Source organism: Dendrobates tinctorius, unplaced genomic scaffold (genome assembly GCF_039654945.1).
Source record: "Dendrobates tinctorius isolate UK_male_01 unplaced genomic scaffold, ASM3965494v1 ptg000089l, whole genome shotgun sequence".
In the NCBI taxonomy this organism is placed as follows: domain Eukaryota; kingdom Metazoa; phylum Chordata; class Amphibia; order Anura; family Dendrobatidae; genus Dendrobates; species Dendrobates tinctorius.
In genome coordinates, this window is record NW_027361757.1 from 25,505,780 (window position 1) to 25,649,958 (window position 144,179).

General features: G+C 46.5%; 1 protein-coding gene across 1 annotated transcript; it reads right to left on the bottom strand.

Annotated features, from left to right (window-relative positions):
- Window positions 1-26,025: 26,025 nt before the first annotated feature.
- On the bottom strand, window positions 26,026-115,886 carry LOC141098285 (uncharacterized). Its single transcript, XM_073585946.1, has 6 exons — window positions 115,736-115,886; window positions 80,394-80,759; window positions 79,865-79,929; window positions 27,645-27,739; window positions 27,404-27,550; window positions 26,026-26,944 (listed from the first exon to the last, which is right to left on the bottom strand). Exons 1-6 carry the CDS (start codon window positions 115,884-115,886, stop codon window positions 26,026-26,028), a joined length of 1,743 nt encoding a protein of 580 aa, XP_073442047.1.
- Window positions 115,887-144,179: the final 28,293 nt, after the last annotated feature.

Genomic DNA, 144,179 nt, shown 5'->3' on the forward strand with positions numbered 1-144,179 from the left:
CCAACTTTTCTGCCAGAAGTTCTCGATTCCCAACATCATAGTTTCTCTCCGCAGAGGAGAATTTCTTTGAGAAAAAGGTGCAAGGTCTCAAATTGGTCAAAGTGGCGGGTCCCTGGGACAATACCGCCCCCACCCCCACCTCTGAGGCGTCCACCTCCACAATAAATGGTTCAGACGGGTCCGGTTGAATAAGAACCAGAGCAGACATGAAACATTTTTTTTTAAAACTGAAACTCCGCTATCGCTGCGGTTGACCAATTCTTGATATCGGCCCCCTTTTGAGTCATGTCTGTGAGGGGTTTAACCACCTGTGAGAACCCCCTTATAAATTTACGATAATAATTGGCGAATCCTAGGAAACGCTGCAGAGCCTTCAAATCACAAGGTTGAACCCACTCGATAATGGCCTGCACCTTATTAGGATCCATGCGATTCCCTTCAGCAGACACAATGAACCCCAGAAAAGACAGTTCCTGAACAAAAAATAAACATTTCTCTAGTTTAGCAAAGAGACAGTTCTCCCGAAGCATTTGGAAAACTGCCCGAATATGGCCAACATTAGGGATTTTATTAATTGTAATACCCCTAATGTTGTTTATCTTATTGAATGTACTTCTTGCTCAATTCAATATGTAGGTTGTACGACTTGTCCTCTTAAACAGCGGATACGCAGACATATGTCTGATACACTAAATCCTTCCGCAGTAAATGTTTCTGCAGTCTCGAGGCACTTTATTACTATTCATAATAGGTGCCTGAATTCCCTTACATTCATTGGCATTGAAAAGGTGTACAAACCAACTAGGGGAGGGGACCACCGCAGAAAGATTCTCAATCGAGAGTCTTTCTGGATCTACAAATTGGGTACTAGAGTGCCGCATGGTATGAATAAGAGGAGAGATCTAATCATGCAGTATTCTTAGGCATCCCTTTCTCTTCCATATTACCCTATTTTCCCCATAACAAAAGAAAAGGGACTATAAGTAGGAAGAGGGAAACAAAAGCAGGAAGAAGTAACAGGGAGAAAGAAAGGGAAAGGAAAAAAAAAAATGGTAATTTTTTTTTTTTTTTCTGGGTGTTTTTTTTTTTTTTTTTTCCCTTTTTGTCAATAAATTGTACATAAATTGCTTGTGAATTGCAAGACTCTTGTTATAACACCATCAAAATATACTATGGCTTCTTTATAACATTAATGTGTGTTTTTTCACTGTTTACATTATACACTAGTATTTTTTCCTTTTTTTTTCTCTTTCTTTTTTCCTCTCATCTTTTTTGTCATTACAAATTTTTTTGTGTGTTGGTCTCCATCCTTTGCACAGTTGATTTAAATTTGTTTTGTTTTGTTTTTTGTTTTTTCATGCTAAACGAATGGGTGTGTTTTTCATCTAATTGGTTCACCTGTTTTCTTGATGTGTTTAAATATTTGCTTGTAGACCTTTCTTACGCATTCCATGATTAAGCCCTTTCAGGGTGAAACGCGTAGGAAATTGCTCCCCTCCATACGCCTCTTTATGTCGTTTTTACCTGATGGTATGAAGATTTTATATTTTCAATAAAGCAATTATTATTTTATCTCCTGGAGACACTGGAAAAATCCTTCTTTATGTTGTGCATGCACTATACACCCGGGTCAGGGTGTTTCCGTGTGTCGGAGGTGTGATCAGGAGTGAAGAGGGGTGAGCTGAATACTTCTTGTTTGAATATGGCCAATGTGAGCCTGTTTATCAGGAGAGTAGATCAATATGTCATCCAAATACACCACCATAAAATGTCCAATAAAGTCAGGGAATACGTGATGTATAAAATTTTGGAAGACCGCTGGAGCATTGGTCAGACCGAAAGGCATGACCAAATTTTCAAACAACCCTTCAGTAGTGAGAAAAGCAGTTTTCCACTCATCTCCTTCCCGGACTCGGATAAGGTTATACGCTCCCCGTAGATGTAATTTCGAAAACCACTTAGCTCCGGACAACTGGTTGTATAAATCAGGAATAAGTGGGAGGGAATACGTATTTCTCACAGTTATCTTATTTAACTCACGAAAATCGAGGCATGGGCGTAAACCACTGTCTTTTTTCTTTACGAAAAAGAACCCCGCCGCCCTTACGGAGACTCTCGGAAATGTATTCCTTCATCGCAGCCCTTTCTGGACCTGAAAGGTTATACAAGTGGGCCTTGGGCAATTTAGCACCTGGAACCAGGTCAATGGCACAACCAAATGGGTGGTGTGGTGGTAAAACCTCAGCCTCTTTTTCGGAGAAAACGTCCGTATAGTCTTTTAGGTACTCCGGAATACCTTCCAGACCCACGGACGACACAGACACAGTAACAAGACATTTTTCAGAACAATAGGGACCCCATTTAACAATGTCCCGAGATTCCCAATTAATCACAGGATTATGTAATTGTAACCAGGGGAACCCCAACACCATTCCCGCAGGCAGGTTGTCCATAACAAAACATGAAATATGTTCCTGGTGCAAGGAACTCACTTTAAGGAGAAACTCTTCTGTATGAAATGTGACATCATTCTTAGCCAGTGTTGTTTTGTCAATGGCAACAACATGAATAGGAGTCTCCAACCTAACTGTCCCTAACTTACACCTGGACACCAAGTCAGAGTCAATAAAGTTCAACGACGATCCACAATCAACGAAAGCAGAAGTGGTTGTGGAGACACTCCAACAACAAAGTTCCACTTGTAATAACATTTTAGAAAATGGAGAAAAGGGTACCTGAGAGCCTGGGTGACTTCCACGACAATCACCTGGGCTCAGTCGCTTGCAGGTTGGTGGACAAGAAGGGCAATCCTTTTTCCAGTGTCCGGAATCCCCACAGAAAAAACCGCACTTTCCCAAGCGCCATTGTCTCTTTCCTTTCTCCTTGAAGTCGATGGTTCCCATCTCCATGGTTTCCAATGTAAGACTGGCTCGCCCTTCCTTGAGAAAATAATGGGGTTTCAACCTGCATCACTCCCCTGGCCCATAGCCTGCGATCCATTCGGACGGCTTGTGTCATAGCCTCCTCCAGGGAATCAGGCAGAGGGTGGAGAGCCAAGGCATCTTTTAGATGTTCAGAGAGGCCTCTACGGAACAAACCCTGGAGGGCGACATCATTCCAGCAGACCTCAGCAGCCCAGCGTCTGAACTCTGAGCAGAACCACTCGACTGAGTGCTTCCCGACACACACTCATCACCCTGTCCTCAGCCATACGCATCCGATCAGGCTCATCATAAATATGCCCCTAGGCCTCAAAAAATGCATCCACAGTCATACGCTCAGGGGCAGTGGTAGGAAGGGAGAAAGCCCAAGCCTGGGGGGCTCCCCTTAACAGAGACATAATGACCCCTACTCTCTGACTTTCATCCCCCGAAGAGTGTGGTCTCAATGAATAAAAAAGCTTACAACCCTCCTTGAACATATTGAATTCCCTTCGATCTCCAGAAAAAGTATCCGGTAACTTAACCGGAGATTCAGGGGAAATTACTGTAACCTCCCGAGCCCCTGATGATAAAACCCCCTGCACAGTGTCAGCGATCAGCTGCTGAGACTGAGCCAGGGCTAGTTGTTCCCCCAGGATTCTCTGAGACATCTGAGTCAGGTGCTTTACCTGCTCAGAAAGAGCAACTGCCACGGCTGAGCAAGGTGACTTACCCACACTGCGGGAGAGCAAGGGGCCCAATACGGTAGTGAAGGTTTAAGCAGACAGGACCTGAGGCACGGAAAATAGTAAGGAGTACCAGAACCTATGATCATGTGACTGCATGGGGGCGGGGCTTAGCGTCCTACTGCTGCAGATGATGTAATGTACCTACTGCAGGAATACTGTAGTAGAGGAGAGGAAAATGCAGGTCATACAAGCAGAGGTCATACACGAGAGGGCGGTGCGGTGCAAAAGGGATGAGCAGAGAATAGTCAAGTCACAAGCAGAGAGTCATACAGGAGAGGGCGGTGCTGTACAAGAGGGACAGGCAGAACTCGTAACAGGGACAGAACCGGATCAAAACCAAACAAGCAACAAGTTATCAGGCACAAGGCACACGCACACAAGAGGTCAACTAACTCAGCCGAGGGCAGGAGTATAACTGACACCGGACCTAGGTCCAGTGAGCATTAAATAGCCACCCTCTGCCAGAGAGAGGCAGAAACAATTAACCCCCTGTCTAACCAGGACGGGCCAAATCGAAACCTCGTCCTGGATCATGACAAATAGTATCATGCAAATTGTGCAACACCAAAAATTTACAATTTTCTTGGTGGTCCGGGGCGACCCACATTATCACCTGGGTCCAAAACTGGGGTTTATTCTCCGCCAAAGGAGTAGCATCAATACCCCTCAAAGGGATAGGAGTCCGCAGGGGTATCATAGGAAAACCACAACGTTTAGCAAAATCTAAATCCATCAGATTCAAAGCTGCTCCTGAATCTACAAAAGACTTAACGGAAAAATGTAGTCAAGGAGCAGATTAGGGTAATTGCCTAAAGGAACTTAGGCTGTACACTGCCTACAGCAAATCTGTGATCAAAACATTTTTCTCGTTTAGGGCAGACAGAAATAGTATGAGAGGCGTCCCCACAGAAAAAACATAGCTTATTACGCATTCTAAACTCCTGACTTTGCGCCATAGACAAAACCCTATCACATTGCAAGGGTTCAGACATTCGTTCAAAAGGCGGCAACGCCTCTCGTGTAGTTTTACGTTCACGTAAACGCCGATCAACTTGAATGACCGATGACATAGAATCATCAAGATCAGAGGGAACAGGAAATCCCACCATAACATCTTTTACAGTTTCTGTCAAACCGTTCCGAAAGAGAGCTGCTAGGGCATCGTCATTCCATTTAGTAAGAATTGCCCACTTTCGGAATTTTTGACAATATAACTGCAAAATCCTGACCCTGGTTCAATGCCAATAAGGTTTTCTCAGCTTTATCAATAGCATTAGGTTCATCATACAACAACCCCAAGGCTTGAAAAAATGCGTCCACATTGGCCAGAATAGGATCTCCGTGTCACGGTCACGCGTGTGTCTGGACGCAGATGTTACCGCAAGGCGAACCCATAACACACGTGACCCTGGATACAGCGCCTCCAGTGGGGCGAATTTAAATAATAAAACATGCAGATGGATACACCGCCTCCACCTGGCGAATTTAGGTATTACACGTTAATATAAATTCTGGAAACCCTGCCTCCAGTACGGCGAATTTAAATAATAAAGGGGAACCTGGGAAACATTAACAATGGTGGGCCCTGCGATAGGGAAAAGGGAATTGGAGACCTGCTGAGCTCCCCTGAGCCAGTGTCCCTGCACTCCTAACGTTCCCTATGCCGGTTCCGCACCGGGCGCCGCACGCGTACCTCAACGCCCTTGCTCGCCCTGACCCTAAACCCTCACTAGGGAATTGGTCGGTGCGGAAACTAATCCCACCACTGCACTAACAACACACATGAGGGAAAGAGACAATACAGGGGGACACCACTTAGCTTTATGCTCTGTGCTTATGCTCCTGCAACAGAGCCCTCCACCTGCGTGCGTCTTCTCCTCCACCCGGATCCATCACCATAACAGGATCCTTAACCCTAGTGCAGCCTTGGAGCAGAGTCCACCACCAGTTGTTGCTGCTTAGTAACAGAGTCCCAAAGATGAGTTCAGCTTCTGACACGAAGTCAAGCATGCTTGAGTCCAGCTCAGCAGCCAAGTCCCACATGGTGAGTGCCACTCTCCATAGTTGCCACTCCACCAGTCCATGCAGACACTTCCTGCCGACACCATCACTGCGACCCCACCACGCCATGCCAGCCCTTCGTCCAGACACCATAGCTGACACACTTCCCCCCTGGCTAAGCTGCGCAGGACTCCTCCTCAACTCCATCCTTCCACCAGGCTCTCACCAACTCAGAATCCAAATGAATGAATGAATATCACCAGCCGTGATTACACACCCTGAGACTCATTTATAGAGCCCCACACCTGAATCATAATTACAGAGAACTTTAAACTGAAAACCTAAGGTGCGATACCACTAACCACCACCGGGGACAGTCAAGTCACCTTGGCAACTTGCCAAAAGGAAAAAAGTTCACTCAGTGCTTTTAAAACTGTCAGATCACTTCAGATCATGACAGTACCCCCTCCTTAATGAGGGGCCTCTGGACCCTCAAGACCACTCCTCATTAGGGAAACACCTACTGCGGGGACGCCCAGATCCTGAGTTCACCCCACCACTACCTGACACTTCAGGTTAATGACAAACGCACCGCTGGAATTGGCAATGATGTTCGTTGTGGAGGCACCACTCATCTCCACAGTGCTGACCTGGGGAATGAGGTTATGTATGTATATGTTTGCTATGAGCTGATCAGACTCCACAACACACTTCCACCAGATGTTTTTTGGTGGCCACCATACATGCTCGTTCACACACAGGTCCGGACCTGAACGTTTATTGCACACATTCGTTTGTCATATTTTGGTGAACTCATTCTGGACTCGACAACAGAGGCGTCCCCCTGCGGTCACCACACTCACACCCCCGCTATTCACCAAGGGACACCACCCTCCAACCCTTTCACCATGAGGTCTGCACCTCCCAGGGTTGGTTAATGGCGAGGGTTGAGATTTGTCCCTACTCCCCCCCAGCACACCTGCTGCTCACACCAGGAGGAGAGGGAATGGATATGGAGGAAATATACACTCACTGGTCGCCTCCACACGACCAGGAGGGGACGGCATTAAAGATTTGGCGTGAGCCCCGCGGACTCTACACCAGTCTGCTCATCACTGGAACGTACCCCTTCACCTCGGGGAATACCAAGCAGCTCCGTGGGGCACCATTCCTCCCACCTGCCTGGGTACGCCCGCGTGCATGAGCAAGTCCCGCTCCCCAGCAGCGACTCTAGGGGCTTTTAGCCAGATCACAGCCGCCATTTTGATTTTCTGGTTGAGCCAAAGGAAAGGCCCCAGACCCTGATAATTGCTGCCGCAGCTGCTTCAACACCATGCAGCTCCTCACTCACCTCAGTGAAGCCCAGCAGCAATTGCTCACAGGTCTCCACATGGCCAAAAGCTCACCAGAAAAAAGGTAAGGCTGGTGATAATGTCACGGTCACGCGTGTGTCTGGACGCAGATGTTACAGCAAGGCGAACCCATAACACACGTGACCCTGGATACAGCGCCTCCAGTGGGGCGAATTTAAATAATAAAACGTGCAGATGGATACACCGCCTCCACCTGGCGAATTTAGGTATTACACGTTAATATAAATTCTGGAAACCCCGCCTCCAGTACGGCGAATTTAAATAATAAAGGGGAACCTGGGAAACATTAACAATGGTGGGCCCTGCGATAGGGAAAAGGGAATAGGAGACCTCCTGAGCTCCCCTGAGCCAGTGTCCCTGCACTCCTAACGTTCCCTATGCCGGTTCCGCACCGGGCGCCGCACGCGTACCTCAACGCCCTTGCTCGCCCTGACCCTAAACCCTCACTAGGGAATTGGTCGGTGCGGAAACTAATCCCACCACTGCACTAACAACACACATGAGGGAAAGAGACAATACAGGGGGACACCACTTAGCTTTATGCTCTGTGCTTATGCTCCTGCAACAGAGCCCTCCACCTGCGTGCGTCTTCTCCTCCACCCGGATCCATCACCATAACAGGATCCTTAACCCTAGTGCAGCCTTGGAGCAGAGTCCACCACCAGTTGTTGCTGCGTAGTAACAGAGTCCCAAAGATGAGTTCAGCTTCTGACACGAAGTCAAGCATGCTTGAGTCCAGCTCAGCAGCCAAGTCCCACATGGTGAGTGCCACTCTCCATAGTTGCCACTCCACCAGTCCATGCAGACACTTCCTGCCGACACCATCACTGCGACCCCACCACGCCATGCCAGCCCTTCGTCCAGACACCATAGCTGACACACTTCCCCCCTGGCTAAGCTGCGCAGGACTCCTCCTCAACTCCATCCTTCCACCAGGCTCTCACCAACTCAGAATCCAAATGAATGAATGAATATCACCAGCCATGATTACACACCCTGAGACTCATTTATAGAGCCCCACACCTGAATCATAATTACAGAGAACTTTAAACTAAAAACCTAAGGTGCGATACCACTAACCACCACCGGGGACAGTCAAGTCACCTTGGCAACTTGCCAAAAAGAAAAAAAGTTCACTCAGTGCTTTTAAAACTGTCAGATCACTTCAGATCATGACACTCCGGGTGTCAAAGAAAAGGCCCAATCCTGGGGATTGCCGCACAGCAGGGAAATGACAATTTTAAGCTGCTGCACAGAGCTCCCCGATGAGTTAGGTTTCAAGGCAAGAAAAAGTTTACAATTATTCTTAAAATTCAAAAATTTAGACCGATCCCCAGAAAACACATCAGGAGTAGGAATGTTTGGTTCAACAGCAGATGATTGAGAGAGATAGGCAGAAATTCCCCCCACTTCAGCAGCGAGCTGCTCAACACGATCGAACAATTGCTTAGTCTCCATTAAAGAAAAAATCCTCCTAGGGCCCCAGAGAAAAAGAGGAAAAGATATATAAAAAATGTTGACACTATTTTTTACAATTCTTTCCTTCTTTTGAGTACCTTAGAGTCTGTGGTTAGGCTGGTGATTCTGTTATGATTGGGTCACCGAGGAGGAGAGCAAGCCCAAGCTAAGCCACAGAAAACCAGAGAGGTTGGTAACTAAGCGTATTGCAAACCCCTGATCCTATCCACACAACTAGCAGTAACCGTGGAGCGTGCCTACGATGATCCTAGACGCCTGAGAACAGTTGGAGAGCTAACTAAGCCTAAAGCCAGAAAGGGGAAATCTAAACTGCCCCAGAGCAGACCCCAAAGGAATAGATAGCCCCCAAACATATATTGTCGGTGAGACAAGATGAAAACCCAAACGCAGGCAGGAAAATAGACTGAGCAAATGATGAGGCCCACACTGACTAGACAGGACAGGAAAGGAAAGACACTGTCCGCAATCATGCAAAAAACCCTGCAAAAAGTCCAACACGTCTGATGCAAAAAATACTGAAATCGCACGACCTCGCCCACTATATCAGCACTCTGGTATATTCTGAAAGCAGAGCAAAAAGAGGCCAATCTAATAAGGGACAAAAACAAACTGGCACAAGCAGTAACATATGGACGGTGATTCAGCACAGCCCCAGCCGGAGCTGGCTGACCCACACAAAACTGAGATAGACAAAACCAGATCAAATGTAAACAGAATAGCAAATGAACACTTAGCTGAACATTGCAGGGACTGAGCTGGAAACAAAGACCTCAGGAGGCAGGAAGAAAATCACCAGCAGGGATAGAGGGAGTCGGCTGTCTTAAATCCCAATCTGAAACCCCAGATCTCCAATCGTCGTCCTCATTATCAGGTGGCAAGCCTCTGTTAATCATATCAGCTCCATTACCTCCAGTAACCACCAGAGGGAGCCCAGAAAGAGAACTCGCAACCCCTCTGTCAATTTGACCAGCTCCACTAACTTCAGTAATAACCAGAGGGAGGCCAGAAAGAAAATTCACAACAGGGAATAAAGGAAAGGTCGGTGTCTAATATGACCCCAAGACAGCGGGCATGCTGCTTGGGAGTTATGGTTGAACCCTCCAGGGTTATTTCGATGTAAGGTAGAGTGAGGTTAGTAGAGGGGAGAAACACAAAAAGTTCAGTTTTGCAGAGATTTAGTTTCAGATAGAGGGAGGACATGATGTTAGAGACAGCAGACAGACAATCCTTGGTATTTTGAATTAGGGTAGGGGTGATATCATGGGAAGAATTGTATAATTGTGTGTCATCAGCATAGAGATGATACTGGAACCCAAATCTGCTGATTGTTTGTCCAATAGGGGCAATGTATAGAGAGAAGAGGAGGGGCCCTAGGACTGAGCCCTGTGGGACCCTGATAGAAAGGGGACGAGGAGAGGAAGAGGAGCCGGCAAAAGATAAAGGAAGGAGCGGTCATAGAGGTAGTAGGAGAACCAGGAGAGGGCTGTGTCCTTGAGGCCTATAGAGCGGAGCAAAGTGAGGAGGAGCTGGTGATCCACAGTGTCAAATGCAGCAGAGAGATCCAGGAGAATCAGCAGGGAGCAATGACCTTTCGATTTAGCTGTTATTAGATCATTAGAGACTTTAGTGAAGGCAGTTTCAGTGGAGTGTAAACTTGGCTCGCGTACGCGCAGTACTAAGCCCCGGAAGAATTTTGCTGTGTTCCGGGGCCTAGTTAACCGGCGCATGCGCAGTAAGGCTCTTCGGCTTTGCCTGCAGTTGGGCAAAGCATACTGCGCATGTGCGAGCCAAGAATGCTTAGCGCACGCGCAAAAGATGGTGGACACCTACTTCTATTCATGAAAAAACTGCGGACGGCGGCCAAGGATGGGGAGATGGCAAAGATCCGAAACACCGCCCATCGGACCGGACAGACCTCATTTAAATAGCCCGCCAAAACCAGGTGACAGATTCCCTTTAACATCAGCTTAAGGCTACGAAACCGCAGAGTCATGGGGGCGGAGTTACTGGAGCTCTAGAGGGGAATTCCCAGGGAGGGGAATATAAGAAGGGGTAGAGAGTTCCAGAAGGAAGCCAGTCCAGGAGGAACTCAGGAGAAGAGGAGACAGAAGGGAGAGACGGACAGAGAAGAAGCTCCGGGAGGGACTGAGGAGACGGTCAGGGGGGTGGCCCTGACGGGAGAAGCCGCAGAACAGAGAAAACCCAGGGTGCCAGATGGACGGACTCGGACGGGTGAAGTGCTGTGGTGGCAGGCCTAGGGCAGCCACAGAGAAGGAGTCGTGATGGACGTCAATTAGGAAAAGGAAGAAAGTGAAGGGTACCCAGGCCTATGTGCGGAAGTTATCGTGCAGCTGCTGTGTGGTGCTGCGGTCGTTGAGAGGGCGGCCAATAAAAAGGACCTGTTGGATGCACATCAGTCTCTGTCTCAGTCTGTTCGCGGCGGAAAGAGGACCACCCCCTCAGTCGGCACATGTACCGACATTTGGCGTAGTCGGCAGGATCACACCGCCAATACACCAACTTCAGCGGTAAGCCTGCTCCGAAGATTCAGAGGACCCAAGCTTAATGGGTTGAAGATTTACCCTTGTGGATTACAAAAAAAAAATTGGACTGTGTTCAGGATTGTCGGCTTTCATCAGACGAATCCGGAGCAGAAAAGGACGTTGCAGGATGGCTGTGGCATACAAGCGCCTAAAAGAATCACAGGAGTTTGCTGCTAGGCTGGACTATCAGGGGCTGTGGGGGGAGCAGTGTGCATCTAGTGACAGCCACCCCCTCTTGCTGGACACTGAAAGATGGGCGGAGGGGCCGACCAATGCCCCACCCAAGAACGGTAGTAGCCCAGGTGGAGAGGCTGGGTGTGGCTGCTTGGCGCCATTGAGCTTCTGGACATCGGACGAGATATGACGCTGCAGCTGCCGTGGCCTCGGACGCCTGGAATGGAGGTGGCGTCAGGAGATTGAGTCCCGTCAGAAGACCTGCCCCTGGGAGCCACTGTCGGTACCCCGGACACCTACCAGAGAAGAGGAGCGACCCCGGACCCTGCTGGAACGGCCGCTGGAAGAACCACCACCTTGATGAAAGGAAAAAAAATATATAATTTTTTTTTTTTTAAATGGACTTTAAATGCAAATTATTATATTGATCTTTTTTAAAAATGTTATTAATAATTGCAAACTCTTAAACATTAAAATGATTAAAATCAAAATTAATTGATTAAATGGAACACAAACAAGCATGGATTTCTAAAATATGAAGTACTATGACTTCATAGACAATATAAATGTATATTATATTTGGTACAGAAACTTGTATTTTGAATATACTTTTTTTTGGTTTTCATCGAACTTAAAGTTAAAGGCAACCTGCAGATCTTTCTCGGTGTTATCAGACATGGCTTCCATATTTTTATTTGTCCTAGTCTCTATGTTATTCCATGTTTTGAGAAGTTGGGGAGTCATCCATTCCCATCGTCCGGGTCAGTTGCCCTCTCTTGTGCCGGTGATGCCCCTTCACTTTCGCCACCTGTGAATTGAATAGCAATAATAATTATAATAATTACAGCCAAAATAACTATCCCTCCAAAAATAAGGAACCAGCACCACTTCTCCCAGAACGTTTTACGTTCTACAATATGGGCTGTCTTCTGGAAGTTCATGCCCTGTAACTGAAAACACAGAGTTAATATTTCTCTCACAATAATCTCTACATATAGAAGAGCACAGTACACACGTTAATCAGTGAAAATAATATTTTTGTTTCTCGAGTTCAAAGATTGCAAGGTAACCAATCTCAACTCATAGCTGCAGGCAGCTTTACTGCAACATGTCTCATTGGGTTAGAACTAGAATATCCATGGTAAGAATTATTACACCAGGAGTTTGTGGTTTGGTGGATAAGACATAGCTTTTACTCAAGAAGAGATCGCAGCTTATCCAAATAGCAAACTTAAAGGGAACCTGTCACCCCCCCCAGGGCATTTTTCAGTTAAAGAGCCACCTTCAGCAGCACTAAGGCTGCATTCTGTGAAGGTGGCTCTTCTGTTTATTATCCCTAGCATCACAGAAATAATCACTTTGATTAATTTCATGCAAACCTCTATTGTGTCAGGAAGGATTCTTTTCTCCCCCTGACACAGGCGCCTCGCAGCCGTCCATCATCCTCCAGGCGCCGCCTCCCCTCTTTCTTATCATGTCACCGGTGCCTGTGTTGTGCATTTAGTTCGAGGGCATGCGCAGCGTGCACTGACCGTGAATTAACATCAGGTGATGTCTGCCTATCGGGTGTGCTTGTATCGGAGGCCCCATATCCCGCCCCGCAGTGTGTGATGATGTATTCACACTGCGGGACTGGGAATCTGTTGCCTGAGCAGTGAGGATCTCTGCTCCTGTCCGGTGGAGCTAAGAGGTGGAGGGAGATGGGGACAGGCACAGAGATACTCACCTCCGTGACACAATAGAGGTATGTTGCAAAGTTTTTAAAAGTTATTTCTTTTTTTAATTTAAATGTATTTGTGGGGAGGAGGACCCCTATATAGTGATTGGGCCGAAACCAGGGGGACCGCCATCAGGGTTATTGAAGAAACCACATCAGGAGAATTACAAAGGGAGACATGTGATTGAAGTTGTCAGGGCAACAGGGGGCGGGGCGAGGGTAAAAGGAGCAGGGGGCGCGCTAAGGTGGCAGTTAAAGGAGAGCCTGACAGAAAGGAGAGAGCCGTGCGGCAGAGAGAGGACTGTGGCAACTGACGGTGTGGAAAAGAGAGACAGGCAGGAGACTGAAAAGGGAAAATTTGAGACTGACCGAAGGTTGACGCGTAAGAGACTCTCCCCGGGAGTTTCCCCCCGCAAACATTCAGATAAAGTGACGGCCGCTGATTCCCTCCGTGGTGTGACAGGACCGGGATCTCAGGCGACCGCTGCGACGACACAGCAATCCGGTACAGTGGCCAGGACACTGCCCCCCTGTCTTCTCCCACAGCTGCGGCCCCGTCATCACCGACCTCAGGGGACGTCACCTCGCTATAGGCGGCCGCAGAGCCCCGTCCCGGTTACTGAGGGGACACTGAGCAGAATTTGTTAACGTTTATGTTTTTGAAACTGCGTCATGACCTGGCTGGGGAACGAGCGCCTCTAAACGGACGCCTGGGAGATTGACCCCCCGAACAGTCTCTTCAGGGCCTGCTGTGCCCCCACGTTCCCATTTCTTCAGGGCCTGTTGTGCCCCACCGTGCCAGCTTCTTCAGGGCCCGTTGTGCCCCACCGACCCCATTTCTTCAGGGCCCGTTGCGCCCCACCGTCCAGTTTCTTCAGGGCCTGTTGCGCCCCATCGTTCCGGTTTCTTCGGGGCCTGTTGTGCCCCATCGTTCCGGTTTCTACAGGGCCCGTTGCGCCCCACCGTCCAGTTTCTTCAGGGCCTGCTGCGCCCCATCGTTCTGGCCTCTTCGGGGCTGGACAAGCACAAGTCCTTCCGGGAAGTCGTGGATTACAGGGCAGCCACATCTGCAACCCCTGAGTGGTCGTGAACTCGAGCGACGCCCAGAAGGCTAAGTGTATTATAGAAAAAATAAGGACCCTTTTTGTTTTTAATGTTGTTTTACGAGTCCCTGCGAGGACAAATAGGTGTTTCCCCTTTGTCTGATTGAAGCAGTTTAGCCCTTGCGGTTTTAAAACTTATAAAAGTTTATTTCACCCCACATTCAGTCTCGTGTCTCGTCACTGCATCCTGTGAGCCTGCTCGAACCCTACACTTGGCGTAGTCGGCAGGATGCAGTCTCCTAGCGCGGACAGTGGTGGCCCCGAACATGGGGGAGCTGTAAGCTCTGTAAATAATGAGGGTTCCCGTACCAGCATTTCATTGGGGCCATGTTGAACAACCTGCCTAGATTCTCTGGCTCAAATACTATGCTATGGAGCTGGACAGAGCGGATGAGGGGGCTTTTTCGGATGCACCCAATGACCCCTGACCTGGAAGCTGAAGTGGCACTCATGGCCCTAGACGGGGAGGTGCGGAGGTCAGTGATGTTGAAACCTCCGGGGCACCGTAACACTTTTGAAAAGGTGTTGCAGATAGTGGAACAGACCCACGGGGATCCCACTAATGTGGGAGAGTTAAGGACCCGACTGTTTAGCCGGATGCAGGCAGAGGGGGAGACGATTACTCAGTATATGAATGTACTCCAAGAGTTGTATACGGCTATTGAAAGAAAAGATGGGGTAGGGGTAGGACCTGTTGACATAACCCTACGTGACCTACTGGTGACTGGACTGCGAGATCCACTGATAAAGCAGGCTTTAAGGGAACGGATCAGAATGAATCCCCAAATCGACTTTTCAGAAGTGGGAAGTCAGGCACGGGTTCAGGAGCAAGAGCAGGGGATGGCGGTCCCCGTGGGGAAGGTCCGAGGTGTGGAGGCCTCCTCGAACACAGTTGAGGAACCTCAATGGGTGGAGATGAAGCGTGAATTGAAAAATATAAAGAGCGAGTTGGCTGAAGTAAAGAGAAGAACCGAACCGGAGACTGGGCGACCCAGTGCTAATCCCGGTCCCTGGGGGTCACGCTCTCCGCGGGGTGGTCAATCTCTACCGGCCCGGTGTTATGAGTGTGGAGAACCAGGCCACTTCGCCCGAGAGTGTCCGCGGCGTGGGAGATACCCACCCCGGCGGCCATTAAACTAAAGGGCTCCGGGCTGGGGGGACGCTGCTCGGAGCCGAAAACCACAACTAGGGGTGGTGGAAGTCCCAACGATTTGGTAGCAAAGTGTCCTGAAGTTTGGGCAGAAGTAGAGAGCTGGGCCGTCCGGTGTCTGGTGGACACGGGGTCACAAGTAACCACTATGCCCGCAGCGTACTTTCAACAAAACTTTCCGGAGGCAGCAAGGCCTCAGTGGGGGCCCATGATTAGACTAGTAGCCGCCAACCAACTGCCGGTTCCGGTTGCCGGGGTAGTGTGGGTGCAGGTGACGTTGTGCGGTAAACCCCTCGGCCGCAGAGGGGTGGTGCTGACTCAAGGAGAAGCTGATCAACGACACCCCGTCACCCTAGGCATGAATATTTTAAAAGAGTTTGGTAACCTGTTGCTTAATGATCCCACACAAAGGACACTGAAGCAGTGGGGTTCTCGCACAGCTCAGGGACAGGTATTCCAGCAGCTGGTGCGAGGTGCGCGGGTGCATCGGGACTGCCAGGAGGGTGAGGCTCTGGGCAAGGTCATCGCGACAGCGGCACCCCTGCTTGTGCTGCCTCCTGGACAGACAGTGGTGGCCCTGCCAATTCGGGCCCCGATACCTTTGGAAGGCGTAGAGGTGCAGGTGGAGCCGTGTCACTCAGAGCACTTACCTCTTGGCATACTGGTGGCCCGTTCCCTCGCTACGGTGCAAAAAGGAACCACCCTGGTCCGCTGCGTTAACCTTGAAGACCGAGATATCATTCTGAAAGCACGGACTGTACTGGCCAAACTAGTAAAGCCTCTAGAAGAAGTGCTGCCCGCTGCTGCGGCTCAATTACGAGTACACCCCGAGGATCCTGGGGAGGTAACAATACGAACCCTACAGGCCCACGAAGTCTCGACACAAGAGAAGGGCCGAAATATTTTGGAGCAGATGCGGGCCGAGCTTTCTGGACTAACTGCGGCCCAACTTTCACAAGTAAAAGCATTGCTGGGACAGTACCATGAAGTATTTGCTAGTCATGAGGACGACTTTGGGTGTACCACCGCCATCACTCATGAGATCCCCACAGCAGGAGCGGCCCCTATCCGAGAACGATATCGACAGATTCCGCCACAACTCTATCAGGAGGTGAAAACTTTGCTGGCTCAGATGCTACAAAAAGGGGTGATACGGGAAAGTCAAAGCCCTTGGGCGGCCCCCATCGTGTTGGTCCGGAAGAAAGATGGTACACTACGATTCTGTGTGGATTATCGTAAATTGAATGCTTGCACTATTAAAGACTCATACCCACTGCCCCGCATAGAAGAATCTCTGTCTGCATTGGGTAAAGCAACATATTTTTCGACCCTGGACTTGGCCAGTGGGTACTGGCAGGTGCCTATGTCAGAAGAGGACAGAGCTAAGACGGCGTTCATAGTGCCCATGGGACTGTTTGAGTTTAATCGAATGCCATTCGGGCTGGCCAACGCCCCCGGGATATTTCAGCAATTGATGGAGCGATGTCTAGGGGATCTCAATTTTGAGGCCATGTTGATCTACCTGGACGACATCATCGTCTATGCCGCCTCCTTCGAGGACCACCTGAAGCGGTTGGGACAGGTACTCAGCCGGCTGCAAAAGTACGGGTTGAAGGTGAAGCCTCAGAAATGTCACCTATTTCGCTCTCAGATTGAGTATCTGGGTCATGTCGTTTCAGTAGAAGGTGTGAGGCCATCCCGGGAGAAGATTGCTGCTATCCAGGAATGGCCTACCCCCGAGACGGTGAAAGACGTGCGGGCTTTTCTGGGGTTAGCTGGCTATTACCGTCGTTTCGTAAAGAATTTTGCATGTCGAGCTCGAGCCCTGCATGACCTGCTGAAGGGGGCTTCTGCTGGGGCCAATGGGCGAAAAATCCAGTGGCAACACCCTCAGGAAGAGGCCTTCCGAGATCTCAAGGCTGCACTCTCGGATGCCCCAGTGTTGGCTTATGCGGATTTCTCTCAGCCGTTCATCCTGCACACTGACGGGAGTCTTCACGGGCTGGGAGCTGTGTTGTCACAGGTTCAGGATGGCCGGGAAAGGGTGATCGCATATGGAAGCCGTTCACTCCATGACTCCGAGCGTAACCCTGACAATTACAGCTCTTTTAAGCTCGAGCTCCTCGCAGTGGTGTGGGCTATGATGGAGAGATTCGCAGAGTACCTAGCGGGCTCCGAGGTGGTAGTGCCAACTGACAGCAACCCACTGGCTCATTTGGAAAACGCCAAGTTGGGGGCTTTGGAGCAGTGATGGGTGGCCCGAATGGCGAAGTACAATTACAAGATTATTTACAAAAGAGGGGCCGAGAATGTTCATGCAGATGCTCTCTCTAGGATTCGACATACAACTCCCGGACAGAATCGAGACGAAGAATTAGAAGGAGAGGAAATACCGTTCGCTCTTACCGCTGCCGTGCTCACCAATGTTGATGCAAAAGTATCTTCCCCAGAGGCCCACAGGGGCATCCTGGAACAATCTCGTGATAAGTGGATACAACAGCAACAAGAAGATGAAGAAGTTGGACTTCTCCGGACATGGGTCGCCGCTGGTCAATTACCCACTGATACTCAACGACAAGCTTTGACCCAAGACCTGTCGCTGATGCTGCGACAATGGGAGAGACTGATTATCCGAAGGGGATTACTGTACCATAAGATCACTTCGCAAACAACCTCAACGACTGTTTGGCAGGTGGTTACGCCCGGAGCTCAACTACACGAACTGGCTCGAGAGGCTCACGAAAAAGGGGCCCACTTTGGAGTCAAAAAGACTTTGCAATGGTTACAACAGAAAGTTTATCACCCACGCTTGTCGGCTGTTGTGGACGAAGTTTGCCGTACTTGCCGCTTATGTGAATTGGCCAAACCGCCTGCTCAGAGGGCCGCAACACAGACGATTGTGACTTCAGAACCCTTGGAGCTCCTGACGGTGGATTATCTGCACATTGGTCCCGCATTCCAGGGATACGAACACTGCCTCGTCATGGTCGATCATTTCACCAAATTCGCTGTGGTTACCCCTACTCGAGACCAGACCGCGGAATCAGCCGCCTCCGCAATTTGCAGAAACTTTATACAAGTGTACGGCTGTCCTCAACGTATACATTCCGACCAGGGAGCATGTTTTTTGGGGAAAGTTATGGAGGAACTACATCATCTTTATGGGATTGATAAATCTCGGACTACACCATATCACCCGCAAGGGAATGGGGCTTGTGAGCGATTTAATCGGACATTGATTCAAATGCTACGCACTCTGGAGAGTGACAAGAAAGCTCGTTGGCCTGAATATGTTTCTGAATTAGTGTGGGTTTATAATAATCGGGTACATCGAGTAACGGGCTATACTCCTTATTTCCTGCTGTTCGGACGAGAGGGTAAAGGGATCACGGAGGTAGAGTTGGACCCCGAAGAGCCTCGGCCCTGGACCGGAGTGTCGTCTTGGGTCCGAAATCATCGCCACAGGTTGCAAACTCTTCACCGAATTGTACATACCAAACTTCAAGACTGGGAACACCCAGGGAAGAATATAACCTCCCCTCCCCATCTCCAAATCGGGGACCGTGTGCTTGTACTAGATCAACGCCCCCAGAATAAACTGGAGTCACGTTGGGAAGAGAGTCCTTATCGGGTACTACGCCGTATCCATCCAGAAGGACCTGTATACGAAATACAGCCCGAGCAGGATGAAACACTGCCCACCCGCATTGTGCATCGTAATATGTTACGCCCGTGTATTTCCACCGACCCGAAGCAACTGGAACCCATCCCGAAGACATCCGAACCGGAGTCCATATGCTGGGACTCGGACGACAAGGATTTCCCTCCAGTTCCCAAGGGCCCTCCACCCAATAATGAGCCAGTTGACACAATTGGCCCACCGGCATCTTGCAGCCCACCGACGTCCACCACCCCAGAAGATTCCACCCCAGTCGAACTTAGACGCTCCGAGCGGTCAACAGCCGGCAAACCCCCCCGAACGGTATGAACAAGACCAGTACGTTTGGCAACAAATATTGACACCTTTACTGGCCAATCTCAATAGACTAACACCCTCGCCCGAGGACTGGTGAGCTTACAGGGTGGGGGAATGTGGGGAGGAGGACCCCTATATAGTGATTGGGCCGGAACCAGGGGGACCGCCATCAGGGTTATTGAAGAAACCACATCAGGAGAATTACAAAGGGAGACATGTGATTGAAGTTGTCAGGGCAACAGGGGGCGGGGCGAGGGTAAAAGGAGCAGGGGGTGCGCTAAGGTGGCAGTTAAAGGAGAGCCTGACAGAAAGGAGAGAGCCGTGCGGCAGAGAGAGGACTGTGGCAACTGATGGTGTGGAAAAGAGAGACAGGCAGGAGACTGAAAAGGGAAAATTTGAGACTGACCGAAGGTTGACGCGTAAGAGTCTCTCCCCGGGAGTTTCCCCCCGCAAACATTCAGATAAAGTGACGGCCGCTGATTCCCTCCGTGGTGTGACAGGACCGGGATCTCAGGCGACCGCTGCGACGACACAGCAATCCGGTACAGTGGCCAGGACACTGCCCCCCTGTCTTCTCCCACAGCTGCGGCCCCGTCATCACCGACCTCAGGGGACGTCACCTCGCTATAGGCGGCCGCAGAGCCCCGTCCCGGTTACTGAGGGGACACTGAGCAGAATTTGTTAACGTTTATGTTTTTGAAACTGCGTCATGACCTGGCTGGGGAACGAGCGCCTCTAAACGGACGCCTGGGAGATTGACCCCCCGAACAGTCTCTTCAGGGCCTGCTGTGCCCCCACCGTTCCCACTTCTTCAGGGCCTGTTGTGCCCCACCGTGCCAGCTTCTTCAGGGCCCGTTGTGCCCCACCGACCCCATTTCTTCAGGGCCCGTTGCGCCCCACCGTCCAGTTTCTTCAGGGCCTGTTGCGCCACATCGTTCCGGTTTCTTCAGGGCCTGTTGTGCCCCATCGTTCCGGTTTCTACAGGGCCCGTTGCGCCCCACCGTCCAGTTTCTTCAGGGCCTGCTGCGCCCCATCGTTCTGGCCTCTTCGGGGCTGGACAAGCACAAGTCCTTCCGGGAAGTCGTGGATTACAAGGCAGCCACATCTGCAACCCCTGAGTGGTCGTGAACTCGAGCGACGCCCGGAAGGCTAAGTGTATTATAGAAAAAATAAGGACCCTTTTTGTTTTTAATGTTGTTTTACGAGTCCCTGCGAGGACAAATAGGTGTTTCCCCTTTGTCTGATTGAAGCAGTTTAGCCCTTGCGGCTTTAAAACTTATAAAAGTTTATTTCCCCCCACATTCAGTCTCGTGTCTCGTCACTGCATCCTGTGAGCCTGCTCGAACCCTACATATTCATGCCATTAAATATTACTTTTTCAATGTTTTTTGCTTTGGATACATATTTTGTGCCAATAAATTACAAACAAACATTCTTTAAAAGTTTTGCATATCTGAAGATTGAAAGAATCATCATCCACAGTGCAGGCCAAAATTGTGTAGTTTGTTTCCAAAAGAAACTCTGATTCTGCTCCTGTTGATATCTTCATCATGAAGTCTTCCTCGTCTGTTATTACAATGTGTTCACCCTCCTGCTACACATTGTGTTCCAACAAAAACATTAAATTCAGTTTCTTATTTCAAGAACGATTAACAGTCATAACAATGCATAGTACAGCAGAAGCATTGTGGATGTGCTTTGTAGAAATCACTTCATTACTATGCTTTACCCATGACCACTGGTTTGACAGGTGTGGTGCGTGTTGCCGCCATTCCACTACTCAGCATTTTATTTTCATGTTCATTAGGGGCAGACTGTGATACCGGGGGGGAAGACCAGAGAGCAATCACAAGAGGAGGACACGACACGAATGGTGAGGGCAGAGTGTGTGCACGGCAGAGGCGTATCTAGGGGAGCAGCCTGTGCATGTGCCCCGGGCGCAGCCGGCAGGGGGGAGCAGTCGAGCCGCTTAATGTGGCGGTCCACAGTGTCTCCCCTGGCAGCTGCATTCTGCCGCCACCTGGCCTGAAAGTCAGTCATTCTCTGTGTCAGCTGTCAAGCTGACAGCCAGCGCAGAGAAGCTGCCGCGCGCTGGCTCCAAGGGAGCAATTGTAATGGTGTACGTACAGACGCCAGTACAATTGAAGCTCTGACCGTCGGGTCAGAGCGACTCCAGCAGAAAATCATGTCATGTGATAACGCTGCTGACATCACTCGCCGGTGCAAAGAGCAAACACTACTGGTAAGTCAGTGCTCCACTGTGGATCGGAAGAAAACAACCAAGATTAATGGGGGGGATTTGGAGTGGGGATGGGTGGAAAATAATGTGGGAAGAGATTTGTAGTGGGGATGGGGGGGTTATTTAACATGGGGGGAATTTGGCATGGGGATGGGGGGGTACTTAATCCTAAAAGTGTGCATTGCATTCGTTGTGAGAATTCAGGAGCCTGCCATGTCAGGATTCAGCTCTGCAGGTTCAAGTAATCATCACATGTATACTTCACTCATATGTGACTTTCATCCTGAGGCCATGTGCAGACGTTGCGGATTTATTTGCGGTTCCGCCGCGGTTTGTACCGCGCGGAATAGCCTAAAATCTGCAGTGTAGTGTACCTACAATGGGAGTCTATGGGTTCCGCAGACTTGATGTGCACATGCTGCGGAAAAAAACGCACAGAAACGTAGCGGTTTATTTTCCGCAGCATGTCACTTCTTTTCTGCGGTACCGCTGCGGTTCTGCCCCCATAGACTCCCATTGTATCTTTCAATTCCACAGCAAAACCGCTGATCAAATAAAGATCTGCGGTTTTGCTGCTGATTTGCTATGAAAAACCGCAGGAAAGGGAAATGACGGAACAGGAAGGAGGAAGTGTATGTGATGTAAAATGGAGTCGTACCGTCGTATGGGGATGGATGTGAGGCACATGGTTGAGTTAGTAAGTAATGTCAGTGTGTGTCAGTCTGTGTGTGTGTGTCAGTCTGTGCGTTAGTCTGTGTGTCTGTAGTGACAGATTGTGGTCATTCGTCGGATGGGAAAGCTCTCCCATCCAAATATGATGGGAGAGTTTTCCCATCGTCAGGCGAATGAGCACAATGGGTTAAAAAAAAAACACACATGTAACAAACAGTACATACAACACACAACATGTACACATAATTACCACATACGACTTTCGCCCGCCCGAAGCCTTCCCTCACTGGTCTTCCATTAAATGTTTTAAAAAATATAAAAAAAAACCCCAAAAAAAGTTTCTGTCCCACGATGTCCTCCGGTGATGCACTGCAAGAGTTAATTGCTCCTGCAGTGCTCTTCGGTGGTTTCCCGCTGTTCAATGAACTCCGGGACCTCACTTTACGGTCCGGGAGCTCACTTTACGGTCCGTCAGCTCACTTTACGGTAATTGACCTGTCGGAATTGCCGTAAAGTGAGAGTCCCGGAGTTCATTGAACTCCGGTTAACTTTCACGCATGCGCAGTCACACTGCAGGAACTTTCTCCTGTCAGTGTGACTTTTTAACCCGTGGAGAGCAGTCACATCTCCTGATGTGATTGTTCTCCACTAGTGATCGACGTGGGACACTCGATTTTAAATGGATTGCGTCGGACAGGTGGTATTTTTGTGTTTTTTTATTTTATTTTTATTTACAGGTTATGGTTTTGTATTGGTAAGTATGGTAAAATTCAGAACATTAAAAAAAAATTTCTGTGTGTTTTTTTTTCATATTTAACTATAGGATTAATAATGGATCGGCGTCTTATTGACGCCTCTCCATTATTAACCCGGCTTAATGTCACCTGTCAATCAAAGGTGACATTAACCCTTTATTACCCCACATCCCGCCGCCACGGTGCAGGATGTGAGAAGAGAGGGGCCAGGATGTGAGAAGAGAGGGGCTAAGTGCCGTAATTGGCGCATCTGATAGATGTGCCATTTCTGCGGCGGATGCGTGCTGATATTTGTAGCCAGGGGGGGCCAATATCCATGGCCCCTTCCTCGGCTAAGAATATCAGCCCGCAGCTGTCGGCATAGCCTTTCTGGCTAAAAAATATAGGGGGACCCCACGCCATTTTTTTGGGGGGTCCCCCAATTGGAATAGCCATCAAAGGCTCTGCTGACAGCGGCGGGTTGATATTCATAGCCTGGGAAGATGAAACTCTTCCCAGGCTACAAAAAAATCAGCACACACTTGCTTGCTTTGCCTCTCTGGACTTGAAAATTGGGCGGGAGCCCACGCCAATTTTTTTCAAGTCCAGAGAGGGACAAACAGCAACTACGTGTTGATTTTTTGGTATCCTGGGAAGAGGTTAATCTTCCCAGGGTATGAATATCAACCCGCCGCTGTCAGCAGAGCCTTTGATGAATAACAAAATATATGGGGACCCCATGTTATTTTTTTGGGGTGGGGGGCCACATATTCTATTAGCCATCAAAGGCTCAGCTCACAGAGGCGGGTTGATATTTAAAGCCTGGGAAGATTATCCCCTTCCCAGGATGCCAAAAATCTAGCCCCAGTTACTGGCTTTTCCGTTCTGGACTTGAACAAAATGTTGTGGCCTCATGCCATTTTGTTCAAGTGCAGAAGGGTAAATCAAGTAACTGTGGACTGATTTGTGTTATCCTGGGAAGGGGATAATCTTCCCAGGCTATGAATATCACCCCTCAGCTGTTTTTAAAAAAACATCCATAGCGATCAAATTTTGAAAACAATGGAGGCCTGTATTTGGCTAAACACCACAAAGGAATGTGGAATCTAGTTCAAATTCGCCTTAGTATTGTGTGTGGCTTCCATGCGCGTGTATGAGTTCACTACTACGCATGGCCCTCAAAATAAAAACCACCCCACACCATTATTAATAACCCACTGCTAAAACGGTCATGCTGAAGGATGGCGCAGGCACCAGGCTCACACTCTGCACATGTGACATACATGACAGAGTGTGGAGACAACATACAGAGTGATCTGTTGCCTGCAGCATCATAAAGCATGACATGTTTGCCACTGGGTCAGTAATGGTGTGGGGTGGTTTTTCCTGGTCTGGCCACACAGCCCTCCAGGTGCAGTCGGCTATAGGTTCCACAATGCCAGACCTCATGTGGCTGGAGTGTGTCAGCAGTTCCTGATAGATGAAGGCAGTAAAGCCATGGCCTGGACCGTCCATTCCCCATAATCTGATTGACACCCTGGGACATCATGTCTTGCTCCATCCACCAATTTTACGTTGCAACTCAGACTGTCCAGGAGTTGACGGATAGGTGTGCCCGATGCTATCACATCGTGAGGGAAGTGTGTGTACGTGAGTGTGTGTGTGTGTGTATGACATTTTGTGTATGCTAACAAACTAAATATGAAGATATAAATAACATATTCTTATCAATTACAGATAAGAGACATGCCCGCTATCTGGGACCCGGCCGATGAGGCCTACAAAGACAAGTATACACGTGATATGTGTTGGTCCAGAATCTGCCGTCAGCTGTATTCTGAATTTGATGGGTACACCGGTGCCCTGCAGCAGAAAATTAGTAAGTAATTTTTTGTATGTTGGTTAGACAGACCAAATCGTCATTTTTCAACGTATTGCACGGATCATAATGTGTTTGTTCTTTCAATTTTAGCTCGTGATGTGAAGCAACGCTGGAGATCGGTGAGAGATCGGTTTCAAAAAATACAATCTAAAGATTGGCACCAGTGGGTCTTCACCGGCCAAAATTAAATTCAGCCTGTATCAAGATATGTGTTTCTTGCTAACCAGCAGGACTTTGAGGAGGTGAATATTTAGATATAATTTCAATGTTGTTATGATGACTAAAATTATAATTATCACTGAAAACTCTGTTATTTTTTTTTTATCACAGCACTGATGGCAACATTTCGCCTCCTCCTGAAGATGCCAGCCAAGAGGCCACAGGATCCACAGATTCAATGGATGGGTCTTCATTCTGTGAACTTGAGTCTCCAAGTACATCAGGTGTAGCGTCGGCTGCGTCATCTTCAGGGACGGCATCTTGTTCAGAGAACCAAAATACTCCTGCCCCAAACAGTCAACCAGCTGCCAATCCGTTGACAGTAACCGAGCCACTGGCCAAAAAAAGCAAAGGCAAAAAAAAAATGGATCAGACTACAAAAAGGGTTAATGACACCATAGATCTAATAAATAAATCTTCCAGGGAAGATCACTTGGATTTTTTTGGTGCCAGCATAGCCAGCAAAGCTCGGTTACTGTCAGCGGAAAGGCAGACTAAGTTTATGACAATAGTTAATGCAATATTGTCAGAATTTGAAGACCCTTCGCCGATCGCACCTTTAGCTGATATTGTAATGGGGGCCACACAAAGTGTTCATGCAAGGCGTCCACCACCATCATTGCCGCCTCCACAACCACCAATGCCACCACCACCACAACAGCGTGATGACCAACGATATCAGCGTCCTCCCATTAACTATTCGTATTATGGAGATGTTAACTCGGAACACATGACTTACAACCCAGATTACATCCTGCTCAACTAGTTTAGGGCATAAGGCAGGTCCTGGATGGCAAAGTCCTCCATTAACTTCACAAGTTCTGCGTTGCTGACAACAGACCTGCTGACAACGGTTTGTGATGCCATATTTGGACAACACTCATGTTTGTTGCACCTTTTCTTTGTTGTTTAAAGATTATATAATTTTAAAAAAAAAAGACTATGCTGGTCATAAAGTCTTTATTGGTTTTATAATAAATTCATATTTTCAATTTGTTTTATTATTATTTGTGGAAAAATAGCATAAGGGGTATATAACATTGTTTTTGGGATACAGAAACTCAAATTTGTCGCAATTGTCTTTGTCTTCACATCAGTTTTCTTCCCTCCTCTGCTGGTCCGGCTGCTCTTCACCGACACAGGAGTATTGCCAGTGCACGGCGCCTTCAGGACTCATGAAATATTCAGTGAAGGCTTCTCTCACACTCACACCGTTGTTTGATGGCCTTCCCTGACAGACGTTGGTCACTGGATTAATTACTGGCTGCTGGTACTCCACATCTATGTCAGTGCTGTACTCCCGAGCATAGTTGTGGAGTACACAGCATGCCTTAATCACAGTGTCAACGGTGTCAGTATCCAACTGGATGGCAGTGTGAAAGATCCTCCACTGACTACACATGATCCCGAAGGTGCATTCCACATATCTGCGTGCACGACTCAGCCGATAATTAAAAATCCTCCGCCGGGCATTCAGTCCCTTCCGTGGGTATGGGCACAGCAGGGTGATCATTAAGGGAAAGGCCTCATCCGATACCATCACAAAGGGCACTGGATGTGTGGAACCCGGCAAAGGTCTTGGGGCTGGGAGCGTTCCGCCATCTTGAAGAATTTGCTGACCAATCTGTGACGTTCGCAACACCCGAGAATCCCCAGTACTACCATAGGCACCAACGTCGATGGCAACAAATTTGTAATGTGCATCAGCCACCGCCATCAGGACCACAGAAAAATACTTCGTATAATTAAGGAAGCGTGATCCTGATAGTGGTGGCTTCTGAACTCGTACATGTTTACCATAAACTGCACTGATGCAGTTTGGGAAATTGGCCACAGACTGAAAGCCTGCTGCAACCTGCAGCCAAGTCTCCTCGGTTGGGGAAGGCATCACCATGGGCTGCAATTTCTGCCAGATCACGTTACATGTGCACCTCACAATTTGAGAGATGGTGGATTTACCAACTCTAAATTGGAGGTGTAGGGATGTATAGCTCTCTCCTGTGGCCAAAAATCTGTAAATGAAAAAAAAAAAGTTAATTAGATATGAATGGCACTAAAAGCTGGAAACACCGCCATTTATGGTTTTGGACAACATTCATAAATGGTGTTCTTAAATCCCAAGTCCAACAATAACAATACTAATTTTGGTTGGGCAAAAATGGGGGGGGCCCAGTCTAGTAATATGGTTTTGCCGCAGCAGGTGCAAAAGACATCTCTCATTATGACCGGTTTGCGCCAATTGGCAGCTGAGCTGGGGCGAGAGCATCTTCAGCACCTGCACGTACACACATTTCATGACACCACGCTGACATGTGCATAGACCCAATCATTGAATTGGGTGTACGTGTGGCAGTGTCTCCAGGACATGTGAAAAGTGTGACCACATGTACCAGTGACACTGACAGGATGAAAAGGCCTAGGATGCCAAAAAACCACAAAAATGAAACAGTACTTACTGCACTTATACTTACTGCAAGGTGATGAGCAGCCTTTCCTCAGCAGAGATGGACTTCCTCATCACTGTGTCCACATACGTAAGGTCTTCTCCCATTATGCTCAGTAGCCGGTCAAATGCCGGGATGGTGAGCCGGCAAAAGGACACAAATTTCTTGTGATATCTGTTAAAAAAAATATTAAGTTACATCAGATACAGATTTATTGTACTTACCAAAGTTTTACATAACAAATTCTCGTCACATATGGGTAACTTACCTTCTCAAATCTTGGTATAGCACACGAAAGTGACCCTTTCCTGTATGTTCTGCCACAATGGGGTGGACCCACATTCTTCTGGTTCTCTTTCTGGCCTGCAAGTAAGATAAAAAAATCTGGGTTAAGGTCCCGTTACAGTCTGCGACGCTCCAGCGCTGACGAAAACGATGTGACCAAAAGATGGGTGGTACGTCGCTACATGGTCACTAGCTGTCAAACAGGCAGATCTATTCAATTACACAGCAACTATACGGCAAGCCGTAACCTCAGCGGTCATTGGGACCTTGTCACACAGCAGCTAATCTGACGACTCCCGCCTGCGTCCTTGAATTCTGCGTCACCATCGCAGTGGCTCATTGGCAGCAAACATAGCAATGCATGAGGCCAGCTGAACAACAGCGATCAAAAAATGGACAGGACATTGAAGCTCAATCCGCAATATCCAGCAGGGGGACGGTCGCCCATATCCGTCGCATGTAGCAAGATGGCTGGCGACGTCGCTGTTGCATCACAACAGCTGTGATGTTTCAGCAATGTGGCTAGCCATCTCACTATGTGTGATGAGGACTCACAAACAATATTTTTACATATAGTGTTGCTTACCTGGAGTCTTTGCTGATTCAGATAATCAAGCAATACTCCCAAAGCTTGGAGGCGTTGTGGCCTGCATAGCCATACATTAGTTTCACCATGTTCTTCGCCATGCTGTGTGCTTCGTTGTTCACTCCGATCATTTTCAATGTTAGCAGCAGTGGCGTATCCAGGGGGGGGCAGCCGGGGCAGTTGCCCCGGGCGCAGCCAGCAGGGGGGCGCAGTCGGGCCGCCTAAAGCAGCGGTCCGCAGAGAAGGAGGCCGCGCCGGCTCCCAGGGAACAATTGTACTGGCGTCTATACAGACGCCTGTACAATTAGCTCTGACCGCCAGGTCAGAGCGACGTCAGCAGCGTGATCATGTCATGTGATCACGCTGCTGACGTCACTCCCCGGCGCCCAGAGCAAACGCTGGTGGTAAGTGTGCTCCTCTGTGGAGCTGAAGAACCACCGAAGATGGGAGATGGGGGGTGTTAATGAGTGGGGGGGTTATTGAGTGGGGATGGGGGTTAATGAGTCGGGGGGTTAATGAGTGGGGGTTAAAGTGTGGGTGTTAATGAGTGGGGGGTTAATGAGTGGAGATGGGGTTTAATGTGGGGATGGGTGTTAATGAGTGGGGGGTTATTGAGTGGAGATGGGGGTTAATGTGGGGATGGGGGTTAAAGTGAGGGGGTTAATGTGGAGATGGGGGTTAATGAGTGGGGGGGTTAATGAGTGAAGATGGGGGTTAATGAGTGAAGATGGGGGTTAATGAGTGGAGATGGGGGTTAATGTGGGGATGGGGGTTAATGAGTAGAGATGGGGTTAAAGTGGGGATGGGGTTAATGAGTGGGGGGGTTAAAGTGTGGGGCGTTAATGAGTGTGGGGGTTAATGAGTGGTGATGGGGGTTAATGTGGGGATGGGGTTAATAAGTGGGGGGGTTAATGTGTATGGGGTTTAATGAGTGGAGATGGGGTTAATTAGTGGGGATGGGGGTTAATGAGTGGGGGTACATAATGTGTGGGGGGATTTGGGAGTAGGGACAAGGGATTATTGAGTGGGGATGGGGGATACTTAATGTGTGGGGGGATTTGGAGTGGGGATGGGGGGTACTTAATGTGTGTGGTGGATTTGGAGTGGGGATGGTATTTAACGTGTGTGGGGAGATTTGAGGACACAAAATGAAGAGTATGTATGAGGGCATATATGAGGAAGCAGTATGGGGGATGGGTGCAGACAGTAAGGGGTGCGAACGGATGAATTTATGTGGGCACAGTATGGGGAGTGAGGGTGATGGGATGTGTGCAGACACAGTATGGGGAGTCAGGGGAATGTGTGAGCAGACAGTATAGAGAGTGAGGGGGTAAATATATGAGGAGACAGTATGGTGAACAGGAGGATGATAGAGGAGACAGTATGAGGAGGGAGGGGAATAGTGTGAGGCGACAGTATATTGCAGACATTAATATTTTGGAGCATTATAATGACACTTCTATCTTTAAGGGCATCGTGTGAAGATTTGCTGCAGAAGACCGGAGAAGATGGAAGTCTGCAGAGACGGCTGTGGATGAGAAAACTCATCATGGGGTCTGGACAAGAAGAAAAAAAGGAGAACGACTGCAGAGACGACGTCATCTATAAGGTACCTGGATGTAAATATTATTAGTGATACTGACTAATTCTCATGTTTTTATTTGTTAGGAACATTACAGGGGTTGTCCAGGTTTGTGCTGAGTCTGCAGACATTCTATGTGACTGCAGACTTCTGAATTCTCACAGTGCTCACTGAATGCTGTCAGGATTCTCTCATGCCGGTAATTTACAGACATGCGGTCACATGCTGACTAGACGTGTGGCCTCACTCAATGAAAATGAACAGAGCGAGGCCGGGCACGTCTAGTCGGAAAGGGGCCAGAATTATACAAATCACATACTTGTGCTGACATGACTGTACATCGGCAAGGGAGAATGCTAAAAGTGTGCAGTGCATTCATTGTGAGAATTCAGAAGCTCCAATGTCAGGACTCAGCTCTGCAGGTTCCAGTGTCATCACATGGACACTTCACTCATATGCGATTTTCATAGATATGGTCTTGTGACAACGAGCTTCTCTTCCTGCTTTCAGTTTTTTACTGAACATTGAGAGCATTAGGGAGAGTAGCTCGTGGGTACATGGCTAAGTGTGCAAGTCACATATGTCCTTTTTTCTTTGGGGAGGGGGGGCGCCGAACCAAATTCTTGCCCCGGGTGCCAGAAAGCCTAGATACGCCTCTGGTTAGCAGTCATGTTTACGAAAGTGTGCCGATTACAAAATGGAGAAAGAGGTTGGACTAAGAAGTGACATCATTTTTTTTTTCTATTTTAAAGTTTCTTCTCTTTATTTTTGCTTTCAAAAAAGGCAGACAAATCAGGTAGAAAAACGCAAGCAAAACCGCACAAAATATGCATGAAATCAGCATAGAATATGCATGGAAAATTGTTTGAAAAACGCAACAAAAACGCATCCAAAAAACCGCTCTAAAACCGCATCAAAACCGCAGACATTCCACCATGCGTTTTCTGCCAGCAGCTGCAGTTTTTGTGCAGAAAAATGAGACCAAAAATATGCAACGTCTGCACATGGCCTTAGGGTAAGTGCACACAGTGTGGGTTCTCACGTGGATTTTTCCGCACAAAAAAACCATCTCTTGGCAGAAAACGCAGGTGCATTTTAGATGCGTTCCTGATGCGTTTTTCCCACGGATTTGATGCGTTTTTTTCAGTGTGGTTTTGCATGCGGATTTGTATGCGTTTTTGTAAGCTAAATAAAGATATGTTATTTAACCAAATATAAAGATTTTGGATGTCATTTCTGTACAACCTCCTCTTTTAAATTTGACAACCCACACTACATTACACACACAGATAGACAAATAGATAGATACATAGATAGATAATAGATAGATGATAGATATGGGATAGATAGATAGATAGATAGATAGATAGATAGATAGATAGATAGATAGATAGATAGATAGATAGATAGATAAATATGGGATAGATAGTTAGATCTATCTATACGTATATATCTATATCTATCTATAGATATTTCCATAGATATATCTATAGACATATACTGTACATAGATATATCTAAAGATATATAGCCATATATATTTAAAAAAATAAAAGGAAAAAAATATGCCGTGGGCTCCCGCACAGTTTTCTGCACCAGAGGGGCAAAGCCAACGGCCGGGGGCCAATATTTGTTGCCTGGGAAGGGGGTAATACCCATGGACCCTTCCCAGGCTATGAATATCTGCAGCTGTGTACATAGCCTTTACTGGTTATTAAATTAGGGGGACCCTGGATATTTTACAGCCAGAAAGGCTACGCAGACAGCTGCGGGCTGATATTCATAGCCTAGGAAGGGGCCATGGATATTGCCCCCCCGGCTACAAATACCAGCCCGCAGTCGCCCCAGAAATGGTGCATCAATAAGATGCGCCAAATCTGACACTTAACCCCTCTGTTCCCTCTCCCGTGTAGCGGTGGGATATGGGTAATAAGGGGTTAATGTCACCTTGCTATTGTAAGGTGACATTAAGACCGGTTAATAATGGAGAGGCGTCAATAAGACGCCTATCCATTATTAGTCTTTTGAAAGGGTTAAAAAAACCACACACATAATAAAGTCTTTTAAAGAACTAAAACATAAAATGGTTTTCATCTTTTTATTTAACTCCCAGATCCAAGCGACGCCCTCTGTCTCCTAGAAAAATAAATAAATAAACCAACCGTATACTCACTGTCCAACGCAGTACAATTAATAACGAGGGTCCCACGACGATCTCCCCTATAGAACAGTGACATCAGCAGATGTGACCGCTCTATAGCCTCCCAGTGATGGACTTACAGGAGACAATGCTTCCTGCAGTGCATCACTGAGGTTACCTGAGTTCAGAGTCTCACTTTAGGGCACTGCTGCGTGAGAATTAGGGTTACGGGACCTCTTTCCCTGCAGAGGGATACACAGTGGAGGATTACCTGTGACTGTCATTTCATTGCTGGAGCCCATGGAGAGCGGTCGACTCAGCTGATGTGGCATCTCTCCACGGGAGATTGTCGTGGGACACTCGATATTAATTGGACTACGGCGGAAAGGTGAGTATAGGTTGGTATATTATTTTATTTTGATTACAGGTGATCGATGGCTTCGGGGAATTAGGTGGGTGCGGTGAGTATGTACTATATGCTATGTGTTGTATTTCATATGTATATTCTGTATGTTATATGTTGTATACACATACACACACACAGTCCCGCCAGACCCACAGACAGCCAGATCACCCATGCACAGGCCCGGTAACTGTCATGTCGGACGCTGTTCACACCACAGCGTCCGGCAGGCAGAGGTAGTTCCACCTCCAGCCACTATAGCCTCAGTGGCGCCGGCTTGATCTTCAGGCTCTCGGGGGTTAATCCTGCTAGAGACCAGGTTGGAAGGTTAGTCACGCCCACGGTCTTTAAATAGTCATACTGGCATATGGGCGCCGATTATAGCTTGTGTTTTCATACCAAGTGGTTCCGGTCTGGAGTGGAGGTGTTGCAGAGAGAGAGAGATTCGTATCTGGTGTCGTATGATCCGTCGTTATCCTTTCTCCTTCCCATATTTGTGTTTAGTTGTGCCCTGTTCACATTACTGTATATTCCTGTGTGTGTGCGGCGCAGTGCAGTTTAAGTTCTCCCTGTCTGTCTTATTTATGTGGGAGCTTTGGTGGTGTGTCTCCTCACTGGGTGGAGGGTGGAGGGTTAAGTGCAGGGCTGAGCAGGAGATAAGGAAAGGGTGGAGGCTCAGGCATTTGCACCTTCAGCAAAAACCCTGGGTTGAGGGTCAAACAGGGTTTCCCCTAGTGAAAGGGACACCACAGGGGCCCCGGGTATTTCTGCCTTAGTTGTCCTAAGCCCCGCGTGACATTATAATCGGCCACATTTTTTCAGGAGTCCATGGATCCCATGGATTCCATAACCCGCCAGTTGGCGGCGCTGTCCTTACAGGTCTCCGAGTTGAAAGGGGCAGTTCAGCAGCAGGGCCTGGTAGTAGCAAAGGTGCAAACGGCATCTGCAGGTATCGGTGCAGAGCCGAAGTTTCCGCTGCCAGAACGATTTTCAGGCGATCGCAGCAAATTTGTCGTATTTCGGGAGGCCTGCAAATTATACTTCCACATGCGGCCAATCTCCTCAGGTAATGAGGCCCAGCGAGTAGGGCTGGTGTTGTCATTACTGAGTGGTGACCCCCAAGCATGGGCATTTTCCTTACCAGCTGACTCTGCTACATTTCATTCGGTCGATAATGTTTTTTCTGCCCTCGGGCTCATTTACGATGACCCTGACCGACTGGCTCTAGCGGAATCTAAAATCCGCGCCCTCCGCCAGGGAGAGCGCTTGGCAGAGGACTATTGTTCGGAATTTCGCCGCTGGGCTGTAGACACACAGTGGAATGACCCAGCACTGCGGAGCCAGTTTATTCATGGGGTATCAGGGAGGGTGAAACAAGCCCTCCTGATATATGAGACTCCGGCATCATTGGAGTCTGCCATGAGTTTGGTGATACGTATTGATCGCCGTTTTCGTCAGGGGGCACAGGAGACGCTACCTCTGGGGGAAAGCAGAGGTGCAGGTGTGGTTGAAGTAGATGAGTCCCCTGAACCTATGCAGATTGCTGGCGTGGCACAGGTTCAGCCTCGCGCTCCGGGATTCCGGAAGCCCGGAGCATGTTTCTACTGTGGTAAAAGAGGTCATTATGTTAACGTTTGCCCGGTACTACCTAAGAGGGTCACATCGGCGGAAAACTGTTAAGCTCAGATGGTATGGAGGAGACCCAACTGAGCGTATGCATATCCTCCATGATGGTATCTCAATGTATGCTCCCTGCCAAGGTTATTATCGCCGGCAGAGAGCTACCTATATCAGTGTTTGTGGATAGCGGTTCCGCTACCAATCTCATAGATGAGGAGTTTGCACACACCGCCGGGTTTAAGATGGAAAAACTTCCTCACCCCATACAGGTGGTGACCATTATTGCTGTTCCCCTCCCTCAAGGGGAGATTACTGAGTTTGTGGCAGAGGTGAAACTCCACATTGGGGTCCTACATTCTGAGTTGGTTACATGTAGGGTCCTCCGTAATCTCCCAGCTCAAATGGTCCTGGGTTTTCCATGGCTGTCCAGGCACAACCCGGTAATTGATTGGAAAACTCAGGACATAGTGTAATGGAGTGGTTTCTGCCAAGACAATTGCTTGGCCACATGTGTGTCCGCCGTGACGCCCAGCCTGCCGGAGGCTTTGCAGGATTTCGCGGATGTTTTCTCTGAGAAGGGTTGCTCAGAACTGCCTCCACATAGAGCCTATGACTGTGCGATTAGGTTAAAACCCGGGGCCAAATTACCTAAGGCCAGGATGTTTAATATTTCTGGTCCTGAGAGGCAAGCTCTGAAAGACTACATCGCGGAGAGTCTGAGCAAAGGACACATCCGGCCTTCGTCCTCGCCTGTAGCCGCGGGGTTTTTCTTCATTAAGAAGAAAGATGGGGGGTTACGCCCGTGTCTGGATTTCCGAGAGTTAAACCAGATTACTATCCGTGATCCCTACCCAATGCCGTTGATCCCGGATTTGTTCAACCAGGTAGAGGGGCCAAATGGTTTTCTAAGCTGGACCTCAGGGGGGCGTATAACCTCATAAGGGTCCGTCAGGGGGATGAGTGGAAGACGGCGTTTAACACTCCTGAGGGTCATTTTGAGAGTCTGGTTATGCCGTTTGGGTTGACCACCGCGCCTGCCGTTTTCCAACATTTTATTAATGATGTATTTGCTCATGTCCTGGGGAGATTTGTGATTGTATACCTGGATGATATCCTCATTTATTCTAGCGATCGGGACACTCATTTGGAGCATGTTAGGCAGGTGTTACAGTTGCTCCGGGAGAACCAGCTCTATGCTAAGCTGGAAAAATGTTTATTTTTACTCTTCGCCACGACAGCACCCACTGGAGGTATCGGATCCGCCCATTTGGAACAGGAAACCCTACAGGAAAGATAAAAGGGGCGGTCCGCCTTTCCTCCTCAGTTTTGGTTTCCTGTTCCAAATGGAGCAGGATCCTGCAGGATCTTACCTGGGCCATGCATCCGCCTGTGCGGTCTCTTCGGGAACGGCAGGGGCTGCGGTCCGGAAGCAGCGTCGGGGGAGACTCCGTTTGACGGCTCCCCCCTCGTCTGGTGGCATAGTGGTAATGGCCGGGTCCGGGGAGGGCCGCCCGGTCTTACCAGGGAGCGGGCCGGTCTAGCATCCGGGGGATCCCCCCCCATCCCATCCCATCGGTGGGGGTATAGCGTGGATGGTGAGGCCATGAGCGCGCGAGCCGCGCGTGTCAGTAGCGGTGGCACGGGAGCGGGCCGGCGCCCGACGCTCCTATACCCCGGAAGTAATGGTTGAACTTCCGGGGTAAGATGGCGATGACGCGGCGCATGCGCCCTGTGACAGGGCGACTTCCGGGGGCACGATAAGTGTATAGATAAAACAGCGCTGCAGCGCTGCAACGTTGGAACCATGTCGTCCCCCGCAGAGTCGCAGACCCCAGCAGGGGATTCAGCTGGGGGCAACTCCACCAGGGACCGCAGCGCCAGGACAGAGACTGCCCGCAGGAGCGAGGCAGCAGAAACCCGATCCAAACCGTCTCAGCCATCTGAACCGGTATTAAGCTTCACTGGGTGAGTGTGCAAAGTATATGCTCTACCTATTAAGCTAACCTCCTCTCCCCCCCCTCCCCCCTCTCTTTACCTTTGACCTCCCACTTCAGTCAAAGAAAAAAGGAAAAACAAAACATAAAGAATGCACATTATGTTCAGAGCCTCTCCCTGACTCCTACCCCAAAAAACTCTGCAAACAATGCATTAAAGAGACCAGGCAGGGGTCGACGATATCTTCTAAGGATATCCGAGCCATAATTAGGGAGGAAATACAAGCCATCAACCGCGCCAGCACTCCCGCAGAGTCCAGTCATAGAAAACAGGTCATTGTTAGTTCAGAGTCAGAGGAAGAACAGGAGTTAAACTCAGGCTCCGCATCCACGTCCTCATCATCATCCTCGGAGGTGGAAGGACGCGCATGTTTTCCACTAGACAGCGTAGATAACCTGGTAAAAGCGGTTAGAAATACCATGGGGTGTGAAGAGGAAAGGGGAGCCCAGACCGCGCAGGACATTATGTTTGCGGGATTGGCAGAGAAAAAGAGGAGATCATTTCCAGTGATACCGGCAATTAAAGATCTCATCAAAAGGGAGTGGGAAAAACACGACCAGAGGGGTTTTCTCCCATCCGCTTCAAAACGGAAGTATCCGTTCACTGATGAAGATCTATTAAAATGGACTAAAATACCAAAGGTGGACGCTGTCATATCCTCCACTTCCAAACAAACCTCGATCCCGGTCGAGGACGCAGGATTGTTAGCAGACCCATTGGACCGAAAGGCTGAATCTTCGCTCAAAAGGTCCTGGGAATCCACCACCGGGGTATTCAAACCCGCAATAGCCAGCACATGTACTGCTAGGTCAATGCTGGTATGGCTAGATCAATTAGACCAGCAGATTGAGCAAAGAGTGTCAAGGGAGAAACTGCGTGCAGCCATCCCGTTGATAAGAGGGGCAGCTGCCTTTATGGCAGACGCTTCAGCGGACACCCTAAGACTGGCAGCAAGGTCGGCAGCCCTGGTGAATAACGCCAGACGCGCGCTGTGGATAAAAAGCTGGAAAGGGGATGCACAGTCAAAATCCAAAATTAGTGCTACCCCATGCGAGGGTGAGTTCCTCTTCGGAAAAGCCTTAGACGAAATTCTCGCCAAGGCAAAAGAAAGGAAAAAGGCCTTCAGTGATTCTCCCATTCCGTTTTATAGGAAAACCTTTAAAAGACGGCCATTCGGGAGAAGAAGACAATCGGACAGAACGAGATGGGCCACGAAAGACGAAAAGCAGAAGGGTACCATCTTCAGAGGGCCAACATATAGGAGAGATAAGAATTAAAAGTTTAGACCCACCAGTTGGGGGTAGATTAAAATTTTTTTTTTACCAAATGGGAACAAATTACGTTAAACCCATGGATTTTGAGCATAATCAAAGAAGGAATAAAGATTGAATTCCTTCGGATTCCCTATGAGTTCTTTGTTATAACTCGCCTTAATTCCTCACTTCAGCAAAAGGCTCTCGAAGACGAGATTCGAGTCCTGCTAGCTAAAAAAGTTTTAGTTGACGTCCCTGAGGAACAACAGGGTAGAGGCTTTTACGCTCCCCTGTTTTTGGTGTCTAAACCAGACGGTACATTTAGAACCATTATTAATTTAAAGAAACTAAATTCATTTATAAAAAATTATAAGTTCAAAATGGAATCAATTAGATCCACTATAAAGCTTCTTTTCCCAAATTGCGTAATGGCAGGGATTGATTTAAAAGATGCTTATTATCATCTCCCTATACACAACAGATTCCAGAAATACCTAAGAGTCGCAGTGGAAGTCGAGGGAAGGATTCATCATTTCCAATACGCGGCAATGCCCTTCGGGCTTTCCACGGCACCAAGAATATTTACCAAGGTGATGGCAGAAGTGATGGCCTACCTTCGCCAAAAGGACACACTAATTGTGCCATATCTAGACGACTTCCTAGTAATTGGGAATTCAGTCAAACAATGTACTGAACGCGTGACTGACGCAATCTCCTCTTTTCAGAGCCTTGGCTGGATCATCAATATCCAAAAGTCCAGACTCGATCCGCAATCTCTCCAGACATTTCTAGGATTTCAACTAGATTCTTTGACCCAGAGATGTCTACTACCCCAGGTAAAAATCATCCTCACAAAACAAAAAATACAAGCAGCTATAGATAAACCACGTGTATCCTTAAGAGGAGCAATGTCACTATTAGGATCACTAAATTCTTGCACCCCGGCAGTCCGGTGGGCCCAGTACCATGTCCGTACGCTACAACACCAGATCCTCCAGGAGGATAAGCGACATAGTGGTCATTTACAGAGTAAAATAACCCTGTCACAAGAAGTCTTGACTTCCCTAGAGTGGTGGTTAGACGATGACCATTTATGTTCAGGAGTTCCATGGGTTATAGTTCCATCCTGTATCGTAACCACCGATGCCAGTCCCCAGGGCTGGGGAGCCCACATGGAGAATGGGTTTTATCAGGGAAGGTGGAGTAAAGAGGAATGTGATTACTCATCTAATTTAAAAGAACTAACTGCAGTGTTCTATGCTCTATACAACTTCCTTCCGCAGCTCCAACAGAAGCATGTAAGGATCCTGTCGGACAATACCACCACAGTGGCATATATAAACAGACAAGGAGGAACTCGATCAGAGACTCTGATGTCTTCAGCGGCAAAAATTTTAAACTTAGCAGAAAACTATTTTTTGTCCCTCTCGGCCCTTCATATCAGAGGCGAGAGCAATCAAAAGGCAGACTTCCTAAGCCGTCACACTCTACGACAAGGAGAGTGGTGCCTCAATCGGAAGATCTTCAGGGACATAGTAGCCGCATGGGGACAACCCGAGGTGGATCTTTTCGCCACAAGGGAGAACAGGCAGATAAAAACATTTGCCTCCCTATCTCCGTCAGATCACCCAAACATACTGGACGCCTTTTTAGTTCCATGGAATTTCAACCTAGCGTATGCGTTCCCTCCATTGATCCTCCTACCTCAAGTAATTCGGAAAATCAGAGACGACAAAGCAAGAATAATCTTAATAGCACCGTTCTGGCCAAAAAGACCGTGGTTTTCGTGGCTGCAGACTATGTCAATAACAGATCCTTGGATCCTTCCGACTGCCAATCTACTCTCCCAAGGCCCCTTTTTCCACCCTCAAGTGCTCAGCTTGCACTTGACGGCGTGGAATTTGAGAGGCAGTTATTGAGGACAAGAGGATTCTCGGAGTCCTTAATTACTACACTACTACAAAGTAGAAAACAGTCCACAACCCAAATTTACACTAGAATATGGAAAAAATTTCTTCAATTCCATACAGTACCTCATACAGCAGAAGTTCCGATAATCCCAATCTTGGAATTTCTGCAGAAGGGGAAAGACTTAGGCTTAGCAGTAAATACACTGAGAGTACAAATATCGGCATTAGGAGCACTATATGGCCATAATATAGCAGGCAACAAGTGGATAACTCGTTTTATTACAGCATGTGAACGAATAGCTCCAATCCACATACCCTCCGTCCCTACATGGGATCTAAATCTGGTCTTAGACGCCCTAACGGTAGACCCCTTTGAGCCGATCGACACAATACCCTTCAAATACTTAGCACTTAAAATGGCCCTCTTAGTATCACTAACCTCAGCTAGAAGAGTGGGTGATATCCAAGCCTTGTCAATAGATCCACCTTTTTTCCAAGAATACCAAGACAGATTAGTATTAAAACCAGACCCTGCCTACCTGCCAAAAGTGGCAACAAAATACCATAGATCTCAGGAGATACTCCTCCCAACCTTCTATAAAAATCCCTCTACTCCGGAAGAGCAGAAGTTCCATACTCTGGACGTCAAAAGAACTGTCCTAAAATGTATTGAGAGGTCCAACAGTTGGAGGCAGAGCAGGGCCCTATTTGTTTCATTTCAGGGCTGTAAGAAGGGGTATGGAGTCACGAAGAGCACCATTTCCCGGTGGATCAGAGAGGCCATTCGTTTAGCCTACTCCGCAAAAAACGAAGATCCTCCAGGGAACATCAGGGCGGATTCCACCAGGGCAATGGCTACCTCTTGGGCGGAAAAGGGAGATGTTCCGATTGAAACTATATGTAAGGCGGCAGTTTGGTCATCCCCTTCTACCTTCTATAAGCACTACAGGCTTGATCTTTCATCAACCTCTGACTTAAGCTTTGGCAGGACTATCCTTGGCACGGTGGTCCCACCCAGGTGATGGTCTCTGGAATCTCTCCAGTGGGTGCTGTCGTGGCGAAGAGTAAAAAGCCGGATTACTTACCGGTAATGCTCTTTTAATGAGTCCACGACAGCACCCGCTCACTTCCCCCCCTAAAGATATCAATAGTTAAAGTATATTAACCAAATAATGGATAAGAAAGATGTTAAAATAAAAGAACATTGCCTAATCCTTGGCGGTCCTTCTGGTACTCTGAAATGTAAAACTGAGGAGGAAAGGCGGACCGCCCCTTTTATCTTTCCTGTAGGGTTTCCTGTTCCAAATGGGCGGATCCGATACCTCCAGTGGGTGCTGTCGTGGACTCATTAAAAGAGCATTACCGGTAAGTAATCCGGCTTTTTTGTCCAGGAGTTGCCCTTTTTGGGATATATTGTGTCCGCAGCCGGTTTTAAAATGGACACCGCTAAGGTGCAAGCGGTGCTGCAATGGGAGAGGCCGGAGAGTCTGAAAGCACTCCAGCGGTTCCTTGGGTTTGCGAATTATTATAGGAAATTTATAAAACACTTTTCGACTGTCGCCAAACCGCTCACGGACATGACAAAAAAGGGTGCCGATCTGGCGAACTGGCCTGAGGTGGCTATACGTGCATTTGAGCGTCTGAAGAATAGTTTTGCTTCAGCCCCCATTCTGGTGCAACCAGACGTGTCTAAACCTTTTGTGGTAGAGGTTGATGCGTCGGAGGTGGGAGTGGGGGCAGTACTGTCTCAAGGCTCGTCCTTGAGCGAGATGCATCCATGCGCCTACTTCTCCAAGAAGCTGTCGCGGGCCGAACGGAATTATGATATCGGCAACAGGGAGTTGTTGGCCATCAAACTGGCTTTTGAGGAATGGCGACACTTCTTGGAGGGGGCGGCTCACCAGGTCACAGTTATCACCGACCATAAGAATCTGCTCTATCTGGAGTCGGCCAAGCGTCTGTCTCCTAGGCAGGCTCGCTGGGCATTGTTTTTTACTCGTTTCAATTTTCTTGTGACATACCGTCCCGGGGCTAAAAACACCAAGGCGGATGCTTTGTCTAGGTGTTTTCCGGGGGGAGAACCTCGGGAAGAGCTGGTACCCATCCTCCAGAAAGGGGTAGTGGTCTCGGCTCTCACGACGGAGGTAGAGGCGGAGATTGCCGAGGCCCAAGAGGAGGTACCACCAGGACTTCCCGCCAACAAATCATTTGTACCCCTCCATCTTCGGCTTAAGGTGTTGAAGGAACACCACGATTCGGTACTGGCTGGTCATCCAGGGGTGAAGGGCACCTTAGAGCTGGTATCGCGTCGTTTCTGGTGGCCCAAAATCCGGCAGGACGTGGTCTCATACGTGGCAGCTTGCATCACGTGCGCTAGGGCTAAGTCACCCCGAACCCGTCCTGCTGGCACGCTACAGCCTCTGGGGGTACCCAATAGGCCATGGACAGAAATCTCCATGGATTTTATCACTGACTTGCCAGCCTCGGCAGGGAACACGGTCATCCTGGTGGTGGTTGACCATTTTTCAAAGATGGCGCATTTTGTGGCGTTGTCTTCTTTGCCCAATGCTAAGACGTTGGCTCAGGTATTTGTGAAGGAGGTGGTCAGACTCCACGGAGTACCATCTGACATAGTATCTGATAGGGGTACGCAATTTGTGGCGAGGTTTTGGAAAGCTTTTTGCTCAAGGTTGGGGATCAAGTTGTCACACTCATCGGCGTTTCATCCACAGTCTAATGGACAAACTGAGCGCATGAACCAAAATCTAGAACAGTATTTACGATGTTTTGTGTCCGACAACCAGGAGGAGTGGTCTACTTTCCTTCCTCTGGCCGAATTCGCGTTAAATAATCACCGCCAAGAGTCATCAGGAGAGTCTCCATTCTTTTGTGTGTACGGTCAACATCCTCAGTTTTGTACCTTACGTCAGGGTGACTCCGGGGGTGTCCCGGAGGAGGATCAGCTAGGAGCCCAATTGTCATCAGTCTGGAGGCGGGTGAAACAGCGTTTGTTGAGCATGAGTGCCAGGTACAAACGGGTGGCTGACAGTAGACGCGTGCCAGGTCCGGACCTGTGTGTGGGTGAATGGGTGTGGTTAGCTACGAAGAACATAAAACTCAAAATTCCATCTTTAAAACTGAGTCCAAGGTTTATTGGGCCTTTTAGGATTTCTGCCATCATTAACCCAGTGGCTTGTCGGTTGGAACTTCCTGCGGTGTACAAAATACATAACGTTTTTCACAGGGCTTTATTGAAAAAGGTGGTAGACTTGGTGGACACGACGCCGATGCCACCTCCAGTAATGGTGGATGGCGATTTAGAGTTCGAGGTCGCCAAGGTAGTGGACTCTCGAGTAGTACGCCGTACTCTTCAGTATTTGGTGCACTGGCGGGGGTATGGTCCGGAGGAGAGGTCTTGGGTTCCAGCCTCAGACATACATGCGGATCGGCTGGTCAGTTCTTTTCACCGTCGTCATCCGGACAAGCCGGGTCCTATGAGTCTTGAGGGCCCTGGGGTCCCTCGTAGAAGACGGGGTACTGTCATGTCGGACACTGTTCACACCACAGCGTCCGGCAGGCAGAGGTAGTTCCACCTCCAGCCACTATAGCCTCAGTGGCGCCGGCTTGATCTTCAGGCTCTCGGGGGTTAATCCTGCTGGAGACCAGGTTGGAAGGTTAGTCACGCCCACGGTCTTTAAATAGTCATACTGGCATATGGGCGTCGCCGATTATAGCTTGTGTTTTCATACCAAGTGGTTCCGGTCTGGAGTGGAGGTGTTGCAGAGAGAGAGATTCGTATCTGGTGTCGTATGATCCGTCGTTATCCTTTCTCCTTCCCATATTTGTGTTTAGTTGTGCCCTGTTCACATTACTGTATATTCCTGTGTGTGTGCGGCGCAGTGCAGTTTAAGTTCTCCCTGTCTGTCTTATTTGTGTGGGAGCTTTGGTGGTGTGTCTCCTCACTGGGTGGAGGGTGGAGGGTTAAGTGCAGGGCTGAGCAGGAGATAAGGAAAGGGTGGAGGCTCAGGCATTGCACCTTCAGCAAAAACCCTGGGTTGAGGGTCAGACAGGGTTTCCCCTAGTGAAAGGGACACCACAGGGGCCCCGGGTATTTCTGCCTTAGTTGTCCTAAGCCCCGCGTGACAGTAACCCCCCGCACAGGCCCCACAAGACCACCAAACAGCCCAATGAGCCCCGCAGACACCCGCACACACACATAGCCTGCACGTACATACACACCAAGTCAGCTCCCACATACCATACACGCGCAGTCACCGCACACAATCCGCCAACACTCTTGCCCCTTCCCGATCTGCCGCGTTTCACCCACAGCAAAACCGCAGAACTTTTTGAGACCTGCGGTTTTGCTGCGGATAAATACAAGTCAATGTCTGCATAAAACGCTGCAGATCCGCACAAAGAATTGACATGCTGCGGAAATGAACCTGCAGCGTTTCCGCACGGATTTTTACGCAGCATGTGCACAGCATTTTTAATTTCTCATTGATTACAATGGTACTATACAACGCAGAAGATTCTGCTGTGGACCCACAGGGCCAAATCCTCTGCGGATCCGCAGTAGAATATGCAACGTGTGCACACACCCTTATGGTCCTGTAACAACGATCTTCTCTTCCTGCTTCTCGCAGTTTTTCAATGAACATTGAGAGCATTAAGAACAGCAGCTCATCAGTACATGACTAAGTGTGAAAATCGCATGTGTGCTTGGGGGATGGGGCGTCGAACGGAATTCTTGCCCCTGGTGCCATAAAGCCTAGACACACCTCTGGGGCATGGGGGTGGGTGGGCATAGAGAGGGCACTGCGTGGGCAGATAATGTGCCCATGGTGTCAGACTGAGCACAGGGGGTAGACGGCAGGTGTCCCAAGCTACACAGAGCCTAGCCCTATCTTCATGTCCCTGCACACCCGATGCAATCGCATCTTGCACTCATATATGTTTTTTAATTTGAGGGGTTTTTTTTTTTTTTTTTTTAAAACATAGTTACCAAGTTATGAATCCAATGAAAGGAAAGAATAGCATAGCACTCACCGATCCAGGTGAAAAAGTCCGCTTTATTTAGCAATCCACATTAAAACTTCATTGCCGGGAGGCTAGAGGGAGGACTGAGCAATGTCTGACGACTGCCGGTTGGATCGGTGAGTGCTATGCTATTCTTTCCTCTCATTGGATTTATACATTGTGTTTTCTGCACTAGCACCCAAGATCTCGGGGTTCAGCCTCCACGAGCAGTATGGATATGACAGCCTCACATCGGCAGTAGTACTGGCAGTGCCGACTTGCTTTTTCCTTTCACGTTTATAGTTACCAAGTTAGCTACTTTCTCCTCTTCATTGGTTGCCATTCTAATTTAAATAATAAAGGAAATAATATTAAAATAGCAATATTCAGTACTACAATCACATTTGTCCAGCCTTGAAAATATAATAATTTTTTTTGTTTTAGAAAAAATTGTAAAACAAACATTGAACATCAACTTGTAGTGTTGCCACATTAGGGGTAGATATGGATTGCACACATGGATAGAGAGATGATAGATAAATAGATAGATGGATTGATAGCTAGTGTGGCACAGTAAAGGGTGTTTTACTGGATGGAAGATATGTTTCTCCTAGCAGATTAATGTTTGGCCGGGTTTTTCCTTAAAGACGGGACCTGCGAAGATGTCAGGGTCACGTGATCAGCCCATGTGATGTCTACCTCACTGGTGGGAGGGGTTAGGCCCTATGTAATGGAGGTTGGTGATTGCCACAGTGAGAGTGTGTTTCTGCAAGCTAAAAGAACTTGGGTGGACTCAGCCTGGAACTTGTATATAGGATTCCCGTGCTGCAGGACTGTCGCAGCAAGACTCGGAAGAACCCCGGAAATGGCACCTGGCGGATGCCGCAGGACCTGGCAGCCGCTTAGTTACGCCCGTCCTGTGCAAGGGGTGAGTCTGGGACCAGTGGTTCTCCGAACTGGAGTATGTGTTTGCTTTGCCTTCTGTTTTGTTAAGCTGCTGGTTACTGAGTGACATTAAAACCTCTGAAATTGGACTTTATGCCTGTGTGTTGCCTCATTACTGCCGCCCAGCTATTGCCTAACCAGAGCGAATCCCTACAATTGGTGGACTGACTGCGGGCACAAGCAGTGAGGCCAGGCTGTTTTGATTTTTGATTTGCACCCCAGCCTATGTCCTGGGTGAAACGAGTGGCAGAGACCCAGGCGGGGAACTTTCCAGAAATGGAGGCCACGGTAAAAACGCTCATAGAGGCCATGCGACAGCAACAGGAGGCCATGCGGCAGCAGCAACAGGAGGCTATGCAGCAGCAGCAGGAAACCAATCAGCTGTTGATACAGCATATCACAACAGCGCAAGCAAAAGGAGCTGACCGGGGAATCCAGGATATTCGGAAAGCGGTTTGTACAGAGATTCCTAAAATGGAAGAATCGGACGATGTGGAGGTGTATCTGGAGATGTTCGAAGGAGTCGCTGAGAGAGAGAAGCTCCCCCCAGGACCATTGGGCAGGTGTCGTTGCTCCGTTTCTGACCCCAGGACCATTGAAAGTGTATCTCGACCTACCCCCAGAGCAAAGGGCGGACTACACGGTCGTCAAGGGTGAGATACTGGCACGCCTTGGGGTAAATGTGTTAGTGCGGGCCCATCGGGTACACCAGTGGGAGTTTACCCCCTCCAAGCCAACCCGGTCCCAGTATTACGATCTTTTGCACCTGTTACAAAAGTGGTTGCAGCCTGAAGTGTTGTCCCCCACGGCCATACTGGACCGCATAGTGACTGATAAATTTTGGAGAGCGTTGCCCCACTCCCTCCAGACATGGGTCGGTCAGGCATCCCCTACTAATGCCATGCAGATGATAGACCTCATAGAAAGGTATGGGGCTCCCAAAGAGTTACAGGGAGGGACCCCTCGAAAGGTAACAGGAAGGTTCCCTAAGTCCCCGCCCCTGGTTCGGCAAGCGGAGCCCAGGAAGGCCACTCAGGACTTATCTAGGGAAGTAAGGAGCCCAATAATCTGCTGGCGGTGCCAGGAACCAGGTCATATGAGAGCTGATTGCCCCCACCTGACTGAGCCCATGGACACCAATTTTGGGTACCGCCAGTTCCACTATGCCGAACCGATGTGTGCAATGGGTACACCGAAAGGTCCCAATATGGAACATTTGTGTCGGGTTGAAGTAGAGGGCAACCCGGCTGTGGCCCTGTTGGACTCAGGGAGTCTTGTAACCCTGGTACGAGCCAGCTGGATACACACCAGCGAGTATACGGGTCGGAAAATTGGGGTGTTGTGTATACATGGAGACTTAAAAGACTATCCCACTGCACTAGTGGTAATCAGCACGCCAGCAGGGAGGTGGTGCCACGAGGTGGGGGTGGTGACTAATTTACATTTTGAAGTGATAATTGGAAGAGACTTTCCATTGTTTTCTGTGCTGTGGCCGTCAGTTGTCCCGTCCACTGAGCAACTGCCGGCACCAGAGGCAACCAAGTTACATTCTCCAGAAGGGGGGCATGAACCTGGAGGCCCAGAGGAAGAAGTGCTGGTGGTAGGAATAACCTTCCCTTCGGTGGAGGAGGGGGAGAGTTCTCCCATAAAAGTATTGGCTGGAGAGGTGGAAGACTTGCCGCTGGGACCCGAGTTGTCAGACTTGAATGTATCAGGTGATAATTTTGGTACAGCGCAACTCCGAGACCTCACTTTAGCCAGGGCCAGAGAAAATGTACTGTTTGTCAATGGGGAACCCCAACAACCTGGGGCAGATACAGTGTTTCCACGCTTTGAATTGAATCAGGATTTGTTGTACCGAGTGGAGAAAATACGTGGGGAAATGGTAGAACAGTTACTGGTACCTCAGACGTATCGAAGGCTGGTAATGGATTTAGCGCATGTACTTGGGGGGCATTTGGGCCAGAAGAAGACCCTCGACCGAATTCTGCAGCGATTTTACTGGCCAGGGGTTCATGAAGAAGTTAAACGGTACTGTAGCTCCTGTCCAGTATGCCAGGTAACCAGTCCCCAGCCTCACTTTCTGAGCCCTTTGGTGCCTTTGCCAATTAAGATAATCCTTTAATAAGATAAGAGATAAGATAATCCTTTAATCGTCCCACCATGGGGAAATTCAGAATTATAGAGGTACCCTTCGAGAGAGTGGCCATGGACCTGGTGGGGCCTCTCAATAAGTTGGCAAGGGGACACCAACACATTCTTGTAGTTCTAGACTATGCTACCCGATATTCTGAGACCATTCCTCTGCGCCACACATCAGCTAAGCTTATAGCAAAGGAACTCATGGGTATGTTTTCACAGGTGGGAATTCCGCAAGAGATTTTAACAGACCAGGGAACCCCCTTTATGTCAAAAATTATGAAGGAACTCTGCCGGTTGTTAAATGTTAAACAGTTGCGTACCTTGGTCTATCATCCCCAAACAGATGGTCTGGTAGAAAGATTCAATAAGACACTGACTAGCATGTTAAAAAAGGCAGTTTCCAAAGATTGGAAGGACTGGGATCTGTTATTGCCATATTTGTTATTTGCAGTGCGGGAGGTACCTCAGGCATCTACGGGGTTCTCGCCCTTTGAACTATTGTACGGCAGACATCCACGGAGCTTACTAGATATAGCCAAAGAGGCCTGGGAGAACCAACCTACTCCCCACAAAAGTGTGATAGAACATGTTGCAAAAATGCAAGAGAGAATGGAGACAGTCCTACCTTTGGTCCGGGAACATATGGAGGCGGCACAACGGTCACAGAGTCGGGTCTATAACCGGGAGGCTCGGGTAAGAACCTTTAGCCCTGGGGATCAAGTTTTAGTGTTTGTGTCTACTGTAGATAGCAAATTTCTTGCAAGGTTGCAGGGACCCTACGAGATCATGGAGAAGGTGGGGCCAGTAGACTACAAGGTACACCAACCAGGTCGGAGAAAGCCAGAACAGGTTTACCATGTTAATTTGCTTAAACCCTGGAAAGATAGAGAGCACCTTGGTGGGGATAGTTCGCTGCCAGCATTTCAGATGGAAAAGGCTCCGTTGCCTCGGGTCGAGGCAGGAGAAGCCCAACTGCAGTAAAAATTGCAGATACTTTGTCTCCTAAACAGGTTCAGGAGGTCCGGTGTTCATCAGCCGAAATACAGATGTTTTTTCGGAGCTCCCTGGACGCACCTCCCTAATCTAACATGACATTGTCACAGAGCCACAGGCCAAGGTCCGACTAAAGCCATATCGAGTGCCTGAGAGGTAAAAATGATGCTACAGTTAGGGGTTATAGAAGAGTCTCAGAGTGAGTGGGCCAGCCCAATAGTTCCAATACCCAAGCCTGATGGGTCTCTAAGATTCTGTAATGATTTTAGAAAACTCAATGACATTTCAAAGTTTGACGCCTACCCCATGCCCCGGGTTGACGAGTTGATAGAGCACTTTGGGCAAGCACGGTATTTTACAACTCTGGACCTCACAAAAGGTTATTGGCAGGTACCCCTAACAGAGGCGGCGAAGGGAAAGACGGCGTTTATAACACCTGAGGGGCTGTTCCAGTATAAGATGTTACCCTTTGGGTTGCATGGCGCTCCAGCGCTTAATGGATATTGTTCTCCGTCCCCATCACCGCTATGCCTCAGCCTATCTAGATGATATTATTGTGTTCAGCACCGATTGGGAAAGCCACTTAGCAAAAGTACAGGCAGTGGTAGACTCCCTGCGACAAGCAGGGCTAACTGCCAACCCAAAGAAGTGTTTCATAGGGTTGGAGGAAGCCCGGTACTTGGGTTATGTCATTGAGAGGGGAGTTCTCAAGCCCCAAGTGAACAAGGTCGAGGCAATTCAAAAGACCCGTCCCCTCACAACAAAGCAGGTAAAGGCCTTTTTGGGTTTGGTGGGATATTACAGGCGATTCATTCCCAACTTTGCAACCCTGTCCGCGCCTTTAACAGATTGTTTAAAAGGAAAAAAATCTGTGATGATCCACTGGAATGATCAGTTAGAGGAGGCCTTTACAAAATTAAAAGGGGTACTGTGTGGTACACCAGTCCTGATCACTCCAAATTTCAAAAAAGAGTTCGTGGTGCAGACTGATGCCTCTGAGATAGGCCTCGGTGCCGTGCTGTCTCAGGAAGTTAACGGGGAAGAGCATCCCGTTAGCTTCCTAAGCCGGAAACTTACCCCAGCTGAAACCCGGTACAATATTGTGGAGAGAGAGTGCCTGGCCATCAAGTGGGCACTAGAATCGTTGCGCTACTATTTGCTGGGGAGAACATTTCGATTGGTGACAGACCATTTCCCTCTTACGTGGATGAGTCAAGCTAAGGAGAGGAATGCCCGAGTCACCAGGTGGTTCCTGTCCCTGCAAAACTTTAAATTTTCAGTAGAACATCGTGCAGGCAGACTACAGGGGAACGCAGATGCCCTGTCCAGAGTTCACTGTATGTCATGTGTCCACCCCTCTAGGGTTGAACATAGGGGGGAGGTATGTGGCACAGTAAAGGGTGTTTTACCGGATGGAAGATATGTTTCTCCTAGCAGATTAATGTTTGGCCGGGTTTTTCCTTAAAGACGGGACCTGCGATGATGTCAGGGTCACGAGATCAGCCCATGTGATGTCTACCTCACTGGTGGGAGGGGTTAGGCCCTATGTAATGGAGGTTGGTGATTGCCACAGTGAGAGTGTGTTTCTGGAAGCTACAAGAACTTGTGCGGAATCAGCCTAGAACTTGTATATAGGATTCCCGTGCTGCAGGACTGTCGCAGCAAGACTCGGAAGAACCCCGGGAATGGCACCTGGCGGATGCCGCAGGACCTGGCAGCCGCTTAGTTACGCCCGTCCCGTGCAAGAGGTGAGTCTGGGACCAGTGGTTCTCCGAACTGGAGTATGTGTTTGCTTTGCCTTCTGTTTTGTTAAGCTGCTGAGTGACATTAAAACCTCTGAAATTGGACTTTATGCCCATGTGTTGCCTCGTTACTGCCTCCCAGCTATTGCTTACCAGAGCGAATCCCTACACTAGATAGATAAATAGATGACAGATAAATAGATGATAGAAAGATGGATGGATGGATAATAGATAGATGGATAGATACATAGATAGATGATAAATACATAGATGATACATAGATGATAGAATGATGGATAGATACATAGATGAAAGATAGATGGATGGATAGATTACTAGATAGATAGATAGATAGATAGATAGATGAATGTATAGATGGATAGATACATAGATGATGGATGTATAGATGATAGGTAAATAGATGGAAAGATGGATAGATAGATAGATAGATAGATAGATAGATAGATGTATAGATACAGTAGATAGATGGATGGATGATAACTAGATAGATGATAGATGGATTGATGGATGGATAGATAAATAGATAGATGATTGATAGATGGATCGATACATCAATAGTTGATAGACAGATGAAAAATAGATGGATAGATAAATAGATAGCTAGATAGATGAATAGATAGATCCATAGATGACGAATGCATAGATACATCGATAGATGATAAATAGATAGATATTAAAAAAATAGATTGCACACTTTTTTTTTGCACCTAGGTGAAGAGAGCATGACCTCGGGGCTTTCAACTAAAAAAATGGTCTCTTATTCTTTTCAAGATAGCTTTCTTCCATTTAATAAATAAGTCTCAATACACCACTAAGCCTCTTAATTCAGTAGCATTACCCCCTTGAAGAACAGGTGACCACAGGGAAAACACTGGAAGGTCTCCTCATTGGCAAAATCAGGTGATGCCTTATGTGTAAACTGTGTGAACCTTTAGCATGGCTGCTGACTGACACTGCTTGTCTTCTCTATAGTGCGGATGTGCTGACACACCAAAGTGTCTAGACAGCGTGAGGCAACTTTACAAAACCTGTCGGCTTACCATAACCTTGAGCTCATCTGCGCGAACTTCTAGATTATCAAGCTTTCCTTCTCTCTAAATTATTTTGTCCACATTGTCTTTCATTAATACCTTCACCTCTTCAGCATTCTGCTGACATTGTTTCAGCTTCTCGGAAGTCTGCAATTGAGGGGGAAAAACAAGATTAGTATAATAAAAAATACCATATTTCGTTGCCATATTTATTACCTTGTATTTCACCTTTCATCTCAGTTGATTAAACCATTTGTATTCTTTGTACGAGCAATACTTTGAATACCTTTGAATCCAATTATCATAATGATTGATTATTTAGATTAATCTATTGCAAGAGCAGAGATGAATGGTTACTTACCATAATGCAGTTTTAGAAGGATATATCATTATCAAATTCTGCTCTTCTGTTCATTTAGGGCCCCGTTACACACAATTATGTCCCAGCGATCCCACCAATGATCCAACGTGGATGGGATCGCTGGGACATCGTTAGACAGACTCACCAGCGATCAGGACCAGCGAGCAAGCTGGTATCTAAGGTAAACAGCGGGTTTCTAAGAGCCGCGCAGCCAGAGTTAAAAGTGCTTATTGGTTTACCAAACTTGACCTCAGGGGGCATATAATCTTATTCGCATCAAGCACGGGGATGTATGGAAGACGGCGTTTAATACTCCGGAGAGACATTTTGAGTACCTGGTGATGCCTTTTGGACTCACTAATGCCCCTTCCGTCTTCCAATCTTTTATGAACGATATTTTCTGGGACTTTGTGGATAAGTTTTTGATCATTTATCTGGATGATATTTTGTTTTTTTCTAGTGATTGGGATTCTCATGAGGAACATGTCCGGACTGTGTTCTGGATTTTGAGGGAAAATACTCTGTTTGTTAAGGGATCGAAATGTCTCTTTGGTGTACAGAGGATTTCATTTTTGGGATTCATTTTGTCCCCGTCTGCTATTGAAATGGACCCAGCCAAGGTACAGGCCATTTATGATTGGGTTCAGCCCACTTCTCTGAAGGCTCTCCAGAAGTTTTTGGATTTTGCTAATTTCTACCGTAAATTTATAAGTAATTTTTCTGGTATTGTTAAACCACTGACGGATTTGACCAAAAAGGGCGCTGATGTGGTGAATTGGTCTCCAGAGGCAGTCTCGGCATTTCAGGAGCTTAAGCGGAGATTCACTTCTGCTCCGGTTCTACGGCAACCTGATGTTTCTCTCCCATTTCAGGTGGAGAGAGACGCTTCTGAGATTGGTGCAGGAGCCATTTTGTCTCAAAGAGATCCCGTAACCTGTAAGATGAATCCATGTGCCTTCTTTTCTCAAAAATTTTCCCCATCTGAATGTAACTATGACGTGAGGAATCAGGAATTGTTGGTCATAAAGTGGGCATTTGAAGAGTGGAAACATTGGTTGGAGGGAGCTAGACATCAAGTTGTGGTCCTCACCGACCAAAAGAATTTGATTTATCTTGAATCAGCCAAGCGCTTGAATCCTAGACAGGCTAGGTGGGCCTTGTTTTTCACGCGTTTTAATTTTGTGGTCTCCTTTCTTCCGGGCAATAAGAATGTTAAGGCAGACGCCCTTTCTAGGAGTTTCTTTGCTGATTCTCTTATTGTGACCGAGCCTACTACCATTCTAAATGAGGGTGTAGTTCTTTCGGCCATCTCACCCGATTTGAGATGTGCCCTGGAGGAATTTCAGGAGGACAAACCGGAACGATGCCCTATGGGGAAATTGTATGCCCCTGACCAGTGGAGAAGAGTAATGTCTGAAATTCATTGCTCCGCGTTAGCTGGTCATCCAGGTATTTTTGGTACCAGAGATTTGGTGAGTTGGTATTTTTGGTGGACGCCTTATCTCGTGATGTCAGGAATTTTGTGCACCCCTGTGGGACTTGTTCTCGGTCCAAGCCCATATGTCAATTGATTTTATTTCTGATTTCCCTGTCTCTCAGAGAATGACTGCTATTTGGGTGATCTGGGATAGATTTTCTAAGATGGTCCATCTTGTACTGCTCCCAAAGTTGCCATGTTCATCTGAGTTGGTGCCCTTGCTTTTACAACAGGTGGTTCATTTGCACGGGATTCCTGAGAGCATTGTGTCGGACAAAGGAGTACAGTTTGTTTCCAGATTTTGGAGAGCTTTTTGTTCCAATCTGGGAATTCAGTTATCTTTCTCCTCTGCATTTCATCCTCAGACCAATGGGCACACTGAGAGAACAAACCAGACTTTGTAATCCTATTTGAGATGTTTCATATTTGCTGATCAAGATGACTGGGTCTCATTTTTGCCCTTGGCCGAATTCGCGCTAAACAATAGCGCTAGTTCTGCCACTTTGTTTCTGTAACTTTGGGTTTCAGCCTCGATTTTCTTCGGGGCAGGTGGAAGCTTCGACTTGCCCAAGTGTGGATCCTGTGGTAGAGAGAATGCAGCAGATTTGAGACCAAGTAGTGGATAAGTTGTCCCACTCTCAGGAAAAGGCCCAAAGATTTTCCAACCGGCATAGGATCATTGGTCCCCGGTTTAAAGTGGGTGATGTTATGAACTCATTTTCGGCTCCACCAGTTGAGAGTTCCCCTTCGGTTCTCCCTCTGGTGGTGACAGGAGGTAGTGAGGTTGGTTTAAGTGGTAGTGATCTGCCACCTGATGAGGAAGATAACGATTGGATCTCTGGAGTATCAGACTGGATATAAGACAGCCGGCGCCCTATTCTAGTGCTGGTGATTCAGTCTGCTTCTCAGGTCCTGGACTTCAGCTCTCTTCCAGTCTTCTCAAGTTAAGTTTGTTTTTTGCTAATGTTCACACTTGCGCTTGTTGGTCAATTCAGTTTCTTGTGTAATCAGCCTGCCCCTGCTGGGGCTATGCTGAATTTCCACTCCTATTTATCAGTATTTGCCAATCTGCTTTTTGTCCCTTATTAGATTGGCCTCTTTTTGCTCTGTCTGCTGATATAGGTGTAGAAGTCTAGTGACTTCAGGGTTAATTTTGCTATCAAAAGTGTTGGACAATATTTTTATAGGTTTTTTTGGCAGATTGCAGACAGTGTCTTTCCTTTCCTGTCCTTTTTAGTTAGCTGGGCCCCATCGTTTGCTCAGCCTATTTTCCTGCCTTTGTAAGTGTTTTCATCTTGTTTCACCGTCAATACATGTGGGGGGCTGTCTTTCCTTTGGGGTCTGCTCTGGGGCAGTTAGTTTTCCTCTTTTCCTGCTTTAGGCTTATGTAGCTCTCTGGTTGTGACGAGGCGTCTAGGATCATCGTAGGAACGCTCCACGACCGCTGCTAGTTGTGCGGTTAAGATCAGGGATCTGCAATCTGCATAGTTACCAACTTCTCTGGTTTTCTGAGACTTAACTTGTTGTCTTTTTTTCCCTCCTCGGTGACCCATTCATAACAGGGTGATATGGTTAGGTTGTCCTCAAAAAATATTCCTATGAAGGTTGCATCTCCAAAATTCAAGCCAAGGTTCATTGGACCTTATAAGATTTTGGAAATACTTAACCCCGTTTCTTTCCGTTTGGCTCTTCCAGTTACGTTTAGGATTCATAACGTTTTTCATAAATCTTTGCTGAAAAGGTTTGTGGAGCCAGTAGTTCCCATGGCGGCGCCCCCTGACCCTGTATTGGTTGAGGGTAACTTGGAGTATGAGGTAGAGAAGATAATGGATTCTTGTCTGGCTAGATGGAGACTCCAGTACTTGGTCAAGTGGAAAGGCTATGGCCAGGAGGATAGTTCTTCGGTCTCTGCTTCTGACATTCATGCCGAGAGATTGGTTTGTGCTTTTCACCGGGCCCATCCTGATCGGCCTGGTGGCGTGGATGAGGGTTCGGTGACCCCTCCTCAAGGGGGGCTACTGTTGTGAACTCTCTTGATCTGACTTCTGAGTCGGGGCTCCCTCTGGTGGTTACTGTGGGAAGTGGAGCTGGCCAGGTTGACAGAAGTCTGCCACGTGTCGACGATGATTCAAAGTCAGGGGTTACTGACTGGGAGGATTTAAGTGAACAGGCTTCCCTCAGTTGCTGCTGGTGATTGTTTTCTCCCTGTTTATTTTGAGGTCTGCTGTCTCCTACCTGATCCTGCATTTTTCAGTTAAGTTGTTCATTTGCCAATCCTTTGCATCTGATCTGGTTTTGCCTTTTCCTGCTTTCTGCTTTGCTGTGAAGGTTCAGCTTGCTCCCTGCTGGGGCAGTGCTGGACGCCGCTCTATATGTTACAGCTTGTGTCAGTTTGTTCAGTCCCCTATTATATTAGTCTCTTTTGCTTCACTGCCAGTTCACACCAGACTGCTGATATAGTGGAGGAGAGGTCGTGAGACCTCAGTGTTTTTTGTACATCAGCCGTGTTGGATTTTTTTAGGGTTTTTGCGTGATTGCAGACAGGGTCTTTTCTGTCCTATTCTGTCTAGACAGTTTGGGCCCCATTATTTGCTCAGTCTATTTTCTGCCTGTGTTTGTGCCTCATCTTATCTCACCAACAATATATGTTTGGGGGCTATCTATTCCTTTGGGATTCTACTCCGGGGCAGTTTAGATTTCACCTTTCTTGCTTTAGGCTTAGTTAGCTCTCCGGCTGTGCCGAGGCATCTAGGGCATCATAGGTATGCCCCACGGCTACTGCTAGTTGTCAGGAACACCGCACTACACTCGCACACTGAGCCAGTGCGCGTGTCCTGAGTACAAAAACAGTGCTCAAAGATACCTGTGGAGCAGGGCAGCAGCGGTAACAATGTGTGCTTCAAACTATCAGGACCTGAAGCATGTGACTGCTGGGGGCGTGGCCTAAGCTCCACAGAGCTAGGAGCTGCAGGGAAACTCCTAGAAAGGTAACTACGGGACAAGTTACCAAGGGGCATAGACCAGATCAAGCCGGGGTCAATGCACAAGATAGCAGGACAGTACCAAAGGGTTAGACAGAGTGGATAGTCAGGATGTAGCAATAGATCAGAAAACCAGAACGGGCAATAGACGGTACAATAGGGGCAAACGGTAGCGGAGTAACAGTAGCCAAGCCAGGAGGTCAGAACCAGAGAAGACAATAGTACCTAAAACATGAGACGGAGTTCAGAGTGAGGGGACAGGCCGGGTCATACACGGGAATCAAACAAGCAATGCAGTACACGTACACCAGGGGGGTCGGTCAGACACACAGCCAGAATAACAGTATAGCTGACAGAGAATGCTAGTCTGGAGTGAGTATAAATACCCCTCCCAGATCCAAAGAGAGGCCAGCAAAAGTTAACCCTGTGAGAACAGGACATTAACCATGTCCTAACCATGACAGTTGTGTTAGGATTAGGGGTCTGCAATCCGCTAAGTTACCAACCTTTCTGGTTTCCTGGTGGCCTAGCCTATTCCTGCCATCCGACTCAGTGACCTATTCATAACATGGAGCATTGCTGACCCCACACTGCCACTGCCCAGGGGGTCAAATACTTTTTATTTCTTTATTTCTGGCCAACACAGAACAATGCACAGAGGATTGTTATGATGAATAACTGATACCCCACTATAAATCCCACCCGATCTCCAAATAATCCGCACCCCTCAAAAGTGGCCAGAATAAAATACCCATTTATTAACAGGTTATTGACTTTCTGTCATATTGTGAAGAAGAAAAAGAGCGAAAGGAAGAGGAGAAAGGTGTGGAGGAAGAGGAGGATAAGGAAGTTGTGGAAGCACAGGAGAAGGAAGGTGTGGAGGAAAAGAAGCAAGGTGTGGAGGAAGAGGAGGAGAAAGAAGGTGTGGAGGAAGAGAAGGAGGCACAGGACAATAAGGCAAAGTAAGTCTATGGAACAAATAGGATTGAATTGACAATGCTGAAGCACAGGGTGGGGTCACATACTTTTTAGCTTTGAGCTCCACTTTTTTCAGTGTTGACATGACAAGACACAGAACAGTCTGTTAGGGTTCCAGATCGCACTAAATATAAAGTATGAGAAAGTGCGATCGCAACCCGGGGTCCACCATGCAGAGGTGGTATACTGCTGCTAGGTAATGGCGGTAGCTATATGGCGGTACAAAGGAAGAACACACGCGGGTTAACGTCACCCGGTGTGTACAGGGCGAACTCTGTTACCTCACAGAGCCGCACTACCGCAGAACATAAATGCTGGAGCCTGTTTAGCTCACAGAGCTCGGCATGGGAGCACACAGAATGCGGTCACAGAACTCTGCCCCAAGGACATGGGGTCAGAGTCCCTCTAAACCTTCTGAGCGCGTGGCCTCCCACCTGTGGACGCCACTATAGACGCGGCCTTAGACGCTGACGCTGAGTATCGAGCACATGCACCGTGGCGTGCAGAGCCACCGGTGGGCACTGATGCCAGTCTCAGACTCTGCCTCTTCTTACACCTAAGCCTGGGAGCTTAACAGGCTAGGCTGCACAACACATGCATACCAAGGGTAGGGGTTTCTTAATGAGTCATTCACCAGAGACATTCATACATGCATACAACACTCACTCCTCATAGTCTGGTAATGCAGTCTATACTAGTGCATGGCCAAGCGGCCATGCAACCCTTTTATAGCAGCATCCTTCTGGGACCTTCCTGATGGTCCAATCCAAGCTGGAGAAGGACCTGAGCACGTGACCTCCGATCTCCAATGGGAGATCGTCCCACGGGCATGCTCAGTGGACCGAAAGGAGGACTTAGTCCCTGGAGTAGCTCGCTGCTGACCAGCATACGTTGCTATAGCTGGACCAGAGGTGGCAGCAGCAACCAAACCCTGCTAGTCTAGGCAGAGCGCCGGGACCGACGAGTCTGCTGAGCAGCCTCCTCTGCGGCTGAAGAGGAATGGGAGACTGCCGGAAGCAAGACTCAGGATTCCCACTGTGCAATGACAGGAACCCGACGTCTAACACAGTCTCAGTATCAAGGACCTTGTAGGTTGATCCTGAGGGTCGTCCTCCACTTTTACTTGAATCTTTGGGACACAACACATATGGTGGAGACCCAAAGATCGGAGAAGCCAGACTAGCAAGAGCAGACGAGTGATATTATACATTTAGTCTACCCATCGCTGCCACTAGGGGGAGCTCACTGAATCGGGATGTATACACCTCCCACTTAACCTGATAATAAATCTGTATGAGCTGAGCTCCCCCCTAATGGCAGCAGGTTTTTTTTTTTTGGGGGGGAGGGGACAGGGATGATTATTATTGTATATGGAGTTTTTTGCCACTGGTGCCATGACACATATTTGCCCATGTGGGGTTTATTGATAATCAATTCTTATCAAGTTTTCATGACCTGCTCTGGTGGAGGAGATAGTGGCGAGGAGGGTGATATTGTCCATGTTGGGCTGTTATTGATCAATTCTTCTCTTTTCTCAGCAACAGAGAGAACAGAATACAACCATCAAGGTAAATACAAGGTTTCAGATGTCTCAAACTTTTCCTCCATTAATATCAGTGGGACAACCAAGTAGCAGGAACCCCTGTAATCAGCTCGTGTTTATAGGACATGTGCCCAGATAGTCCAGAAGAGATGATCCCATTCACCCCTCTTCTGGCCCCTGTCCAGTGGTCACCGTTGTCACCACGAGTCCTGCTCTTGTCTCTTGTAGATGCCCCAGGAGCCTATTGTGCTGCTTCCAGTCCACCTGCCCTGACAGTCTGGAGTGAGCAGAGCCTAGAAGACAAGCGGAGTCAGGAGGCGTCTGATCCGCCGACGAAGCCGATGGGATGATACTAAACCTAATTGCATCGTTCTATGGACATTTGTGCTATTCAATAAACACCGGATTCTCCATGAGCACCTGGAAATTTCTCCACTACATATTATTGGCACCAGTTTTGTTGCCGATATGCCAGCGACGCAGGCTGATCCACACTAGGTCCAGATTGTACAGCGTTCGAGGGTTATTGTACCTTCCCCCAATTTCCTGTGTTCACAAAAATGTCTTTCCCCAACTTCTGACTTCACCTTAGTGCCTCATCACTGTGCCCCTGACCTCACCCACATCCCCATTACTGTATATCTGCTGTCACAATTCGACTGGCGAGTGACCTGGGACAAGGGTCACCTTTCCTGGTCCTAACACTAGGGGGCGCCCTTGCTTGTCCTATTCCCTGGGATACTTTATATGGCAAAGACACCGGGCCTCCGCCATTGTCTTATCTCCTAGAACAGCACTTCGTCTGTCCCCTTCCCCCAACTAGGGAAGAAAGGCGCTACTGTGTACCGTAGTTCACCAACCCGACAGACAGGGTAACAAAGACAAGGGTAAACTGAAAACTCCACATACACAAAATATTCAGTCACATATTATAGATGTATTCACCAGAGTGTGTAGGAAGGGGAAGAAAGCAAAACAGGGAAGGATGAGGAATTTCCAAACGTACAAACCAGACAACAGTCACTTATAAACTCCTCCAGCACTCCTTTTCATACCAACTTCTCCCACTCCAATGTCATGCAGCAAGTGCTAACACTGACGAGGACTTGGTAATCGAGCCCAGATTTTATAGGGAAAAGGAGTGGCTTACTGAGCACAGCTTAATGTAGGAGTTTCCAATATGGCCGATTAACCCCTGTTCTGCTGGAAAAAATAAACATGTTTAATACACTGGAGATGGCCGATTAACCCCTGTTCTGCTGGAAAAAATAAGCACGTTTAATACACTGGAGAAGTGCTTCTCAGCGTAGTAGGAGCAACCAGACACTGCGGTCTTCTGGCTCCGCTCCATTGCGGTAACCCCGTGACACATGCCCTCACTCACATCCACATCACTCTGTCCCGGCCCTCACTCACATCGCCATCACTTTACCCTGTCCTCGCCCACATCCCTATCACTGTGCCCTGCCCTTACCTGCATCCCCATCCCTGTACCCTGCCCTCACCCACATACCCATCACTGTGCCCTGCCCTCACTCACATCCACATCACTGTGCCCCAGCCCTCTCTCACATCACCATCACTTTACGCCTGTTCTTGCCCACATCCCTATCACTGCGCACTCTTACCTACATCCCCATCCTTGTACCCTGCCCTTACCCATATCCCCATCACTGTGCTCCTGCCCTTACTTACAACCCCATAACTGTGCCCTGCCCTCAGCTGCAATCTCATCACTGTGCCCTAACCTCACCCACATCCTCATCACTGTGCCCTGCCCTCACCCACATCCTCATCACTATGCCTTTGCCCTCACCCACACCCCAATCACTGTGCCCTGCCCTCACCCATATCCCAATCACTGTGCCCTGCCCTCACCCACATCCCCATTACTGTGCCCTGCCCTCACCCACATCCCCATTACTGTTCCCTGCCCTCACCCACATCCCCATCACTGTGCCCTGCCGTCACTCACATCCCCATTACTGTTCCCTGCCCTCACCCACATCCCCAGTACTTTGCCTTGCCCTCACCCACATCCCTATCACTCTGCCTATGCTTCCTACATTAACATCCACATCAATGCGCCTCTGCCCTCATTATCCCCAAAACTGTGTCCACCTTTCCTCACCCACATCCCTATCACTGTGCCTCTGCCCTCACTCACATCCACATTGCTGTACCCAGCCCTCACTCACTATACCCCTCATTATGCTCCTGCATCCTTCACCCATATCCTCATCACTGTGCCCCTGATCTCCTGTACATCCCCATCATTGTACCCTGCCCTAACCCACTTCCCCAATACTGTGCCCTGCCCTCACCCACATCCCCATCACTCAGTCTCTGCCTTCACCCACACCCCAATTATATGGCGGCACATAGGGGGCACTTTTAAAGTGTGTAGGTACAGAGTGAACCCTGATTCCATATGAAGGTCAATTAGGGGCATTAAAATCTTTTGGAGACAAAGAGAAAGCATTAGTATGTTGTGGTGGCATAGAGGGGGCACTAATATTCTAATACTGTGTTAAGACATTGGCAGCACTTTTATTATGTGGAGGCACAGAGATGACATGAGTATCAAGAAGGCTCAGTGGGGGTGTTAGTAATATGGAGGCACAGAGAGGGGGCATTAATATAATTTGCAGGTACTGAAAGGGTGCTGGGGGCATTATTACTGCCAAAGGCTCTTTGAATAGGTATTGGACTATAAAGATTGAGTGCTGTTGCTGGAAAAGCAATGAGCAAAGGTGTCCATGTGTTATATTTGACAGAGACAATTTGTGGATGGAAGAAGTTATCATGACGGTCTGAACCCGCCAGAGAAGAAAAGAAAATATGAAAGCAGATTGACATACCTGAGTGTCTGCTGCTTTGTAATGGGATTTTAGCAGACACTCTCTTAATCGAATGAATCTGTCTGAGATAAGGGGGGAGTAGAGAAGGAGATCTTGAGATGATCGAAGTTTGCGTGCGGGTAGGTACCTAGAGACCATGTCACAGATGTATGGAGGAGACAGGCTGTGGATGGCTTTGTATGTCATGGTTAGGGTTTTGAATTGGATCCTCTGGGCGATAGGAAGCCAGTGAAGGGCCTGGCATAGGGGGGAGGCTGGGGAGTAGCGGGGAGACAGGTCGATTAGTCGGGCAGCAGACTGTAGGATGGACTGGAGCGGTGCCAGAGTGCTAGAGGGGAGGCCAGAGAGTAGGAGGCTGCAGTAGTCGAGGCGGGAGATGATAAGAGCATGCACTAGTGTTTTTGTTGTTTCGTGGTTGAGGAATGAGCGGATTCGGGAAATATTTTTGAGTTTGAGGCGGCAGGAGGAGGCGAGGGCTTGGATATGTGGTTTGAAAGAGAGCACAGAGTCGAGGATCACCCCATGGCACCGAGCGTGCGGGACTGGGGAAAGAGAGCAGATCCAATTTGCATAGTATTTTGGAATGCGGTGTACAACGTTGTCAGACTTTTTATTTTTACATATAAATCCAGAGATCCCCTTTAACCCCTGTTTATCACTTATTCTCTTTTGTGGCTTGGTTTCAGTGCAGTATCTCTGCTGTCTGTCGAATTTCTATCATATATAATTCCTTTATAGCATTATTCTGGATTATACATTTATTGAGATTTCGGTATTCCACCTTTGGGTTCCTCTTATGCAACTTTTCCTAAAATTTATGGTTTAGCATTCAGGTGACATCTTATCTCTGAATTCTTTCCCTGTGAGGTTTTTGTGGATCAATATTGGTGTGAGCACTTCGAGGGGAACGCACCGCTGACTCCTCCCTGCAAATACAGAGAAATGGACTCTGTTCTCAATGTTAAAACAGCCCAGCAGAGACATGAGCGAGGGGGCAGCGAGTGATCCCAAAGGTGAATGACCAGCAGAGGACGGACGGATCACTGGTGTTTGTTCACTGCGACCATGGCTTACAGGTCCTCATCGTGGTGTCTCCATGTCTGGTGCCTCTTTATTCTCCAGCACACATGGATCATCTCCAGTCAGCCGGCACTGACTAATAAGCAACAGCTAAAGATGTTCCACGAACAGTTTAATCAATTTCATTCCACCATCAACTTAACACTCAACTACGCCAGCACTGGAATTAAAACTTTTTAAACACCATCATTAAGCTAAAGAACAATGAAATAGAGACATCCCTGTATCAGAAGCCAATTGACCGTCCAACATACCATAAATGGAACAGTTTCCATCCAAAGCACATAAAAACTCTATTGTCTACAGCCAAGTCATGAGATACAATCGTATATGTTCCAACCCCATGGATAGAGATGAACAACTTGGTGGCCTCAGGAAGACCTTTTTGAATCAGGGCTACTTCCAAGAACAAGTGAAAACCAAATTACAATGGCCACCAGAATATCAAGGAATCACCTGCTATATTACAAAGCTAAAGAAGAAAATAACCGGGTGCCTCTAGTAGTCACCTACAACCCAATCTGGAGGTGCTAAGGGGAGCTGCATGGAAATTACAACCTTTACTACAAAAAGATGCCCGATTACAATCCATATTTCCAGACCCCCCACTGCTGTGTTTTAGGCAGCCCCCAAATCTAAGAGGCATCATTGTCAGAAGATCTCTGTCCTCTCTAACAGCTGCAGGAACCTTTCCTTGCAACCAGAAAAAATGTAAAACCTGTCCATCTATAATGACCACGGACAAGATAAAGATCCCCAACTCACATCAGGACTACAAGATCCCAGGTACTTTCAGCTGCATCACATCTAATGTGGTGTACTTAATTATTTGTACTAAATGTCCAACTGGGGGTCTGTATGTGGGGGAGACAGGGCAAAAGCTTAGAACAAGAATGAATGTTCATCGTCACACAATAAGAGAAAAAAAAATGGATCTACCTGTGGGAAAACATTTTTGTATCCCTGGCCATAGCATGATGGACATTAACCCCTTCACCCCCAAGGGTGGTTTGCACGTTCATGACCGGGCCAATTTTTACAATTCTGACCACTGTACCTTTATGAGGTCATAACTCTGGAACGCTTCCATGGATCCCGGTGATTCTGACATTGTTTTCTCGTGACATATTGTACTTCATGTTAGTGGTAAAATTTCATTCAAATAACTTGCGTTTATTTGTGATAAAAACGTAAATTTGGCGAAAATTTTGAAAATTTCGTAATTTTCCAACTTTGAATTTTTATGCCCTTAAATCACAGAGATACGGCACACAAAAAACTTGATAACTAACATTTCCCACATGTTTACTTTACATCAGCACAATTTTGGAACCAAAATTTTTTTTGTTAGGAAGTTATAAGGGTTAAAAGTTGACCAGCGATTTCTCATTTTTACAACACCATTTTATTTTTAGGACCACATCACATTTGAAGCCACTTTGAGGGGTCTATATGATAGAAAATACCCAAAAGTGACACCATGCTAAAAACTTAAGGTGCTCAAAACCACATTCAGAAAGTTTATTAACCCTTTAGGTGCGTCACAGGAATTTTTTTGAATATTTAAAAAAAAAATGAACATCTAACTTTTTTTCACAAAAAAAATACTTCAGGTTCAATTTTTTTTATTTTACCAAGGGTAACAGGAGAAATTGGACTGCAAAAGTTATTGTGCAATTTGTCCTGAGTACGCTGATACCTGATATGTGAGGGGGAACGACTGTTTCGGCGCATGGCAGAGCTCAGAATGGAAGGAGCGCCGTTTGACTTTTTCAATGCAAAATTGGCTGGAATTCAGATTGGACGCCATGTCACGTTTGGAGAGTCCCTGATGTACCTAAACAGTGGAAACCCCCCACAAGTGACCCCATTTTGGAAACTAGACCCCCCAAGGAACTTATCTAGATATGTGGTGAGAACTTTGAACCCACAAGGGCTTTACAGAAGTTTATAACGTACAGAGGTACAATTAAAAAATCATATTTTTTCCGCAAAAATGATCCTTTCATCCCAATTTTTATTTTCCCAAGGGTAACAGGACCCTAAAAGTTATTGTGCAATTTGTCCTAAGTACGCTGATACCCCACATGTGGGGGTAAACCACTATTTGGGCGCATGGCAGAGCTCGGAAGGGAAGCAGCGCCATTTGACGTTTTTGGCTGCAATTGAGATCGGACATCATGTCGCGATTGGAAAACCCCTGATGTACCAAAACAGTGGAAACCCCCCACAAATGACACCATTTTGAAAACTAGACCCCCTAAGGAACTTATCTTGATGTGAGGTGAGCACTTTGAACCCCCAAGGGCTTCACAGAAGTTTATAATGCCAGGGCATGAAAATAAAAAAATCGTATTTTTTCCACAAACATTATCAATTAGTCCCCAATTTTTTCATTTTCCCAAGGGTAACAGGAGAAATTGGACCCCAAAAGTTGTTGTCCAATTTGTCATGAGTACGCTGACACCCCATATGTGGGAGAAAACTACTGTATGGACACACGTCGGGGCTCGGAAGGGAAGCAGTGACGTTTTGGAATGCAGACTTTGATGGAATGGTCTGCGGGTGTCATGTGCGTTTGGAGAGCCCCTGATGTACCTAAACTATTGAAACTCCCCACAAGTGACCCTATTTTGGACACTAGACCCCCCACGGAACTTATCTAGATGTGTGGTGAGCACTTTGAACCCCCAAGTGCTTCACAGAAGTTTATAATGCTCGGACGTGAAAATAAAAAAATCATTTTTTTCCACACAAATGATATTTTTGCCCCCAATTTTTTATTTTCCTAAGGGTAACAGGAGAAATTGGACCCTCAAAATTGTTTTGCAATTTGTCCTGAGTAGGCTGATACCCTACATGTGGGGGTAAAACACTGTTTGGGAGCATGGCAGAGCTTGGAAGGGAAGGAACACCATTTGACTTTTTCAACTCAGAATTGGCTGGAATTGAGATCAGACGCGATGTTGCATTTGGAGAGACCCTGATGTGCCCAAACAGTGGAAACCCCCAATTCTAACTCCAACCCGAACCCCAACACACCCCTAACCCTAATCTCAGCCCTAACCCTAGCCCTAACGCTAGCCCTAGCCCTAACCCTAGTCCTAACCCTACCCTAACCCTAACTGTTGTGAGTTGATTTTTCCCTTCAACACTGAGGCCTGAGGAACTCCCTCTTCTGGTAAGGAAGGGTAGTGAGCCTGATTATCAGGCATCTGAGACTAATGATGAGGACTGGCTGAGTGGAGTCTCTGACTGGATATAAGGCAGACAACGCCCTTCTGCCCTGCAGGTGATTTCTCTGTGGACTTCTAGGACACCAGTCTGATTCCTGCTCTCCTAAAGCTAAGTTTTTTGCTTTGCCTGTTGCATTTGTGTTTTATTTTTGTTTTCCTTGCTTTTCTGGATTCTGCCATTCCCTGCTGGGGTGAGCTGATTCCCCTTGTGCCTATAGCTCTGTCTTCCGTATATGCATGAGTACTGACATAGCTTTTTGAAGCCTAGCATCTTCAGGGCCTTTTTCACTGTCAGTCTGTTGGCTCTTATTTTCATAGGGTTTTTCACGGATTGCAGACAGCAGCCTTCCTGTCCTTTCCTATGTAGTTAGTTTGGGCCCCGTCTTTGCTCAGCCTATCTTTCTGTCTGTGTTAGTGTTTTCATCTTGCTTCACCGTCATTATTTGTGGGGGGCTGCCTATCGCTTTGGGGTCTGCTCTGGGGCAGTTTAGATTTCCCCTTTCTTTCTTTAGGCCTATTTATTTCTCCGGCTGTGATCGAGGGGTCTAGGGCATCGTAGGAACCCCCCACGGCTACTGCTAGTTGTGTTGATAAGTTCAGGGGTCTGCAATCCGATAGCTGCCAACTTCTCTGGTTTTCTGGACTTAGCTAGCATTTCTGTTTTTGCCTCCTATGGTGACTCAATCATAACACCTAACCCTAACCCTAGCCCTAACCCTAACCCTAACGGAAAAATGGAAATAAATACTTTTTTTTATTTTATTATTTTTCCCTAACTAAGGGGGTGATAACGGGGGGTTTGATTTACTATTGATGGCGGTTTTTATATTTGGCAGCTGTCACACGCTAAAAGACGCTTTTTATTGTAAAAATAGTTTTTGCATCACCACATATTGAGAGCTATAATTTTTCCGTATTTTGACCCACCGAGTCATGTGAGTCTTATTTTTTGCGGGACGAGTTGACGTTTTTACTGGTACCATTTTTGGGCACGTGACATTTTTTGATCGCTTTTTATTCCGATTTTTGGGACGCAGAATGAACAAAAACCAGCGTTTCATGAATTTCTTTTGGGGGGGTGCGTTTACACCGTTCCGCATGCGGTAAAATTGATAAAGCGGTTTTATTCTTCGGGTCAGTACGGTTACAGCGATACCTCATTTAGGTTGTTTTTTTATGTTTTGTCGGTTTTATGCAATGAAAACTATTTTATATAAAAAATAATTATTTTTGCATCGCTTTATTCTGCGAGCTATAACTTTTTTATTTTTTCGCTGATGATGCTGTATGGCAGCTCGTTTTTTGCGGGACAAGATGACGTTTTCAGCGGTACCATGGATATTTATATGCGTCTTTTTGATCGCGCATTATTACACTTTTTGTTTGGCAGTATGATAATAAATCATTATTTTTTGCTTCGTTTTTTATTTTTTAAGGGGTTCGCTAAAGGGGTTAACTAATGGGACAGTTTTATAGGGCGGGTCGTTATGGACGCGGCGATACCTAATATGTGTACTTTTATTGTTTTGTTTTTTATTATTTCCAAAAAATGGATTTGGGGGAATATTTTTTTTTTTTTTCTAATTTATTTGGCGATTTTTTTTAAATTATTTTAACACTTTTTTTTTATTTTTTTTTTTTACTTTATTAAATAGTCCCAGGTGGGACATCACTGTCCTGTGACAGATCGCTGATCTGTCACATCACAGATCACTGTGACAGATCAGCAGGCTTCCTCATGCCTGCGCTTTGCAGGCACTGAGGAAGCCAGCTTCCTGCATGCCCCCGAAGGCCCCCGTCGCCATCTTGGATTCAGGGGCCTGCAGGAAAGGAGCCCCCCGCAGCAGCGCTGCACATTGCACTGCCGTGGGGGGCTCAGGGATGCACGGAGGGAGCCCCCTCCCTGCCGATGCTTCCCTTTAACCCCCGGTACACCGCGATCATGTTTGATCGCGGTGTGCAAAGGGGTTAACGTGTCGGGGGCGGTCCGTGACCGCCCCTGACACATTGTGCCGGGTGTCAGCTGTGATAATCAGCTGACACCCGGCCGCGATCAGCGGCGCTCACCACATGGGCGCCGCTGATCGCGGTAGACGTACTATTCCGTCCATGGGCATAGGGGCCCGGGTCCCATGGACGGGATAGTACGTCGGATGTCAGGAAGGGGTTAAATTACATGTATTAAAAGGTAACTTCAAGTCTCAGAGAGAGAGAAGTTTCTGAATACAAATTTATGAAAACTTTTGACACTCTCATTGCAGGAATGAATGTGTCTCATGGATTTATATCTTTTTACATCAATTAAGGAATTTGCTCTTCAGACCTTCTGGGGTCATTACACAACACAGAACCAGACACCAATCAGAGGACAATAAAACCTTCACTCTACTTATCTATGAACTGTTCCAATATTTATGCTTATCCCTCTCCCATAATGACAATTCTGCTTCACATCATTTGTCTTATCTATTGCCGTTATTTCTGAGCTGTTTTGTGTATAAATATGTGACTCTTTAGATGTTGTATTAGTCTAGCCTGATGAAGGGACCTGAGTAGTCTCGAAAGCTTGCAATGTGTTACCATCTTTTCAGTTAGCCATTAAAAGGTATCAACCACTGAGGACTCTCAGTTCTAAATATTCTACTTCAATACTGTAACCAGCACTCTAGAGTCTAACAGAGATGTGTCACTTATCCTACATTACTGTGACTCTGGTGCCATCTAGTGGTGATACCTGGAATAGCAGTAAATTTGGATTTTTTTTTTTAATTTCTCCATACAAAATCTCCTGTGAAAGGGATTGAAAGATTTGATTCACGTCTCCATCAATCAATCAACCACCCTAGGGTTTGATCATATAGATTGGAGGGGGTTTGCTGCTGAGAGGTGGACTCTGATGAAATAACTAACCCACCTTTGAGACCCCTCCGGGATCCTCCATGAGCTTCTATTGGCAGCGGACACACATGGACAAACCCAGACAAACCACAGAACAGAGCGTAACTGCACGTAAAAGCTCATACTCAGGGGACAAGAAATGTTTCCTAAGCTCTACACCACAGGCTAGGAATAGAAGGTCCACAATGTCGTAGAAAATGTCACGAGACAGCTCTTCTCCAAAGGAGTCGCTGAGACTGCACAGTTCTCCCTCGGGTGTAGCAGGAGTCTGAGGAGGACTCGGTGGTTACTGAAGAAATGAGCATTGCTGATTTAAGTAAATACATAAAGGCTCTCCCAACCAAAAGCGACCTGGAAGGGTTCGCATGTAGATTAGAAAAATCATATAAAAAAGAGATACATAACCTGAAAGCTGAATTCACCTCTAGAATTGAGGATGTTGAAAAAACTCAGGAAAACGTTCTTTAAGAAATACATATCTACAGAGATATAACTGAACATTCCCTCAAATTAGAGGAGCTCTCATGAGGCATGGAAGATTTGGAAAACAGCAACCGGAGAAATAATATACGTATACGCGGTCTCCCTGAAGCTATTGACTTTTCTGATCTAGAACAAACGGTCCAAAAGATTTTCCTAGACATCCTTGGTGACAAAGGAAATAATTATGTTGAATTTGATGGGATCCACAGGGCCTTGGGTCCTAAACCTACCTCTGAAACCCAGCCTCGGGATGTTTTTTGCAGGATCCACTATTACAAAATTACGAGGCCATAATGTTAACCGCACGGCTAAAAGGGACTGTGGAATATGAAGGCCATCAGATCCTGATCCTTTCGGACCTCTCCAGGCCCACCTTGCAGTTGTGCAAAGCTCTAAAACCCTTGCTAATGGAATTGAAAAAGAGACATTCCCTATAGGTGGGGATATCCGTTTCAGCTAACAGCCCTTAAAGGAGGCAAGTCGGCAACCTTCTAGAGAATTGGTGACTTGGCTAATTTCCTGGGAATTTTTGAGCTCCCGATGATAGATCTTCCAGAATGACCTCCAACTGTTACACTTCCAGAGGTCCCACCGCGATGGCTTACAGTACAGCACTCCAAAAAGCGAAATAGCAGTGAAATCTCATCTAACTCGATATGAGAACTTTGTACACGTTTTTGTTATGGTTTGTTCATTAGCTAGTAATTCTTTAACAATACTGTCATGATCCATGCTGGATCATGACAGATAAAAAGCACTAGTAACCTTTTTTTTTTTTCCTTAAGCTGTGTGCTAAATGATAGTTTTGCCCTGGTGGCCATTAGGGTCATTGCACTGTGGTGGTTTCAGTTCTAGTTTTGCCCCCGGTGGCCGTTGGGGTCATTGCACTTGATGTTTACTTTGCTTTGCATTTTGCCCCCGGTGGTCAGTGGGGTTATAGCAGCTTTTGGCCCCTGATCGTTTGACCATTCCCTTTTCCTATATAGGGTCACATGGTCTATGAGCAGGTTGTTGGTCAGTGGTCATTTCCAACCATCCTTGGTGAAGAAAGGAGCTAGAGAGAGTTCCTTGCAGCACTGTCAGAGTCCTGGTGTGAAAGGAGTCAGAGGGGATTTCCTTGCAGCTCTGACAGAGCTTGGTGGCAGCTATTCAGGAGGAAAGCTGCATTCTGATGGTGGACTCTGTTGCTGGAGCAAAAGCAACAGAGCAAAGCTAAGTGGTGTTTCCCTGTTTGTATTTTTTCCCTGGTGTGTATTAGTACAGCGGTGGGGCCAGTGCCTGCACCACCCAGCTCCCTAGCAAGGGATATGAGTAGGTTGTGCTAGGGTAACAGGTATCCTGATCAGCGCCCGGTGCGGAACCGGCCTAGGGAACAGTAGGAGTGTGAGGGACACTGACTCAGGGGAGTGCAGGAGGTCTCTACATCCCCGTTCCCTATCGCAGGGCCCATCGTTGTAACTGTTTTCCTTTCCCTTGTTGTTTTAGTTACCGGCCTGCGGGTCGTGTCACACAGGACAGTTACACGTGCCGTGTCTTGTTGTCTCAGTTACCTGTTATGAACGGGTAGCCAAGGAGGAAATAAAAAACAACAAAGCTAAGTCTCAGAAAACTAAAGAGGTTGGTAACTATGCAGACTGCAGACCCCTGATCCTAACACGCAACTAGCAGCAGTCGTGGAGCGTTTCTACGTTGGTCCTAGACGCCTCGTCACAACCGGAGAACTATAAAAGCCTAAAGCAGGAAAAGAGGAAAACTAACTGCGCCAGAGCAGACCCCAAAGGAGAGACAGACCCCCACATGTATTGATGGTGAAAAAAGATGAAAATACAAACAAAGGCAGGAAAAAAGGCTGAGCAAACGATGGGGCCAAACTAACTAGAGAGGACAGGAAAGGAAAGACACTGTCTGCAGTCTGCCAAAAAACCCTACAAAATGTCCAACACAACTGATAGCAAAATTAACTCTGAAGTCGCTAGAGTTCTCCCACTATATCAGCACTCTGAAATATTCTGAGACAGAGAAAAAAGAGGCCAATCTAATAAGGGAAAAAAAGGCAATTTGGCAAATAAGAGTGGAAATTCAGCACAGCCCAGCCGGGCTGGCTGACCACACAAAAAATTGAAAAGACCGACAAGAGTAAGTGTGAACATTAGCAAAAAACAAACTTATCTGAGAAGGCTGGAACAGAGCTGAGTCCTAGACCTGAGAAGCAGACTGAATCACCAGCAACAGTATAGGGCGTCGGCTGTCTTATATCCAGTTTGATACTCCAGAGATCCAATCATTATCTTCCTCACCAGGTGGCAGATCACTACCAATTAAACCAACCTCACTACCTCCCGTCACCACCAGAGGGAGAAAGGAAGGGGAACTCTCAACTGGTGGAGCAGAAAATGAGCTCATAACAGTACCCCCCTTGAGGAGGGGTCACCGAAACCTCATCCATACCACCAGGCCAATCAGGATGGGCCCGGTGAAAAGCACGAACCAATTTATTGGCATGAATATCAGAGGCAGAGACCCAATAATTATCCTCCTGGCCATAACCCTTCCATTTGACCAAATACTGGAGTCTCTGTCTAACCAAACGAGAATCCAATATTTTCTCTACCTCATATTCCATATTGCCTTTAACCAATACAGGGTCAGGAGGTGCCGCCACAGGAACTAATGGCTCAACAAACCTCTTCAACAGTGATTTGTGAAATACGTTATGGATCTTGAACGTAACTGGAAGAGCCAATCGAAAAGAAACAGGATTAAGAATCTCCAAAATCCTATAAGGTCCAATAAATCTTGGCTTAAATTTTGGAGATGCAACCTTCATAGGAATATTCTTAGACGACAACCAAACCATATCACCCACTTTAAACCGGGGACCAATGGTCCTATGCCGGTTGGAAAAATGCTGGGCCTTTTCCTGAGAGAGAGACAATTTATCCACCACTTGGTCCCATATCTGCTGCATTCTCTCAACCACAGTGTCCACACCTGGGCAGGACGAAGATTCTACTTGCCCTGAAGAGAATCGAGGATGAAACCCAAAATTACAGAAAAAGGGTGACATCAAGGTGGCAGAACTAGCTCTATTGTTCAGCGCAAATTCGGCCAAGGGCAAAAATGAGACCCAATCATCTTGATCAGCAGATATAAAACATCTTAAATAAGACTCCAAGGTCTGGTTTGTTCTCTCAGTCTGCCCATTGGTCTGGGGATGAAACGCAGAGGAGAAGTATAACTGAATTCCCAGATTGGAACAAAAGGCTTTCCAAAATCTGGAAACAAACTGGACCCCTCTATCGGACACAATGTTCTCAGGAATCCCGTGTAACCCAACCACCTGTTGTAAAAACAAAGATACCAGCTCAGCGGAAGATGGCAACTTTGGGAGTGGTGCAAGATGGACCATCTTCGAAAATCTACCACAAATTACCCAGATAGCAGTCATTCTCTGAGAGACAGGAAGATCAGAAATAAAATCCATTGAGATATGGGTCCATGGCCTCTTGGGCACCAGCAGGGGCATCAGCAACCCACTAGAACGAGAACAGGATTTAGACCGAGAACAAGTCCCACAGGACTGCACAAAATTCCTGACATCACGAGATAAAGCAGGCCACCAAAACGACCAACTCACCAAATCTCTGGTACCAAAAATACCTGGATGACCAGCCAATGCGGAGCAATGGACTTCAGACATCACTCTCTTTTTCCACTGGTCCGGAACATACAATCTTCCCATAGGGCATCGCTCAGGTTTATCCTCCTAAAATTCCTCCAGGGCGCGTCTCAAATCGGGCAAAATGGCAGAAAGAACTACCCCCTCACCTAGGATAGTAGTAGGCTCAGTCACATTAAGAGAATCAGCAAAGAAACTCCTAGAAAGGGCGTCTGCCTTAACATTCTTAGTGCCCGGAAGAAAAGAGACCTCAAAATTAAAACACGTGAAAAACAAGGCCCATCTAGCCTGTCTAGGATTCAAGCGTTTAGCCGACTCCAGATAAGTCAGATTCTTGTGATCGGTGAGGACCACAAATTGATGTCTAGCTCCCTCCAAACAATGTCTCCACTCCTCAAATGCCCATTTCTTGGCCAACAATTCCCGATTCCCTACGTCATAGTTGCGTTCAGATGGAGAGAACTTTCGAGAAAAGAAGGCACAGGGATTCATCTTAGAAGTCACAGGGTCTTTTTGGGACAAAACAGCTCCTGCACCAATCTCAGAAGCGTCTACCTCCACTTGAAATGGAAGTGAGACATCAGGTTGCCGTAAAACTGGAGCTGAAGTAAACCTCCGCTTAAGCTCCTGAAATGCTGAGACAGCCTCAGGAGACCAATTCAGCACATCAGCGCCCTTCTTGGTCCGATCAGTCAGTGGTTTGACAATACTAGAAAAATTACCTATAAATTTACGATAGAAATTAGCAAAATCCAAAAACTTCTGAAGAGCCTTCAAAGAAGTAGGCTGAACCCAATCATAAATGGCCTGTACCTTGGCCGGGTCCATTTCAATAGTCGATGGAGACAAGATAAATCCCAAAAATGAAATTCTCAGTACACCAAAGAGACATTTCGATCCCTTAACAAACAGGGAATTCTCCCTCAAAATTCGAAACACACTCAGGACATGTTTCACATGGGAATCCCAATCATTAGAAAAGATCAAAATATCATCCAGATAGATGGTCAAAAACTTATCCACAAAGTCTCGGAAAATATCATTCATAAAGGACTGGCAGACAGAAGGGGCATTGGAGAGCCCAAAAGGCACCACCAGGTACTCAAAATGTCCCTCCGGAGTATTAAACGCTGTCTTCCATTCATCCCCGTGCTTGATGCGAATAAGATTATACGCCCCCCTGAGGTCAAGCTTAGTAAACCAGCAGGCACTCTTAAATCTGGAGAATAAATCAGACATCAGAGGTAACGGGTACTGATATTTAACCGTCATCTTGTTAAGGGAATGATAATCATTACTCGGTCTTAATGAGCCATCTTTCTTGGCCACAAAAAAAAACCCAGCACCTAAAGGTGACGAGGATGGTCTAATATGACCCTTCTCCAACGACTCCTTAATATAGGATCGCATAGCATCATGTTTGGGTACAGATAAGTTAAAAAGCCGACCCTTGGGAAATTTACACCCAGGCATCAACTCAATTGCACAGTCATAACTCCTATGAGGGGGCAAAGACGCAGACTTACTCTCACTAAATACATCAGAGAATTCAGCCAGATAATCAGGAATATCATGAGACTGAGGAGAGGTGGAGAAAACAGGAGCATCCCTAAGAACAAACTGACAACCCCAACTCACCACAGACACAGATTTCCAATCCAAAACTGGGTTATGAGCTTGCAACCAGGGGAACCCCAGAACAATAGTGTCATGCAAATTATGCAGCACCAAAAATTTACAATTTTCCTGGTGGTCAGGGGCAACTCGCATTATCACCTGGGTCCAAAACTGAGGTTTATTCTCCGCCAACGGAGTGGCATCAATACCCCTCAAAGGAATAGGCGTCATGGACAAACCACAACGTTTAGCAAAGTCCAAATCCATCAGATTCAGAGCTGCTCCTGAATCCACAAAAGCCTTAGTGGAAAATGTGGACAAGGAGCAGATCAGAGTAATTGCCAAAAGGTACTTAGGTTGTATACTGCCCACAGCAAATGTGTGTGCAAAATGTTTCTCTCGTTAAGGGCAGACAGAAAGAGTATGAGAGGCTTCTCCACAGAAAAAACACAGCTTATTACGCCTTCTAAACTCTCGACGTTGCGCCCTAGACAAAACCCCATCACATTGCATAGGTTCAGACATTTGTTCAAAAGGTGGCAGCGCCTCCAGTGTACTTCTATGTTCACGTAAACGCCAATCAACTTGAATGGCTAATGCCATAGAGCCATCCAGACCAGAGGGAACAGGAAATCCCACCATAACATCTTTTACGGTCTCTGATAAACCTTTCCGAAAGAGGGCTGCCAATGCACTATTCCATGTAGTAAGGACCGCCCACTTTCGGAATTTTTGACAATATAACTCTGCAGGATCCTGACCCTGGTTTAATGCCAACAGGGTTCTCTCAGCTTGATCAACGGAATTAGGTTCATCATACAACAACCCCAAGGCCTGAAAAAATGCATCTACATTAGTCAGAATAGGATTTTCAGGTGTCAGAGAAAACGCCCAATCCTGGGGATCGCCGCACAGCAAGGAGATGACAATTTTAACCTGCTGTGCAGAGCTTCCCGATGAGTTAGGCTTCAAGGTAAGAAATAATTTACAATTCTTAAAATTCAAAAATTTAGACCGATCCCCAGAAAACACATCAGGCGTGGGGATTTTGGGTTCAACAGCATGTGATTGAGCGAGATAGGCGGAAATTCCCTGCACTTCAGCAGCGAGCTGCTCCACGCGATCAGACAATTGCTTAATCTCCATTAAGGAAAAAATCCTCCTACGGCCCCAGAGAAAAAGAGGAAAAAATGCATATAAAAAAAATAAATAAATTCTGACACTTTTTTTTTTTCTCTCTTTTTTCCTACTTTTGAGTACCCTAGAATCTGCGGTATGGCTGGTGATTCTGTTATGAACGGGTAGCCGAGGAGGAAATAAAAAGCAACAAAGCTAAGTCTCAGAAAACCAAAGAGGTTGGTAACTATGCAGACTGCCGACCCCTGATCCTAACATGCAACTAGCAGCAGTCATGGAGCGTTCCTACGGTGGTCCTAGACACCTCTATATAAGCCTAAAGCAGGAAAAGAGGAAAACTAACTGCCCCAGAGCAGGCCTCAAAGGAGAGACAACCCCCCCACATGTATTGACGGTGAAAAAAGATGAAAACACAAACAAAGGCAGGAAAATAGGCTGAGCAAATGATGGTGCCAAACTAACTAGAGAGGACAGGAAAGGAAAGACACTGTCTGCAGTCTGCCAAAAAACCCTACAAAATGTCCAACACAACTGATAGCAAAATTAACCCTGAAGTCACTAGACTTCTCCCACTATATCAGCACTCTGAAATATTCTGAGACAGAGCAAAAAGAGGCCAATCTAATAAGGGAAAAAAAGGCAATTTGGCAAATAAGAGTGGAAATTCAGCACAGCCCAGCCAGGCTGGCTGACCACACAAAAAACTGAAAAGACCGACAAGAGCAAGTGTGAACATTAGCAAAAAACAAACTTATCTGAGAAGACTGGAACAGAGCTGAGTCCTAGACCTGAGAAGCAAACTGAATCACCAGCAACAGGATAGGGCATCGGCTGTCTTATATCCAGTCTGATACTCCAGAGATCCAATCATTATCTTCCTCACCAGGTGGCAGATCACTACCACTTAAACCAACCTCACTACCTCCTGTCACCACCAGAGGGAGAAAGGAAGGGGAACTCTCAACTGGTGGAGCAGAAAATGAGCTCATAACAGTTACCGGCCTGCGGGTCGTGTCACACAGGACGGGTCCACGTGACATTATCACCAGCCATAACATTTTTTTTCTGCTGAGCCATGGACCCAATGCAGACCTTTGCCCAAATGCTGCAGATTTTTACTGATGAGATTAGGTGGCTGCGCGGTGAGTTGGTGCAGCAGCTGGAGCTGTTGGTGGGCTTTGGAGGTTTGGTTCAGGCTCAGGCTCAGCCAGAACCCAAGATATCCCTCCTTGACAGGTTTTCTGGAGGGAGAGATCAATTCTTGGTATTTCAGCAAGCCTGTAAACTATACTTCAGGCTGCGCCCTCATTCATCAGGGAGTGAAGAGCAATGGGTGGGAATCATTATGTCCTTTCTTAAGGGGGATCCCCAATCCTGGGCCTTCTTCCTGCCGGACGATTCACCATCATTAGAGTCCATGGACGAGTTTTTTGCGGCTTTGGCGCTAGTGTATGGGGATCCTGATGGCGTCGCCCTGGCGGAATCCCGACTCCGTAGGTGTAAACAGGGAGCCCGGGTTGCTGAGGAGTACTGCTCAGAGTTTAGGAGGTGGGCCACTAACACTCAGTGGAATGACCCTGCACTTAGGAGTCAATTTGTGCAGGGTCTGTCTCCAAAGTTGCAGGATACTCTGGTGCAGTACGCCGCCCCCAGGTCGCTGGAGGCCGCCATGTCCTTTGCCATCCGGGTGGATAGATGCCTTGTTGTAGAAATTTATATGGGTAGATTTACCCCTGTGCGTACTGTGGCCTGCCCAAATTAGACATAGTCTTATTGAGCGCTCAACTGGAAGAAAAGAACTGTACACAGAGACAGCAATCGATTCTTTCAATGCTCTGTAGCTTTATTAAGCATACCTATATTTATGGATACATGTAGGAAAGGGAGGTTATCTGATTAACATAAAGGCTGAACTTCTAGTTTAATTGGTCAGTTTGAATACATGAACATATATGGAAGAGTTTGCCAAAAAAGCTAATTCTAGCAATATAATTTACGGCCTATTGTTTTTACAGTGTCAGCATGTTCTGGTATCGGCTGGCACATCTGGCCTTACTTCCCCATTTCAAATGTCTGCTAGATATTTCTCAAGTTGTTTGTCCAGACAGGTTTCATGGGGTCAGGTCAGCTGCAGTAACTAGTAAAAAAGTTCAAGACAGCTATGATTATATCTCTAAGCGAGCATATATGAATATAGAGTGTATATATGGCGTATATAGCATGGAAGTGAGATCTATATGAAATATACATATATATTTCCATAACAATCCCCCCTTAGATATCACTTGCCCTAAAATCCTGCTCCTGGCCCAAAGCGCTGCAACTCTTTTATGCTGCCAGTGGACTGACATACACCTAACGCATACATCCTCCTCTGTACAGACTTTTCGCAAATGGGCGGTCAGGAGGTCTGTCCCTACTGGGGGTTTGGCGGAATCATAGTCTCATATTCAGCAACATGCGTATCCAGGGGTGTGTACTCTTCATGAGGCAGTTCTGGTAGCTGGAAGATGTTGTCAGGCAGTGGAGGTGGGATGTCGATTTTGACAGATGAGACATCCAAGGCAGTCAATGGCATCAGATTTGTGGTATCATGGACAGTCTTTTCCATCATCCTGCGGATACAAGGGAGAATAAAACAACCAGCAATTATACCAAGATGAATTCCACCAGTATGACTGTTCCGACTTGCGCTTGCATTCTCCGCCACCCGCTCATCCACCCAAAGTATTAGTCCCAGGGGTCAGTAACTCCTGAGTTTTGTTTCAGCTCGTCAGACAACTCAGTGAGTTTTTGTATGGCTACTGTGACTTTACCATTTGGACCAGTGTTGTCCGGAATGTAAGTGCAGCATGTGTCCTTGATCATCTTACAAACACCTCCTTTCTCGGCTAGAATCATGTCTAAGGCCATCCTATTCTGGAATGCCATGATGGAAGTGGGGCCTAACTGGTCTGCCAGACCCTTCAAAGCGTCTCGGGTGTAGTTGACGAATCTCTGTTGATTATAATAGATGTAATTTATCCAATCCACATTCTTGTTTATAGTTATCATTGGCAGTAATGACTCAAATCCTGCCTTAACCTGGTCTCTGGCCTTGTATTCATCAGGTACCCCCCTAGGCACACCTATGGTGTCTATGTATACATGTGGATCAAAACTACCTTTGGGGGCACTTTCCCTTCTTGGTCTTCTTACCCCGGTACATGGTGTAGACTCGTGTGTAAGGAAAAAGGTGGAAGGGCATCAGGATCTTTGCCAGAGCACATTGGCCTATCCAAACACCTTCTAGTCTACTATGTATTTTCATGTCACCACAGATCCAGTATATGTCACCCAAGGAAACCACATGACTGACCAGGTTAACAGTGGTAGTACTAAATTCTGAGCAAAACCCCTTGGTGAAGTTTTTTACATCTCTGCCAGCTCCTGTGCGTGTGTAACAGGTGTAATTACCAGGGTAGATTGTTTTCCCTACACCAGGGGGCGTATCTTTGACCAAGAGTGGGTACTTAGACTTCCAGTTCTCACAAGATGTGGAGTCAGAGGAGTTGGTGTATATACTGAGGAAGCAGGCCTGTTGGGACTCTGGGATTTTAAGTGGCACTGTGCCCAGGTGGGGTCTGGCACCAGCACAGGCATAGCAGCCGCTCCCATTGTGCTGTTGGGCCATATACTTTACCCATTCTAGCCAGCAGTTGGTTTCAGCGAACCCTGTCTCTACTGCTAGGGTTTCCTCATAGGTGGGATCTACCAACACTTTCATGTTACTGGGGGCCTGTTGGGGTGCCTTGGGTTTGTCAGCCTTGTTTGCTAGCCTGAATTTTTCTGAGTAGTGTACGGGAGGGCGGCGCCCGTCTGTTGACCAGGTGCTACTCAGTATATATGTACCTGCATCGCCTGGAGAGGGATTCTCAATGCTGAGTATGAGTCGGCTACATTCGCCCTTGATGTTGCACCCTTTCACAAAAGCCTGCTTAGTGAGGCGCATGCGGTCAATTAATGATTTACCATCTCTATCCTTTCTATCCAAGGCTGACTGAGGTTTGTACCCCCAACTTTTTCCTGTGTTCCATGCGGCAGCTCCCCAATATGCACAATCATCTCCCCAATGATCATCCACAACACACATATATTGGGTCCCTTCTCCCAGTCTCTCTAGCCTCTCCAGCCATGTGGGTGAGCAATGCACTATGTCACAGTAATCGAATAGGTATGTGATTATGTGTGCTGATGTGTCAAACCAGAAGATCGTATAGTCCCCATCTTTGGTAATGTCTTCAGTAAAAGGTGCTCCCACCCCCAGAATTTGTATCACACAGAGAATAAACAGAATCATTCTGGCTTAGGAATGTCTTCTGGTACAGGTGCCTTCTTGCAGTGCGATGCGTGGATCCAGGTGGGTCTTCCCTCTAGTTTCACAGAGGTTGGTGTCGTCAGCAGCACTTAGAAGGGACTGTCAAATCAGGGGTCAAGAGTTCTCCTTACAAACTTCTTCACCAACACCCAGTCACCCGGCTTCAGGGAGTGTGTGCCGAGTACTGATCCTGGATCTGGTAGGGAAGAGAAAACTCGAGAATGGACATCAGCAAGCTTTTTTGTCAATTTGATCACATAAGCAGACAAGGTATCATATTGCATAGTCAACTGCTGGGGGAAGAATACCCCTAAAATGGGGCTAGACCCAAACAGAATCTCAAATGGTGACAGTTTTTCTGGGCCTCTGGGAGTGTGCCTGACACTAAAAAGTGCAATGGGGAGTGTCTTATGCCATGGTTTGTTTGTCTCTTGGGCAACTTTCAGCATCCTATTCTTGAGTGTTCCATTCAATCTTTCTACCTTTCCACTGCTCTGGGGGTGGTAGGGAGTGTTTAGGCCTAAGTCTGACCCTACTGCTGACCAGATCTCTTGTGTTAGATTTGCTGTGATCACTCTCTAGCACCACAGGCAACACAGGTCTCCCTGTACAATGGATTCTGCTGAGAGCAGACTTCGCACACCCAGTATTGCCCTTCACCATAGGGTGGAGGGGCAGATGGTTTCATACGTTTTGCAAACTTGTACACATAAAAATCATTTCCTGGTGTGTCCACATATCTCTCAGTGGCTCCACACAGATGCAGGTCCGCTGCTACTCGGAACCATGCGGTGGCTTCACTTAGCAGGTTGGCATCAACTAATTTTCCCTTTTTCTGTGTTAATACATCCTGCCATTCTGCTGCTTGCAATCTGCCCTTCTGATGGATTTCACATATTCTCATGAGCAGTCTGTAATTTTTCAAAAATTTAACACCTTCCTGCTTGGCCACTACTTGGGTGGCAGTTCTTTCTCCAGGAAGTAAAAGAGCCTCCTGCTTGCCCAACTTATTCCCCATGGTAAAAGCTTCAAAAACAGGGGATAAGAATCAAAAAAAAATTGACACGAGGGGAAAAAGAAAAACTCGAAAACAGGTAATCACTCTTTGAGAAGAAAGAATTGAACTGAAAAGACAAAAAGTAAAAACTAAAACAACTGATAAACTGTCACAAGAAAAGTGGAAGAAAAACTCGGAAGAAAAATTAAAAGGGATGAAAAAGGAAAAATTTTAAAAAGATTTTTAAAAGGACAATAAACCAAAAAGTTGATAAGATCAAAACGTATATAAACTTTAGAAGAACCACTCAGAAAAAAAAACAAAAACCAATACTATGGAAAATAGAGGGAAAAAGGAAAGAAAAAAAACAAAAAAGTTGGTAAACCTTGGTAAAACGCTCCAAAAAGGAAATAAAAGTCCAAAAACTAGTACAGCTTCCAACAATAAAAAGTGTTAATGCAGAATGCAGGCACCCAACTTCCTCTTTTTATGCCTGCGTCTCTGTAAAATCTGAGAACAATGGAAAACCAAAAAGCAGACTGTGACTACAGTAATATACTCAAAATGACAATGACCCAGCTTTCCCGAAAATTCTCATACGGCAGTAACAAAAACCACTACAAAAAATGCAAGATAAGATTATGCAAACAGCAGAGTGTAAAACAAAATGTGACAATCTGGAAAATATGTATATCAGGGACACATCCTACAGGCAAAAAGAGGAAGTGCATAAAAGACTTTAGACTTTCCAGTCCCAGGTCTACATGGAAAGCAAGCGGCACATCACGGGGTAGCAAACACTGAGACGTCCGGGGAGAGAGATCGAAAGCCCTTGTTTTGCGACTTGTATGTGAAACAGCTGCTGGTAACCGGTAACTGCCAACCACACTGGGTGCACTGCGCTGGTGACCCGGGAATGTTAACACGCTGGCTCGTCGGTATCAGTAATGTGATAACTCCCACAATGTTGCCACCACCTGATACCTGGGCCGGCTTCTCCTGTCCTTCCTTGTGACCAGGTGTGTTGGTGGCAACCTGTCAAGTGGTTTGGCCTGCAATATCTCCCCTAAGCTAACACCACGGCGTGGCCTGGCGTTGGCACTGTTGTCCCTTCCTGTGCACGGGTGTTTGTTGTGATAGCTTGATGTGAGATTTGCCTTGGGATATCTCCGTAAGGCCCCACCACCTGTCCCTGGGCAAGGCTTCTCCTGTCCTCCCCCTGTGTCCAGGTGTATTTGTGAGGACCTATCTGAGTGGGTCAAAGTCCCCTGTTATCGGTCTCCCATCAACCACAAACACAAATCTGTCACAATTTTCCACCAACTCTCTCACCCAGATCTTAGACACACAGGACCACAGCAGACACTTAGCTTATCCCAGGGTTTAGATAAGGGTAGACTTTTTACACTCTACCTGGGATACGGTGGTGACCACACCTGACTGGCTAGGGGTACAGACCCGGGCTGGACAAGGGACATTCAAGTAAGATGACAGAATTTTCTTACCTTACTTATGGAGCTGCAGCCTCTGTCCCGTGGGCCAGGCCCGTAACGGCACCCCCGTCTTTCCGGTCAGCTGGGTCCCCGTGCGTTTCATCCACAGCCCCACGTTGGGTGCCAGATTGTTGTAGAAATTTATATGGGTAGATTTACCCCTATGCGTACTGTGGCCTGCCCAAATTAGACAGAGTCTTATTGAGCGCTCAACTGGAAGAAAAGAACTGTACACAGAGACAGCAATCGATTCTTTCAATGCTCTGTAGCTTTATTAAGCATACCTATATTTATGGATACATGTAGGAAAGGGAGGTTATCTGATTAACATAAAGGCTGAACTTCTAGTTTAATTGGTCAGTTTGAATACATGAACATATATGGAAGAGTTTGCCAAAAAAGCTGATTCTAGCAATATAATTTATGGCCTATTGTTTTTAGTGTCAGCATGTTCTGGTATCGGCTGGCACATCTGGCCTTACTTCCCCATTTCCTATGTCTGCTAGATATTTCTCAAGTTGTTTGTCCAGACAGGTTTCATGGGGTCAGGTCAGCTACAGTAACTAGTAAAAAAGTTCAAGACAGCTATGATTATATCTCTAAGCGAGCATATATGAATATAGAGTGTATATATGGAGTATATATGGCGTATATAGCATGCAAGTGAGATCTATATGAAATATACATATATATTTCCATAACAGCCCCAAAATGTGCCCCCTCGCTAGGGAGGAGGACCCACCAGTGCGGACAGAGGAACCCAGACAGCCCAGTGTTGTTGGTACAAAAAAGGGGGTGTCTTTGGCTCGCCGTGGTGGGGGCGGATGCTTTTCCTGTGGGAAGCCAGGTCATTTTATGAGAGCCTGCCCAGTTCGTGCCAAGTCTCCAGACGAATCTATTCAAGCAGGAGGAGCTAGCGTGTATTCAGGCCTGCCTACGGTTCAGGGAGTGGTGTCAGCATGTTTTTACTGTGGGCAGACTGGTCATATCCTGAAGGCTTGCCCAATGTGCGCCAAATCATCTGTGTTATCTCAGAAGCCGCATTCCCCTGGTCGCTTGGAGGGAGGCGACCAGGGAGTGTATATTTCCTCCATTTTGCCCTCCCAAGGTACTATGTCAGCAGAGGTGTTGGCTGGCGGGGTACCGGAGGTGATACCGGTGCTTGTGGACAGCAGAGCAGGAGTCAGTCTGGTAGATGCTCGCTTTGTCCAGACTCATGGCCTGAGGTGTAGGACGTTAGGCCAACCTATAAGCGTCCAGACCATAAACTCTGTTCCACTGAGCCAGGGGAGCTGGACCCAAGTCGTAGAAAATATCCATCTAGGTATAGGACATCATGAGGAGTCCTTGTCATGCTACTTCTTGGAGGGAATGCCAGTACCTATCGTTTTAGGCCTCCCTTGGCTGAAAAAACACAACCCGGTAATAGATTGGCGGGCAGGGGAAGTGGTCAGCTGGGGGCAGTCGTGTGAGGGCTGCTGCCCAGGAACTACTGTCTCTGCCATCTTTCTTCAACCGACCCCTTCCTCTCCAGTGAGAGCAGCAGATGTGCCACAGGAGAGTAGGTGCAAGTCTCAACCCTCGCCATTAGCCAACCCTGGGAGGTGCAGACCTCGTGGTGGAAAGGGTTGGATGGTGGTGTACCCCTTGGTGAAGTGCGGGGGTGTGAGTGTGGTGACACAGGGGGACGCCTCTGTTGTCAATCCCAGAAAGAGTTCACCAAATCGTGACAAACGAATGTGTGGCAATAAACGTTCAGGTCCGGACCTGTGTGTGAACGAGCATGTATGGGTGGCCACCAAAAAACATCCAGTGGAAGTGTGTTGCGGAGTCTTATCAGCTCATACCAAACATACACATACACAACTCGTTCCCCAGGTCGGCGCTTCGAAGATGTGTGGTGCCTCCAGAACATACATTGCCAATACCAGCGGTGCTCGTTTGTCATAAACCTGAAGTGCAGGTAGTTGCAGGGGTGAACTCTGGATCTGGGCGTCCCCTCTGTAGGTGGTTCCCTGATGAGGAGCGGTCTTGAGGGTCCTGAGGCCCCTCATTAAGGGGAGGGTACTGTTATGATCCATGCTGGATCATGACAGATAAAAAGCACTAGTAACCTTTTTTTTTTTTCCTTAAGCTGTGTGCTTAATGATAGTTTTGCCCCGGTGGCCATTAGGGTCATTGCACTGTGGTGGTTTCAGTTCTAGTTTTGCCCCCGGTGGCCGTTAGGGTCATTGCACTTGATGTTTTCTTTGCTTTGCCTTTTGCCCCCGGTGGTCAGTGGGGTTATAGCAGCTTTTGGCCCCTGATCATTTGACCATTCCCTTTTCCTATATAGGGTCACATGATCTATGAGCAGGTTGTTGGTCAGTGGTCATTTCCAACCATCCTTGGTGGAGAAAGGAGCTAGAGAGAGTTCCTTGCAGCACTGTCAGAGTCCTGGTGTGAAAGGAGTCAGAGGGGATTTCCTTGCAGGTCTGACAGAGCTTGGTGGCATCTATTCAGGAGGAAAGCTGCATTCTGGTGGTGGACTCTGTTGCTAGAGCAAGAGCAACAGAGCAAAGCTAAGTGGTGTTTCCCTGTTTGTAATTTTTCCCTGGTGTGTATTAGTACAGCGGTGGGACCAGTGCCTGCACCACCCAGCTCCCTAGCAAGGGATAGGTGTAGGGTGTGCTAGGGTGACAGGTATCCTGATCAGCGCCAGGTGCGGAACCGGCCTAGGGAATGCTAGGAGTGTGAGGGACACTGACTCAGGGGAGTGCAGGAGTTCTCCACGTCCCCGTTCCCTATCGCAGGGCCCACCGTTGTAACTGTTTCCCTTCCCCTTGTCTTGTTGTTTTAGTTACCGGCTGGCGGGTCGTGTCACACAGGACAGTTACACGTGCCGTGTCTTGTTGTCTCAGTTACCAGCCTGCGGGTCGTGTCACACAGGACAGTTACACGTGCCGTGTCTTGTTGTCTCAGTTACCGGCCTGCAGGTCGTGTCACACAGGACGGGTCCACGTGACAATTACCCATGGGTGTCCTGTGATAGTTGAACAGGCTTGCCTATATGTCTAACCTGTCATACCCTGTTGATTTTAAGTGGGGAGAGTCATGTATCCGGGCAACGGACTGAAAAAAGTTTTGCTGTTCCTCAACTTTTAAAGTGTATACTACTACTGTTTGTCATGATTGTGGACGGGATCTCCTTTTCCGTCCTCGCAGGGTTAATTTTGTGTGGCATCCTTTTGATTTCAGGAGGGCTATAAGAAACTGCCCCTCCCAGGGTTTCCTTCTTAGTTATACATTTATTCCTGGCTGGGTAGCTGACCCCTGGTGTGCTTGCATACTGCTTTGTCTGTTTCTGCCTTCAAGTGTTTGACCCGATCCGTCCTCCCGTTCTGAGTATTCTCTTGTGATTCTGTGCTGATTGTCTGTTTCTGGCTATGACCCTGGCTTTATATTCTGACCTTCCTCCTGTCTGACCCATTGGTACTTCTCTGATATCTTGGGTTTCCTGACTTCTGGCTACTTCCTGACAACTCTTTGTGTCTCATCCTATGGCACTACTCTGACCTCCTGGCTTCACTTCGGTACGTCCTGACTACTCTCTGGCTTTGCTGGTCACCGTCGCTACTCGGCGTCTGGCCCCGGCCACTCCCCCAGTGGTCACGTGCTTCAGGTCCTACACACCAACAGGTACGCTCATTGCCTTTCTCCCCACACACTTTAGGACCTTCTGGTTTCCCTGGAACATGAGTGCAGACTTCGGTATAAAGTCTGCAAGTGTTCATTATGTTATCACTGACCGCACAGCACTTTTCTTATTCTGGTATGGGTTTTTTTTTTCCTCCAGTCATGGATCCGCTGCGGGCACTTTCTGAGCAAGTGCAAAGCCTCACTCAAATGATGCAAAAACTGTCTGTTGAGCAGAGTTCTCTGGCTCAATTGCATCCATGGGTTCAGAGAGGTTGCGAATGCCATGCAAGCTTCTTCTCCTTCAGGGTCTCGGGATGAGGGTGCCACGGATGTCGCTTTAGTGTTCCTCAAACCACCTGTTTAGTTACCCGATACTTTTTCTGGGGATAAAAAGTTGTTCAGGGTGTCCAACCGTAAAGTATTTTTCTCTTTGCAACCTCGCTCCTCTGGGAATGAAAACCAGAGGGTGGGAATTATTATTTCTTTATTAAGATGGGTTTCACAGGCTTGGGCTTTTTATCTCTCTCCTTCTGCTCCAGAATGTATGTCTGTGGATTTGTTTTTTGAGGCTCTTGGTCACATCTATGATGAGCCTGATAGAGTGCGTCAAGCTGAGGACATGGTGATGAGTGTGACACAGGGGAAGCACTCAGCGGAGTGGTTCTGTTCCGAGTTCAGATGCTGGGCAGCTGAAATATCCTGAAACAACGCCGCTTTGAGAGGGTTGTTCTGCAGAGACCTGTCCAACCGTTTGCAGGATGTACTGGCCTTGCATCCTCCCCCGGAAAACCTGGAGGACGCGATGACACAGGCTCTCCGTATGGACCGTAGGCTCCATGCCAGCGGGGTGATGCAGCAAGAAACCCCTTTATACCTCAGTGCGGGGGATATCTCTTCAACCACCGAACCCATGGAGGTGGGAGACATCTTGGTCAAAGACAGAGAGGAGACGCTGCAGAGATAATCAGCTGTGTTTTTACTGTGATGCCCCGGGACACTGGAAAAAAAGACTGTCCTTCCTGTCCCTCCTCATCCAAGATGTCGGCAAAACGTCTAGTTCTGGGTAGCGATCGAGGAGGTTGCCCAGACCCCCAGGTACAATTTTCTTCTTTTGCTAAAATCCTTCTCCAGGTGGAGTAGGAGGTGACTAGCGGCACATTTTTGACTACCGCATTTGTTGATTGTGGATCCACTATAAATTTAATTGACTCTCGTGTGGTGACTGTATAAGATAGGGACAGTTAGGCTTGCATCTCCAGTCAAGGTGGTGGACATTGGACCCGTCTCCTCTCACCCGAGAGGGCATCTGTTTTGTCACCAAGGTTTTCCCACTGAGTGGGCCCAGCTCATGTGGAAAGCATAAGTTGTTTTGTTTTAAATAATTTGCCTGCGGGCCTGGTTCTAGGTATGCCTTGGCTTCAACACCATAACCCTGTTATTGATTGGGTAACTGGGGAAAATGTGAAATGGGATTCCAAATGTACTAATGTATGTTGCAATTCTGTGCCATTGCGCACCCCTTTGAAATCTGTATCTGTGTCTGTCGGTCTGGAGCGTATTCCAGAGTACTTAAAGGACTTTGAAGATGTGTTCTCTGAAAGCGAGGCTGAGGCCTTACGACCACATAAACCTTCTGATTGTGCCATTGACTTAGTTCCCGGGGTCAAGCTACCCAAGGCTCGTTTATTAAATCTGTCAGGATCTGAGCGTCAAGCCATGAAAGAATATATTGCGGAGAGTCTCCGTAAGGGGCATATTCGCCCTTCTGTCTCGCCCGTAGCTGCCATTTTTTTTTTCGTTAAAAAAAGATGGTGGTTTGCGCCCATGTCTCGAATTTCGGGAACTTAACAAGATCACTGTGAGAAACGCATACCCACTCCCCCTCATTCCTGATCTGTGTAACCAACTTTCGGGTGCCAAGTGGTTTTTCAAACTTGATTTGCGGGGGGGCCTATAATCTTATAAGGGTCTGTGAAAGAGATGAGTGGAAAATGGCATTTCTCACATCAGAGGGACTGTTTGAAAACCTGGTCATGCCCTTTGGTCTGACTAATGCACCCGCGGTTTTCAAAATTTTATCAATGTTGTGTTTTCGGATCTTATTGGGAGCTTTGTGGTAATTTATCTTGACGACATTCTGGTGTACTCCCGATAGTCATACCCATTTACATCACCTACGATCCGTTCTCCTGAAACTCAGAGAAAATCATCTGAACGCCAAGTTAGAGAAGTGTTCATTCTTTGTTCAGGAATTTTGGGTTTGATTGTGTCTTGTGAGGGGTTTTGTATGGATCCTAAAAAAATTCAGGCCATTGTTGATTGGGTTCAACCTCATGTTTTAAAGGGTTTGCAACGCTTTCTAGGTTTTGCAAACTATTATCGAAAATTTATTAGGGGATTTTCACAGGTAGTCAAACCTCTGACTGACCTCACAATCAAAGGTGCAGACGTTAAGGGTGTGCGCACACGCTGCAGATTCTGCTGCGGATCTGCAGCAGATTTGGCCCTGTGGATCCGCAGCAGTTTCTGCTGCGGTGTGCAATACCATTATTCCCTATGGGAATTAAAAAAACGCTGTGCACATGTTGCAGAATTTTCCATGCGGATTGTGCTGCGGTTTCAAATCCGCAGAAAGAATTGCATGTCAATTCTTTCTGTGGATTCCGCAGCGGTTTGCCATCTCCTCCATTGTGGAGATGATAAACCGCAGATAATCTGCAGGTCTTTTGACCTGCGGATTTTGCAAAATCCGCACGGATGAATCCGCAGCAGATTCCGCAGCGTGTGCACGTACCCTAAGAATTGGCCTACTTCTGCTAAGTAGGCTTTTCTAACTTTAAAGAAGTGTTTTATCTCCACCTCGATGTTGGTTCAGCCTGATAAGACATCCGGGAATCTCGGTCCAGATCAGGAGATTTTCCAGACCTTGAGAGAATTTTTTGAACTAAACAAATCTGCTGATACTTCTCTAAACACAGTTTGGGAGGCTCATAAATGCGTGATCAGAGGAGTATTGATAAAACACAGGACGAGGCGAAAGAGGGAGAGGGAGGCCGATCTTGATGCCCTTCTGACCCAATTAAAAATACTGGAAACAAGCCATAAAACTTCGCCTACAGAAGCAGCAAAAATTTCACTCACTAAGGTGCGAGACGATTTGCGTAACCTTCTTAATAAAAACAAAAAAAGAGAGAGAAGCCAGCGCTGCTGTGGTTAGAATGCATAACATGAGGTGCATATGCACATATTAACATCTAACTGTATTCAAAATGAGACATTTGGCAAAATATTGATCAATAAATTGAGCCACCCCGCCGCGCCAAGGCAATCTCATGTGGGGGGTCCTACTCTACATTTTTAATATTCACTGTGCCATTACGGCCTCCTAGATATTTTAAAAGCAAGACCATATCAAATGCAATCCGTACCTGAAGCATATCTGCATCACTCCCGTGCAGCCAGATGAAGCAAGTGCAGATAAAGGCCAACCTGGTCTGAACATAGACATCTCAGGTTTGACCTCCACACATTGCCTGACGAGCAAACACAGATGAAGGGCGATGCAGGCTCAGACACAGATGCACAAATTAAACAAAGCCTGGGGCAGGGCGGGGCTGCTGTGTGTGTGTGTGCACAGCAGCCTAGATCCATCACAATGAACACAGCAAAAATGGCGAACGTAACCCAGCACGCACGGCAACAGTGGTGGTCAACCACAAACCAATATGCAACAAAAAAAGAGAGAAGCCAGCGCTGCTTGTGGTTAGAACGCATAACATGAGGTACATATGCACATACAGTGGGGAAAAAAAGTATTTAGTCAGTCAGCAATAGTGCAAGTTCCACCACTTAAAAAGATGAGAGGCGTCTGTAATTTACATCATAGGTAGACCTCAACTATGGGAGACAAACTGAGAAAAAAAAATCCAGAAAATCACATTGTCTGTTTTTTTTTTCATTTTATTTGCATATTATGGTGGAAAATAAGTATTTGGTCAGAAACAAGCAATCAAGATTTCTGGCTCTCACAGACCTGTAACTTCTTCTTTAAGAGTCTCCTCTTTCCTCCACTCATTACCTGTAGTAATGGCACCTGTTTAAACTTGTTATCAGTATAAAAAGACACCTGTGCACACCCTCAAACAGTCTGACTCCAAACTCCACTATGGTGAAGACCAAAGAGCTGTCAAAGGACACCAGAAACAAAATTGTAGCCCTGCACCAGGCTGGGAAGACTGAATCTACAATAGCCAACCAGCTTGGAGTGAAGAAATCAACTGTGGGAGCAATAATTAGAAAATGGAAGACATACAAGACCACTGATAATCTCCCTCGATCTGGTGCTCCACGCAAAATCCCACCCCGTGGGGTCAGAATGATCACAAGAACGGTGAGCAAAAATCCCAGAACCACGCGGGGGGACCTAGTGAATGAACTGCAGAGAGCTGGGACCAATGTAACAAGGCCTACCATAAGTAACACACTACGCCACCATGGACTCAGATCCTGCAGTGCCAGACGTGTCCCACTGCTTAAGCCTGTACATGTCCGGGCCCGTCTGAAGTTTGCTAGAGAGCATTTGGATGATCCAGAGGAGTTTTGGGAGAATGTCCTATGGTCTGATGAAACCAAACTGGAACTGTTTGGTAGAAACACAACTTGTCGTGTTTGGAGGAAAAAGAATACTGAGTTGCATCCATCAAACACCATACCTACTGTAAAGCATGGTGGTGGAAACATCATGCTTTGGGGCTGTTTCTCTGCAAAGGGGCCAGGACGACTGATCCGGGTACATGAAAGAATGAATGGGGCCATGTATCGTGAGATTTTGAGTGCAAACCTCCTTCCATCAGCAAGGGCATTGAAGATGAAACGTGGCTGGGTCTTTCAACATGACAATGATCCAAAGCACACCGCCAGGGCAACGAAGGAGTGGCTTCGTAAGAAGCATTTCAAGGTCCTGGAGTGGCCTAGCCAGTCTCCAGATCTCAACCCTATAGAAAACCTTTGGAGGGAGTTGAAAGTCCGTGTTGCCAAGCGAAAAGCCAAAAACATCACTGCTCTAGAGGAGATCTGCATGGAGGAATGGGTCAACATACCAACAACAGTGTGTGGCAACCTTGTGAAGACTTACAGAAAACGTTTGACCTCTGTCATTGCCAACAAAGGATATATCACAAAGTATTGAGATGAAATTTTGTTTCTGACCAAATACTTATTTTCCACCATAATATGCAAAGAAAATGAAAAAAAAACAGACAATGTGATTTTCTGGATTTTTTTTTCTCAGTTTGTCTCCCATAGTTGAGGTCTACCTATGATGTAAATTACAGACGCCTCTCATCTTTTTAAGTGGTGGAACTTGCACTATTGCTGACTGACTAAATACTTTTTTGCCCCACTGTATGGTCATATGGCATTATATCTTTTGTACCAACTTCCAATATTGTGTAGTTAAACATTCAGCCATTTAGAATACCTCCTCTTTGGCAGAAAATGCTGAGTGTTATTAAAGCTTCAATTAATAAAATGTTGGTGGTCCCAGAAATAATAATAATAATAATAATAATACATTTTATTTCTATAGCGCTGACATATTCCACAGCAATTTACATTTCAGAGGGAACTTGCACAGACAATATACATTACAGCATAACAATAATCACATAGATCATAACAGATACCAAGAGGAATGAGGGCCCTGCTCGCAAGCTTACAATCTATGAGGAAAAAAGGGGAGACACGAAAGGTGGGTGGTAACAGTTGCCCTGATTGTATGGACCAGCCATAATGTTAAGTGTGTAACAGTACAGATGCAGAGGGCTAATGGATGCATAAAGCATGTGGGAACATGATGCAGGGAACCTGGTTATGGTAAAAAACTTTTGGCTGTGCCACATAGGGATAGATTAGGTTAATGTGTTGAGGCGGTAGGCCAGTCTGAATAAATGAGTTTTCAGGGCACGCTTAAAATTGTGGGGATTGGGGACTAATCGTATTGACCTGGGAAGTGCATTCCAAAGAATTGGCGCAGCACGTGTATAGTCTTGAAGACGGGAGTGGGAGGTTCTGATTTTTGAGGATGCTAACCTCAGGTCATCAGCAGAACGGAGGGCACGGGTAGGATGGCATACTGAAACAAGGGAGGAGTTGTAGGGTGGTGCTGAGCAATGAAGAGCTTTGTGGGTGAGGGTAATAAGTTTGTACTGGATTCTGGAGTGGATGGGTAGCCAGTGTAATGACTGGCACAAGGTAGAGGCATCGGTGTAACGATTGGCGAGGAATATGATCCTGGCCGCTGCATTCAAGACAGATTGGAGGGGGGGGAGTTTGGTAAGAGGGAGACCGATTAGAAGGGAGTTACAATAGTTGAGACGAGAATGAATAAGAGAAACTGTCAGTTTTTGCAGAGTCAAAAGTAAGAAAAGGTCGAATTCTAGAAATGTTTTTGAGGTGCAGATAACAAGAGCGAGCCAGTGATCGGATGTGGGGGACAAAGGCAAGGTCGGAGTCAAGTATGACCCCAAGATAGGGAGCATGTTGCTAGGGAGTAATAGTAGAACCACACACGGAAATGGCAATGTCGGGTATGGGTACATTAGTAGCGGGAGGAAACACAAGTAGTTCAGTCTTTGACAGGTTCAGTTTCAGATATAGTGAGGACATGATGTTAGACAGCGTTTAGACAATTGCCGGTGTTTTCTAGAAAGGCTGGCGTGAAAGACATCGTGACTAGAGTTGAGCGATACCGTCCGATACTTCAAAGTATCGTATCGGATGGTATCGGCCGATCTTTAAAAAAAGTATCGGTATCGCCGATTCCGATACCGGAAGTCCCATTCAAGTCTATGGGACTTCCGGTATCGGAATAAGAAAAACCCTTTCCTGCCCTTGTACAGCCTCTCTGGGGTCTGTACGGGCCTTTCGGGGGGCTGTGCCGGCCTGCCAGGGGGTCTGTGCAGGCTCCGGTGGTCTGTGCCGGCCTGCCGGTGGTCTGTGCAGGCTCCGGGGGGCTGTGCCGGCCTGCCGGGGGGCTGTGCAGGCTCCGGGGGGCTGTGCCGGCCTGCCGGGGGGCTGTGCCGGCCTGCCGGTGGTCTGTGCAGGCTCCGGGGGTCTGTGCAGGCATCGTCCGATGGGACTACAAGTCCCATCGGGCGATGCCTGCTACCATGACAGTGATTGACACATTAGCCAATGATGGGACAGTAGTAGTCCCATCATCCGGCTAATGTGTTAAATGTAAAAAAAAAATAAAAAAAAAAATTACATGCTACATACATACAACATGCATACTACATACATGCTACATTCATACTACATACTACATACATGCTACATTCATACTACATAAATACTACATGCAACATACATACTACATGTATACTACATTGATGCTACATACATACTGCATGCTACATACATACCACATATATACTACATACATACTACATGCATGCTACATGCATGCTACATGCTACATACATAACACATATATACTACATGCATGCTACATACATACTACATGCTACATACTACATATATACTACATGCATGCTACATACATACTACATGCTACATACTACATATATACTACATGCATGCTACATACATACTACATGCTACATACATACTACATATATACTACATGCATGCTACATACATACTACATGCTACATACATACTACATATATACTACATACATACTACATACATACTACATGCATGCTACATGCATGCTACATACATACCACATACATAACACATATATACTACATGCATGCTACATACATACTACATGCTACATACATACCATATACATACTACATGCATGCTACATACATACTACATGCATGCTACATACATACTACATGCTACATACATACTACATACATACTACATGCATGCTACATACATACTACATGCATGCTACATACTACATGCTACATACATACTACATATATACTACATGCATGCTACATACATACTACATGCTACATACATACCACATACATACTACATATATACTAACTGCATGCTACATACATACTGCATGCTACATGCATGCTACATACATACTACATACATACTACATGCTACATACATACCACATATATACTACATACATACAATACATACATAGACATACAGTACATATAACATAGAGTAACATACTTACCAATACTTGTCACATTGTTCCCCGAAGCCATTGTCTTTTCCGGAATAAATATTAACATAACAAACCACAAAAATACTCACCCACGATCCGAAGCAGTCCACGAGTGTGTCCCACGACGATCTTGGGTAGAGAACTGCAGCATCAGCTGTTGCTGCCGTTCTCTACGGGCTGCAGGAATCCAATGACGGAAGGTAGGTATCCTTCCGCACTGTATTCCTCCGCCACTTAAAAAAAAAAAAAGTCCCTAGTCTCACTTTATGCCATTGCTGTGTGGGAATTTCCCACGCAGCAATGGCATAAAGTGAGACTAGGGACTTTTTTTTTTTTTAAGTGGCGGAGGAATACAGTGCGGAAGGATACCTACCTTCCGTCATTGGATTCCTGCAGCCCGTAGAGAACGGCAGCATCATCTGATGCTGCAGTTCTCTACCCAAGATCGTCGTGGGACACACTCGTGGACTGCTTCGGATCGTGGGTGAGTATTTTTGTGGTTTGTTATGTTAATATTTATTCCGGAAAAGACAATGGCTTCGGGGAACAATGTGACAAGTATTGGTAAGTATGTTACTCTATGTTATATGTACTGTATGTCTATGTATGTATTGTATGAATGTATTGTATGTATGTAGTATATATGTGGTATGTATGTAGCATGTAGTATGTATGTAGTATGTATGTAGCATGCATGTAGCATGCAGTATGTATGTAGCATGCATGTAGTATATATGTAGTATGTATGTAGCATGCATGTAGTATATATGTAGCATGTATGTAGTATGTATGTGGTATGTATGTAGCATGTAGTATGTATGTAGCATGCATGTAGTATATATGTAGTATGTATGTAGCATGTAGTATGTATGTAGTATGTATGTGGTATGTATGTGGCATGTAGTATGTATGTAGCATGCATGTAGTATGTATGTAGTATGTATGTAGTATGTAGCATGTATGTAGTATGTATGTGGTATGTATGTAGCATGTAGTATGTATGTAGTATGTATGTGGTATGTATGTAGCATGCATGTAGCATGCATGTAGTATGTATGTAGCATGCATGTAGTATGTATGTAGCATGCATGTAGTATGTATGTAGCATGTATGTAGCATGTATGTAGCATGTATGTAGTATGTATGTAGTATGTATGTAGTATATATGTAGTATGTATGTAGCATGCATGTAGTATGTATGTAGCATGTAGTATGTATGTAGCATGCATGTAGTATGTATGTAGCATGTAGTATGTATGTAGCATGCATGTAGTATGTATGTAGCATGCATGTAGTATGTATGTAGCATGTATGTAGTATGTATGTAGTATGTATGTAGCATGTAGTATGTATGTAGTATTTTTTTTTTTTTTTTTTAACATTTAACACATTAGCCGGATGATGGGACTACTACTGTCCCATCATTGGCTAATGTGTCAATCACTGTCATGGTAGCAGGCATCGCCCGATGGGACTTGTAGTCCCATCGGACGATGCTTGCACAGACCCCCGGACATCAGCACAGCCCCCCGGCAGGCCGGCACAGCCCCCCGGCAGGCCGGTACAGACCCCCACAGGGTGCACAGACCACCGGCAGGCCGGCACAGCCCCCCGGCAGGCCGGTACAGACCCCCACAGGGTGCACAGACCACCGGCAGGCCGGCACAGCCCCCCGGCAGGCCGGTACAGACCCCCACAGGGTGCACAGACCACCGGCAGGCCGGCACAGCCCCCCGGCAGGCCGGTACAGACCCCGGGCAGTCCACACAGCCCCCCGGCAGGCCGGCACAGCCCCCCGGCAGGCCGGCAGAGACCCCCGGAAGGCCCGAAATGACGGCGCATCATGATGCGCACACACCGCGCATCATGATGACGTCAGTCTGTCAATCAACTTTGAACTTCCGATTCCGATGCCGAATTCCGATATTGAAAAAATATCGGAAGTCGGTATCGGAATTCCGATACAGCAAGTATCGGCCGATACCCGATACTTGCGGTATCGGAATGCTCAACACTAATCGTGACCAAATTTAGAACGCTGTTTACTCTTAAAATGGCCACCTGAATGTTACATTGTCTATTGTTAGAAAAGTGTATTCAAATGGTGTAGTTAGGATACATTGACATCAAAACTGTATCTGAAACTTTTTTGTTAGATTTGATTTGTTTTATTTGCAGTCAAATACTGTACATTTATCTACCTTGTGTCACAAGATAAACCTCAAATACATTGCAAACTGCACCATATGAATACACTTTAAGGTCAGCAATATACGTTAGAGGGCTGTTGGCCAACCGATGCTCCAGCCGATAGTTCACCCGGCAGCCATCTCTCCCATACACAGGAGCACTCACTTGACTGAGAGCTCCTGTGTTCTCTCTGAGAAAGCCACCAACTGACACATCAGCCAGCAGCATGGCTACCTTAGAACAATGTGATGGGCAGTTCAAATTCGGACATGTGGGATCAACATCGTCCTCGACCATCAGTCACATGTAGTCCCCATACACGTTAGACTCTCAGCTGAACTCGTTGATATTGGCGTGTTCGGACGATATTTGCTTAAAATCTATGGGGGTCCAAAGGCTCAGACAAGTCTATCACTAGTGCATGTATTCATAAAGATCTATGAATACATTTGTTAATTTGCATTTTTTATGTACTAAAGTCAGCTGCTGTTGTCCATTCACTTTCTTCACCACTGGCAAATTATACCTCTTGGTACAATCATAATGAAACTGATTATTAGCAGTTGTGAAGAAAGTAAATGGACCAAAGCCACTCATTGTAACCTACGGCTAGCTATTGATTTGAATATTAGGCGGATGTGCAGTACCAAATTGAGGCCACTATCAGAAGATGGAGCAGCTGCACAATCAAGTAGTTACAGCTGCTCACACCGAGAACAGCTGATCGATGGGGGCAGGGTTGGACTGGCCCACTGGAGAACCGGAGGATTCTCCGGTGGTCCCAGGCACTGACACCTGCTGGCCAGGGCCGCCATCAGGGCATTACTGCCCTGACTGGCATATGGGGCCTGATCAGCAGAGAGGGTCCGCATTAGGCCCTGTCACCTCTACCCATCGGGCCCCAGTGCCCTGTCCCCTGTGGCAGGATTCTGCCGATCAAGTAACAACCTGCGTCCAATAGTTAAAGCCGCCAGGCAATCGGAGGCTGGTAGCTGATGTCAGCGCGCACGTCGCCGGTGCCGAACGTCAATGTCAGTCGCCGGCGAGAACATGCTTTCAGCTTGGAGCGAAGATCAAGCACCGCTTGAGTGCGGCAAGGTAAGGAGAGAGGTTTTTTTTTTATTCTTATTGAAAACGGCAAGCCGGAAGGATGAAGAGGGGGCAGGATTGAAAATTCTTAGAGAACAGTAGAAGTCGCAGAAGACTGAGAAGAGCAAATGTTGTTCCTATCTTCAAAAAGGGGAAGAAGGTGGACCCAGGCAACTATAGGCCGGTGAGTCTGACTTCTATACCAGGAAAGATCTTTGAACAAATTATTAAACAACATGTATGTGAGTACCTGCATAAGAATGAAGTGATTAAACAGAGTCAACATGGGTTTGTAACTAATAAGTCATGTCAGACTAACTTAATTTCCTTCTATGACAGAATCACTGACTGGGTGGATCAGGGAAATTTAGATATAGTATATCTTGATTTCAGCAAAGCTTTTGACAAAGTATCTCACACCATCCTTATTAAAAAAAATGACAGTATGGAATGGACAAGGCAACTGTTAGGTGGATTCATAATCGGACCAAAGAGTGGTCGTAAATGGCTGCACATCCAGTTCGAAGAATGTCTCAAGTGGGGTACCACAGGGCTCTGTCGTGGGCCCTGTATTATTCAACATCTTTATCAATGATTTAGATGAAGGAATTGAGGGTAAACAGATTAAATTTACTGATGACACAAAGCTAGGAGGGATAGCTAATACTAGAGACGAGAGAGAGGATTCAAAAAGATATAAATAAACTGGAGCAGTGGACAGCAACTAACAGAATGGTTTTTAACAGGGAAAAATGCAAAGTACTACATCTGGGCAATAAAAATGAAAAAAGCATATACAGAATGGGAGGAATAGGGCTAAGCAACAGCACATGTGAAAAAGACTTGGGTATACTAATAGATCACAGACTGAATATGAGTCAACAGTGGTATCCAGCAGCAAAAAAGGCAAATGCAATTCTAGGATGTATTAACAGAAGCATACAGTCTAGATCACGTGAAGTCATTATTGCCCTCCACTCCTCTTTGGTCAGACCTCATCTGGAATACTGTGTCCAGTTTTGGGTGCCACTTTTTTAAAAAGACATCAACAAACTGGAGCAAGTTCAGAAAAGAGCGACCAGAATGGTGACCGTTCTGCAAACCATGTCTTATAAGGAAAGGTTGCAAGATTTGAGAATGTTTAGCTTGCAAAAGAAAAGACTGAGAGGAGACTTAATAGCTGTCTACATATATCTCAAGGGCAGTCACATTGTAGAAGGATCATCTTTATTCTTATTTGCACAAGGAAAGACTAGAAGCAATGGGATGAAACTGTATGGGAGGAGAAACAGAAAAGATATTAGAAAAAACTTTTTGACAGAGTGATCAATGAGTGTAACAGACTGCCATGAGAGGTGGTGAGCTCTCCTTCAATAGAAGTCTTCAAACAGAGGCTGGACAGACATCTGTCTGGGATTATTTAGTGAATCCTGCTTTGAGCAGGGGGTTGGACCAGATGACCGAGGAGGTCCCTTCCAACTCTATGATTCTATTATTGGAGACACTGGGGGCAGGATGAAAGACAAGGGGGCAGGATTGGAGACCTGGGGGCAGGATTAGGGACACGGGGGGCAGGATGAAAGACAAGGGGGCAGAATGAAAGACATGGGGGCAGGATTGGAGACACAGGGGGCAGGATGGAGACATGGTGCTGGATGGAGACAGATGGGGCAGGATCATGGGCAGGATTGGAGACACGGGGCAGGATGAGAGACATGGGGGCAGGATTGGAGACATGGGGCAGGATGGAGACATGGTGCGGGATGGAGATAGATGGTGCAGGATCATGGGGCGGGATGGAGACAGATGATGCAGGATTATGGGGCAGGATGGAGACAGATGGTGCAGGATTGGAGACACGGGACAGGATGAAAGACATGGGATCAGGATTGGAGACAGATGGGGAAGGGTTGGAGACAGATGGGGCAGGATGGAGACAGATCATGCAGGATCATGGGGCAGGATGGATACGATGGAGACAGATGGGGCAGGATGGGGAGATCATATGGGGCAGAATGGATACTCATGAGGGCAGGATGGGAGAACATATGGCTGAAGCCAGGAATGAAACACACAGGGGTCAGGATGGGGGATATCATTACCATAGGGGCTAATTAAGGGATATTATTACTGCAGTGATGTATTTATTTTATTTTTTGAGGATACTGTTTTAACTGGGGGGTGATCCTGTTACTGTGCAGAGTGACACTGTCACCTTTTTTTCTTCATGTGGTGTAGTGTAGAGGTTGGGAAAAAAATAAGTAATGTGTTCTGCAGGCGGTGCTCTAGATAACTGTGTTATTTCCTGCAGAGACAAGACCTGCCTGGAAGAAGTGATGGCGGTCTGTGCTGGAGGAAAGATGAAAAGTGAAGATGAAGGACTTCACCTAGAGACGTCACTGGTGAGTCAGTGTGCTACCTATACACTGACACTATACACTGTAAACTATATACAGAGGTCTCGTGTATAATGTCACCAGTGATCACTGTATCATCTATACATTATATACAGAGTTCCTGTGAATAATGTCATTGATCACTGTATTACCTGTACACAGACACGGCATTGTTATGAATGAGTCACAGGAGGAGGAAAAAACAAAAATGCAAGCTAAGTCCAGAAAACCGGAGAGGTTGGTAGCTAGCGGATTGCAGACCCCTGATCCTATTCACAACAACTAACAGTAGCCGTGGAGCGTTCCTACGGTGGTCCTAGATGCCTCTTTACAGCCGGAGAACTAAATAAGCCTAAAGAAAGAAAGGGGAAATCTAAACTGCCCCAGAGCAGACCCCAAATCAATAGACAGCCCCCAACATGTATTGTCGGTGAAAACAGATGAAAACACAAACACAGACAGAAAGACAGGCAGAGCAAACGATGGGGCCCAACTTTCTAGATAGGAAAGGACAGAAAAGATGCTGGCTGCAATCCGCAAAAACCCTACCAAAAATGTCCCAACACGTCTGATAGGAAAAACGGCCCTGAAGTCACTAGACTTCAAAATCCCTATATCAGTACTCCGATATATTCTGAAGACAGAGCAAAAGAGATTTAACCGATCAGGGACAAAAATGGAAATTCAGCAGAGCCCCAGCCGGGGCTGGCAGAACACAAAACTATGCAAATCAGACAAAATCTCATGGAACAATAACAGAGCAAAACTTAGCTTTAGAAGACAGGAACTGAACTGGAGGCCAGAGCTCAGAGCAGAGAAATCACCAGCAACCCTACAGGGCGTCGGCTGCCTTATATCCACTCAGATTCCGGATGTCCAATCGCAATCCACCTTTTCAGGTGACAGGTTTCTCCCATCCAATTCAGTTTCACCACCTCCTTTCACCAGCAGAGGGAGTTCATCGGACATCAAAGGTGAACGAGAAAATGAGCACACAACAGTACCTCCCCCTTGAGGAGGGGTCACCGAACCCTCATCCACGCCACCAGGCCAATCAGGATGGGCCCGATGAAAAGCACGAACCAATCTTTCGGCATGAATATCAGATGCAGAGACCCAAGAATTATCCTCCTGGCCATAACCCTTCCACTTAACCAAATACTGGAGTCTCCGTCTAGCCAGACGAGAATCAAATATATTCTCAACCTCATATTCCACATTACCTTCAACCAATACAGGGTCAGGAGGTGCCACCACAGGAACTACTGGCTCAACAAACCTCTTCAACAGAGACTTATGAAACACGTTATGGATCTTAAATGTAACAGGAAGAGCCAATCGAAAAGAGACCGGATTAAGAATTTCCAAAATCTTGTAAGGTCCAATAAATCTAGGTTTAAACTTTGGAGAAGCCACCTTCATAGAGATATTCTTTGACAACCAAACCATATCACCCACCTTAAACCGGGGACCAATGGTCCTATGCCAGTTGGAAAACCGCTGGGCCTTTTCCTGGGAGAGAGACAACTTATCCACCACTTGGTCCCAAATCTGGTGCATTCTCTCCACCACAGTGTCAATACCTGGGCAGGCAGAAGACTCCACCTGCCCTGAAGAGAATCGAGGATGAAACCCAAAGTTACAAAAAAAGGTGACATCAAAGTGGCAGAACTAGCTCTATTATTTAAAGCAAATTCGGCCAAGGGCAAAAATGAGACCCAATCATCCTGATCAGCAGAGACAAAACATCTCAAATAAGACTCTAAAGTCTGGTTTGTTCTCTCTGTCTGCCCATTGGTCTGAGGGTGAAACTCAGAGGAGAAGGACAACTGAATTCCCAGCTTGGAACGAAAAGTCCTCCAAAATCTAGAGACAAACTGAACTCCTCTGTCAGATACAATGTTCTCAGGAATCCCATGCAAGCGAACCACCTGTTCCAAAAACAAGGGCACCAACTCTGAGGAAGATGGCAACTTAGGGAGTGGTACAAGATGGACCATCTTAGAGAATCTATCACAAATCACCCAGATAACAGTCATTCTCTGAGAGACAGGCAGATCAGAAATAAAATCCATTGAAATATGGGTCCATGACCTCCTAGGCACTGGCAAAGGCATCAACAACCCACTAGAGCGAGAACAAGGTTTAGACCGGGAGCAAGTCCCACAGGACTGCACAAAATTCCTGACATCACGAGATAAGGCGGGCCACCAAAAAGACCGACTGACCAAATCTCTAGTACCAAAAATACCTGGATGACCAGCCAATGCGGAGCAATGAACTTCACACATTACTCTCTTTCTCCACTGGTCAGGAACATACAATTTTCCAATGGGACAACGCTCAGGTTTGTCCTCCTGAAACTCTTCCAGAGCACGTCTCAAATCGGGCGAGATGGCAGAAAGAACTACCCCCTCACCTAAGATGGTAGCAGGCTTGGTCACAATAGGAGAATCAGCAAAGAAACTCCTAGAGAGGGCATCTGCCTTGACATTCTTAGTGCCCGGAAGAAAAGAGACCACAAAATCAAAACGTGTGAAAAACAAGGCCCACCTAGCCTGTCTAGGATTCAAGCGTTTGGCCGACTAAAGGTAAATCAAATTCTTGTGGTCAGTGAGGACCATGACTTGATGTCTAGCTCCCTCCAACCAATGTCTCCATTCCTCAAATGCCCATTTCATGGCTAACAGTTCCCGATTCCCCACATCATAGTTGCGTTCAGATGGGGAGAACTTTTGGGAAAAGAAAGCACAGGGATTCATTTTAGATGTTACCGGATCTTTTTGGGACAAAACAGCTCCTGCACCAATCTCAGAAGCGTCCACCTCTACCTGAAACGGGAGTGAGACATCAGGTTGCCGCAAAACCGGAGCAGAAGTGAACCTCCGCTTCAGCTCCTGAAAGGAAGAAACAGCCTCGGGAGACCAATTCAGCACATCAGCACCCTTCTTAGTCAAATCAGTCAATGGTTTGGCAATACCAGAAAAATTAGCTATAAATTTATGATAAAAATTAGCAAAACCCAAAAACTTCTGGAGGGCCTTCAAAGAAGTGGGCTGAACCCAATCATAAATGGCCTGTACTTTGGCCGGGTCCATTTCAATAGTTGACGGAGACAAAATAAATCCCAAAAATGAAATCCCCTGTACACCAAAAAGGCATTTTGATCCCTTAACATACAGGGAATTCTCCCTCAAAATCCGGAACACAGTCCGAACATGTTCCACATGAGAGTCCCAATCCCTTGAAAAGATCAAAATATCATCCAGATAGATGACCAAAAATTTATCCACAAAGTCTCGGAAAATATCATTCATGAAGCACTGGAAGACAGAAGGGGCACTAGTGAGCCCAAAAGGCATCACCAGGTACTCAAAATGTCCCTCCGGAGTATTAAATGCCGTCTTCCATTCATTCCCATGCTTAATGCGAATAAGATTATACGCCCCCCTGAGGTCAGGCTTGGTAAACCAGCAAGCATCTTTAACTCTGGAGAATAGATCAGAAATCAGGGATAACGGATACTGATATTTAACAGTAATTTTGTTGAGAGAACGATAGTCAATACAAGGCCTTAATGAACCATCTTTCTTGGCCACGAAAAAAAACAGCACCCAAGGGTGAAGAGGATGGTCTAATATGACCCTTCTCCAACGACTCCTAAATATAAGATCACATAGCCTCATGCTCGGGTACAGATAAATTGAAAAGTCGACCCTTGGGAAATTTACACCCAGGGCTCAGCTCAATTGCACAGTCATAACTCCTATGAGGAGGCAAAGATGCAGACTTATTCTACCTAAATACATCAAAAAAATCAGCCAAATAGTCAAGAACATCATGTGACTGGGGAGAGGTGGAGAAAACAGGAGTTTCACTAAGAGCACACTGACAACCCCAACTCACCACAGACACAGATTTCCAATCCAAAACTGGATTATGGATTTGCAACCAGGGAAACCACAGAACAATGATATCATGTAAATTATGCAACACCAAAAATCTGCAATTTTCTTGATGGTCTGGGGCGACCCGCATTACCACCTGGGTCCAAAACTGAGGTTTATTCTTCGCCAAAGGAGTAGCATCAATACCCCTCAAAGGGATAGGCGTCCGCAGAGGTGTCATAGGAAACCCACAACGTTTAGCAAAGTCCAAGTCCATCAGGTTCAGAGCCGCTCCTGAATCCACAAAAGTCTTAGCGCAAAATGTGGACAGGGAGCAGATCAGAGTAATTGCCAGAAGAAACTTAGGTTGTACACCACCCACAGCAAATGTGTGTGCAAAACGTTTCTCTCGTTTAGGGCAGGCAGAAATATTATGAGAGGCATCTCCACAGAAAAAACACAGCTTATTACGCCTTCTGAACTCCTGACGTTGCGCCCTAGACAAAACTGTATCACATTGCATAGGTTCAGACATTTGTTCAACAGGTGGCAACATTTCTCGTGTAATTTTACGTTCATGTAAACGCCGATCAACCTGAATGGCTAATGACATAGAATCGTCAAGACCAGAGGGAACAGGAAATCCCACCATAGTATCTTTTATGGTTTCTGACAAACCCTTCCAAAAGAGAGCTGCCAAGGCACCATCATTCCAGGTAGTAAGGACCGCCCACTTTCAGAATTTTTGACAGTACAACTCTGCAGAATCCTGTCCCTGGCTCAATGCCATCAGGGATTTTTCAGCTTGACCAAAAGCATTACGTTCATCATACAACAACCCCAAGGCTTGAAAAAATGCGTCCACATTAGTTAGAATAGGATTATCAGGTGTCAAAGAAAACGCCCAATCCTGGGGATCACCACGCAGCAAAGAGATGACAATTTTAACCTGCTGTGCAGAGCTCCCCAATGAGCTAGGCTTCAAGGCAAGAAATAATTTACAATTATTCTTAAAATTCAAAAATTTAGACTGATCCCCTAAAAACACATCAGGAGTAGGGATCTTTGGTTCAGCAGCATGTGAATGAGCAAGATAGGCGGAAATTCCCAGCACTTCAGCAGCGAACTGCTCCACACAATCAGACAATTGCTTACTCTCCATTAAAAAAAAATTCCTCCTTCGGCCCCAGAGAAATAGAGGAAAAAATATACATTAAAAAAATAAAAAATTCTGGCACCTTTTTTTTTTTTTTTTTTTTTTTTTTCCCCCTTACAATTCTCTCCTGCTATTGAGTACCCTAGAATCTGTGGTATGGCTGGTGATTATGTTATGAATGAGTCACCGGAGGAAAAAACAAAAATGCAAGCTAAGTCAAGAAAACCGGAGAGGTTGGTAGCTAGCGGATTGCAGACCCCCGATCCTATTCACAACAACTAACAGTAGCCGTGGAGCGTTCCTACGGTGGTCCTAGATGCCTCTTTACAGCCGGAGAACTAAATAAGCCTAAAGAAAGAAAGGGGAAATCTAAACTGCCCCAGATCAGACCCCAAAGCAATAGACAGCCCCCAACATGTATGGTCGGTGAAAACAGATGAAAACACAAACACAGACAGAAAGATAGGCAGAGCAAATGATGGGGCCCAACTAACTACATAGGAAAGGACAAAAAAAGATGCTGGCTGCAATCCGCAGAAACCCTACCAAAAATGTCCCAACACGTCTGATAGGAAAAACGGCCCTGAAGTCACTAGACTTCAAAATCCCTATATCAGCACTCCGATATATTCTGAAGACCGAGCAAAAGAGATTTAACCGATCAGGGACAAAAATGGAAATTCAGCAGAGCCCCAGCCGGGGCCGGCAGAACACAAAACTAAGCAAATCAGACAAAATCTCATGGAACAATAACAGAGCAAAAATTAGCTTTAGAAGACAGGAACTGAACTGGAGGCCAGAGCTCAGAGCAGAGAAATCACCAGCAACCCTACAGGGCGTCGACTGCCTTATATCTACTCAGAGATTCCGGATGTCCAATCGCAATCCACCTGTTCAGGTGACAGATTTCTCCCATCCAAATCAGTTTCACCACCTCCTTTCACCAGCAGAGGGAGTTCATCGGACATCAAAGGTGAATGAGAAAACAACAGACCGATATGAGCACAGCCGTGGCCAAACATCAACAGGCCGTACTGAAATTAATTTCTTTGGGGAATCGAAGCCACACAGCACAGGAGCTCTGGAATGCCATCAAGCAGGAGAGTGACGTGTGGTTTGTGCCAGCAAATCTCCAGCCAGGCTTGGTAGTGTGTGACAATGGCCGAAATCTGGTGGCAGCTCTGGGCCTAGGCAAACTCACTCACATCCCATGTCTGGCACATGTGCTCAACTTGGTCGTGCAGAGCTTTCTGAGGGACTATCCGGATCTTGATGCACTGCTGCACAAGGTCCGCATAGAGTGCGCTCACTTGCGGCGTTCCAGCACGGCAAGATCGCGCATTGCAGCTCTGCAGCGCCGATTACGCCTTCCGGAACATCGCATCATATGTGACCTACCCACCAGGTGGAATTCAATGTTACATATGTTGGAGCGGTTGTGTGAGCAGCAGGCAGCAGTAATGGAGTACCAGCTGCATCAGGCGCAAACAAGTCGCACTGTGCGCCGGTCACACTTCAGCACCACTGAGTGGGCCTCTATGAAGGACATCTGCCACGTTTTGCGTGCCTTCGATGATTCCACGCGGATGGCGAGTGCAGATGATGCACTAGTCAGCATGACTGTCCCCCTTATCTGCCTGCTTCAAAAAACATTGCAAGCACTAAGGGAGGAGGTTTTGGAAGAGGTGGAGGATGAGGAGTCACAAATGCCATCTGCTTCTGGACAGTCTGCGCTACGTGGTTCCTCACAAAGGCCTAGGCAGGGGACACTTTGTGAGGAGGAGTCAATGGAGGAGGAAGACATCTCTCCAGAGGAGGGAGGTACACAATGCTCTAGTCAGTATGTACAGCGAGGGGGGGGTGATGCAGAGGAGGCAGAGATGACGCCTTAAGCAGGGGACAGCGTTTCTTGGGCAGTTGGGAGTCTGCAGCACATGGTTGATTTCATGCTGCAGTGCCTGAGAAATGACTGCCGCATCGCCCGCATTCTCAACACGGCTGATTATTGGGTGTACACCCTCCTAGATCTTGGCTACCGGGACAACTTACAAAGCCTCATAGCACCGTTGAACCGGGAGCGTAAAATGCGTGAGTACCAAGAGACACTGGTGCAGTCCATCATGTTCTCCATTCCACCCGAGAGCAGTGCTGCTAGTGCTTTACAAAGCAGCTCTGTGCGTCGAGGCAGTGGAGGAAGCTCTGCACAAAGAGGGAGCAGAGGCAGCGCCTCAGCACAAGGCAAGACCAGTATGGCTCAAATGTGGCAAAGTTTTGTGTGCCCGCCACAAATGTCTACACCATCACAGATGGCTCCAGTCAGCAGGAGGCAACGTTTCCGTCAGATGGTGACAGACTACATGTCTTGCCCTGTCAGTGTACTCCCAGACAGCTCTTCCCCCTTCAAGTTTTGGGTCTCTAAGCTGGATACATGGCCAGAGCTTAGCCAGTATGCATTGGAGGTGCTGGCTTGCCCTGCTGCTATCCTCCAATAACGTTCACTGGCTTACTTTTCTGAAAATGAACAAGGCCTGGATCTCGCCAGAATTTGCCAGTCCTCTTCCAGAATAAATAATTGGTTGGCAACAGTAACCAGGTCTCCTGTTGTGTTCATGTTTCTACCACCTGAACTGTAATCCCTGGCCTTCAACACAACCAGTTGTTGCTCAGAAGTGCCGTCTGCACAGAGACAAACACTAGCTCCTGTGTTAGTGGGGTTCAGTAACGCCAGCTGCTCCCCTGCTGTGTGGACGGCAATATCTCCTGCTGCCTCCACATTCAAAATACATAATATTTTCAACTTGCTCCATGTAGGCCTCAGCCTGCTCCATGATTGATCCTGGGCTCCAACATCGCCAGTTCTTGCTCGGAAGTGCCGTTCGCACAGAGAAAAACACTAGCTCCTGTGTTAGTGGGGTTCAGTAACCCCAGCTGCTCCCCTGCTGCGTGGACGGCAATGTCTAATGCTGCCTCCACATTCACACTACTACTGATTTCAAACTTGCTCCAACTAGGCCTCTGGCTCCACTCTGTCTCTAGTATTTCCCCAGGCCTCCAACACCGCAAGTTGCTGCTCAGAAGTGGCGTCTGCACAATCAACATTTGCTCCTGTGTTAGTGGGGTTCTATAACGTCAGCTGATCACCTGATGTATGTCCGGCAATGTCTCCTGCTCTCTCCACATTCCCACTAATAGTAGTGGGAATGTGGAGAGAGCAGGAGACATTGCCGGACACACATCAGGGGATCAGCTGACATTACTGAACCCCACTAACACAGGAACAAGTGTTGATTGTGCAGACGCCACTTCTGAGCAGCAACTGGCGGTGTTGGAGGCCTGGGGAAAAACTAGAGACAAAGTGGAGCCAGAGGCCTAATTGCTTCACGTTTAAAATCAGTAGTAGTCTACAACAGATATTAAACTTGATGAATTTAGGCCTCAGCCTACACCATGATTCACCCTGGGCTTCAACACAGCCAGTTGTTGCTCAGAAGTGCCGTGTACACAGAGAAAAACACATGCTCCAGTGTTAGTGGGGTGCAGTAACGCCAGCTGCTCCCCTGCTGTGTGTACGGCAAAGTCTCCTGCTCCCTCCAAAATCACACTACATCAGCTTTTCAACTTGCTACAAGTAGGCCTCAGCCTACACCATGATTCACCCTGGGCTTCAACACAGCCAGTTGTTGCTCAGAAGTGCCGTGTACGCAGAGAAAAACACATGCTCCAGTGTTAGTGGGGTGCAGTAACGCCTGCTGCTCCCCTGCTGTGTGTACGGCAAAGTCTCCTGCTCCCTCCAAAATCACACTACATCAGCTTTTCAACTTGCTACAAGTAGGACTCAGCCTACACCATGATTCACCCTGGGTTTCAACACAGCCGGTTGTTGCTCAGAAGTGCCGTGTACACAGAGAAAAACACATGCTCCAGTGTTAGTGGGGTGCAGTAATGCCTGCTGCTCCCCTGCTGTGTGTACGGCAAAGTCTCCTGCTCCCTCCACATTCAGACTACTACTGATTTTTAACCATGCTCCAATTAGGCCTCTGTCTCCAGTGTCTCTAGTATTTACCCTGGCCTCCAACACCCCCAGTTGCTGCTCAAAAGTGCGGTCTGCACAATCAACACTTGTTCCTGTAGTAGTTGGAATGTGGACAGAGCAGAAGACATTGCCGGACACACATCAGGGGATCAACTGACGTTACAGAACCCCAGTAACACAGGAACAAGTGTTGATTGTGCAGACCGCACTTTTGAGCAGCAACTGGCGGTGTTGGAGGCCAGGGTAAATACTAGAGACACTGGAGCCAAAGGCCTACTTGGAGCACGGTTAAAATCAGTAGTAGTCTACAACCGATATTAAACTTGATGAAATTAGGCCTCAGCCTACACCCTGTTTGACCCTGGGCTCCAACATCGCCAGTTGCTGCTCAGAAGTGTCTTTGGCACGGGTACTTCCTTCCTGCCCATCCTGGTTCCAGCACGCCTGCTGTTTCCGGGGAGTGTCAACGTCACTTTGCCACCAAAATGTTGTCCAGTCGTGTTGCGGTCGGGTTAGCCGAGTCTATAGTGCCTGCAGTTTATGGGCTTCCTATGTGGGCTGTGGGATCTGGCAACAAAGGCTGGTTCCGTAGTGCCAATAGGACAAGCACCCCCTGTAGGACTGTGGGTTTCGGTAACTGCGGCCGGCTCGCGGCCTTGCAACTTTGTTTTTCATGGGTACTTTCTGCTACCCCTCCGGGTTCCAGTACCGTCAGCTGGTTCTCGGCAGTGCCTTTGGCTTGGGTGCCTCCTTCTCGGTAGCACAGGTACCTCCTGCTTAGTAACCAGGTTCCAGCACCGTCAGCTAGTCCTCGGTAGTGCTATAGGCTCTTGATCCTTCTGCTGCCCCTCCAGGTTCCAGCACCGTCAGCTGGTTCTTGGCAGTGTCTTTGGCACGGGTACTCCCTCCTGCCCAGCCTGGTTCCAGCATGCCTGCTGTTTCCGGGTAGTGTCAACGTCACTTTGCCACCAATACGTTGTCCTGTCGTGTTGCGGTCGGGTTAGCTGAGTGTATGGTGCCTGCAGTTTATGGGCTTCCTATGTGGGCTGTGGGTTCTGGTAATAAAGGCTGGTTCCGTAGTGCCAATAGGACAAGCACCCCCTGTAGGACTGTGGGTTTCGGGAACTGCGGCCGGCTCACGGCCTTGCAACTTTGTTTTTCATGGGTACCTTCTGCTACCCATCCGGGTTCCAGCACCGTCAGCTGGTTCTCGGCAGTGCCTTTGGCTTAGGTGCCTCCTTCTCGGTATCCAAGTTCTAGCAATGTCTGCTGGTCCTTGGTAGTGCTTTGTCGCACAGGTACCTCCTGCTTAGTAACCGTGTTCCAGCACCGTCAGCTGGTCCACGGTTGTGCCATTGGCTCTTGTTACTTCTGCTGCCCCTCCGGGTTCCAGCACCGTCAGCTGGTTCTCGGCAGTGTCTTTGGCATGGGTACTCCCTCCTGCCCAGCCTGGTTCCAGCACGCCTGCTGTTTCCAGGTAGTGTCAACGTCACTTTGCCACCAATACGTTGTCCTGTCGTGTTGCGGTCGGGTTAGCCGAGTCTATGGTGCCTGCAGTTTATGGGCTTCCTATGTGGGCTGCGGGTTCTGGTAATAAAGGCTGGTTCCTTAGTGCCAATAGGACAAGCACCCCCTGTAGGACTGTGGGTTTCGGTAACAGCGGCCGGCTCGCGGCCTTGCAACTTTGTTTTTCATGGGTACCTTCTGCTACCCATCCGGGTTCCAGCACCGTCAGCTGGTTCTCGGCAGTGCCTTTGGCTTAGGTGCCTCCTTCTCGGTATCGGAGTTCCAGCAACGTCTGCTGGTCCTTGGTAGTGCTTTGTAGCACAGGTACCTCCTGCTTAGTAACCGGGTTCCAGCATCGTCAGCTGGTCCTCGCTAGTTCCATTTGCTCTTGTTCCTTCTGCTACCCATCCGGGTTCCAGCACAGTCAGCTGGTTCTCGGCAGTGCCTTTGGCTTAGGTGCCTCCTTCTCAGTATCCAAGTTCCAGCAACGTCTGCTGGTCCTTGGTAGTGCTATCTAGCACAGGTACCTCCTGCTTAGTAACCAGGTTCCAGCACCGTCAGCTGGTCCTCGGTAGTGCCATTGGCTCTTGCAGCTTCTGCTACCCATCCGGGTTCCAGCACCGTCAGCTGGTTCTCGGCAGTGCCTTTGGCTTAGGTGCCTCCTTCTCGGTATCCGAGTTCCAGCAACGTCTGCTGGTCCTTGGTAGTGCTTTCTAGCACAGGTACCTCCTGCTTAGTAACCGTGTTCCAGCACCGTCAGCTGGTCCACGGTTGTGCCATTGGCTCTTGTTCCTTCTGCTGCCCCTCCGGGTTCCAGCACCGTCAGCTGGTCCTCGCTAGTTCCATTTGCTCTTGTTCCTTCTGCTCCCCATCCGGGTTCCAGTACTGTCAGCTGGTTCTCGGCAGTTCCTCAGCCTTCTTGTACCTTCTGCTACTTTTCCAAGTTCAAGCTTGTGGAAATGGTTTTTGGTTCTCACTCTGGATCTCCCTGACGACGACTCTGAAGACAACGACCCTGAAGACCACACCGAAGAAGACCAAAAAGATGACCCTGAAGAAGATGACCAAGAGGACAAAGTACATGAAGACAACCACCAAGATGCAGAACAACAAGAGACAGAAGAACAAGAAGCAGAAGAGCAAAAATCAGAAGAACCAAAAGCAGAAGAACATTAAGCATAAGACTAAAAATCAGAGCAAAAGATATTATCTAAATTATAAGCAGAAGAAGACTAAGCAGTGTATGGGGGTGAGTCCGTTCCTCCTCGTGGTGCCCCTGGAAAATGCCTGCTGCTGCAGGCCAAACTGAACGCGGACAAATCCTGTTGTAAATCTTTTGTGACAGGCAGAACCGAAGGTGTAATCTTCAAACTTTTCTAGATAACAACTACAGGAATGCCTGTCACAAATAAGAATATGATGAAGAAGAAGAATAGGAAGAAGATGAAGAAGTAGAAGATGAAGAAGAATAATCGTTGAATATGAAGAATATGAAGAATGTAAAAAAAAGAATAATAGGAAGAAGGTGAAGAAGAAGAAGATGAATAAGGTGAAGAAGAAGTTGATGAAAAAGATGCTGCTGCTGAGGATGATGAAGGAGAAAGTGTGGGAAAAGTAAAAAAGAAGGTGAAGAGCATGGAAGTATTGAAACATACATATCTGACAAAATATAAAAAAGGTTAACATAGTCAATATCTTTGTAACTCTGAACATCTTAAAAAAAAAAATTAATTCCTGCTATTCCATTTGATTGGGCTAAACCTCTATGCCTTTAATGTGTCCTCCACCTCCCCCAATACATTCTACATTATTCTTAGTTGTTTTTCTTCATGTAGAATTAACCTACAAGGAAAGAAAGGTTTTTTTTAATTCCGATATTTCTGTCCCATTGACTTGAATGGGGCTTCCGGTATCGGAATCTGCGATACCCGATACTTTTTGGGTATCTGTCCGATCCAATCCGATCCGATATTTCACGATATCAGATGGTATCGCTCAACACTAGTCACGATTCACAATGAAGTCTCCTACTGAATGACAGCAAGCAGAGATCTTGTAGTTTAGTAATATAAACATATTTTATAGGGGGTTCAGCTCTCTGTTAGCCGCTTGAATAAGCACAGGGTTTTTATATCAAAACAGAATAAAGCTGATTGTCCTTCATAAACTTCACATCTCCAAAACGAAAACAGTCCTTTCTTCAGAACAAAAAAAACAACAAAAACAGTCTTTTTCTCTGGGTAAGGCACATCGAACTCTCTCCAAACTTGGTTACAGGAATCTCGTCTACAAACACAGTATTTGCTAACGCCGTCTTTCTCCAGCCACAGCACACTCCACTCTGCTAAGTTAACCCCGCTGCCTGTTATTATATCCAACACCTAGACCTGAGTATGGGAGTGACCTTTCCCACCCAGACTTTTTGGTTGCTCCTAATGTGGCGCCCCTGAGGCTCAGTCGCCACAGAGGTACTGCACCTTCTCCTATGGTATGGTGCCCCACCATCCAGGTAAGGTGGGAACTCCTGACCACGCTCCAACACTCGCACCCCACACAACAGGGTAGTTCAGCAAAGCCACATTGCGGCTCCTTGCTTAGAGTGTAGCAGAGCACCTTTGGTGGCTCCCTGCTTTGAACACGAAACGTGCAGGGAGGTGGGTGGAGTTGAGAGTACATAAAAGAGTGGGAAGGTTTAGGATTTAAGTCAGTCAGTCGGTCAGTCTGAGGGAGAAAGTCACTCAGAGAGGAGTGAGGAAAAAAGGTCCCTGAGAGAGGGATGGAGGAGGGAGTGCTGCAGCAGACCTGAGTGACCCGGGTCTGCTGGCACGGGAAAGGAAAGAAGGAGAAAGACATTGAACTGAAGCCTGAGCTTCCATAGGAAAGAAAGACATGTACGGAACTTAGGAGAACAAGGGAACACAGAGGACGTGGGTTAGAGGAAGAACCCTGCCTAGAAGTTCGAAGCGCAAGGCCGGGGCCCAGTCCCCGAGGTTGTATGGACACTAATGGTTCTGCAGCAGACACGGGTGGAGTAGTGGGCTGTAAATGCACTACTCCCATCTAAGACTTGGGGGCACAACAGCAACATGGATAGAGAGCCGGGACTCAGGACTAAGGAGTCCCCGAAGCAGGCTACAGCTGTCTGCCATACAAGTAGAGTTCTTGGGAACATCTGTTAGGAGGAACTCCAGTGTAACTCAGTACTAGGAGTTCTTCACACTAAAAGGCGCTATAAGAGGAGACGTTCAGAAAGGCACATGTTGGCGGAGCGTTGGAAGGGAGCATTCCATCTTGCCTGGAGGTTGGCTGAGTCCCTGACTCGGAGGACATGGCACGGAGGCCGGCACCTGTGTGTACTACAGACTGTGAGTAAAGCTTTGGAACTACAAGCCCTGGTATCCTCCATTGATTCTTGCACCAACACACCCAGCACTGCTACATCTGGGTACCAGCTTCTACACTGCCTGCGCCTCTCCTCTTCCCCTACATCTACACTGCCCTGGGGCTACAGCTCCACCTGTGGGGAGCTTCACCATCTTGGCTGCAACCTATCACCAGCCCCACAGGATCTGCAAGCAGCGTCGGCCTAACATCTCACTTGCCGAACACCACAGGTGGCGTCACGAACTATTCCATCTAACTACATTCCACCATTCACATTTCCCCATTACTTGGGTGCCCAGGGCCACGGTCTGGGTCACTGCTGCTGTGACACATCCCACTGATACCGGCCCGGTACCGAGTACCCCACAGCCCTGGGAGGGTGACCCACTAAATCCTGGACCCAAAATATATTAAAAAATTAGTTGTTAATGGTGCACTTTCTCCCTGGATTTACATTACTAAGGCAAACAATCACATATCTACCATGCTGGACCTTTCCTCCTGTTTTCTTACAATATACTGTTGGTTAAATCGCTGAGTGGGGGGGGAGGATTACAAAAAATTAAAATGTATGTATGTAATTTTTCCCCCTATCAGCAGTTTGACCAACCCAATGCCGAACTGCAAGCCCTCCTAACACGAGCAATATAACTAACCTATACAAAAACTTACCTGAAAATGAAGAAGAGTGTAATTCCAAAGCGGGACATGTGCATTGTGCTTGCAAGGACTAAATAGCCTATCAATAGACCTGTGATTGGTATGAATAGTAGACACAAAACAGATATTTAATTAAGAATATTTGCTATGAAATTTCTTTTTTCATTTAAAGGGTGTTGTCTGAGTTTAAAAAAAACTGATGACCCGCACCTCCACTGATCAGCAGATATCTGCTACAGCAGCCAATTTATAGAGAAGAACACAGCAGCCTCATACACTGCCTAGTGGCCGCTGCTGGTACTGCAGTTTAGCTCCCATTTAAATGAATAGGAGCAGATCTGCACTAATTGGCAGCGGCCACAAAGCAATGCATGAAGTTATCATATTTTCCTCCACAAAATGCTGCAGATTCCAGCCAATTGGTGGGGATGCCGGGTGTCGTGCCCCCATAAGTTTTCAATCGTTTAGTCCCGGCCAACCCCTTGAAGAAATATATATCACAATCCTGCAACTAAATATTAAGTAATAATCAAGTAGAAGTATAAAATACAGCCCAGAGGGTGGCCAGAAGTCTTAGTGATTACCAGTAACGATTGGCATTCATCAAGGTGAGCTGGAAGCCGATCAGTCCGTACAGATAAGAGTAGTTCTTCCAGGTGGTCTTATCAAGGAAGAAGACCTACCAATATGGCAGGAGGAAGCACAGACAGCTGAGGCGGTAAAAGAGAGTAATACCCAGAGCACCTGGAGGAGAAATGGCGGCAGTAAGAGGGGGGCAGGATGCAAAAAGGGTTACCACCGGCCAGGCCAGGTCCACGCAGCGACTTTGGTGGCGAGAGCTTGTAATATTCCAACTAATGAGCCGGCTGCAGGTTTATGGGCCCCTCCTTATTTTGGATTTTTTTCTTTTTCGCCTACCAAGAATTATAATTATTTCTATTTTTCGGTCGATATGAGCTGTAGTTTTTATCACTACCACACTGGGGTCCACACTTCTTTCTGATCTTAATTACCCTGTTTTGGGAGTGACCAAAAGAAAAACGATTCTGGCATTTTTCTTTCTAATTTTATTGTTTTGGAAATTACCATATGAGATACATATTGTGATGTCTCATAGTTTGGCAAGTTATGCACATGGTGATACCAAATATAATATAACAGGGTGAGTAAAAAAAAAAATTACCAGTCAATAGAACCCTAAAATAGATATGTGACTAGAGTGGTCCTAGACCCCAGCCTTAAACTCTTGTCTTATAGCGCTGGGGTCGCAAGTATGACTGATATAGGAAAACTAGAAACTCTAAATCCCAGTGGAGGATGGGGAATTTATGAATTGACGGCTTCAATTCTAGGTTCGGACACTCACCCAGTAACATGATCACATAGGTCAGATACATCCAGTCCAGAGGAAGAGGTTTTAAGGAGTTGAAGAGGGGGAATCTGCAAACATCCAGTCCATCCAGATACTTGTGGTCCAGGTAGCTGAGGCCACGCTCCTGGGGGATGTCCAAAACCATGAGAAGCCCTAGGAGAGACATGGGGAGGTACAGCAGCCAAAATTGGAAACAAACAGTAGATTTAAGACCCCAATAGATTGGCTGTCCGTGAGTGAAGGTTCGGCTGACACCTATCTCTCCTGACTATTGCTCCTGTGTCCTCTACAAGACAGCCCCTGCCAAGAACTTATCTCCAGGGAGAAAAAAAGGAAACTTCAGGCTGGATCAGATTCGGACAACTTTAGTCTAATTATTATGATTTTCTTAATAATCGTTAGCACACAGAAATGAATAACTCTTTACTGCAACGTGGGAATGGGATTCCTAAAGCTCCTATTCACTTCAATAAAAACCACAGTAGTAAATAAAAAAAGTAAAAAAAACACAGCAAAGCTTACGAGTAGCCAACCGGATCTAGAATTCAGGAGAATTTAGTACAGCAATTCTACCCATTGCTTCTCTGTAGTAACAAATCAGTTCAATGGATTGTTGCCTGCCAATAGCCGGTACTAGACAGGCTGATTAGCCATGTCGGAGACTGTAAATCGGGGAAAAGAGGGGTGGGCGCAATTACTTAGTATGTGTGTGGGGGGTGAGGAGACAAGTGTAGTCAGTATAGGCAACATTGGATTACTTCTTTCCATAGGTGGCCTCATTCAGACGTCCCTGTTGTATTTAGTTTACAAGTTCGGCACACATTCATTTTTATTATAATCTAAGGCTCCGTTCACATGTCAGTAATTTTTTTTTTTCTTAAAGGTGTCTGCAAAAAAAAAAAAAAATCACTTCGACAAGTCCGTTTTTCATTGGCGTCACAGGTGAAAAATCACTTGTGCAAGTCTATAGGTCCGAGAAAACAAAGATGGTATCAGAGTATTTTTGAAATATCTTCTGTAATTAAGATTGTAAAGGATAGTAATTTATTTATTGTATGTGAAAATCACTGATGAAACAGTGATGCTCCACAGAGAACAATAGCAATCTTATCACCTATTGACTCTGAACAGAAAGGATGAAGCTAGACATTCCAAAATGATAGGTTACATTAGAATAAATTAACATCTTTTGACTCTGCTCCTTTACGGCACCCTGAGACTATATGGGAGTCTCAGGATGGTGCTGTCTGGGTGGAGTGGGTGTCATTGTGAGTTGCAGTGAGTTAGCTATGGGATAGATACAACTTTGCCTCTTGGGAAATGTAGTCTACAGGCAAAAAAAAGTATTGCTGGCAGGACGAATAGGATGTAAATAATAACAGACCATAAGAAAGGCTTTAGGGGGCTGAAGGGGAGATAATAAAGAAAAATAACAAAAACAAATGGGGAGTTTGGAGACTTATTACAGGGACAACCAGATTATACCCAGAAAACCTCTTTAGGATTGACTGAAAACACTACAAAAATAAGTTTGCCCAGAACTTAGAGCAGCCATGGCCACAAGAACATGACGGTGAGGAATGGAACATTTGGGATAAGGAGATTGATAATGATGATGAGACACAGTTGCCGCTAAGGCTTGTTGTTAAGTCACGAAGTAAGGAGGACCAGGGTGTGTTGGTGGAAGACGAGGTGGCGGATGACGAAGTCATAGACACAACCTGGGAATCTGGCATGCAGAGCAAGGCCAGCAGTGCTAAGGGTGAGAGATTGGCAGTACCAAAACAGACAGGAGGAGGCTGTGGGCTGACCAGAGGGAGAAGGCAGGCAACTGTCCCGCAGAGAACCGACAGTACTGAATTTCTAATAAAAAAGAGTAACCAGCTCACCTGTCCCGACTAACAGTGGTGCATGGAAGCTCGGATTTCAGTCAAGCCAAACGTGAGATACATCCAAAGAAAAAAAAGGGGTTTCCAGGTTCCAAATGTACAAAAAATTTATTAAAGGCATAAGAACAGAGATAAACGGACATGCCCCATAATGGTGGAAAGCAGAGCAACGCGTTTCAAACAATACGCTCTTTTTCAAGTCCTGAATTTCACCCTCAAACAGTTAGTTGTCCCCGGTCTGGGACTTTTTTAACCCCTTTCTGCCATGAGACGTACTATCCCGTCCATGTGCCCTGGGACTTAATTCCCAGGGACGGGATAGTACGTCATAGCAATCAGCGGCACCCACGTGGTGAGCGGCGCTGATCGCGGCCGGGTGTCAGCTGATTATCACAGCAGACACCTGGCACGTGTCTGGGGCGGTCACGGATCGCCCCGACATGTTAACCCCTTGTACACCGCGATCAAACACGATCGAGGTGTACCGGGGATTAAAGGGAAGCATCGGCAGGGAGGGGGCTCCCTCCGTGCTTCCCTGAGCCCCCCACGGCAGCGCAATGTGAAGCGCTGCTGCGGGGGGCTCCTTCCCTGCAGGCCCCTGAATCCAAGATGGCGACGGGGGCCTGCAGGGAGCCGGCTTCCTCAGTGCCTGCAAAGCGCAGGTATGAGGAAGTCTGCAGCAGTGCCTGTGACAGATCGCTGATCTGTCACAGTGATCTGTGATGTCGCAGATCAGCGATCTGTCACAGGACAGTGATGTCCCACTTGGGACAATGTAATAAAGTTAGAAAAAAAAAAAGTGTAAAAATAATTTTTTTAAAAATCGGCAAATAAATAAGAAAAAAAAAATATTCCCCCAATAAATTCATTTTTTGGAAATAAAAAAAAAAACAATAAAAGTACACATATTTGGTATCGCCGCATCCGTAACGACCTACCCTATAAAACTGTCCCATTAGTTAACCCCTTTAGCGAACCCCTTAAAAAATAAAAATAAAAAACGAAGCAAAAAATTATTTATTATCATACCGCCAAACAAAAAGTGCAATAACGCGCGATCAAAAAGATGCATATAAATATCCATGGTACCGCTGAAAACGTCATCTTGTCCCGCAAAAAACGAGCTGCCATACAGCATCATCAGTGAAAAAATAAAAAAGTTATAGCTCACAGAATAAAGCGATGCAAAAATAATTATTTTTTATATAAAATAGTTTTCATTGCATAAAACCGACAAAACATAAAAAACGACCTAAATGAGGTATCGCTGTAACCGTACTGACCCGAAGAATAAAAACACTTTATCAATTTTATCGCACGCGGAACGGTGTAAACGCATCCCCCCAAAAGAAATTCATGAAACGCTGGTTTTTGTTCATTCTGTGTCCCAAAAATCGGAATAAAAAGCGATCAAAAAATGTCACGTGCCCAAAAATGGTACCAGTAAAAACGTCAACTCGTCCCGCAAAAAATAAGACCTCACATGACTCGGTGGGTCAAAATATGGAAAAATTATAGCTCTCAATATGTGGTGATGCAAAAACTATTTTTACAATAGAAAGCGTCTTTTAGCATGTGACAGCTGCCAAACATAAAAACCTCCATAAATAGTAAATCAAACCCCCCGTTATCACCCCCTTAGTTAGGGAAAAATAATAAAATTAAAAGAAAATGTATTTATTTTCATTTTCTCATTAGGGTTAGGGTTAGGACTAGAGCTAGGGTTAGGGCCAGGGCTAGGGTTAGGGCTAGGGCCAGGGCTAGGGTTAGGGCTAGGGTTAGGGCTGAGATTAGGGTTAGGGGTGTGTTGGGGTTAGGGTTGGAGTTAGAATTGGGGGTTTCCACTGTTTGGGCACATCAGGTGCTCTCCAAATGCAACATGGCGTCTGATCTCAATTCCAGCCAATTCTGAGTTGAAAAAGTCAAATGGTGCTCCTTCCCTTCCAAGCTCTGCCATGCGCCCAAACAGTGTTTTAACCCCACATATGGGGTATCAGCCTACTCAGGACAAATTGCAAAACAACTTTTGGGGTCCAATTTCTCCTGTTACCCTTAGGAATATAAAAAATTGGGGGCAAAAATATCATTTTTGTGGAAAAAAATTATCTTTTTATTTTCACGCCCGGGCGTTATAAACTTCTGTGAAGCACTGGGGGGTTCAAAGTGCTCACCACACATCTAGATAAGTTCCGTGGGGGGTCTAGTTTCCAAAATGGGGACACTTGTGGGGAGTTTCAATAGTTTAGGTACATCAGGGGCTCTCCAAACGCACATGACACCTGCAGACCATTCCATCAAAGTCTGCATTCCAAAACGTCACTACTTCCCTTCAGAGACCCGACGTGTGCCCATACAGTAGTTTTCTCCCACATATGGGGTATCAGCGTACTCAGGACAAATTGGACAACAAGTTTTGGGGTCCAATTTCTCTTGTTACCCTTGGGAAAATAAAAAAATTGGGGACTAATTGATCATGTTTGTGGAAAAAATATGATTTTTTTATTTTCATGCCCGGGCATTATAAACTTCTGTGAAGCCCTTGGGGGTTCAAAGTGCTCACCACACATCTAGATAAGTTCCTTAGGGGGTCTAGTTTCCAAAATGGAGTCACTTGTGGGGGGTTTCCACTGTTTAGGTACATTAGGGGCTCTCCAAAGGCAACATGGCACCCGCAGACCATTCCATCAAAGTCTGCATTCCAAGACGTCACTACTTCCTTTTCGAGCCCCGACGTGTGCCCATACAGTAGTTTTCTCCCACATATGGGGTGTCAGCGTACTCAAGACAAATTGGACAACAACTTTTAGGGTCCAATTTCTCCTGTTACCCTTGGGAAAATAAAACAAATGGGGACTAAAAGATCATGTTTGTGGAAAAAATACGATTTTTTTATTTTCACGCCCGGTCATTATAAACTTCTGTGAAGCACTGGGGGGTTCAAAGTGCTCACCACACAACTAGATAAGTTCCTTAGGGGGTCTAGTTTCCAAAATGGGGTCACTTGTGGGGGGTTTCCACTGTTTAGGTACATCAGGGGCTCTCCAAAAGCAACATGACACCCGCAGACCATTCCATCAAAGTCTGCATTCCAAGACGTCACTACTTCCCTTTCAATCCCCAACGTGTGCCCATACAGTAGTTTTCTCCCACATATGGGGTGTCAGCGTACTCAGGACAAATTGGACAACAACTATTGGGGTCCAATTTCTCCTGTTACCCTTGGGAAAATAAAAAAAATTGGTGACTAAAAGATCATGTTTGCGGAAAAAATACGATTTTTTTATTTTCACGCCCGGTAGTTATAAACTTCTGTGAAGCACTGGGGGGTTCAAAGTGCTCACCACACAACTAGATAAGTTCCTTAGGGGGTCTAGTTTCCAAAATAGGGTCACTTGTGGGGGGTTTCCACTGTTTAGGGACATCAGGGGCTCTCCAAACGCAACATAGTGTCCGATCTCAATTCTAGCCAAAAACGTCAAATGGCGCTGCTTCCCTTCCGAGCTCTGCCATGCGCCCAAATAGTGGTTTACCCCCACATGTGGGGTATCAGCATACTCAGGACAAATTTCACAATAACTTTTAGGGTCCTGTTACCCTTGGAAAAATAAGAATTGAGGGTGAAAAGATCATTTTTTGTGGAAAAAATATGATTTTTTTAATTGTACGGCTGTATGTTATAAACTTCTATGAAGCCCTTGGGGGTTCAAAGTTCTCACTACACATCTAGATAAGTTCTTTTGGGGGTCTAGTTTCCAAAATGGTGTCATTTATGGGGGGTTTCCACTGTTTTGGTACATCAGGGGTTTTCCAATCGCGAAATGGTGTCCGATCTCAATTCCAGCCAAAAACGTCAAATGGCGCTGCTTCCCTTCCGAGCTCTGCCATGCGCCCAAATAGTGGTTTACCCCCACATGTGGGGTATCAGCGTACTCAGGACAAATTGCACAATAACTTTTAGTGTCCTGTTACCCTTGGGAAAATAAGAATTGAGGGTGAAAAGATCATTTTTGTGGAAAAAATATGATTTTTTAATTGTACCGCTGTACGTTATAAACTTCTGTGAAGCCCTTGTGGGTTCAAAGTTCTCACCACATATCTAGATAAGTTTCTTGGGGGATCTAGTTTCCAAAGTGGGTCACTTGTGGAGGGTTTCCACTGTTTAGGTACATCAGGGGCTCTCCAAACGTGACATGGCGTCCGATCAGAATTTCAGCCAATTTTGCATTGAAAAAGTCAAACGGCGTTCCTTCCCTTCTGAGCTCTGCCATGCGCCGAAACAGTGGTTCCCCCACATATCAGGTATCAGCGTACTCAGGACAAATTGCACAATAATTTTTGCAGTCCAATTTCTCCTGTTACCCTTGGTGAAATAAAAAAAATTGATCCTGAAGTATTTTTTTTGTGAAAAAAAGTTAAATGTTCATTTTTTTTTTTAAATATTCAAAAAATTCCTGAGACGCACCTAAAGGGTTAATAAAGTTTTTGAATGTGGTTTTGAGCACCTTAAGGGGTGCAGTTTTTAGAATGGTGTCACTTTTGGGTATTTTCTATCATATAGACCCCTCAAAGTGGCTTCAAGTGTGATGTGGTCCGTAAAAATAAAATGGTGTTGCAAAAATGAGAAATCGCTGGTCAATTTTTAACTTTTATAACTTCCTAACAAAAAAAATTTTGGTTCCAAAATTGTGCTGCTGTAAAGTAAACATGTGGGAAATGTTACTTATCAAGTTTTTTGTGTGCCATATCTCTGCGATTTAAGGACATAAAAATTCAAAGTTGGAAAATTGCGAAATTTTCAAAATTTTCGCCAAATTTCCGTTTTTTTCACAAATAAACGCAAGTTATTTGAATGAAATTTTACCACTAACATGAAGTACAATATGTCACGAGAAAACAATGTCAGAATCACCAGGATTCATGGAAGCATTTCAGAGTTATTACCTCATAAAGGAACAGTGATCAGAATTGTAAAAAATGGCCCGTCATTAACGTGCAAACCACCCTTGGGGCTTAAGGGGTTAAAGAGAGTTCTGAGATAAACCAAATGGCGATTTGCAACCTGTGTGATGCAAAGATCAGCAGGGGCCTGGCCACTAAGAACCTAATCATCACCAGCGTGATCAGGCACGTGTAATCTAAGCACCCAACTGGGTGGGCTTAATGCCCAGGTCCACAATTGGTGCCATCGGGTGACACCACTTCTTCTGCTATGCTAGGTGCTTCCCAATACCCTGCCAAAAACACTGGTGCAGATGCCTCCTGCCCTGTACCTATCCTTGCACAATTTTTTTCCGCTGTATTTTTCCTGCCAAGAGATGCAGAAATGGTGCAGAAAGTTTACTAAAAGTGTGCACATACCCTTATCAGTATTATATTGCTCACCCATAGACTATTCCGTGGTCTGGAGTACATTTTCTTGGTATATAACCCTCAAAAGTGCATAGCCTTTATGAATCTAGGAGCACCAATTTGAACAGAATGTGTATGAGGGCCTCGTTTATGTGTAATACAGGGTGTATCTGAGTCCCTTATTTTTGGCAGTTCTTGCTTCCTTCATAAATTAAACTGAAATTTCCCATTTTTGTAATAAAAATAAACATTTAAATTTACTTAAATTATATATTTTTTACATCCTTTTTACATTTTGCCTTAAACACAAGTCATTATACAGGAAAAAATGTTTAATATACCTACTCCAAAGAAGTGATCAAATAAAATAATATATACAGTGCCTTGTGAAAGTATTCGGCCCCCTGGAACTTTTCAACCTTTTCCCACATATCATGCTTCAGACATAAAGATACCAAATGTATATTTTTGGTGAAGAATCAACAAGTGGAACACAATTGTGAAGCTGAACGAAATTTATTGTTTATTTTAAATTTTTGTGGAAAGTAAAAAACTGAAAAGTGGGGCGCGCAATATTATTGCTCACCTACTGTTCCTTAGTCAGACTACATCACTGATGACATCATCACAGCTGGCAGTTCTGCCGCTCTGTGACATCACAATGCTGCGTTCGGTGTTCTATGCGCTGGAGGTTCCTTAGTGAGACTCCATCACTGATGACATCATCACAGCTGGCAGTTCTGCCGCTCTGTGACATCACAATGCTGCGTTCAGTGTTCTATGCGCTGGAGGATTCCTTAGTGATACTATATCACTGATGACATCATCACAGCTGGCAGTTCTGCTGCTCTGTGACATCACAATGCTGCATTCAGTGTTCTATGCGCTGGAGGATTCCTTAGTGAGACTACATCACTGATGACATCATCACAGCTGGCAGTTCTGACGCTCTGTGACATCACAATGCTGCGTTCAGTGTTCTATGCGCTGGAGGATTCCTTAGTGATACTACATCACTGATGACATCATCACAGCTGGCAGTTCTGACGCTCTGTGACATCACAATGCTGCATTCAGTGTTCTATGCGCTGGAGGACACTGGAGTCTTTTGAGGGTTTGAAGTTGGAGAGGATGGATGTGCGGAGAGTTGCAGTAGTGCTGTTCGCAATTTTTTTCTATTGTGTAGAAGGGAGGCCGCCTACTAAACTACCAGAAGGTAAGACATTGATAAATAAGGATTAAGGCTATGTGCACACGTATGCAGAAAATTCCTGACTGAAAATCGGACTCCTTCCCAGAAAACGCGCGTTTTTTTCCGCGCGTTATTCGCATGTTTTTTGCTCGATTTTTTGCACCTTTTTATGCATTTTTTTGCGTGTACCCAGTCTCATAGAAAATAGCTAGAAATGCGTTTTTTTCGGCAAAATTAATGAGCATGCTGCGTTTTTTTCCGCAATGCGTTTTTTTTGTGGAAAAAAACGCATCAATATGCACAAAAAGTGCAGAATTCATTAAAGCGAATGGGATGCTTCTTGTAAGTGTTTTTTAAGAGTTTTTGCCAGAAAAAACGCTTAAAAAAGCGAAAAACCGCTTACGTGGGTATACAGCCTAAGTATTGTATTTTTCTTTATATGTTCATGGATTTTGGTTATAGAACAGTTGTGTGTTATTTTGCATTTTATCACTGAAGTGCAATACCGGACACGGCCTGTGGGTAGGAGCGGTGCTGTAGTATGAAGAAATTAGCCATTATTCTATAATCTAATCATTCCCTTTATAGAAAAAATGTGTATGTCTGAAGCCACCACTAGGGGGAGCTCACTGAATGCTGATTACTATTGAGTTGAGTGTATCCATGTTTGTAGTAGTTCCCATATTCTCTGGTGGTGGCAGACAGAATTGTGTCATTTACCGCTATGGCTATGCAGGAGATTGTTAGCTCCGTATCAGAAAACTCAGCTCTAACTATTATAAAGAAATATGAGGGATTTAATCAGCGAGACATTTTAACATATTTAGATCTTAAAGAGCATTTATGGCCAAATGTTCACAGTAAGCTGATGATATAATGATTTAATATCTACACGGCTTCACAGAAAGTTGAATCCCCCTGTACATATTATATTCCCATACACCGCCATCAGTCAGGCCGGCTCTGATGACATCAGCAGCGCTCAGCAGCCTCCAGACTGCAGAATTCTGATGCCGTGTGACATCACAGCGCTGGGACCAGTGTTCTATGTGTTGGGGGCGCCGAATCTTTATAGGGGTAATTTTGGACAATATAGAGATGCAGAGAATTGTTCTCTATTTTTTGGCAATTTGTTCATGTTCAGGTGAGAACGTTCCAATGATATCAGCAGGTAATGGACGTTGTCACCGGGGACTGGGTAAGTTTCTAAGGTTCAGTTATAAGGGGTCTTCTATCCCCCACATGTTACAGTATTGGGGTCACTTACTGCTATCATGGGTTTCATGACTTTCCTTCTTTCTCTTCTGGACAGCGGTTTCCCAGAGACCGTGGACTGGGACGACTCCCAGATTGAATTTGGAAAGCAGCGACGATAATAAGAGTGAGTAGTCATTTCCTTCATCTCCTAGTCCTACTCCAGTCATCCTATACCAAGCCCTGATATATGTAATGTGGCGCTCTTATCCTGACAATGTCTTCTAGAATATTCTGTCTCTGATAGGAATTAATAACCGGCATCTTGTTTCTTTCTTACCAGTCAATTATCGTTATGTACTGCTCATATGTCTGATAATAATGGTTGCCTTCTCGGTCACGATCTGGATCTTCTGGTGAGTTTCCATCTTCTCCTCTGCATATCACATTATTCTCTTTTCATATAACTAGGCCGCACGGTGGCTCAGTGGTTAGCATTGTATCCTTGCAGCATTGGGGTCATGGGTTCAAATCCCACCAAGGACAACATCTGTAAAGATTTTGTATGTTCTTCCCGTGGAATTTAAAGGGTATATCCATGTATTTTAAAAAAAAGTTACTAAGATCTAACCAGTTGCTACCCACCTGCCTCTTATGCCCGGCACCATTCTCCACCGGATCATAGCGGTCACAGGCCACTCCTGATGTCACGTGATGCCTTGTTGACAGGGTGGGACTACAGGTTAGCTACTACTTGCCTTTTTTTTTTTTTGAAGTCCCAGGTATCCACTTTAATATAATGGGACATGTCTTCATCACATGCCGGCTGATGAGTAAATAGGATGATGGCGCTCTGCAGTTTCCATTAACAGTTCAGGTCATATAATAATAATAATCTTTATTTTTATATAGCGCTAACATATTCCACAGCGCTTTACAGTTTGCACACATTATCATCACTATCCCCCGATGGGGCTCACAATCTAAATTCCCTATCAGTATGTCTTTGGAAGTATATCATATAAGTCACAATGGCAGCACGCTGCCACCTCTCAGGGTAAAGACAATACAGTGAAGTCTGCCAACATTTGTGGATGTCGGCTCAGACGTTTTAAGCTGTTAATGACTATTACAAGTAGACACAATTGTATCTGACACAGGGATGAAAGTATGCTGATGGTAATAGATCACCAGCTATTGCATTAAAATATTATTTTAATTACATTTTAAACTAAGTATTCAAAATGCACGATAGCAATATATACGGTATGTTAGTCTTCTGTACATCAGCACGGTGGCTCAGTGGTTAGCACAGCAGCCTTGTACCACTGGGGTCCTGGGTTCGAATGTCACTAAGGACAACATCTGCAGGAGTTTGTATGTTCTCCCCGTGGTTGCGTGAGTTTCCTCCCGGTACGCCACTCTCCTCCCACACTCTAAGTACATAAGGATAGGGAATTTAATTGTGAGCCCCAATAGGGTCAGCAATGACGATGTCTGTAAAGTCATGTGAAATTAATGGCGCTATATAAGTGAGTGTTCGACCGACGGGGGGCACAGTAACTGCAGCAGATGGGTAATACTACAGGGCTGTGATATAATCTGCAGCTGCCGATCCTGGGGCTGTATTATAGGGTAATATATTAGTACTGGTACCCTCTGTGGTGGGGCAGGGGCATATTATGGTGGGTATCTGAATATTATCTTCTGTACCAGTTTACATAAAGACATTTCTCTGTGTCACAGTTACTTGTGTGGGGTCCGGAGACGTCGAGGCAAGCAGCAGGAGGCAGACCTGTATGAAGTTGTCGTCTTGAAGCCAGGTAACTATTATTATAAACTACAACAAGGCAAGGGTACGGCTTGGCCTAGGTCATCCATCATTACTGGTGGTGTCACACATGGGTGGTCTGTCTATTACTCTAGAAACCAGCTTATGTCGGCTATGGGCTGCAGTGCTATATTGGGGCCACATTGCATTACTCAGTACTTTTATAGGGAAAGGTTTTGTGGAATCTGCTGTCTACTGGTTTGTAGAGATGACTGAATCACTTGAAATTAGAATTCTCCAGCTTCCCCGAATTAATCCCCAAAATTGTATTCACTGCAATTAAATTAGCTGTTGTGTTTGGATCTCATTATAATGTCAGATCCCAATGTAGGATCCTGTGGATCTCTGGTAGTCTGGTCAGTGATGTATTCTTCACTAGTTTGAACTTATATTTGTAGTTTTATTGACTTTCCAGACTTCATGTTTCCATACCCCTCTCTAGTATGGACATGAATACTGACATGCCTTATCAGTAAAATCATCAGTTTTGGGCCTCAAAAATAATATCTCTTCACTTCTCCATATTTCTGTGCAGATATGCCAATGTGCAAAGTCCCTGGATGTTTCCTGGAAGACGTCATATCACCCAATTCCATCTACGTGACAAACTTCCAGGAGAAAAAAGAGGAGCTGGTGACACGTCTGTATTGGCTGTATAATAAAACCGTGTTCAACAATCAGGTAACCTATCATCAGTATCTGGGTTATACATCACAAATCCATCCTCTCCCTCATCCCACAATTATTTTGAAGAAAAGCAGCTTTAGCTTTCTGGAGGGCTCCATAACACATTTGTCACTGTTGGGTAATGCGGTTATTGAAAATCCCAGTTAAGTCGTCATCTAATCTATTAAATGAGAGGAAACCTTACACGAGCGCCATAGACACAGAGATTCTCAAACTTTTGCTTGACATTCAAAGGATTTTTACATTTATTAATATGCAAATTGCCTCTTCAGAGACAAAGAGGACATGAACTCTATAGCGCCACCTGTTGGTAGTAGCGATTTGGACATTTTATAATAAATTTATTTTTGTTGTTGCTCTCACAACTTGGATTTCTCAAAATACCCCATGCCCCATAGAAGGAGACCAGTGACGTAAATTACATATGAGCGTTGGGTACTTTGTTAAATTGGGATCTAAGAGTTTACAGATTAATGGAATTTGATTCCTCTTTTTAGCTTCCTGATCAAATGGAAATTGAGTGGAATAATACAAAAACCTCATCTGCCGGTGTAACCTATTACTCCAAAGAGAAAATACAACGTTACTGCAGGATAGAACTTTCCGATCAAGTCTTAAATTCTGCAGGTAGGTTTCACATCACTTCCAGCAGCTTTATATGATAACGTGTATACATGGGAACAAGCTGCTGCCTGGGTTGTATTACATCTTATGTACTCATTGTACATTCAGTCATGAGAAGAACTAAGTACACCCTCTTTGAATTCTATGGATTTACATATCGAGACAAAATAATAAAAAGCATTTGATCCTTAGAATGTCTTAAAATTAGATAAATACAACCTCAGGAAATAACAAGTCATGATAAATATCACTGCGTCATTACCTATTTGACAAAAACTAGGCCAAAATGGAAAAGCAATTAAGTACACCTTTGCTGGTTTCATAGGAATTAACAGGGCAGTAGCAGCTATGTGCTGTTAATAATATGGAGCTAAAGGAAGCCTGTCTGGTCCAATAATGCTATTAGCCTGCAGATATAGGGTTAATGTGCAGGTTACTAGCGTTATGAAGGTGACCAGCCGTAGTACTGAAAATGCAGCACATGGGAGAAAATATACGTTATCCAGGAGCTGCCGGCTTTCAGTGATGCAGTTGTGGCCCAAGTAATTACAGTCACTGGTCACTGAGAGTGATGACTGTAAGCACTCCCCACCACTGACTGACAGCCAGCTCCACAGTGCACAGTTCAGTGTGGCTCTCAGTCAGTTTCGGGGCTTTTTACAGCCACCACTTTCAGTGCGCTAAATGGTGACTGTAATTGCTCCCATCGCACCTGTATTTCCCTTATGTGAAGACCTAATGACCACATTTTTTTTTTATTATCTCCTGATATGTAAAGGAAAAATATTCAAACAGGTTGTACTCAGGTCATCTCATGCTTGTATAAATTATTTTATTTTCAGAGAAATTACGATCCACACTTGCACACGAGATGTGCCATGCTGCCTGCTGGTTAATCAATGCGAGGAAAGACGGCCATGGTCCATTATGGCATGGTTATTCAAAAAGAGTCACTGATATCCATCCTGAGCTGCCAGAGGTGAAGAGATTTCATATCATGGATAAGTCAGCATTCTACTATCGATGTACTTCATGTGATGACAAGTAAGTACGTAAATCTCATGACTCAATGCCTCATGACACACAATCAGTGTGGAATGACACCAGTGCGGTTCTGTTGGTATTATGCTTTTATATTTTAGTACTATCAGAGTAGACTGACATCTGGAAGCTGTAGGGTTAAGGATGCTACATAATATACTTTGTTGTCTACAGACAGTTCTTCATATATTGGTTACAATTTGTTCTTTTTCATACAATCCATGGTAGTAACCAACATTCATGGCAGTCTGTTAATATTTCTTCTATCTTTGTAGATTCGGGCATCGAAGAAAACTAGCCAAGAATGACCGTTATTGCCCCGGGTGTGGAGGCCGATTATATCAACTGGTCATCATGTAAGGATGTTACACCAAGAGAAACTCAGGGTGAAGAGACAAGGCGGACAGCTCTCCACGCTACACAGTACAAGGCTGAAGAAGCGATGGATGAATCTGCTGTAATAGAAACAACTTGTCTGAATTTAGCTTGGGGCAACACGGTGGCTCAGTGGTTAGCACTGCAGCCTGGCAGCACTGGGGTCCTGGGCTCCAATCCCAAGGACAACATTTGCAAGGAGTTTGTATGTCCTCCCCGTGTTTGCGTGGGTTTCCTCCGGGTTCTCCGGTTTCCTCCCACACTATAAAAACATATGGATATTGAGTTTAGATTTTGAGCCACAACAATATCAATAATTAGATTGTGAGCCATAACAATAATTAAAAAAAAATAATAAAATTTATCTTCTGAGCTCAATAAAGAATTAAATTACCTGATTTATTGCGTTCCCACCCATCTCATGATGATTAGAGCTCACAGCTTCAGATAATAGGTGACAAACAGAAAACTTATCTATAAGAGTAATTTCTTATTTGATCTCGTCAGTTTCAGAACCTGGTTGTCATGGGAAGCCTAGGTAACTTTAGGCTGAAACCCTGGGGCCCCTGCGGTGTCCCTCAGACTAGGGGAAACCCTGTCTGTCCCTCAACCCAGGGTTTACACTGAAGGTGTGCCTGCCTGGGCCTCCACCCTGTCCTTGTCTCCTGTCCAGCCCTAAGCTGAACCCACCACCCTCCACCCAGTGAGGAGACCAAACACCAGACCCCACAAATAAGTATGGACAGGGATAAAGGAAACGCACCACACCGCGTACACACAGGAGAATACAATAATGTGCCAGGGCAACCAAAAAATACAACACAGGGAGGCAAAATGGCAACAACGGAATATACTACACCAGAAACCGTATGCTCCTTAGACCACCACTCCAGACCGGTATCGCTAGCACAAGGCAAGAGCTATAGTCGGCGACGCCCATAGTCACGCAGGACAATTTAAAGACAGAGGGCGTGGCTAAGCCCTCAGCCAGAATGACAACCTGGTTAACCCAATCCAAGCCGGATCAGAAGACCAACCAGCGCCGCTGAGAACCAAGTGGTAGGATGGGGTATTACCGCTGTCTGCCGGACACCCTGGTGCGAACAGTGTCCGACATGACAGTACCCCGCCTTCTACGAGGGACCCCAGGAACCTCACAATGTCGAGGACCCGGCTTGTCCGGATGGCGGCGATGAAACCCTGTAATCAGTCGGTCCACATGCATGTCCGAAGCCGGCACCCAAGTCCTCTCCTCAGGACCATATCCACGTCAGTGGACCAGGTACTGTAGAGTGCGACGCACTACCCGAGAATCAACCACCTTGGACACCTCAAACTCCAACGTGCCATCCACCAAGGCGGGAGGTGGTAGCACGGGAGAGACATCAACAGCACCCACGACTTTCTTAAGTATCGCCTTGTGAAACACATTATGTATCTTGTATATGGCAGGTAACTCCAAACTGTCAAAGCCGCCCGCGCCCCATCCTTCTCACTGGGCCACCGCTCCCCGGCGCATTCCCGTCGGTGCTTCTGCCCCTCTGGCGCCGCTTGCGGCCTCCCGGACACGCGCTCCCCGTGGCTCCCGACGGGCGCGCGCACTGCCCCTCTGAACCGTCGCCTCTCTTGCTGGTAGGAGGTCCCTGACCCGGAAGCCCTCCCCACTCTCCTACATCAGGCCGTCGCTCCCTAGTGACGTTGCCTGATCGTCATTGGTACTACTCCTCGTGACTCTGGCCCCACGCTTGCTGGCGTCCTCTCTTGACTCCTCTGTTTGGCGCCTGGCTAACTTCTCCCGGCGCTGTTACCTTCTATCTCCTGTGTTTGCAGTGTTCCGTCCTACCCAGGTCCAGTCTCCAGTGTTGAGTTCATTTTCCCCTTCACTACTGAGGCCCGAGGAACTCCCTCTTCTGGTAGAGAAAGGTAGTGAGCCTGATTATCAAACACCTGAGTTTGATGATGATGACTGGCTGAGTGGAGTTACTGACTGGATATAAGGCTGCCGACGACCTTCTGCCCTGCGGGTGATTTCTCTGTGGGATCCTTGGAGACCAGTCTGAATTCCTGCTCTTCTAAAGCTAAGTTTTCTGCTCGGCTTTTTGCATTGGTGCTTTGACTTTGTTTTGCTTTGTTTTTCTGGATTTCTGCCATTCCCTGCTGGGGTGAGCTGAATTCCTTTAGCTCTGTCTTCTGAAAATACCTGAGTGCTGATTTAGTTTTTGAAGCCTAGCTGCTTCAGGGTCTTTTTCCATATCAGCTGTTGGCTTATGTCTTTGATAGGGTTTTGGCAGATTGCAGACAGCAACCTTCCTTTCCTTTTCTGTTTAGTTAGCTTGGGCCCCATCGTTTGCTCAGCCTATCTTTCTATCTGTGTGAGTGTTTTTTCATCTTGCTTCACCGTCATTATATGTTGGGGGCTGCCTATTACTTTGGGGTCTGCTCTGGGGCAGTTTAGATTTCCTTTTCTGTCTTTAGGCTATTTAGTGCTCCGGCTGTGATCGAGGGGTCTAGGGCATCGTAGGAACCCCCCACGGCTACTGCTAGTTGTGTTTATAGGTTCAGGGGTCTGCAATCTGATAGTTGCCAACTTCTCTGGTTTTCTGGACGTAGCTTCTATTTTTGTGTCTGCCTCCTACGGTGACTCAATCATAACAGAATCACCCACCATACCGCAGATCCTAGGGTACTCAATAGCAGGAAAGAATTGAAAAAAAAAAAAAAAGTGTATATTTTTTCCTCTATATCTCTGAGGCCGTAGGGGGAATTTTTTTCTCTCAATGGAGATAAAGCAATTGTCTGATCGTGTGGAGCAGCTCGCTGCGGAAGTGCGGGGAATTTCCGCCTACCTTGCTCATTCACATGCTGCTGAACCAAAGATTCCTACACCTGATGTATTTTTTGGGGATCGGTCTAAAAATTTGAATTTCAAAAATAATTGTAAATTATTTTTTGCCTTGAAGCCTAACTCGTCAGGGAGCTCCGCGCAGCAGGTTAAAATTGTCATCTCTTTGCTGCGTGGCGATCCCCAGGATTGGGAGTTTTCTTTGAAACCAGATGATCCTATTCTGACTAATGTGAACGCATTTTTTCAGGCCTTGGGGTTGTTGTATGACGAACCTAATGCCATTGATCAGGCTGAAAAGACCCTGCTGGCATTGAACCAGGGTCGTGATTCTGCAGAATTGTACTGTCAAAAATTCTGAAAGTGGGCAGTACTTACTACCTGGAATGATAATGCCTTGGCTGCTCTCTTTCGGAAGGGGTTGTCAGAAGCCGTAAAAGATACTATGGTGGGATTTTCCTGTTCCCTCTGGTCTTGACGATTCTATGTCATTAGCCATTCAGGTTGATCGGCGTTTGCGCGAGCGCAAAGCTGCACGAGAGGTGTTGCCACCTGTTGAACAAATGTCTGAACCTATGCAATGTGATAGAGTTTTTTCCAGAGAGCAGCGTCAGGAGTTCAGAAGGCGTAATAAGTTGTGTTTTTTCTGTGGAGATGCCTCGCATATTATTTCTGTCTGTCCTAAACGAGAGAAACGCTTTGCACACACGTTTTCTGTTGGTGGTGTTCAACCTAAGTTTCTTCTGGCTATTACTCTGATCTGCTCCCTGTCCACATTTTCCGCCAAGGCTTTTGTGGATTCGGGAGCAGCCCTAAACCTAATGGACTTGGATTTTGCTAAACGTTGTGGATTTCCGATGACACCTCTGCAGACGCCTATCCCTTTGAGGGGGATTGATGCTACTCCTTTGGCTAAAAATAAACCTCAGTTTTGGACCCAGGTGGTAATGCGGGTCGCCCCAGACCATCAAGAAAATTGCAGATTTTTGGTGTTGCATAATCTGCATGATACTATTGTTCTGAGGTTTCCCTGGTTACAAATTCATAATCCAGTTTTGGATTGGAAATCTGTGTCTGTGGTGAGTTGGGGTTGTCAGTGTGCCTTTAGTGAGGCTCCGGTGTTTTCCACCTCTCCTCAGTCGCATGATGTTCCTGATTATTTGGCGGACTTTTATGATGTATTTAGTGAGAATGAGTCTGCGTCTCTGCCTCCTCATAGGAGTTATGACTGTGCAATTGAACTGAGCCCGGGGTGTAAATTTCCCAAGGGTCGGCTCTTCAATTTATCTGTACCCGAGCACGAGGCTATGCGATCCTATATTAAGGAGGCGTTGGAGAAGGGTCATATTAGACCATCCTCGTTACCCTTAGGTGCCGGTTTTTTTTTTGTAGCCAAAAAGGATGGATCATTAAGACCTTGTATTGATTATCGTGCCCTCAACAAAATTACTGTTAAATATCAGTATCCGTTACCCCTGATTTCTGATCTATTCTCCAGAGTTAAAGGTGCTTGCTGGTTTACCAAGCTTGACCTCAGGGGAGCGTATAATCTTATTCGCATTAGGCATGGGGATGAATGGAAGACGGCGTTTAATACTGCGGAGGGACATTTTGAGTACCTGGTGATGCCTTTTGGGCTCACTAATGCCCCTTCTGTCTTCCAGTGCTTCATGAACGATATTTTCCGAGATTTTGTCGATAAATTTTGGATTATCTATCTGGATGATATTTTGATCTTCTCCAAGGTTTGGGATTCTCATGTGGAACATATTCGGACTGTGTTCCGGATCTTGAGGGAGAATTCCCTGTATGTCAAAGGATCTAAATGCCTTTTTGGAGTACTGAGGATTTCTTTTTTGGGATTTATTTTGTCCCCGTCAACTATTGAAATGGACTCGGCCAAGGTACAGGCCATTTACGATTGGGTTCAGCCCACTTCTTTGAAGGCCCTCCAGAAGTTTTTGGGTTTTGCTAATTTTTATCGGAAATTTATAGCAAAATTTTCTAGTATTGCCAAGCCATTGACTGATTTGACTAAGAAGGGTGCTGATGTGTTAAATTGGTCTCCGGAGGCTGTTTCTTCCTTTCAAGAGCTGAAGCGAAGATTCACCTCCGCCCCGGTTTTGCGGCAACCTGATGTCTCACTTCCGTTCCAGGTAGAGGTGGATGCTTCTGAGATTGGGGCAGGAGCTGTTTTGTCCCAAAAGGATCCTGTAACATCTAAAATGAATCCCTGTGCTTTCTTTTCCCGAAAGTTCTCTCCATCTGAACGTAACTATGATGTGGGGAATCGGGAACTGTTGGCCATGAAATGGGCATTTGAGGAGTGGAGACATTGGTTGGAGTGAGCTAAGCATCAAGTCGTGGTCCTCACTGACCACAAGAATTTGATTTACCTAGAGTCGGCTAAGCGCTTGAACCCTAGACAGGCTAGGTGGGCCTTGATTTTTACACGTTTTGATTTTGTGGTTTCTTTTCTTCCTGGAACTAAAAATGTCAAGGCAGACGCCCTCTCTAGGAGCTTCTTTGCTGATTCTCCTGTGGTGACCAAGCCTGCTACCATCTTAGGCGAAGGGGTGGTTCTTTCTGCCATCTCGCCCGATTTGAGACGTGCTCTGGAAGAGTTCCAGGAGGACAAACCTGAGCGTTGTCCCAGTGGAAAGTTGTATGTTCCTGACCAGTGGAAGAAGAGAGTGATGTCTGAAGTTCATTGCTCTGCTTTGGCTGGTCATCCAGGTATTTTTGGTACTAGAGATCTGGTGAGTCGGTCTTTTTGGTGGCCCTCCTTGTCTCGTGATGTCAGGAATTTTGTGCAGTCCTGTGGGACGTGCTCCCGGTCTAAATCGTGTTCTCGCTCTAGTGGGTTGTTGATGCCTTTGCCTGTCCCCAAGAGGCCATGAACCCATATTTCAATGGATTTCATCTCTGATATGCCTGTCTCTCAAAGGATGACTGTTATTTGGGTGATTTGTGATAGGTTCTCTAAGATGGTTCATCTTGTACCACTCCCTAAGTTGCCGTCTTCCTCTGAGTTGGTGCCCCTGTTTTTACAACAGGTGGTTCGCTTGCACGGGATTCCTGAGAACATTGTATCTGACAGAGGAGTCCAGTTTGTGTCTAGATTTTGGAGAACTTTCTGTTCCAAGCTGGGAATTCAGTTGTCCTTCTCCTCTGCTTTTCACCCTCAGACCAATGGGCAGACAGAGAGAACAAACCAGACCTTGGAGTCATATTTGAGATGTTTTATTTCTGCTGATCAGGATGATTGGGTTTCATTTTTGCCCTTGGCCGAATTTGCTTTAAATAATAGAGCTAGTTCTGCCACTTTGTCACCTTTTTTTTGTAACTTTGGGTTTCATCCTCGATTTTCTTCAGGGCAGGTGGAGCCCTCTGCCTGCCCAGGTGCTGACACTGTGGTGGAGAGAATGCACCAGATCTGGGACCAAGTGGTGGATAAGTTATCTCTCTCCCAGGAAAAGGCCCAGCGGTTTTCCAACCGACATAGGACCATTGATCCCCAGTTTAAGGTTGGTGATATGGTGTGATTATCATCAAAAAATATTGCTATGAAGGTGGCTTCTCCTAAGTTTAAGCCTAGATTCATTGGACCTTACAAGATTTTGGAGATTATTAATCCGGTCTCTTTTCGTTTGGCTCTTCCTGTCACATTTAAAATCCATAATGTGTTCCATAAATCTTTGTTGAAGAGGTTTGTTGAACCTGTTGTTCCGGGGGTGGCACCTCCAGACCCCGTATTGGTTGAAGGTAATATGGAATATGAGGTAGAGAAAGTACTGGATTCCCGTCTGGCTAGACGGAGACTCCAGTATTTGGTTAAGTGGAAGGGTTATGGTCAGGAGGATAATTCCTGGGTCTCTGCCTCTGATATTCATGCCAAAAGATTGGTGCGTGCCTTTCATCTGGCTCACTCTGATCGCCCTGGTGGCGTGGTTGAGGGTTCGGTGACCCCTCCTCAAGGGGGAGGTACTGTTGTGAGTTCATTTTCCCCTTCACTACTGAGGCCCGAGGAACTCCCTCTTCTGGTAGAGAAAGGTAGTGAGCCTGATTATCAAACACCTGAGTTTGATGATGATGACTGGCTGAGTGGAGTTACTGACTGGATATAAGGCTGCCGACGCCCTTCTAGCCTGCGGGTGATTTTTTTTTTCCTTGGAGACCAGTCTGAATTCCTGCTCTTCTAAAGCTAAGTTTTCTGCTCGGCTTTTTGCATTGGTGCTTTGACTTTGTTTTGCTTTGTTTTTCTGGATTTCTGCCATTCCCTGCTGGGGTGAGCTGAATTCCTTTAGCTCTGTCTTCTGAAAATACCTGAGTGCTGATTTAGTTTTTGAAGCCTAGCTGCTTCAGGGTCTTTTTCCATATCAGCTGTTGGCTTATGTGTTATGATTTAGTCACCATAGGAGGCAGACACAAAAATAGAAGCTACGTCCAGAAAACCAGAGAAGTTGGCAACTATCAGATTGCAGACCCCTGAACCTATCAACACAACTAGCAGTAGCCGTGGGGGGTTCCTACGATGCCCTAGACCCCTCGATCACAGCCGGAGCGCTAAATAGCCTAAAGACAGAAAAGGAAATCTAAACTGCCCCAGAGCAGACCCCAAAGTAAAAGGCAGCCCCCAACATATAATGACGGTGAAGCAAGATGAAAAAACACTCACACAGATAGAAAGATAGGCTGAGCAAACGATGGGGCCCAAGCTAGCTAAACAGAACAGGAAAGGAAGGTTGCTGTCTGCAATCTGCCAAAACCCTATCAAAGACATAAGCCAACAAGCTGATATGAAAAAGACCCTGAAGCAGCTAGGCTTCAAAAACTAAATCAGCACTCAGGTATTTTCAGAAGACAGAGCTAAAGGAATTCAGCGCACACAACAGCAGGGAATGGCAGAAATCCAGAAAAACAAAGCAAAACAAAGTCTAAGCACAAATGCAAAAAGCCGAGCAGAAAACTTAGCTTTAGAGGAGCAGGAATTCAGACTGGTCTCCAAGGATCCCACAGAGAAATCACCCGCAGGGCAGAAGGTCGTCGGCAGCCTTATATCCAGTCAGTAACTCCACTCAGCCAGTCATCAGCATCAGACTCAGGTGTTTGATAATCAGGCTCACTACCTTTCTCTACCAGAAGAGGGAGTTCCTTGGGCCTCAGTAGTGAAGGGGAAAATGAACTCACAACAGTACCTACCCCTTGAGGAGGGGTCACCGAACCCTCAACCACGCCACCAGGGCGATCAGGGTGAGCCCGATGAAAGGCACGCACCAATCTTTTGGCATGAATATCAGAGGCAGAGACCCAGGAATTATCCTCCTGACCATAACCCTTCCACTTAACCAAATACTGGAGTCTCCGTCTAGCCAGACGGGAATCCAGTACTTTCTCTATCTCATATTCCATGTTACCTTCAACCAATACAGGGTCTGGAGGTGCCACCCCCGGAACAACAGGTTCAACAAACCTCTTCAACAAAGATTTATGGAACACATTATGGATTTTAAATGTGACAGGAAGAGCCAAACGAAAAGAGACCGGATTAATAATCTCCAAATTCTTGTAAGGTCCAATAAATCTAGGCTTAAACTTAGGAGAAGCCACCTTCATAGCAATATTTTTTGATGATAACCACACCATATCACCAACCTTAAACTGGGGACCAATGGTCCTATGTCAGTTGGAAAACCGCTGGGCCTTTTCCTGGGAGAGAGATAACTTATCCACCACTTGGTCCCAGATCTGGTGCATTCTCTCCACCACAGTGTCAACACCTGGGCAGGCAGAGGGCTCCACCTGCCCTGAAGAAAATCGAGGATGAAACCCAAAGTTACAAAAAAAAGGTGACATCAAAGTGGCAGAACTAGCTCTATTATTTAAAGCAAATTCGGCCAAGGGCAAAAATGAAACCCAATCATCCTGATCAGCAGAAATAAAACATCTCAAATATGACTCCAAGGTTTGGTTTGTTCTCTCTGTCTGCCCATTGGTCTGAGGGTGAAAAGCAGAGGAGAAGGACAACTGAATTCCCAGCTTGGAACAGAAAGTTCTCCAAAATCAAGACACAAACTGGACTCCTCTGTCAGATACAATGTTCTCAGGAATCTCGTGCAAGCGAACCACCTGTTGTAAAAACAGGGGCACCAACTCAGAGGAAGACGGCAACTTAGGGAGTGGTACAAGATGAACCATCTTAGAGAACCTATCACAAATCACCCAAATAATAGTCATCCTTTGAGAGACAGGCATATCAGAGATGAAATCCATTGAAATATGGGTCCATGGCCTCTTGGGGACAGGCAAAGGCATCAACAACCCAATGGAGCGAGAACACGATTTAGACCGGGAGCACGTCCCACAGGACTGCGCAAAATTCCTGACATCACGAGACAAGGAGGGCCACCAAAAAGACTGACTCACCAGATCTCTAGTACCAAAAATACCTGGATGACCAGCCAAAGCAGAGCAATGAACTTCAGACATCACTCTCTTCTTCCACTGGTCAGGAACATACAACTTTCCACTGGGACAGCGCTCAGGTTTGTCCTCCTGGAACTCTTCCAGAGCACGTCTCAAATCGGGCGAGATGGCAGAAAGAACTACCCCTGCGCCTAAGATGGTAGCAGGCTTGGTCACCACAGGAGAATCAGCAAAGAAGCTCCTAGAGAGGGCGTCTGCCTTGACATTCTTAGTTCCAGGAAGAAAAGAAACCACAAAATCAAAACGTGTAAAAAACAAGGCCCACCTAGCCTGTCTAGGGTTCAAGCGCTTAGCCGACTCTAGGTAAATCAAATTCTTGTGGTCAGTGAGGACCACGACTTGATGCTTAGCTCCCTCCAACCAATGTCTCCACTCCTCAAATGCCCATTTCATGGCCAACAGTTCCCGATTCCCCACATCATAGTTACGTTCAGATGGAGAGAACTTTCGGGAAAAGAAAGCACAGGGATTCATTTTAGATGTTACAGGATCCTTTTGGGACAAAACAGCTCCTGCACCAATCTCAGAAGCATCCACCTCTACCTGGAACGGAAGTGAGACATCAGGTTGCAGCAAAACCGGGGCGGAGGTGAATCTTCGCTTCAGCTCCTGAAGGGAAGAAACAGCCTCCGGAGACCAATTTAACACATCAGCACCCTTCTTAGTCAAATCAGTCAATGGCTTGGCAATACTAGAAAATTTTGCTATAAATTTCCGATAAAAATTAGCAAAACCCAAAAACTTCTGGAGGGCCTTCAAAGAAGTGGGCTGAACCCAATCGTAAATGGCCTGTACCTTGGCCGGGTCCATTTCAATAGTTGACGGGGACAAAATAAATCCCAAAAAAGAAATCCTCTGTACTCCAAAAAGGCATTTAGATCCTTTGACATACAGGGAATTCTCCCTCAAGATCCGGAACACAGTCCGAATATGTTCCACATGAGAATCCCAAACCTTGGAGAAGATCAAAATATCATCCAGATAGATAATCCAAAATTTATCGACAAAATCTCGGAAAATATCGTTCATGAAGCACTGGAAGACAGAAGGGGCATTAGTGAGCCCAAAAGGCATCACCAGGTACTCAAAATGTCCCTCCGGAGTATTAAACGCCGTCTTCCATTCATCCCCATACTTAATGCGAATAAGATTATACGCCCCCCTGAGGTCAAGCTTGGTAAACCAGCAAGCACCTTTAACTCTGGAGAATAGATCAGAAATCAGGGGTAACGGATACTGATATTTAACAGTAATTTTGTTGAGGGCACGATAATCAATACAAGGTCTTAATGATCCATCCTTTTTGGCTACAAAAAAAAAAAACGGCACCTAAGGGTGACGAGGGTGGACTAATATGACCCTTCTCCAACGCTTCCTTAATATAGGATCGCATAGCCTCGTGCTCGGGTACAGATAAATTGAAGAGCCGACCCTTGGGAAATTTACACCCCGGGCTCAGTTCAATTGCACAGTCATAACTCCTATGAGAAGGCAGAGACGCAGACTCATTCTCACTAAATACATCATAAAAGTCCGCCAAATAATCAGAAACATCATGCGACTGAGGAGAGGTGGAAAACACCGGAGCCTCACTAAAGGCACACCGACAACCCCAACTCACCACAGACACAGATTTCCAATCCAAAACTGGATTATGAATTTGTAACCAGGGAAACCCCAGAACAATAGTATCATGCAGATTATGCAACACCAAAAATCTGCAATTTTCTTGATGGTCTGGGGCGACCCGCATTACCACCTGGGTCCAAAACTGAGGTTTATTTTTAGCCAAAGGAGTAGCATCAATCCCCCTCAAAGGGATAGGCGTCTGCAGAGGTGTCATCGGAAATCCGCAACGTTTAGCAAAATCCAAGTCCATTAGGTTTAGGGCTGCTCCCAAATCCACAAAAGCCTTGGCGGAAAATGTGGACAGGGAGCAGATCAAAGTAATAGCCAGAAGAAACTTAGGTTGAACACCACCAACAGAAAACGTGTGTGCAAAGCGTTTCTCTCGTTTAGGACAGACAGAAATAATATGCGAGGCATCTCCACAGAAAAAACACAACTTATTACGCCTTCTGAACTCCTGACGCTGCTCTCTGGAAAAAACTCTATCACATTGCATAGGTTCAGACATTTGTTCAACAGGTGGCAACACCTCTCGTGCAGCTTTGCGTTCGCGCAAACGCCGATCAACCTGAATGGCTAATGACATAGAATCGTCAAGACCAGAGGGAACAGGAAAATCCCACCATAGTATCTTTTACGGCTTCTGACAACCCCTTCCGAAAGAGAGCAGCCAAGGCATTATCATTCCAGGTCGTAAGTACTGCCCACTTTCAGAATTTTTGACAGTACAATTCTGCAGAATCACGACCCTGGTTCAATGCCAGCAGGGTCTTTTCAGCCTGATCAATGGCATTAGGTTCGTCATACAACAACCCCAAGGCCTGAAAAAATGCGTTCACATTAGTCAGAATAGGATCATCTGGTTTCAAAGAAAACGCCCAATCCTGGGGATCGCCACGCAGCAAAGAGATGACAATTTTAACCTGCTGCGCGGAGCTCCCTGACGAGTTAGGCTTCAAGGCAAAAAATAATTTACAATTATTTTTGAAATTCAAAAATTTAGACCGATCCCCAAAAAATACATCAGGTGTAGGAATCTTTGGTTCAGCAGCATGTGAATGAGCAAGGTAGGCGGAAATTCCCCGCACTTCCGCAGCGAGCTGCTCCACACGATCAGATAATTGCTTTATCTCCATTGAGAGAAAAAAATTCCCCCTACGGCCTCAGAGATATAGAGGAAAAAATATACACTTTTTTTTTTTTTTTCAATTCTTTCCTGCTATTGAGTACCCTAGGATCTGCGGTATGGCGGGTGATTCTGTTATGATTTAGTCACCACAGGAGGCAGACACAAAAATAGAAGCTACGTCCAGAAAACCAGAGAAGTTGGTAACTATCAGATTGCAGACCCCTGAACCTATCAACACAACTAGCAGTAGCCGTGGGGGGTTCCTACGATCCCCTAGACCCCTCGATCACAGCCGGAGCGCTAAATAGCCTAAAGACAGAAAAGGAAATCTAAACTGCCCCAGAGCAGACCCCAAAGTAAAAGGCAGCCCCCAACATATAATGACGGTGAAGCAAGATGAAAAAACACTCACACAGATAGAAAAATAGGCTGAGCAAACGATGGGGCCCAAGCTAGCTAAACAGAACAGGAAAGGAAGGTTGCTGTCTGCAATCTGCCAAAACCCTATCAAAGACATAAGCCAACAAGCTGATATGAAAAAGACCCTGAAGCAGCTAGGCTTCAAAAACTAAATCAGCACTCAGGTATTTTCAGAAGACAGAGCTAAAGCAATTCAGCACACCCCAGCAGGGAATGGCAGAAATCCAGAAAAACAAAGCAAAACAAAGTCTAAGCACAAATGCAAAAAGCCGAGCAGAAAACTTAGCTTTAGAAGAGCAGGAATTCAGACTGGTCTCCAAGGATCCCACAGAGAAATCACCCGCAGGGCAGAAGGGCGTCGGCAGCCTTATATCCAGTCAGTAACTCCACTCAGCCAGTCATCATCATCAGACTCAGGTGTTTGATAATCAGGCTCACTACCTTTCTTTACCAGAAGAGGGAGTTCCTCGGGCCTCAGTAATGAAGGGGAAAATGAACTCACAACACTTATGTCTTTGATAGGGTTTTGGCAGATTGCAGACAGCAACCTTCCTTTCCTTTTCTGTTTAGTTAGCTTGGGCCCCATCGTTTGCTCAGCCTATCTTTCTATCTGTGTGAGTGTTTTTTCATCTTGCTTCACCGTCATTATATGTTGGGGGCTGCCTTTTACTTTGGGGTCTGCTCTGGGGCAGTTTAGATTTCCTTTTCTGTCTTTAGGCTATTTAGCGCTCCGGCTGTGATCGAGGGGTCTAGGGCATCGTAGGAACCCCCCACGGCTACTGCTAGTTGTGTTGATAGGTTCAGGGGTCTGCAATCTGATAGTTGCCAACTTCTCTGGTTTTCTGGACGTAGCTTCTATTTTTGTGTCTGCCTCCTACGGTGACTCAATCATAACACTCCTGTGTTCCTGCCGTCCTACCCTGGTCCAGTCTCCTGTGTTCCTGCCGTCCTACCCTGGTCCAGTCTGCTGTGTTCCTACCGTCCTGCCTTGGTCCACTCTCCTGTGTTCCTGCCATCCTACCCTGGTCCAGTCTGCTGTGTTCCTACCGTCCTACTCTGGTCCAGTCTGCTGTGTTCCTACCGTCCTACCCGGGTCCAGTCTCCAGTGTTCCCGCCGTGCTACCCCGGTCCAGTATCCGGTCACCTGGCCGTTCTACCCTGTGTCTTCGGCTGTCCAGGTACCAGCTGCCGCGGTAATAGTCTTCCCTGGGCCTGTCCCTAACACTCCCTGTATAGGGGGTGGTCCACCTGGTCCACTCGCCCAGGGGAGGTTCGTTGCCGAGGTCCAGTGGGTTCACCCTCGGGCACCCTAACACAAACGAAATGCCACAGGGTTGATAATTGCAGAGATCCTAAACGGACCAATGAACCTGGGACACAACTTAAGCGATGGTAATTTGAGTTTGATGTTCCTTTTAGACAACCACACCCAATCATCCACACACAGGTCCGGACCTGGCACACGTCTACCGTCAGCCACACGTTTGTACCTAGAACCTACATTCAGCAAGCGCTGCTTTACTCTCCTCCAAATGGATGACAATTGTGCTCCCAACTGGTCCTCCTCAGGGACGCCCACAGAGCACCCTTGGCGCAAGGTTCAGAATTGGGGATGTTGACCATAAACACAAAAGAAAGGAGATTCCCCAGACGATTCCTGACAATGATTGTTTATCGCGAATTCAGCCAGAGGAAGAAACGCCGACCACTCTTCCTGATTGTCAGACACAAAACAGCTTAAGTATTGTTC

Bases quoted from the DNA above. Each gene is read 5' to 3' on its own strand.
- LOC141098285 (XM_073585946.1), bottom strand. From the start codon at position 115,886: ATGGTTTTGGACATCCCCCAGGAGCGTGGCCTCAGCTACCTGGACCAC. The intron at 79,930-80,393 runs GTGAAGGGCAAT...CTTCCCTACCAG, and splicing joins ATCTGCCCCTCCACCCTATG to ATCCAGGATCAGTACTCGGC. The intron at 26,945-27,403 runs GTAAGTATAAGT...TTTCATTTACAG, and splicing joins AGGCTGCTCATCACCTTGCA to ATTTTTGGCCACAGGAGAGA.